Source organism: Ovis aries, chromosome 10 (genome assembly GCF_016772045.2).
Source record: "Ovis aries strain OAR_USU_Benz2616 breed Rambouillet chromosome 10, ARS-UI_Ramb_v3.0, whole genome shotgun sequence".
In the NCBI taxonomy this organism is placed as follows: Eukaryota; Metazoa; Chordata; class Mammalia; order Artiodactyla; family Bovidae; genus Ovis; species Ovis aries.
The window spans coordinates 33,161,782-33,305,960 of NC_056063.1; the positions used below are offsets into that span (position 1 = coordinate 33,161,782).

At 46.1% G+C, this 144,179-nt stretch overlaps 2 protein-coding genes across 8 annotated transcripts in view; one reads left to right on the top strand and one right to left on the bottom strand.

The window, feature by feature from the left end:
* Window positions 1–6,344, top strand: part of GPR12 (G protein-coupled receptor 12) — a 10,072-nt gene extending 3,728 nt beyond the window's left edge. The window contains exons 1-2 of the mRNA XM_060394090.1: window positions 1–5,438; window positions 6,010–6,344. The exon at window positions 1–5,438 is cut by the window's left edge and continues 3,728 nt beyond it. The gene's annotated coding sequence lies outside the window, so the exon portion shown is untranslated. The remainder of the gene's footprint in view (window positions 5,439–6,009) is intronic.
* A 29,727-nt stretch (window positions 6,345–36,071) lies between these two features.
* On the bottom strand, window positions 36,072–110,817 carry WASF3 (WASP family member 3). Of its 7 annotated transcripts, none has more exons than XM_042254873.2 (11): window positions 110,694–110,817; window positions 76,133–76,225; window positions 70,547–70,666; window positions 67,579–67,721; window positions 56,453–56,587; window positions 54,227–54,380; window positions 50,450–50,567; window positions 46,157–46,332; window positions 41,840–42,103; window positions 39,936–40,303; window positions 36,072–39,127 (listed from the first exon to the last, which is right to left on the bottom strand). In XM_042254873.2, exons 4-11 carry the CDS (start codon window positions 67,709–67,711, stop codon window positions 38,970–38,972), a joined length of 1,506 nt encoding a protein of 501 aa, XP_042110807.1. In that variant the 5' UTR covers window positions 67,712–67,721; window positions 70,547–70,666; window positions 76,133–76,225; window positions 110,694–110,817; the 3' UTR covers window positions 36,072–38,969. The 7 variants fall into 7 exon arrangements, with proteins under 7 accessions (XP_042110807.1, XP_060250074.1, XP_014953658.2 ...); XM_060394091.1 differs by lacking the exon at window positions 110,694–110,817 and adding an exon at window positions 104,797–105,022; XM_015098172.4 differs by lacking the exons at window positions 46,157–46,332; window positions 70,547–70,666 and adding an exon at window positions 42,913–43,079.
* Between the last annotated feature and the right edge of the window lie 33,362 nt (window positions 110,818–144,179).

Below are 144,179 nucleotides of genomic sequence, written 5' to 3' on the forward strand. Positions count from 1 at the left end.
TGGGTCTCCTGCATTGCAGCTGGATTCTTTACTGTCTGAGCCACCAGGGAAGCCACCTGTGTTACTGTCACTGAAGTTTTAGTTCTGTGGTTAAGACATAAAGCCTCCCTTTTAAAATGACATGGGATGGACTATCAGTGTGGTCCTACCTGGCTGAAAGAGGCCTGTTTTTCTCTAGGTCTCTTCTTCCCTGAGCTTTTTTCCCATTTAGAGCCAAGTTCCCCCACTCCCAGCCCCACCCCTTGCCCAGAGGCACACTGCAATGTTTTAATGCAAAGAGATGAGGGTACTCTTACTATACAGAGATTTCCCCTTTATTTACTATTTGAATCCTCCTATTATATATACCCTTACATCTGTATGTAATGGTCTTCTAAATACTAGTTAAGTGGCTGCTCTTATCTCCTGTTTTTAAAACACCTGATTTCGACTAAGATTTTTTTCAGTCAACCGTAACATGTTCTTACGATTTATTTTCAGTTGTGAAGATTTCTGGATGTTTATGTCGGGGGCCGTCTTCCCTCCTGGTACCTGGAGGCAGGGGGTGGGATGATGGAGAGAGCACCTTTTTCAGAAACCTAAATGGAATGGCCGCATTCACGAAGGGAAAATTTCTCTGCTGACTTGGCAGGCAGGATTGATCTTGGAGTCCTGCAAAATTTAGAGCAGGATTTAAACATGTTTAAAAGAGAAAATGTCCCTCATAGCTCAGTTGGTAAAGAATCTGCCTGCAATGCAGGAGACCCTTGTTCAATCCTTGGGTTGGGAAGATGTACTGGAGAAGGGATAGGCTACCCACTCCAGTATTCTTAGGCTTCCCCTGTGGCTCAGTGGGTTAAGAATCGGCCTGCAATACAGGAGACCTGGTTTCAATTCCTGGGTTGGGAAAATCCCCTGGAGAAGAGAAAGGCTACCCACTCCAGTATTCTGGCCTGCAGAATTCTGCAGAGTTGGGCATGAATTTCACTTTCAGTGCCAATAAAAGTATTTTGGAGCCATAGTAAACTTTTTGTTTTTAGAGAATTGCTGAATTCATTATTAAAATAATGATTGATTTTATTTCTTGATACCATATAGATCATTTACTAGGACGATTTACCATTTCAAATTTAAAATACATATTAAATAAGTGACTATGATGGTATTTTATTGAACCTTTATGTTTCCACTTTGATGAAAGCCCAGTGTAATAAAGGAACAGATGGCCTTCTTGTCCCTTTTGAAGAATGGGATGATTATCAGATGGTGTTGCTATCTGATTGGAATCTTAAAATCTCATTAGAACTTTTAGAATCATCAAATTTAGTTTATATACATCAAGAAAGTAAAAACATAGTTTGAATTAGGAGACAGATATACTGTCTTCTGGCAGACAATGCAGAAAAAATCCTGATAATTTTGACTAGGGTGGCACTAGTGGTAAAGAAGCCACCTGCCAATGTAGGAGCATAAGAGATGTGGGTTCTATCCCTGAGTAAGGGAGATGCCCTGGAGGAGGGCATGGCAACCCACTCCAGTATTCTTGCCTGGAGAATCCCATGGACAGAGGAGCCTGGAGGGCTACGACCCATAGGGTCACAAAGAGTCAGACACGACTGAGCGACTTAGCACGCTCGAAATCTTTACTAGGGATCTTCAAAATTTAAATGTTTGAAAGACATACAAATTACCTGAGACTTGTTAAAATGCAACTTCTCCTTCAATAGGTCTGGGCCATCACCCAATTTCCAGCAAGTTCCCAGGTGATACTGATGGTGATGCTGACGGTCTGCAGTCAATGCTTTGAGTCACAAGGATAACTGTCCCATCTCTAGCATCCTTTCAAAAAGTCTATAAACTTCTGATAAGAATGAACACTTTAAAATATACATCAGTTCAGTTCAGTTGTTCAGTCGTATCCAACTTTGCGACCCCATGAACCACAGCACACCAGGCCTCTCTGTCCATCACCAACCCCTGGAGTCCACCCAAACCCATGTCCAATGAGTCAGTGATGCCATCCAGCCATCTCATCCTCTGTCGTCCCCTTCTCCTCCTGCCCCCAATCTTTCCCAGCATCAGGGTCTTTCCCAATTAGTCAGCTCTTCACATGAGGTGGCCAAAGTATTGGAGTTTCGGCCTCAGCATCAGTCCTTCCAGTGAACACCCAGGACTGGTCTCCTTTAGGATGGACTGGTTGGATCTGGTTGCAGTCCAAGGGACTCTCAAGAGTCTTCTCCAACACCACAGTTCAAAAGCATAAAATATACATACTTAAATATAATATATATAATTTATAGAAATGTATATAATAAAATATAAAAATATTAAGTATAAGTACATAATATATTTTAAATAATATTGTCAGAAGTTAATAATTAGTCTGTGTTTAATGCATATGAACTTTGAACTTTTTCTAGAATTTCTCAGTTCCTAGTAAAGATCTACAAATATTTTTTCCATGCTAATGTTCTCATTTTAAAATTCAGATTATCATTACCTTAAGGTAATTCTTTCACAATCCTTATGTAACAATGGAATGTGTGTGTGTACATATATGTGTGTGTGTGTGTGTGTGTGTGTGTGTATATATATATATATGATTATACACACCACAACCAAGGTTTTCACTGCCGTTTATTCAAGGACAGCTTTCCCCATGATGCATATGATTTGTGTTTGGGGGACTGTGGGTGCTTGCATGATTTCATTTTGGAATAACTGAGATGAAAACTTTTGTTCTCTGGGTTCTAAAATTTAACCAAACTCATTCTAAGGCGTCCCTTTTCCAGCCAAGATGAATCAGAGAAATTGAAAAATATCTCACCGTGATTTTTGGCATTTATCTGTAATCTTTTGTATCAAAAATGCTAATAGTGATGGTCCTTACATCCACTGTGCTATATTTCTGCCCAAGGAGGTAAGAACATATTTTTTTTACATCAACAGAAGTGTGTTAAAGTACAAAGTTGAAGTGGAATTTAATACATAACTTAAATTGTATTAAATATTTGTATTAAATATTGTATTAAATATTTACAGAAGAAACCTAGGAATTTTTTACTCATAATAGTTCAAATATAGCATCAAAGCACCAGTGAACAAACTGTCCATTGAAAGTTTGGAGCGGAAATGAAAACACTAGGGCGCAGAGTCCCTGGTAATTGACTGCCTGAACGGACAACTACAAGGAGTGTATTTTAAAAGGAAAAAGAACATCTTAACAGCATCCTCTGAAAGGTAACAGAAGTCAAGGTTACTGACTCGGGAAACTGAAAGGAAAAAACCTAAGGGAAAATTGGTTTGTTCCAACTACATCCTTACTCCTTCCAGAATCCTTTTGCAATAGGAACAAATTTATTCTTGGGTACTATAGAGTCTAACAGCTGGAAGGAAATTTACAGAGTGGAATTTTCTGTATGGAATCTAAACCATCTAAGTCAAGGCAGCTTTGGAAACTGAAGTCCCACACTTTTCCCTCAAAGCTTAGCCTGTTTTAGTGTTTATTCCCAATCACAGTCTGCCTTATGACGCTGTAATTCTGTTTACCACGGCCCAGCCCTGCAGACGTAGAGAACGCCTTTGTCACAGTCGACATTTATATATTGAAAATACTGATTAAACAGTATTCTCTTCTTCAAATGACGTTATCCCAAAGAATTAAATCATTTTTCCTGGTTGATTTTATTTTATACCCTTTTGATCATTTTCCCGATCCTTTCCCCTACATCATCTACCATTTCTCTGCAGCCTCTTCGAGTCATCAAAACTGGGCTCCAGTGTCCCACTAAATGTGGAACTTCCTGGGGCAGAGTGATTAATTACCCTCTGCGCCTGCTGGCCATGTAGCTGTGGGCTTTCAAGTAGAGACCCCAGCCAGCAGCCTGAGCGTCTCCTGGGAACCTGTTGAAAATGCAGAGTCTCAGGCCTCACTCCACACCTACTGACTCAGACACTTGGGGCATGAGACCCTGCAGTCCCACCTTTAACAAGCCGACCGCCCCTGCCCCCAGCTGATGCACACGACTTAACTGAAAACACTAGCTTTGCAGTCCAGGTGCTACTCTAGGAACCCAGGGGCCTCCCTCCCTCTGGATGTCCTCCCCCACGCCCAGGGGCTTCCTCTCTGCCCTACCACCCACTTCTCCCCCAGCAGCCCCCAGCAAACTTGGCCTTGTAAACATGCACCATGCAGGCTTGGTGCATGCGTGACAAGTCACTTTAGTCGTGTCTGACTCTGTGACCCCATGGACTGCAGCCCGCCAGGCTCTTCTGTCCATGGGATTCTCCAGGCAAGAATACTGGAGTGGGTTGCCATTTCCTTCTCCAGGGAGTCTTCCCGACCCAGGGATCGAACCTGCGTCTCCTGCTTTGCAGGCAGACTCTACCAGTGAAACACCTGGGAAGACCAAAGGAGCTCCTTTGGTCAAGTTTAAAAAGAAAAAAATAAAAAAAAAAAAACCTGCCACTCCTGGAACAGGTGACAAACGCTGAGGAATCTCACACAGTTCAGAAATAAGCTTCAGAAAAGCTTATTTCACTGTACGCAGCCCTTCTGTTTGTGTTAAGATGGCTTCTTCCATCTCTCAGACTAGGCTTCTCCTCTAGTTACCAGCAGACTCCTACTCATTTTCTCCAGGAAGCCCCCTGGGTTGCAGAGGTTTGGGAAAGAAAACCACTCAGGGTGCCTGCCTCTACCTGCAGACCTGCCAGTGTGACAGGGCCTGAGTCAACAGCGCCATCATAGATGTCGTTTCTATTGGAGTAAAAATAGGTGTATGATTGTAAGAGGGAAAGATGTCAATCAATGGTTATATAGTCTTCCTGAATAAAATGATTGGGAACACGGGCTCTGAATACACGCCACCTGGGTTCACGTCACTTCTGATTACTGGCTTTGGGGTGTGTTGCTTAACCTCCCTGAACCTCCATCTCCTGGTTTTATGAAATGAGCATGACCCAAGGACCCACCATGCCGTGCTGCAGGAGATGGGACCCTGGAAGGGTCTAGCATACAGCACTTTGCACAGACCTACTTGGGTGTTACTTTGCCTTAGTGTTTTTATTAGCATTGCTGCTAATAAAATGAGACTCACTCATTTTTCATCCCTTGAAGGTAGTATTTGAAAACTAGCCTTAAAGCGGGGGTCGGGGAGGGGGTGCTGTTTGCATCGGCAGATTCAGAGCCAGGCCTATAAGCCTCCTTCTTCCGTGGCCCCTGGTGCTCTGCTCTGCACGTCTGGGAGTTCAACACGCTTCTGAGCTCAAATTGTCTGATGATTTACTGGCTTAATAAGCAACATTGCATTTCAGAAGTCATTGCATTTTCAACACAGGTTATATGATGTTTGCACGCCCCAGATATGAGCACAAAACAACTGGGCAATGCGATGCTTTGTCACAGCAGGGCTGGCAAGCTCAGAAGAAGGATTTGCAAATTGGAAATTGCAGAAATACAGGTAAGCTGAAGAAACCTTCAAAATAAGCTAGCCAATAAAAAACAGGATTTAAAAAAAAAAACTGGGACAGCTGCTTTCTTAGTTCTCCTGAGGGAGAAAAGCACAGACTGGCTATTTTCCAGTCTGCGAAGTTTACAGGCTTTCTAAGAAGATGATTTATATATTGGATAAGAGGTTTCACTGAAAATGATGGATTTGGTAGTTCGTTTCAGGATAGCAATCAGCTGCCTCAGAGAACTTGAGACCCAAGAATAATCTTTGCCTCAACCAACATTGGGCTTCCTGGTGGCTCAGGGGTAAATAATCTGCCTACAGCACAAGAGATGTAGGAAATAGTCACTGGGTTGGGAAGATCCCCTGGAGGAGGAAATAGCAACCCTCTCCAGTCTTCTTCCCGGGATAAACCCATGGACAGAGGAGCCTGATGGGCTACAGTCCATAGAGACACAAAGAATCGGACTCAACTGAGCACCTGAGCACACCACAGCAAGCAGCATCTAACAAAAGTATATTCAGTGGAATGTGTGTTTGTGCATCAGGATGGATTGTAACCTATGTATTCTTATTTTAGGTTTTGAAACAGTTTGAAAAACAGTTGAGGATATATAAAATCAAGCTTAATTTTTCTGCATGAAGAATGACATAAAATGGGATAGGACAAAGCTGAAGCCTTCAACACATACTCAGTTTTTCCAAACATGTTTTTATATACTTTTAAAAGCATACAATTCAGTCATTAGTGAGTTATTCTTAATGTCAATGTTTAATGTCAGTGGTACATATTTTGGATTGTATAATTTTGCTTGGTAAATATGTAGTATGGAACTATCAAATCTAAACAGTTACTATTAAAAGCTGTGTCAATGGTTACTTAAGAAAAGTAAAATAAAATAACTACCAACTCCACTTGTGTTTATTTCTATGTAAATCTATTTTGATAGAAAAACTCTGGAGCAGGGCTGTCTGAGGGAACTTTCTGTGATGATGGGAAAGTTGTGTGTGTGCTATTATTCGATAGAGGAACTTGCAGCCTTGTGTGGCAACTGAGATTGGAAATGTGGCTAGTGAGACTGAGGAACTGATTTTTTTTTTTTTTCATTTCAATTGATTTAAATTTTAAAAGCCATTTATTGCTGCCAGCTCCTGCACTGCACAGCACATATCTAGGTATGCACGGCTTTTTTCATGGAGACAACTACAATAGAGACTGGCTCCTGTGGGTCTGTGTGATTAAGGACTCAGGGTAGGAGATGCCCTGGATCCCAGGATGGAAGTGGAGAAGGGTCTCCTGGAAAGCTTCCTAGAGCAGTGGGTGTTGGGGGCATGGGGTCGGCTTTACTGAGAACCATTTCCTATGGGTCAGTCCCAAGGAGACCGATCACATCTCACGGAGCCCAGACGCACACCCCACACCAGCCCCAGACCACCAACCCCGCCCCCAGCTTCCCGCCCCGTGTGATCCAGTTGCTGTACATAGCAGCGCTGCAGACCCTCCATGCAGGGCCATCCTCCCACCTCACCCTTTGCAGATGTGGACGCTGGGGTCTGGGTCAGAACTGAGCCCCCACGTTTGCCGGCTGCCACCCCATCTCAGGCCGCAGCCCGGGTCCACCACCCAACCCCATCCTCAGCTTTCTCTTTAGACTGTGTTGGTGGATGTCAGGAGCTTGAGCTGGTTGCTGGAAACACCACCCAGGCCAGAGGTCCTGTACGAAGGTGGTGGGTCGGTGCCTGCAGTTGCGGACGTGTGTCCGCGTCCTGGGGCTCCCACCTTGGGTTGTCACTTCACCTAATAAAGGTCAGATATTATTTCCCAAACAGGGAAACCAAGTCTAGCGAGGGAAGGGGAGGGGTCCATGATCACAGGACGTGGAGTGGGCTGGTCCAGTCCCGCTTTACTTTCCTCCATTATTCATGAATGCTTGTCTAAGGCCTCACTCATATTGCTAACGGTGATGACTGCCAACTTGCAGAGCCTGCAGGGTGCTAAGAGCTTCACCTGCATTCTGTCTGACACCATGGTTTTTAATGTGCTGTGTTGTTATCTCACGTATGGCAAACACATCTCCTCAGGCAGGGCCTGGTCTATGCCTATGTACGTACTCTTTAATGACTATAGGATTATATCAGATGAAAATACAGTTGTTATTTAGCCAATCCTCTTTATATTAATTATCTGGCCAATTTCCAGTTTTGTTACTGGAAACATGCTTCAAGGATTAGCCCTGAACACACGTTTGCCCACACCTACGATTTTTCTCTAAAAATCTTAGGAGATAGGTGTTCCCTCCTGGTCCAGTGGTTAGGACTTGGTGCTTTCACTACCATGACCTGGGTTCAATCCCTGGATGGGAAGCTGAGATCCCACAGCCGCATGGCACGGCCAGAAATAAATAAAGGAATAAAAATAACCACTACCTGACTTAGTACTGTTTTCCTTTCATTTGTACAAAATATAATATGATGCTATTTGCAGCCTTAAGTTAAAAATAAAAACTCTAGAAGAGGAATTACTGCATCAAAGTTCCAAACTGCCCTCCAGGTGAAAGTGTTAGTCGTTTAGTCTTGTCCGACTCTTTGTAACCCCATAGATTGTAGCCCGCCAGGCTCCTCTGTTCATGGGATCCTCCAGGCAAGCATACTGGAGTGGATAGCCATTCTCTTCTTCTGGGGACCTTCCTGACCCAGGGATTGAATCCATCGCCTTGATTGCAGGCGGAGTCTTCACTGTCTGAGCCACCAGGGAAGCCCTCAGTAGTGATTCTCAATCCAACCAGCATTGCATGCAAACATCCTCAGTAGACTTGGTTCTATCCTAGGTGTGTCTGCGCAGATGAGGGAAGGCAGGCTGACCAGATGATTCTGCCCCTTGAGGGACAGCCTTGCAGGTGTACCCTGATGGCACAATGAGCTCCATCTCAACCCAGAGGCACAGAGAGGAGAGACGCGAGGGGGCAGGCTTCCCGTGGGAGGAGGGCTGGGACCACCTCCTCTCCCTCCTGTGCTGGTTGCACTTCTATTAGTCCGTGCGCCCATCTGGGGACATCATATTTGGAAATGGTTACAGATAACATTGAAATAAATTCAGTTTGCAATGTGATTAAAGGGTCAAGAAATGGAGTCAATGAGGAAAGAAGAAAAGAACTGGATTCTCTGTCCTGGAGGAAAGGACGCCAGTTCATGACCTAATTACTACCTTGAGGTTATAAAGAACTTGAAAGAGAGTGTTTTGTTTTGTTTTGTTTTTCAGTATTGGTGGAGTATTGAATAAAGAGAATAGGTCACATTAAAGTGGGATATTTTCCAGTTGGATACAATGGAAATGCTTTCCATGCATCATCTCACTGAATTTGATGATGACCTTTTGCTGAGGGCAAATATCTGTGGGTATCATTGGTACCTCAAGTCTACATTAAGGTGCTTGAAGAAATCACTCAACTTGCTAAAGCCCCACAGGTGCTCTTCCACTCTCCGGTGGATGCCGAAGCCCCTAGCACTATGCCTGGAAAAGGGTTTGTATTTATTGACCATTCACTTGAGTACTTTAACGCACTCCTACTGGATTCCACAGCCCTTGTCTGATACCACTGGGATACAAGGTCCCTGATGCACAGTCAACAGGTGATGCTCTCTAAAGCATCACTGTAGCGCAGATATCTTGGTAGATAAAGCATCACTGTAGAGCAGATATCAGCTCTCTTCTAAGCATTCGGCTTCCCCATCATAAAGAGTGCCATCTCACCGCCAAGTCCCCCTTGTGCAGGCCTCTTCTCTAAACCTGACCTCTGTCCTCCCCTATCCCAACAGAGGGGGCTTCCCCAGCCCCTTCCCCCAGAGACGGCCTGCTCTCATCCTCCATCTTGGCAGCTCTCAGCTCTGCCAGTGTGTCTCTGTCACAGGCAGTAGCTGGCACGCAGGCCCGGGAGCCCGGTCTGTATCCCAGATCCTGACAAGCTTAAGGAAATTCCACCCTCCCGCATGCAGGTCTCAGGCAGGGTGAAGTCTTGTAGCGACTGCTGAGACAATGATGTGTACTCCCAGTCATTTCATTTAATCACAGGTACCACTTGGTATGAGGCTTCCCAGGAGGCACTAATGGTAAAGAACCTGCCTGGCAATGCAAGAGACATAATAGACACGGGTTTGATCCCTGGGTTGGGAAGATCCCCTGGAGGAGGGCATGGCAACCCACTCCAGTATTCTGGCCTGGAAAATCCCATGGACAGAGGAGCCTGGCGGGCTACGGTCAGTGGGGTCACAGAGAGTCTGACACAGCTAAAGTGACTTAGCACGCATGCATGTACCTGGTATGAAGATATAAGAACATTTCCTTCCCATGAGCCCACACCAACCTCCTGGCAAAGCACCTCTGGCCTCCCACAGTTGCGGGGACCCCAGATCCACACCTCCACCCAGCACAGCTCTAACCACCAGCCCAGCACTGGCCAGTAGGCGCCCTGGACCTCTAGCCTCTGACGATCTGCCAGTTTGTCCAAGAAGCACACATGGTGGCCTGCCTGGCGCTGGGAGACCCTCCAAGCTCAGGAAATGCCTCCTTGGCTAGAAACAGGCCAACGAACTACAAACAGTTTTGGGAGGAAGTGAAGGACTGGTGGGCAAGCAGCTGTCACATCACAACTGGCCTCTGCATCAGCAAGGACCAGCAGTTCTATTTTCTAAGGCATCCGCTTTGGCTGAAATTCAGGTGAGGGTGCGGGCTAGAATGTGGGCGCACAGAAGTGCACGTGGGTGAGTAGCACACGGCACGCCTGCTGCCCTTGCATCTCCCAGTGGAGATTTCCCTTGGGAGGACACACACACACACACACACACACACACACACACACACACACACACACACACACACACACACTCGGGGAGCTCCCTGCCACCAAATCACACAGGACATGGGTGCACAGGCCCCCAGAGGCTCTCAGCCCACACTTGTTACTGCTTTTCCTTTCTTTAATTTCTCCGGCAAAACCAAGGTTGCCTGGGCCGAAGAGTCATATTTTTTCTATGGTTTCTACGAAGCACCATATGAGACGTGTCTTGAAAAAGAGATGGAATCGGGGTGGCTGATACTTGGGGCAGGATGCACTCTGGAGCCCTGCCACCCACAGGGAGGCTACGACTGCTTCCGTGTCCATTTCACTCCAGGAAACACACCAGGATGCAAAGGAGGATGATAGCCACCCTGGAGATAACCTTGACTCTGTTTTAAAAGGGTTTGAAAGAGTAAATAATTCCAGCTGTAGCTCTTTCTTGTCAGTAACACTTGGCTGAGGACACATAGTGGGATGTTATGCTGTGACTAAGGATGTCTGAAAGATTCTCAGCTACTCAGAGGGACAGAATCCACATGTCAGTGGGAACAAGACCATTTCAGGATGAAACGTGGGCGGGTGAGCCATAGGCTGAGGACAGAGGGGCGGGCACCTGCGGGTCAGACCCAGAGGTGGAAAAGCGAAAGGAGTTTCGGGAAAGGTGTGGGCTCATCGTGGTGGATGTCGACCCCTGTGCTGTCTCAAGCCCCAAGTCCAGGAGGATGGGAGATGACGCTTTGCACTGAGGCACTGTCGGTGAGGCCCTGTGCACGTGAAAGTAAAACTGCTCGGGATGCTGTGACAAGATTTATCCTCCAGTATCAGTTTTCTCCTTCTCTTAGTATTACACCCAAATTTTTTCTGTGATACAAGCCTGCCCAGAAGAAAAACTATACTTACTTTCCTTGTACCTGGGGTGGCCCCTGGGATAGAAGCAGGATTGGGGTCCACAACTACCTAGAAATGTCATTAAAAGTAAGAAATACACCTTCCCCACCTTCTCTCTTCTAGCCAGCTGAATGCATATGCGATGGCTGGAGCTACAGCAGTTATCTTAGCTGAAATAGGAAATCCTTGTGCTGAGGATCAAGGTGGAAGGAGCTGGATCGGCAACATGTGACGTCCTGTTCCAGTCTGTACCAACTATACCAATTATAGAGATTCCCCAGATTATTGACAATCCACCCTCTGTTGATGGAAGAGGTGCTGAGGGGCAAGGCGATACACAAAGCCAGATATTTGGAGATGACGTGCAAATAGGAGGCGCTCAATATGGTGCTGCATTATGTGAATGAGGGGAGAAAAGAAAACTGCATAGAAGGAGCATTTGGGAAACAGCAAATATCCCTGACTCTTAGATGAAAATAAAAGCGCAGGGCTGTGCAGGCAGACCAGCTGCAGCCAAGGTAGGCTGGATGCTCTATTTAGGGGAAAATAAAGCAGAGTCAAAAATAGTCTCCTCCACCAGCAGGTCCCTGGCGGCGCAATCAGCCACCCACCCTTCCTTGACGGCCAGCTCCCAGTAGCCCCAGGTGAGTGGGCCCTTGTTCAGTCTAATCACTTACTGTCCCTCGGAGCTAGGACTGCTTTGAGGTTTGTTTTTGCACGATAGGGAGCAGTCGCTGCCCCACGCGTGCCCTCTAGGGAAACACTCTGCAGTGCCTTCACTCTACCAGCCAGCCTTGCTTAGGGGCCAATAGCCAGTCCCTGGGGCCTTCTGAAGCGCCACGAGGGGCCCTGGCGGGGGCTGTGTGCAGTCAGCACACAGTCTGGAGGCGCACAGAGCCCTCAAACAGCTGAAGGGACCAAAGCCAGCGGGTGCCTCCTGAGCAGGCCTTCCCAGTAGTTCAGCCGAGGCGACTGGCCTGGCCCGGTAAACTGAGGCAGAAGCTGGTGTGGGCGGGGTGCATGCAGAGGCACCACGCTCCAGAGCCCACTTTTGACCGCTCAGGAGTGAGGATGCTCCTCCGGCCTTTCAGACTCCCAGGACCCTGTCAGACGGCATCCCTCCCGCCAGCTGGATTTGGTACAAAGACCGACCTCTCTAAAGCACTTGGGTCTGGAGTGTAGCTGCAGACCAGTGGCCCTCATGGGCAGCACATCATGGTCTTGGGCTTTAGTAAAGACTGCAAGGCCCATGGCCTGGCTCCAGGACTTGGTCCATTTCACCTGCATTTCCAAATGTATTGGCGTACTTGCTTATTATCTTTTTGATGATTGGTGGGACTTTTAGCAAAAATCCCCTTTATAGATCCTGACGTTGATTTTGTTACTTCCCTTTTTCTTTAAACTGGGGTTGTAATTTTTGTCTTCTCAAAGAACCAGTCTTTGGCTTTCTCAATCCTCTTTTGTATGCTTATTTTTCTAAGTCTTTTCCTTGGCTTTTATCCTGATTATAAATGATACTTTCTTTGGCTTTATTTTCCTGTTCGTTCTCAAACTTGCTGAGACAGACTCTTAGTGCTTTAATTTTTAGCATTTATTCTTGTCTAATAAACTCATTTGGGCTTCCCAGGTATCTCAGTGGTAAAGAATCTGCCTGCCAACTAGGAGATGGGGGTTCGATCCCTGAGTCAGGAAGATCCCCTGGAGGAGGAAGTGGCAACCCACTCCAGTATCCTTGCCTGGAGAATCCCATGGACAGAGGAGCCTGGCGGGCTGCAGTCCATGGGGTCGCAAAGAGCTGGACACGACTGAGGGACTAAACTGCAGCAACAGCAACAGATTCACGGAAGGCCATAAATTTTCCTTCAGCCATGGCTTTGGCTGCACCCCAAACATTTTGATATGTAATGTTTAAGAATAATTCAAAAATATTTTCTAATTTTTATTATGATTTCTTCTTCGTCCCATATAATTCTTTAGAAAAAGTACTGCTTAATTACCCATCAAATACACTTATCTTTTTGTTATTGATTTTTAACCTAGTTGCATTGAAGTGAAAAAATATTCTCATCTTGCTTCTATTTTAGATGTGTCTCTTGTAAATGGCATATCGCTGGGGTTGTGTTTATCCCATCTGGCAAACTTGGTATTAATTAGAACATTTATCATGTTTACAGTTAATGATGTTGTTTGTTATAGATTACTTTTATTATTTCATTCTATTATCTCATTATACAGTTTTTCATATTCTTCTAGTGGTTACCATGGAGATTACGACACCACTCCAGACGTGTCAAAGTCCAGTATGAATTGGTCGTCTGCTTCTTTCTGCTGTGTCCTGCTTTCTGTCCCTTCTTCTGCCTGGGATTGTTGAATGCATTTTTAAAATTAATTTTCATTAGAGTACAGTTGCTTTACAATGTTGTGTCAGTTTCTTCTGTACCGCAAAGTGAATCAGCTATACGGGTACATATAACGCCTTTTTTATGGATTTCCCTCCCATTTAGGTCGCCACAGAGCACTGAGCAGAGTTCCCTGTGCTCTATGTCGGTTCCCAATAGTTAGCTATTTTATAAATAGTACCAATAGTGTGTGTATGTCCGTCCCAATCTCCCAACCCATCCCACTGCCCCTTCCCCTTGGTGTCCATGTTTGTTCTCTATGTCTCTACCGGTGTCCTGGCTGGGCCAGAGCTCAGGCTCAAAACACAGACTCCACTTGTTCAGCAAATGGAGTCTGTGTTTCCTCAAGACTAGCTTTGTTTACAATGACACCCAGACGTCTGCAGGCCCATGTGACATGCATGGAGGGGGTGGCAGGTGGAGGTCAGGGTTCACTGAGTCACATCAAGCCTCTGGAGAGGAAATGCACCCCGGGGAGGAGGAGATGGGGCAGAACACAACACCCCGCTCCAGGTCAGGCCTCCATAGGGAGCTGACACTTAGACCCCGGTCCCCTGCAAGACACCGGGCCACATGCACGGCCCCACCTGGGTGGGTGCGGGCTGGAGAGCTGGACTGTTGAACTCTGGGATGGGGGTCCCCTCCCCGAGGTACCGCCAGGGTGGTGGGCTCTCTTCTATCTGGGTGTCACTGACTGGGGGGAAATTGCAGGGCCTGACATGCAGACAGAAGAGAGTCTGACCCACCAGGTGGAACACTGGAGACCCTGCCAGTGCTCCATGGAAGGGAGGCAGCCCCCGGCCTCCTGTGTGCGGTACCAGAATCACCCAGGGCTGCCGCCCGAGGCCTGGAGTCAGCGTTTGTGTGATCGCTTTCGTACTCCCCAGCAGAGACACCAGATCCCTGGGCGGTCTGTTTAAAAAAAGATCATCATCTAAACTAAAAGAAAAACCCATGTGGGGAGAGCTTGTCCCCTAAGTTTGCAAGATAAGGGCATGGAAACTGCCAAGTCTAAACTCCTCCACTTGATGCCACAGACATGCGGTGAGGTTCCAGCCAGACCTTCCGGGGAATCTGATCACGACCACGCTGAACGCCCTTTGGTCATTTTTCTGAAAGTCTCTGCCTCTTGCTCAGCTGCAACGGCTCTCAACGCACCTGTGTAGTGGTCGCCCTGGTGAAGCTCGTTTCTGGAGAAGAAGGTCCCCTACGCCGCTGCTAGGTCATCCGCTCCCAGACTCCCCCACAGCTGTCCCCGGAATCTCACTGGGGTACATGTCTGCAGCACCTCAGAGATGCCAGCTCCTCCCAGAGGCCACAGCAGCCTGCAGTGTGGGGACGAGAAGCCTGTGGGTTCGAGCCCAGGTGCTGGGAGGAGAGACCTTCTCCCCGGGGGAGGGGGTGAACAGACCCCAGGTGTGGGGGTCGCAGGCTGACCTGGGGCCTCCCCCAGGCCTCTGTCCAGGGCCATCTCACCTCTGCTGCCTCTAGGCCTTCAGATCACAGGACCCTCAGCCTGGCCCCCTTCCTGCCCCACTCACCAGCCTCTGCAAGCTCAGGACACTGGTGGGCCTGCTTGCGAAGCCTGCACGCTCTCCCCAGGACACTGGCTCATGTGCCTGAAGAGACTTCCCCACTTCCTTGGCCTGTGGGCCCACTGCAGACACCCGAGCTGGGCTTCAGACGAGAGGCGTCCAGCAGCTCGTGATTGTTACCTAAATGAAACAACTGCAGAGGGTGCGGAGCCGGGGGTGCAGGGAGGCCCTCGTGGAGCATGCGTCCCCTGCTCCACGGAGTGAAAGAGTTTGCAGCCAGGCCACCCCGTGCTCTGCAGGGCGTCCATCCTCATCTCTGAGGAGGTGTGATGGGAAGGCCTCCCCTTGGCACTCCCCGGCTCTGCTGGGCACCATGGGCTCCAGGAAGGAGAGAAGACCCGCCAGGACCCTCCAAGGAAGCTGCCAGTGTGCAGGCTTCTCCACTGAATCTGACCCCGGCTTTAGGGACCAGCACAGCGGAACCCCAGCTCTGGTCCCGCACGCCTCGCTACTCAGGGCCGGTGGGACCCTAAGGACCTGGAACCCTCCTCCTGCATCTCAGCACTGACGACAGCGAGGCTTCCAGAGGCTTCTGAACACGACTATGGTAGGAAACGTGACACGCCACCACCCTCCACACGCTAGTTAGTCCATTTCTTTTTGCCAGTGCTGTTTATGACCCAGCAAACTGATTTCATGTCTTTGAATCGATTTCCAACGCACATTTTGAAAAGAGGAACCCATACATCAGGAACCTGTTCATTCTTTCAGTGAATAATTTTGAGTCCCTCCCCGGTGGTGAGCGGGCTGGACACCTAATACGTAGTGCTGAGCTAAGGAGGTAATGCTTGGCCTGGGGAAGTACACATGTTACAAGCCTATGGGTGCTCAGTGAACAAGGACATTTATAACTGTGAATCGTATCAAGGGCTGTGAGAGGAAAGAGCAGGAGGACGGAATGACTTGGAGGAAGTGGGCAGTGAGAGTGCTCTCCAGGCAGAGGGAGCTCTGTGCACAAAGACCCTAAGAGAGAACTCCAGGAGCTCAAGGCTGAAAACCAAATGCCAGTGGGCCCGAGGGCAGGGAGCCTGGCAGACACTGCAGGTGACCAGTGACCACGGGCTGCAGGGGCGCCCCGCCCAGCGAGGGAGCCACAGTCACGGGTGCCCTTGAGTGCTGAGGCGTGTACTGAGATGTGTCCCACATGGAAAATATACTAGGATTTCTGAGACTTAGGGGAAAATAACCATATCAACTAACTCAGCAACTTTTTATGTTAATTTCATTTTGAAATGATATTATGTTGAATATTCTGTATTGGGTTAACTAAAATATATTATTCCTAGAGAAGGGAAAAGCTACCTACTCCAGTATTCTTGCCTGGAGAATCCCCATGGACAGAGGAGCTTGGCAGACTTCGGTCCATGGGGTCACAAACAGTCGGACACCACTGAGCAATTAAGCTCAAAATATATTATTAAAATTAATTTCAGTTTTTCAAAATTTGCAGTATGGCTACGAGAAACAGAAAGTTATACCTGTGGTTCACATCTGTGGTTTGCATTAGAATCTGCTGGAAGGCAGTTAGGAAGTCGCTTGGCTGCTCTGTGAGAGGCAGATTTGGGGTGCAGGGTGACAAGGAGAGATGGTGGGAAGGGGCTGTCTCGCTTGACAAAGAGGGAGGGAGAGCATTGACCTGGATAAGCAGGGTGGTCCCAAGAGTGGGCAGAAGGGGATGATGTCAGATGTGTTTGCAGCGTCCCCCACCGACCCACATACTCCCGAGCATCGAGAAAGGAGCCTTGGCCATTTCCTTCATCTTATGTGAAAATAGAGTAAGTTAGTCCCTCAGGTGTACCTGACTCTGTGTGACCCCATGGACTGAAGCCTGCCAGGCTCCTCTGTCCATGGGATTCTCCAGGCAAGGATACTGGAGTGGGTTGCCATTCCCTCCCCCAGGGGATCTTCCCGACCCAGGGATGGAACCCATGTCTCCTGCATTGCAGGCGGATTCTTCACCATCTGAGCCACCATGTGTGTTGCACATATTTGCCCACACCCCTTAGTGGCATTATTAGCAGCTTTATTGTGTGTGTGTTTAGCCGCTTAGTTATGTCCAATTCTTGGCAAACCCATGAACTCTGACCCCCCAGGCTCCTCTGTCCACGGGATTCTCCAGGCAAGAATACTGGAGTGGATTACCACTTCCTCCTCCAGGGGATCTGTCTGACCCGGGGATTGAACCTAATTCAAGCCACCTGTATTACAGGCGGATTCTTTACCCCACTGAGCCACAGGGGAAGCCCAGCATTATTAGTAGTATTATTTGTGTGTGTGTGATTAAAAGGCTACTTAATTTTCTTTCCCATCACCTCTTCGTGACTTATTTGGTGAACACAAACTTCCTGCCCTTGATAAAAACATTGAAGGCCCATGAATTTTTGCAATATTATGAGAGGAATACTGTACCAATTTCATTACTTTTTTAAAAAAGATTTTAAAATCCAGTAAAACATTTTAAAGGGGTCCTTAAGGGCTTCCCTGTGGCTCAGCTGGTAAAGAATCTGCCTGTAATGTGGGAGACCTGGGTTCAGTCTCTGGGTTGGGAAGATCCCCTGGAGAAGGGAAAGGCTACGCACTCCACTAATCTGGCCTGGAAAATTCCATGGACTGTATAGTTCATGGAGTTGTAAAGAGTCAGACATGACTGAGCGACTTTCACTAACTGAAAGTCAGTGAATATGATACCACAAGTTGGTAATGTGGTATTAGCACAATTAGCAATACGAAGTGGTTTAACACTAAGATATCAAAAGATGTAATTCACCGCACTGATAGAATATGGAGAAACATGAATGATCAGCCGAACACATGCAGAAAAAGCACTTTTAAGAATTCAGTATTCATTCTTGATAAAACATTTAGGAAACAGGACTATAGGGGATCGTCCTAATCTCACAGGATTTCTTAGCAGCATTCTTAGAGGCATCATTACCATGTCCCTTTTGGCCCCAGTGCCAACTAGAGCCAGTGCCTGTAAGATGTGGGCAAATCCCTCATTCTAGTGTTTTTATCAATAATTTGAACATTTATATTTTGAGCCAGAGGGCCAGGGAATCTAATATCCGATATCTTGATCATTCCTTCCAAAGTTGAGTTCATTGCTCATGATCAATATCTAACATAATTTCGTCGGCTATTAAAGCTCTGCTTCTTTAAAAGCAACAGTTGACCCTCTCCTGCAATGGATTCATGACGCCGGGGCCCTGGGAGCCCTGGGATGCTGGTCATTCTCTGACGATGATGGATTCCCTTCCCCTGCAGGTATATTCTTCTCTCTATAATATTGCGATTCTTCTCTCTATAAAATGTGATTGGCACAAACACACGGATGATGTTTTGAAAAATGACCAAAGCTCAGCTTTCACAAAAGAGTAAGATCTCAGTATAGCCAGTCTTTGTAAAGAAGAGACAAAAGACAGTGATGTGGTTTAAAAGAACACCAGGGTTTAGGGCCAAGGAGGGGCCAGGCTCTCCAAAGAAGAGTCTTATTCCATTGACAGTGCTGTTGAGGGGGCCACCTTTTCACATGGCCCCAGGAGTCACAACGCTGAGGTTCTCATCCACCTCCCACCCTGTGACACAGGCAGGTGAACTCAGGCCTCAAAACAATGTCCTCTGCCCCATACTACAGATGGGAAAACCAAGTCATCAAGAAGTGGACACACACAGAGAACTTAGATGGCTCCACATGCAGAGAGTCCAGTATAAAGGGTAGTTATTCGAAAACTGGCAGCTGTCTAAGGATGACACTTGAAATTAATTGGGCTCACTTCTGAAACTATCAGCAATGGTAGAGGATACAAGGTTAACAGACCAAGTCAACCACTTTCCTATTTGCCAGCACAACCTGGACACTGGGACTTTCAAAATCGCCTCCAGATGTTTCTTACATGCAGCCGGTGCTGGGAATCCCGGCCCCAGGCCACTGAGGCACCCCTGAGGCACCGACCGAGGCCTGATGAGCAGGCGGCTTTAAATGATCATAATATCAACTTTGCACGATGCTAAGAACAGTCAGCTCCCTTGCCATGTTGCCATCCTAATCATCATAAAATTGTAGTGCATTGGCATAATTTGGAATCTTAATGAGAACTGCTTTCTTCATCTTAATTGGATTCCAAGTTACATTAATTCTTTATAAAAAAAATCTCTCAATATATTATGCTTACTAAGTCAGAAATATTTTGTTAGCACTGCATTTTAAGTATGAGAGAAAGAGTGTGGGGGGCGGTGGGAAAAGAACAGAGCAGATAGCTCATTTTAAAATACTCTAAAAGGCGAAAGCAGTCCTGGCACACACCAGCGCTGCAGACGCGAATTCAGCCCCAGCTCGTGCTGTAGAACAGAAGCGAGACTTCCACCTGCAGGACATAGCACAGCCACCCAGGAAGCAGTGTGACTCGGACCACGACCTGCCCCATCAGGAGACACGCTCCTGCCCCGGCCACCTGAGCCCTGTGAGCCTGTGTCCTTGGATCTGAAAGAGAAGAAACCACTCTCACTACCTGTGTGTGGCAAGGAACTGGGTCAGGTGCCTGTGTTTGCAACTTGATGAGATAAATGATGAGACTTTCTTAACTCAGGCAAAACAGAGACCCAAGCACACGCATTGTCCAAAATTACACAACCAGGAGAGGCAGAGACAGGATTCAAAAACTCGGTACCTCTGAGTCCAAAGTCTTCTTTCCTTCTTTCTTTCTTTTTTTTTTTTTTTTTTAACATATAGAAACACACAACATTTGGGCTTCCCAGGTAATGCTTAGTAAGCAGTGGTCAAGAACCCATCTGTCAATGCAGAAGACAGGTTCGATCCCTGGGTCAGGAAGATCCCCTGGAGGAGAGCATCGCAACCCACTTCAGTATTCTTGCCTGGAGAATCCCATGGACAGAGGAGACTGGTGGGCTACAGCCCATGGGGTAGTAAACAGTCAGACACGACTGAGCAACTGAGCACGCACGCACAAGGTAATGTAAGCAAAAAAAAAAAAAAAAAATTGCATTCTCTAGCAATGTAAAACTATCTAGGAATGAAAGAAATGTAGAAACAGACTATATTTGCTTTATTTAATTATCATAAAGATGAGATAAAATAACAGTAAAATTTTTAAGTGTATAATACATTATTGAATCTAGGCACAAAGTCTTTCTGTCTACGCCACTCTGGTCTAATAATTCTGACTGAGATAAAAAGCCAGTTTAGACTTGAAGGCATCATGCCAATTGAAATAGACCTGCCCATAGATTCCACTGATGTGAGGCTCAGGAAGATTATGGTGAATGAAGAGGCTTCTTAGACCTAAATCCATAACATGCGAGGGTGGGAACCAATTTCTTATTTTACTTGAACTGCCTTGGGTCACTCAACAGTAGGAGTCCAGGTGAGCCCAGGGGTGCCATGCTCAGGGTGCCCTCTCTTCCACAGTGTAACCTATCTCCCTGCACCACTTCCAGCTCTCCCTCCCTTCCTCTCTGGCTCCCAGGAGGGCCTTCAGGGTCTCAGAGCACAGATGCAGTGAAGTGATTTCCATCTCTTGCACCCAGCCTCCAACCCAGCCTGGTCCATGAGCCGAGGCAGCCTGAGCAGGCTGGTCCAGCCTTCTCTGGCTTTGGTTTCTCTGTTACAAAGAGAAACCATGTTTCTCTTTGGCTTAGCAGCTCCAAACATGGAACTTACTGTGCTTTTTGCAACTTATTTTTCTGAGTCAGTGCCTCTCCCCCAGCTCCCTGGAGCAGAGAGGATGCTGAGGAGAAATCTTCCAGGCCAGAGAGGTGCACCCCCCAACCCCCGCCTCGGCTGTCTGGTTTGATGTGACAGCCACCTCCACTTACCACGCAGCTAGGTCCAAACCCCACTAACCCCCAGGACTCCTGAAGGATCCTTCAGGCCCATCAGAGAGCAGACAGGGCCACCTCGTGACTCAGCATCCCGCCTCCGGGGACCTGTCCACATCCAGGACTGACCAGAGGGGACAACTTAACCCTGGATTCTTCCAGCAGGAGTGAGGACCCGGGCAGGACTCCCACACCACCCTCCTCTCCCCAGCTCCATCCAGGGCACTTCCCACGTGGAAGGCAAAACCCCTTTCCAGGCAGAAATAGCCTGAGGAAAGCACACGTTTTAGGCCGGGTCACTCTGACTACCTGCTCTTAGAAGCTGAGCTGACGGGCTGGGAAGCCCTTGGCTCTGGGTCCGGGGTTAGGGGGGACCAGCTCTGCAGCAGTGCCCTCCTGGATTGGGCAGCGGGTCACCTGACGGCGGGGGTGACTAGGCAGGTGGGAGGACTCCCCCTGGGGGTGGCGAGGGATCCTTCACCCGGTGACGCCTCATCCTGGTCCCGGAGCCGAGGCAGCACTGCCCCCCTGTGGACGGTCCCTGCACCGCAGCCACCTGGCCGCCCACAGCCCGCGGGGCAGCCGCCTTGGACCGGCCGCATGGTCGCTGGATTCTGGTCCACCGATGCCCCCATTGCGGGGCAGGCACCATTCTCACCACGTTCTGGGTGAGGAACCCAACACTCAGAAGCCACCCGCGATCTACCCCGGGCCGTGCAGCCCGTGACGGGCCGACAGGGGCCTGGGAGCCCTGTGCCCTGTGGGCTTGCTCCTCCCCGGCCCCACACCCGACTGACCGCCGCAGCTCAAGCAGGATCCTCCGACCTCTGACTCTGCTCCCTCCTTCAGCAGTGTGCGGGCGGCTGTCTCTAGCCTCTTAGACCGCCTCTCGGGCCACTGGCCCATCCACACCCTCCGCCAGACCAGCCCCACCGGTGCCCCAGACTCGGACAGGCCAGGCCCCCAGCCTCCTCCTCCGGCAGCAGTGGGCGCTGTGCAGGCCAGCGCCAGCGCACACTCCGGCGAGGTTTGGTCCGCCGGGGCGGCCCTGGGGGAGGGGTCCCTGTCCTAGACCTGCGCTCCTCCACTGCCCCTTCTTTCATACCTCCTCGCTGCTCATTCCCCGGGATCCTCTGAACCTCTGCTAGGAGTAATTCTTTATATCAAAATGCCCTTGTTCAGGGGAAAGTGAAAGTGAAGTCGCTCAGTCGTGTCCGACTCTTTGCGACCCCATGGACTGTAGCCTACCGTGTTCCTCCGTCCATGGGATTTTCCAGGCAAGAATACTGGAGTGGGTTGCCACTTCCTTCTCCAGAGGATATTCCTGACCCAGGGATCGAACCTGGGTCTCCTGAACTGTAGGCAGACGCTTTTACCGTCTGAGCCACCAGGGAAGTCACCTGTTCAGGGGAAGGTGGGGTCAATCGAGAGAGTAGCACTGACCTATGTACGCTACCATGTGTGAAAACGCTAGCTTTGGGGAAGCTGCTGTATAACACGGGGAGCCCAGACCTGCGCTCTGTGATGACCTAGAGGGGTGGGGTGTGGGAGGAGGGGAGGGAGGCTCAAGAGGGAGGCCATGTATGTATAATTACTTGTTATAATCACTGACTTGTGTTGTTGTACACCAGAAACCAGTATAGTAAAATATGTAAACATAGTACAATGCAACCAATACAACATAGTAAAAACTAAATAAATAGAAAAAGAAAGCGTTAGTCGTTCGGTCATGTCTGACTCTTTGCAACCCCAAGGACTGTAGCCCACCAGGCTCCTCTGTCCACGGGATTCTGCAGGCAAGAATACTGGAGTGGGTTGCCGTTTCCTCCTCCAGGGGATCTTCCCGAACCAGGGATCGAACCCAGGTCTCCCACTTTGCAGGTAGATTCTTTGCCTCCTGAGCCACCAAATATCCCTGTTCAAATAACCAGTGTAGTTAGTTTCCAATTGAACCCTCATAGCCTGCTGGCAGAGCTCAAGACTCAAGACAAGAGGCAGATCTCTGGCAGACACTCCCCCCTCATCCCAGGGCACAAAGGGGAGTGGGAGCAGGGGGCTACAGTTGGGGGATGCTTGTGAAGAAAACAGTCAATCACTCAACAACTAAACCAAGGGTGAAATAAAGATACTTTCAGATGAAAATAATGAGCGTTTCCATCAGCAAACCCTCACTGAAGAACATTTTTAAGTAACATACTTCAGGAAAGAATGAAGTGATCCCAAAAGGAAGGTCTGAAATACAGGAAGAAAGGAGAAGCAAAAATAATGATGACTTTTGGGGTAGATCTAAAAGGACATGAAACAATGCTATCTTATGAGGTTGAAAAAAGGAATCCATAAGTCAGATGGGGATGCTATGGACTGAACTGTGTCCCCAAAATTCACATGGAGAAGCCCTAATCCCACTGTGATGGTGTTCAGATGTGATTAAGTTATGAGAGGAGACCTTTGGGATGGGATGGGCGCTCTTATAAGAAGAGACCCCGGAGAGTTCTCCTCCACCCTGCCCCATGAGGGCACAGCAGGAAGGCGGCTGTCTGCAAGCCGGGAGGAGGTGCTCCCCACCAGAATCTAGACATACTGGTACCCTGATGTTGGACTTCCAGCCTTTAGAACCGTGAGAAAATACATTTCTGCTGTCTAAACCACTTCGTTACAGCAGCTGAGCTACACCAGGGAAGTTGTTTTACACTGGAGATGCAGCAAAGCCCTCATCTTGTCCTGAAGGAGTAAGCAGACAGGGCTGGCTGCCAGGCAGCTTGGACTTGCACATCTTCCCGAGTGGACTGGCCACTAGGGTTCTGATTGGCCTGTGTGTATCATAAAACAAATAAGTTCATTACCTCTGGGGAAATTATTGACCATTTTTAGACTTTGATAAATTAAGCTTTCATATTATAATGCTGAGAGTAATGACCCATTAAAAATTTTCCCATTAAAACACAAAAATTGTCACAAGGAGGGAAAAAATTCCAAATATTTGCTAACAAAAGGCATATCTAAAACATAAGAATACACAAGATTGAAAGTAAAAGGACAGAAAAGATACAGCAAGATGTTCCTTTTAAAAAATGCTACTGGAGCATTATAAACATTAGATAGAACAGATTTAAGGTAAAGACAATCATCAGAGGCTCGTGTCATAATGACAAAAGCTCACTCACTAGAACAATGTAAGATCTGGTTAAAAGAACAGATTCCAGGGACAGTCTGTCCAAATCCCAGCATGGCTACTTATTACTTGTGGAGTCTACAGCAAATTACTTAGCCTCTGCATTTTTCAGTTTCCATACGTAAGTGGGCTACTAATAGTAACTAACTCATAGGACTGTTGGGCTTCTCTGGTGGCTCAGTGCTATAAAGAATCTGCCTAACAATGTAGGAGACTCGGGTTCTATCCCTGAGTCGGGAAGATCCGTGGAGAAGGAAATGGCACCCCATTCAGTATCCTTGCCTGGGAAATTCCATGGACAGAGGAGCCTGGCAAGCTGCAGTCCATGGGGTCATGGAGTCAGACGCAACTTAGTGGCTAAACAACATAGAATGGTTAAGAGGATAAACAAGTTAGCATATATTTAAAGCAATTAGAACAATGCCTGGCATGTATGTATATAGTAGGCATTCCATCCATAGGACTTGAAATTACAAACCCTAATAACATGAATCAACATATGTGAAGATAAGTTTACTAGAACTACAAAATATAAGAGACACCAGTCCTGATTCTCAGTGGGCTATTCTAGACACATCCTCTCAGTGATTTAAACAATTCAGTAACAATATGGAAAAGCTGACAGTACAAAAACCTTAAATCAATGAACACATATAAAACACTGCTTCTAATAACCTCCTATGCATTATTTTCCAAAATTTGACATATACTGCGTCATAAAGTAAATGTTAGCAAATTTCATACAAAGACTGCATGAAATCATGAAAAACATATTCTAGAACAAGATGCAACAAAGCTAGAAATAAAAAACCAGAAAACCCTAGAAAGTCTTCCTATGTTTGGAAATTAACATTTCTAAATATTGGATTGGCCAAAAGCTATTTGAGTAACCTGCCCAAGGTCACGGGGCAGAGGCAGAACTGGAATTCCAGAAGCCCAATTCTAGGGCCTCGTTCCTTGCTGTTTGTCTTACTTGTAGAAAAATAAGGTGAATTTTATGATGAACAGGAGTCTTAGTCTCTATATCACATGTGCAGCATATCGAAAGGACTTTATATATTTAAAAATAATCGGTCAATGTTTTTTAGGCTGGTGAACATTTGTTATTGTTCAACAGGCAAGTCGTGTCCAGCTCTTTTGCCACCCTATGGACTGCATAGCCCACCAGCCTCCTCCATGGGATTTCCCAGGCAAGAATACTGGAGTGGGTATTCTCCAGGGGATCTTCCTGACCCAGGGATCGAACCCACTGCTCCTGTTTGGCAGGTGGATTCCTTACCACTGAGCCACCAGGGAGGTCCCCCAGGTGAACATTTTCTTGGCTATAAAGGTGACAGTTATGAAAAGGGAAGCAGGCAAGCTCCCTCTTCCCCACCTCGAGACACACGTATGCTCCTGAGGTGTACTAATGTCACTGTCTGTGGATCCTTTCAGAAATATTTTATGCACATAAAAATAAGTTCAGTTCAGTTCAGTCACTCAGTCGTGTCCGACTCTTTTCGACCCCATGAATTGCAGCACGCCAGGCCTCCCTGTCCATTACTAATTCCCGGAGTTCACTCAGACTCACGTCCATCGAGTCCGTGATGCCATCCAGCCATCTCATCCTCGGTCGTCCCCTTCTCCTGCCCCCAATCCTTCCCAGCATCAGAGTTTTTTCCAATGAGTCAACTCTTCTCATGAGGTGGCCAAAGTACTGGAGTTTCAGCTTTAGCATCATTCCGTCCAAAGAAATCCCAGGGTTGATCTCCTTCAGAATGGACTGGTTGGATCTCCTTGCAGTCAAAGGGACTCTCAAGAGTCTTCTCCAACACCACAGTTCAAAAGCATCAATTCTTCGGCACTCAGCCTTCTTCACAGTCCAACTCTCACATCCATACATGACCTCATAGCCTTGACTAGACTGACCTTAGTCGGCAAAGTAATGTCTCTGCTTTTGAATATGCTATCTAGGTTGGTCATAACTTTTCTTCCAAGGAGTAAGCATCTTTTAATTTCATGGCTGCAATCACCATCTGCAGTGATTTTGGAGCCCCCCAAAATAAAGTCTGACACTGTTTCCACTGTTTCCCCATCTATTTCCCATAAAGTGATGGGACTGGATGCCATGATCTTCGTTTTCTGAATGTTGAGCTTTAAGCCAACTTTTTCACTCTCCTCTTTCTCTTTCATCAAGAGGCTCTTTAGCTCCTCTTCACTTTCTGCCATAAGGGTAGTGTCATCTGCATATCTGAGGTTATTGATATTTCTCCTGGCAATCTTGATTCCAGCTTGTGTTTCTTCCAGTCCAGCATTTCTCATGATGTACTCTGCATAGAAGTTAAATAAGCAGGGTGACAATATACAGGCTTGGCGTACTCCTTTTCCTATTTGGAACCAGTCTGTTGTTCCATGTCCAGTTGTAACTGTTAAAGACATGTTTTTTCTTTCTTATACAACGAATGGCATATATGCACATTTTTCCAACCTTTGTTTTTTCACTTTAATGATTTATCTTGAAAATCATATTAATTCATTTAAAACACCCTCACATTTTGTACAGTGGCAGAGTATTCCATTGTGTATACATTAAATTCTATAATTTAATTTGTATTCTGTCGCTGGAACAGGAGGCTGTCTCCAATATTCTGTTATTTCAAACCATGCTGTGGGGGAGGATGTCATTTTGCAGTGTGCAAATAAGCTGGAAACACCTCTCTGTGCCAGCGAATGGAGTATATTTCAGTTCCTAAAGGTGTGTAACCAATTACCCCAAGTCTGAGTAACCTAAGGGGACATTTATTTTTGCTCACAAATCTGCAGTTTCAGCTGGCAGAACTCAGTGGGAATGGATGTCATTGCCCCAGCAATGGTGGGCTGTGGGGACTCCAGTCCTCGGCAGGGGTCTCTCCCACTCCCAGGCCTGGCAGGCAATGCTGGGTGCCAGCTGGAACCAGACCTTAATGTGACCCCGCTAGTGGGCTTCCTCACAACTTGGAGGCTAACCCCAGAGGTGGGTTCTGAGCCAGGCTTCCTTGTCTTTGTGACCTCTGCTGGGAAGTCTGGCTTGCAGAGAAGCAGCCCCCAAAACCCCACCCGGCTCCAACAGGAGGGAAATAGAATCCGCTCCTGACACTGGAAGGGAATGCGGGTCCAGAAATACTACTTCTGGAGAAGTCCTGCACAAGATGGACTTGCTGGATCACAGGCATGTGCAGTCTTGATAGATGTTTGCTAATCGCCCTTGGGGGAATACGTCCCAGTTCCCTCCCAACCATGGTGAGTGAGAAACACTCACCTGTTTGATGGAGGAATGAGAGAGGGAAGCGAAGGGGTGCGAAGAAGGGCCGCAGAGGCGCAGCTGTCCCACCACGCGGCCGCTAGGGGGCGGCGCTTCCCCGGAGAAGCGCAGGGCGGTGCCCTCAGAGGCCCGGAAGCCCCTAGTGACCGCAACGCGCTTTAAGAGCGAGGCCAGACGCTCTCTGCATCCGGTCTGTTCTGCGGGCTTACATCGCGTGGGTGCCTCGGTGGACGGAATAGGAGAGGTGGGTCAGAGCCGTCCGTCTCTCGAGCTCTTTCAGTACAGCGCTGTCTGGTCTCCCTGGAGAGTCCATCCAGGGACTCCGGCCCCACCATCCTCCACAGGACTCTGGGGTGATGCAGTTCCATTCAAGGCAGGTTTCCAGACGGCCTCAGGGTTAAGTGCCAGCGCCCGGCTCACTCAGTCCCCAAGGGAACAGGAGATGTGCTGGGGGTCAGAGGTCGTGCCGATGCTGAGCCCCAAGCCGCGCTCCTGCCCAGATGACTCCAGGGGTGATTGTCTCAGATTCCACCTTGCTGAACCCTCAGTCACTTCCAGGGACCCCAAGACCACAGCCCCTGGGACTGAGCCTCCTCCACAGCGCTGTGAAGCCCCGGGTGTGGCATGGGGGCGGGGGTAGAGAGACGGGGGGTGGGGGGTTGGGGGGCCGCGGGGGTGGGGGGCCGGGGTGGGGTGGGTGGAGGGCGCTGGTAGCAGCACCCGCTCAGCAGCTCTCTGTGCAGGAGGTATGAGATGCAGGCCCACCTTGGGGTCATCATTCACACAGACCCACTCCCGCCTCCAGTGCCCATGAGTCTGACCCCAAAACGCGCACCTTCCCATCTCCCTGCCTGGCCTAGAGCACCGAGGGGACCTGTCCACCGGCTGTGTGCGTCTCTCACCAGGCGAAGGCCACCCGTGGGAGGGAGGGGTCAGGCTAGGCACCCGCACCAATCCCCAGGGAGGTCTAGGCCAGCTCCCTGCCTACACACCACTCTTCAGACATCAGTGGGGCCCAAAGCAGGGTTGTCTTGACCATGAAGCTTTGATGCCAGGATGGTTCCATTGTGCATAAACCTTCCAAAAACAATGAAATGGGTGCATGGACCCCCTACTCATCACCCTCCCCTCCCCACACCATTTCCCTCTCCACCAGGGCTCTGGAGCTGGTGGAGTCAAATTGCTTGCAGTCCAAGCAGGCAACCAGCAGGTGGACCAGCAGGGCTTCCCAGGTGGTGCTAGTAAAAATCTGCCTGCCAATGCAAGAGACGCAAGAGGGTTCAATCTCTGGGTCAGGAAGATCCCCTGGAGAAGGGCATGACAACCCACTCCAGCATCATCGCCTGGACAATCCCATGGACAGAGGAGCCTGGTTGGCCACAGTCCACAGGGTCACAAAGAGTTGGACACAATTGAGTGACTAAGCAACAAGGGGACCAGCAGGCCTGCCACCCACCATGAAGAGGCCGTGTTGTCACTTTGCCTGGGTGGACTCGTCCACCTCTGGGGTGCACTGGGGCCCTGACTCTCGCTTCCCACCTTGCAGTCCTGCCTCGGCTTCCTGGCAGAGCAGCGACAGCAGTGGGGTCTACCAGGTGCCCACCAAGTCCTCCTGCAAATTCCTGCCAGTTCGCCTGGCCAAGAGAGCAGAGTCCCGCTGGGAGGCCTGGTTTGAACCTTGGTCCTGGGACCCCTGGGGAAAACAGGCGGCCTCACTTTTCTCACCTGTGAAATGGTCACATCCCACTGCAGAGAACTGCCGTGTTCAACCCGACGGCTCACACAGCCATCCTAGCGTGGGGCCGGGCATGGGGAAGCCAGGGGCGGGGGGGGCCTGTTCCCATCACCCTGGTTCTGTCCTGTTCTTATAGCTCCCGGCCCAGCGCCTTCATCCCAGCAGGAGAGGCAGGTGTTCTGGCCACAGTCAGAGCAGAGAGGGGTCAGGCTGAGACTCAGACCATGCAGACAGGGGGTCACGGGTGTCCCTCTAGCCACCCTCTCCACCTGGTTTCTCCAGCTGAGGTGGACGGGCCCTCGGGGACACTTGATTGCTTCCCCTGTATCACCCTGCAGTGGGGGAGGGGAGCAATCTGCTTGCCAGGCCCCGAGTGCCCGCTCCCTGGGGCCCCACCCCGCTGGACTACAGGGGACGCTTGACCTCATCCCGACCCCCGAGCCAGTGGCCCCAGGCCATGGTGTGGGGTTGGGGGGGGCGTCCTTTTCACGCCTAGCAGGCCTTTCACTGCCCTCTATTAGCATCCACTGCTGCTGCTGCTGTTGCTGAGTCGCTTCAGTCGTGTCCGATCTGTGTGACCCCATAGATGGCAGCCCACCAGGCTCCCCCGTCCCTGGGATTCTCCAGGCAAGAACACTGGAGTGGGTTGCCATTTCCTTCTCCAAGGCATGAAAGTGAAAAGTGAAAGTGCAGGAAGCCCCGCCTCCAGTCTCCCTGCTCGGAGGAGGCCTCTGTCCAACCTGCTTTTAGGATGGCTCCATGGCCTTAGGATAGACGGTTTTGCTCCCTCCTTCCGGGAGAGGCTGGAATGAGTTCCGCGGCCAGGCCGCGCCGGGGTGGGCGGGCTTCGGCTGGGTCAGCCCCAGGCTCCCTGGGCCCTCAGGCTGAACACAGGCGCCCAGTATTCCTGATGAGCTGGAGGGCCCACCAGTATGTAGATGAGTCTCTTTGGCCACTTGTCTTAGCAGAGGGCAGATGACCATGTCATCAGGTGTGGGATCCAGCCAAAAATCTTTACTGTTTCCCATCTAAAGTGTTAGTTGCTCGCTTGTCTGACTCTTTGCAACCCCGTGGACTGTGTACTCCACCAGGCTCCTCTTGTCTATGAGCTTCTCCAGGCAATACTGGAGTGGGTAGCCATTCCCTTCTCCAGGGGAACTTCCTGACCCAAGGATTGAACCTGGGTCTCCTGCACTGCAGGCAGATTCTTTACCGTTGTGGCCACCAGGGAAGCTCTTTCCCATTTAAAGTCAGTTACCAAATGGAAAGGGACACCCTAGGGCACCCCCCACCCTGGGACCAGCTAGGGGACCCACCTGCTTGGGTCAGTCCTGCACCTGCAGTCCGACTGGACTTAGGGAGACGGAGCTGCTTTCCCCACTTCCCACCCCACATGACAGACATCCAACCAGCCCACACAGAAGCATCTTTTGTAAAACACGTGACTCTAGAAAACCAAGGCAGTGCTTGGCTTTCATTCCTGTTGCCGTCCCCCCAGAGCTGGGGGTTAGGGCCCCGTGCCTCTCATCATAAACTTGCCTCACATACCAGTTCTAAGGGCCGTGAAAGGGGGTGGGGGAACTTAAAAAAATATATATATATATATATATATATTTTTTTTTAATTTTTATTTATTAATTTTTTTTAACTCAACTGGTTTTATTTTTTTTTCCATCCTAGATATATTAAAAAGTCTTTATTTTTTATTTTTTAATTTTTTTTAAATTTTAAAATCTTTAATTCTTACATGCGTTCCCAAACATGAACCCCCCTCCCACCTCCCTCCCCATAACATCTCTCTGGGTCATCCCCATGCACCAGCCCCAAGCATGCTGTATCCTGCGTCAGACATAGACTGGCGATTCAATTCTTACATGATAGTATACATGTTAGAATGCCATTCTCCCACATCATCCCACCCTCTCCCTTTCCCTCTGAGTCCAAAAGTCCGTTATACACATCTGTGTCTTTTTTCCTGTCTTGCATACAGGGTTGTCATTGCCATCTTTCTAAATTCCATATATATGTGTTAGTATACTGTATTGGTGTTTTTCTTTCTGGCTTACTTCACTCTGTATAATCGGCTCCAGTTTCATCCATCTCATCAGAACTGATTCAAATGAATTCTTTTTGACGGCTGAGTAATACTCCATTGTGTATATGTACCACAGCTTGCTTATCCATTCATCTGCTGATGGACATCTAGGTTGTTTCCATGTCCTGGCTATTATAAACAGTGCTGCGATGAACATTGGGATACATGTGTCTCTTTCAATTCTGGTTTCCTCGGTGTGTATGCCCAGCAGTGGGATTGCTGGGTCATAAGGTAGTTCTATTTGCAATTTTTTAAGGAATCTCCACACTGTTCTCCATAGTGGCTGTACTAGTTTGCATTCCCACCAACAGTGTAGGAGGGTTCCCTTTCTCCACACCCTCTCCAGCATTTATTGCTTGCAGATTTTTGGATCGCAGACATTCTGACTGGTGTGAAGTGGTAACTCATTGTGGTTTTGATTTGCATTTCTCTAATAATGAGTGATGTTGAGCATCTTTTCATGTGTTTGTTAGCCATCCGTATGTCTTCTTTGGAGAAATATCTATTTAGTTCTTTGGCCCATTTTTTGATTGGGTCGTTTATTTTTCTGGAATTGAGCTGCATAAGTTGCTTGTATATTTTTGAGATTAGTTGTTTGTCAGTTGCTTCATTTGCTATTATTTTCTCCCATTCAGAAGGCTGTCTTTTCACCTTGCTTATATTTTCCTTTGTTGTGCAGAAGCTTTTAATTTTAATTAGGTCCCATTTGTTTATTTTTGCTTTTATTTCCAGAATTCTGGGCGGTGGATCATAGAGGATCCTGCTGTGATTTATGTCTGAGAGTGTTTTGCCTATGTTCTCCTCTAATACACCTTTATCTTCTGTCTCTTTACTGTGCAGGGTCTTAGTTCCCTGACCACGGTTTGAGCCCAGGCCCCCTGCGGTGGACCGCCAGGGAAGTCCTAAGAGAACTTTTAAGAGCAGTGTGGTCACACCTCCAGAGAGAAGTCCTGGGAGCTTGGGGCCGATTCACACCCCTGGGCGTATCACACCAGTCCTGTCCCCGCCCCAAGGACCCTACAGTGGCAGAAATGGAGCGGAGGATCAGACTTGCCTCCCAGTCTAGCCAGGGCAGGACGAAGCTCTGTCCAGGGAGTGGTGTCAACGGGGACAGCCCCCAGACAAGAGTCAGGCCCTGGGATTTTGTCCTCCCAGGTACTGAAGCCAAGAGTTCAGAGGGGCTCCTAAATTACCTGCTCTGCCCAGAACCATAAACTCTCCCAGGTGCTGTGTGCAGCCAAGACCCATCGGTACAAACAAGCAAGGAGCTTGGGGGTGGGGGGCGATCAGCAGGCAGGTATGGAGATGAGGGGACAGCCATCCTGCAGGAACATGGGGCTGGGCCACCGGATGTGAAGTTAAGATGGCCACTCTGCACCCCAGCCCTGGGGTCCAAGATGAAGTTGCTTGGCGGGGGACTCTGCTTCCCCATGCACACCAGGGCTGCATACTTCCCTCCATTGGGCACTAGTGGCAGACAGCCCCGGACTATGGGGGGTCTGAGCCCCACCTCAAGTCCACTTGGTGCCTCAATGGGCTGGCCTGGGTCACTGTCAGAATGTTTGGGGTCTGATCAGTCCTATAAGGGCAGGTGCTGAGCTTGTGTTTCTTGAACTCTGGTGTCCCCAAGAATCACTCACCTGGTGGCGTGAACTGCGATTCCAGGGTCTCCTGCTCGAGGTTTGGGATAGAGCCCAGAAACCTGTTTTTAACATGCATCCCCAGGTAACTGTGGTGCGGGTGGGGTGGAACAACGCTGGGAGAAAACTCAGACTCTTGGCTGGTAAGACCCTGAAGGGGACATGACCACCGGGCTCCTCCAGCAGCATCCAGGGACATCCTGGCTCAGACGCACTGACTCCTTTATGAACTGTTTTGGGCCTCAGCGCTCCCAGTATTGCCTCAAGACCCGGTGGTGTGGCAGGGTCTGGATGCAGAGGGGAGGAGAGCAGGGAGCTGCAAGCTGGGGGTGGGGGCAGTGCTCTGGAGGAATCCAGGAGCTCAGTAGTGACTTATTGCTCAGCTCGGCCTCAACGTAGCTGCCACTGAAAGTCTCTAACATGCAAGTCAAACGAATGCCTAGGTTCCTGAAGGGTTCAAAGACGTTTCAAAGAAGCTGAGAGGTAACACCCTAATTTAATTATCCAAGATCGCAGTCTTGATTCCGAGAGGGTCCATTTCAAGCCATCATCACCTGCGCCCACAAAAGGCAACGTATGATCCACATAAATGCTGAGTTACAACTCCCGTCTGCAGGATGGAAAGGCCGCATCCTCTCAAATTGCTTGACTTTGATTTAAATCGGTTTGGGGCCAGAACTGCCAGAACGCACCCTAGAATACTAAATGCTTTGAAATGTCACTTCATGGAAAGTACCACCACTTGGTAGGTTTTAAATTACTCTCAGGAGGCCTATTTTCTTCATGGTGAATCATCCACCAGCTCACCACCTCTAATCACGGTGCTATGTTTGAAGCTAATTACTCAAATCACAAGCAGGCAGATGAATGTAGTGGGGCACTGACAAAGATGACGTATGCAAATATTCACCATGGAGCTGCTGGGTTTTGGCACATACACGTCCAGCAGGTGTCAGCTCTGTGAAGGAAGTGTGCTTTGAAAGCAAATCTTTCTCATCTAAGTCCTTGTCAAGACACCACTACAAGTTACTTGCACCTGCAAATACGTTAGACTTCTCAGGCTTTGGTGAATAGGTGTTAGCACTGCCTTTGCTGAACATACAATGAGAGCACAGTACCAAGTGGAGTAACAGTGTGAAACCTTCTTGGTCTAAAGGTAAGAAAATCAGAGAGTGATGATGTCACGCAGTGGTTCTCCAAATTCTGAGTAGGAAAACCAGTGTTTCAAATGAACCCCTAGTAACAGAATTTACATTTCTAACAGTGAAAACATTAAAGCGCTTTGGGGAGCATAAAAATTTGAGACTGGGGTTAGGGTTGGCAATTTATTAAAGGAATCTCAATTTCCACATTATTTATGTACTGTGTTTTGCTTACAGCTTAGAGACTATCCTGATTCATAAAGAGATGCGAACAGCGAGTGTTTCAGAGCATGTTGTTCCTCAGTCACAGCCATGTCTGACTCTCTGTGACCCCATGGACTGCAGCCCACCAGGCTTCTCCGTCCATGGGCTTCTCCAGGCAAGAATACTGGAGTGGGTTGCCATTTCCATCTCCAGGGGATCTTCCCTACCCAGGGATCAAACTTGCGTCTTCTGCATTGGCAGGCGGATTCTTTACCGCTGAGCCACCAGGCAAGCATGCCATGCATGCAATTCTTCTCTACCATGTAAGTCTCACTGCAGGGTCCTTGCAAAAACAAGTTTGCTTGGTAGAAAAATTGAACCACTGGTCTTGTTATATTTTGGTATTTTTAAATGGTCTGCATTTTTTAAAATTACATTAAAGATATTTTAAAAATAAACGTTGCATGAGATATTTACAGAATGAGGCTCCTGGGAATGGAGGGCAGAGACTGGCCTGTTTCCGTCTCTAGCAAGTGGCCTGCAGACGCCGATGGCTAACAGTCCCCACTGTCAGCTGGGCGTCCGGCACAGTTCTGTGTTTCACATGGGTTATTACATTTACCTTCTTCTTAAGCCTTCAAATATGTGTTGATGAAGACTCCCTTTCTGATGAAGCTCTGTAAATGACCATCAGTCAATAAATATGTATGGACCCTTATGAAGTGCCAGGCACTGTTGCTTGACAAACAGTCTGTAACAGTAAATACGATGCCCCCCGTCTGCCCTGCTGAGGCCCAGCTGCTGGAGGATGCAACGTAAAGAGAGTGGAAGCCAGGCATCTAGGGACAAGTGCTAATAAAGAGGAAATACGGAGTACCTGGCAAAATGCTTCGTATTTTAAAAATTGCAAACAGCTAACTTTTGGTAAGAAAGTAACTCGGAAATCCACCATCTATCCAATCAGTCCACAAGGAGCTGCTTGTTGTGGAAGACTCGGGGCCGTGCTGGGGCTCAGACACACAGATGACCAGAGTCCTCGCAGAACACAGCGTGTGGAGAGCCAGCTCAGAGCAGCGGCCACAGGAGCCAGATGCCAGCCTGCTCCCCCTAAGGTGGCTGCTCTTGCCCCCCGACCTCAAATGTCACAATCCCCTGCGGCGCTGCCCCCACATGCAGTGCAGGTCCATCAGAAACCTTCCCCAGCCAGCAGCTTAGCTTCACTCTGTTCTCTCACACAGGAAACAGGGAGAACGCCCCCTTTCAAAGGGTCATTTTAAGGAGTAAGATGGAAGCATCTCAGAAGCTCCCAATGCTCCAGAATATCAGTCACTATGACTGAGACTAGATGTGGTTAAGATGCCAAAGTCTCCTGGACAGGTTGCTTCCTGCTCCGGGAATGGCATTTTCAAACTATACCAGTTCTTTCCCAAGTCACTCGCAGAACCAACCTCAATTCTTGTCTACACAAAAACTGTGTAGAAATTTAAATGGCATCCGAGCAGTATCTTTTATTATCTAATAATGGAAAGCGAAAGTGAAGTCGCTCAGTCGTGTCCAACTCTTTGCGACCCCATGGACTGTACCAGGCTCCCCATCCATGGAATTTTCCAGGCAAGAGTACTGGAGTGGGTTGCCATTTCCTTCTCCAGGGATCTTCCCAACCCAGGGATCAAACCTAGGTCTCCCGCATCGCAGTCAGACACTTTACCATCTGAGCCACCAGGGAATAATGGAAAGGCTAATTAAAAACCCCACCAAGCCCCAATTTCTACCCCCACCCCAAAAGGTTAACCATACAAGACTGCCATAATAAGCAAAACTGTTTAGGGTTAAAAGTGTAATTTTATTTAGATGTTACTTGTACATAATCTATAGTAAGATATACAAACAGATAAAAATTGTTTACCAGGAGTTTTTTTTTTTTTTAATACCACTTTAAATTCAGTGTACAACAGCATTGGTAATACTGCAAGGTGACAGACTCTGGTTTAGAAAACAAAAATTACTTGCTACTCTGGCTGATACATTCCCATGAGTCTTCAATGGATGAAAATGTATCATGAATTTCAGCTGCAAATTATTACAAAACTTTCACAATCTAGCCACGTGGTGCTCAGAAAAGATTTAGACATTCTAAAAATTTACTGAATTGAAAATGCTAATTCTCCAACAGTATACTTTTTCTGAAGAAAAACAGAAGTGATCAAATCTTATGGTTTTAGGGCTAAACAACAGAAAATTGACTACGTCATATGCGTGCAGTTAATGGGTGGTTCTGAGTCTTCTTCTCATCCCTCTGCCTGATCCATGACTTGAGAAAAAGCTTGTAAGAAATTAGACTAAACAAAAAAATAACCTTACAACATAGAGCTTACTTTAAAATGTAAAATCCATAGATAGGAAGTATGTGTTTAAATGTTTTTCTCCATTTATCTCGTAAATATTTCTTGAAAATGAAAATGGACAGTTCAAAATAGTCACTTTTTCCTTTTCATGTGCTATCGTATTAGAAAAAGTCTGGATTTCATTTTTAGAATAAATCAGTGCTGAGAAAAATACTGCGAAAAATAATCTAAAATGGATTTTAGTCCTTTTCCATTCTCTTAGAGGCTACATAACACATCAGGGCAAAAGCATTTTCACTGGTCAGAACATCAAGTTGAAAATAACTTGTTGATTAAACTACAGGAAGACAACCAATACTTAACAGGCTCATGAATATGTATAAAGTGCCACTAATTTTACTGTGATAAGATATAAATAGAAGAAATCCTGACACGGATAGTAGCTTTATGCATTCTCTCCATCCTGAGGACAGAAGGGACATTACAAAAAAAAAAAAAAGATTTACCAAACATAGGTTCTAGAAGGACACAGGTGCTTCCGTATCCAAAAGTAACACTAAAGACAAAATACTGTAAAGAAAGACAAAATATGACCACAATTGGTAAAAGTCCCAAGAAAAATGCCAACTCAGCTGGCCTCTGCACTGGAGAAAAAGAGAGAATTTAAAAGAGAGGAACTGAGGAGTTCATTGTAAGTACTCAGAGGCAACACAGCATGGTGAGGAGCGCCAGCAAGCATGTGCCTGAACAGCTGGTTCTGGCTGAAAAGACTCAGACAACCTGGCCTGGGCGCTTGGAAACAAGGGTCACACAGATCTGAGGCTCGTCTCGAGTTCCAGCCTAGGTGACTCAAGGCCCGTCAGGCAGCCCTCACAGGATGACCGGGACCTTCCACAGCCCGTAGGTGTCCCTCAGGGACAGAGATGTGATGGTGGAGCAGCAGCTTCCTGGGGAGAACTCAGTAACCACACCCCCACCCGCGGCAGTCAGGGTCCTGCTGACATCCTACCGTCCACCCAAACATTGTTTTAGCCACAGGTTCCTTGGTCACAACTGAGCATCACTAGGACCCGAGTTTTACATGGCAGAGAAGTCAGAACTGCTCGGGGGTAAAGTGTCTTTGTACATCTGTGAAGTTACACCTGAGATCAAAGCCTGGGGTATTTTTTTCTTTCAAACAAACAGTTCACCTTCACCCAGCATTACAGAATCTAAGTTCTCGTTCATGAATTTCCTAGCAGTTTGTCTTGAACAGGAAGACCCGCTTGGGCTCACCTGTCATCACGTGGGAAGGGATAAGGAAGGGTTGACCCTCCCCCGGGGTACCTGGTCAAGGGTGGTGTGCCGACGACCGAGTGGGAGAGGAACACATGTGCTTTGAGGGCTGGGTCCCTAACTGGCCACAGCACCAGGGAAGGCAAAAAAGATGCGACAGTCTCCTTTCACCTAAATGAAGCTCTCGGAACTCAAGATCAGGTGGGGCCAGGTGCCACCTGGAGCCTTCTCTGTGGCTCCAAGGCCTCCACGTGGGCCCACCTGGGATGTGGTTCTGGGAGAGAAGTTGTACGGGCTCTGTTCCCAGGTCCATATGGGCTGGTTCCCCAGCTCCAGGGGCCGCCAAGGGTGCTGAGTGCAACCCCCGTCCCCGACGACCCCAAAGGAAAAAGGGCCGTTCTCCACTTTCCTTCCTACTGTGCTGCTAAAACCTCCTACAGAAACCACCAGCAAGCACTGACTCCATGAACGCCCGTGAGGGATCCTGCCTGAGAAGGGCCAAGTTCACGTTTCACAAGGTCAGCAGAGAAAATGAGGTTCTTGAACAGAGCCTCCAGACAGACAGAGGCCGCTGGGCCATGACAGTGCAGGCTCAGACAGCTGAGCCTCCTACTTGTCAAATCTTTCTCTTGAGAACCAACTTCTTCTGAAACACATTAAAAAAAAAAAAAAGTTACTAATTGGAAGACACTGGTCTGTCGCACAGTCGTGAATCTCGCAGAGACCTGACAACAGGCAGCTTCACAAACACACAGCAAGTCTGCAGGATTTTCATGATCAAGGAGCGTGAACCCAAACGGCACTAAACGTGTTTAGTGGCCGAGAGAAAGAAGCAAGAGGCTGTTTTCAGGACGATGCGATAGTTACAGCGTTATTTCCTCGTGTGCAGCACGGTTTGCTATGTTTAGTGGCACTTAAGTATTACACAGTAAATACTGAAAAAACCCAGAAGTTTTGTGATGTGCAAAAGCAATCTCACATTATTGATACAAAAGTGGCTAAGCTACGGGATTATAATACCACTATCTGGGTGCTGGGACCACTGACATCGTCGACACGCCCCACCCCCCCGGCCCGGCCCCGCCCGTTGGGCACCCGTCTCAGTCGGACCAGTCGTTCTCATCGAACTCCGAGTCGTCGTCCGAGTCGCTGTACTCGACGGCGATGCGCCGGGACAGGATGGTGGCCACGTCGTTGCCCACCGGCTCGCGCTTGGCCTCCTGCTCCCGCTGTTCCTGCACCTTCTTCAGCTGAATCCCTAGAGACAAGAGACGCGGCTCAGAATGCAATCCCTCTGCTCGCTCCGATTAAAGAGAGACGGACCAACAAGCCTATTAGACTTTTTTTGGCCTACTGATGCTGGCATAAAACGTTTTAGAAACTGGACAGGAAATGCTTGGGAGATAGATGTTACAGGACCAAGAAAAAAAATAAAATGTATAGAAGTCGTGACATTCCATAGTGATGTGTTGAAATATAAGATAGTCAGTTACGATTCCAGTGCACATGAGCACCGAGAAAGAACATTCTAGAGCAGCACAGCCCAACCAGGTAGCCACCGGCCACCAGAGGCTGTTTCAAGGTTTCCGGTGGCCCCCTGTACTGGGACAATTGTGCCAACATGAGTGTTTCCATCGTGAAGATCATACTCCTGGTCAGCCTGCAGCTCACTGGCACATCAAACTAAAAATACGAAAAGTCTAAGACATATCCTAGATATGAAAAATTAGTCTGAAAAAGTAGATCACTGACAGGAGCTCATTTTCTTTAATTTATACTTTTGACCTTAGAGTAAGATGCAGTGAACAAAAGAAGATCCAATTAATTGATGACCGTTTTTATAATCTATTCCTAGTCAAGTAAAGCTTTCCTGAATTCTCAGTGCTTTATCACCGTGTTTACTTGGCGCTGAAAAAACACATCTGCTGTTAAAAAAAAAAGAAAAGAAAAGAAAACCAAATGAGGCTCCTGTCACCCTCTCCTAAAGGCCATCTGGTGGAGGTTGGAGCTGCTGGAAGTCAAGGAGGCCATGGCTGGTGGGCCACTGTCCTGGGACGGGCACTCACCCATCCGGATGGCGGCGAGCAGGTCGCTGCGGGCGTCGCTGACTGGCGGCTGCACCGCCTCCTGCCTCTTGGCCTCGGCCCCCGGGGGGGCGTGCATTGGGGAGGAGGAGAGCGACGAGCCGGCACCTGGAGGGCCAGGCGGGGGTGGCGGGGGACCCGGGGGCGGCGGGGCGGTGACCACAAGCCCACTGGAGGGAGGGTGGGGAGGGCCAGCGTAGGCGGAGCCGGCGGAGGCCGGGAAGGGGGGCTGCAGGGGCATCTGGAGGGGGCAGACGAAAGCAGTTTGTGCGGAGGGGATCACAGGTGGGGGCGGGGGCGGCGGGGGTCCTGAGGGGCTGTAATACTCCGTGATCTGAGCCGGCAGCATCCTGGCGGAAACAGGAAGCAAAGAATCACTACAGACCAATGGGTGGTCCCATCCTCGGAGGGTCTCCCCCACTTCAGGGACAGACCACCCCCCTCCACCCCCCCACCCCGCCCCCACCCCAGAAAACGCCCACGCTGCCATGTGAAACACTGCAGGACGCAAACAAACATGCTTTGGACCACAGGTCATCACAAGTCACTGTGATGGGATTCAAGATGGTCTGCTGACGTGCACCAAATGATAACCACTGGAAAAGGTGATGTCTGCGGAGCGCTGGACAGCTGACTGCAGCGCGAAGAAGGCAGGACAAGGCATCGTTACAGGGGGCATTTCAGAAAAGGTGCTTGGAAATCTGTCTTAGAAGGGTTCTGGGGCCAATGAGATTGGCAAATTCTGTATTTTGCATCCCGTCCCCATGGAAATTCCCCAAAGCCCACAAAGCCCATCAGAACATCCAAAGCTTTGAAAACCCCTCCAGCCAAGAAATCTGCAGGGTTCTATTTAGCTGAGGGTTTTCCAAACCAACTGGACCACAAACTCTCTCTGCCTGACACTCAGAGCCTCGGAACACTCTGTGGGAACCCTGAGTTACAAAGAACCAAATTGCAGGGACAGTCTAAGACCCTGCGGTCGGAGAGAAAACCTCTGGAGGCTGAGGGATGTTCGTTTAGAGCGCCACCCTCGCTGCTCCACTGTGGAGAAAACCCTGTCCGTGGAAACACGTGTTCAACTTGCCTGGGCACTGACTGGGAGGGACTAAACTCTTGAAAGACTGAGCTTAAGCCAAAAAGACCGCTTACCAAAATATAGGTGGTGCTTAACTTAATAAGCCCCTAACATGAGGATCTTTTTTAGGAGATGTTTGAACTTTCCCCAAATGACACAAAACAACAGGACTTGGTGGCAAAATGATATTTGGGTGCCCAGAGGCCAAGGTTGAGCCTGGTGGGCTGCCGTCTATGGGGTCGCACAGAGTCGGACACGACTGAAGTGACTTAGCAGCAGCAGCAGCCAAGGTTACATGCATCCAAGTCTAAGAAGTCCTGTGTTGCATATTATCGTTGATTCCTTTGAGATTCGGATTCTCTGGAGCGTTTGGGACCCGCTCACAAAACTGGCACGTCGTCCTTTGCCAAGGCCCTGGCTCAGTCATTCAAACATAAAGGTAATGTGTGTTCACGGACATAGACACAAACCTGAGGCTTATGTGTAATAAAAGGGGAGCAGCGTGACCCTGCCTTTCCTAACACAAGAGTTTCTCATAACGGACGGTATCTGTACCCGCTCATTCCTGGCTGCATCCTAGCCTCCAGAGTTTGGCTCAGTTTGGCTTAGTCCCTCAGTCATGTCCGACTCTTTGTGACCCCATGGACTGTAGCCCACCAGGCTTCTCTGTCTATAGACTTCCCCAGGCAAGAATACTGGAGAGGGTTGCCACTTCCTTCTCCAGGTTATTCAGTGACAATTCCTCATCACCCACCCGCAAGACCCCCATGCAATGGCGAGCCCCAGAGTGAGCCCAGGATGGGGTATTTACCCGTAGTCGGCTGGGGCCATGGGTGCGGGGGCCTGGGGGCCCTCCGCGGCCTGCGGTGGGGGCGGTGGGGGCTGCTGGGGCCTGTTCAGGGCCAGGTGCCGGGCTGAGGCTGATGGGGGCCGGAACTCGTGCTCGGGGGCCTGGGCTGCCGGCCCGTGGGGTGGCGCGTCACCTGCTCCGTAGGAAGGGGTCCCGGGCTGCGGGTGCAGAGAGTGGTTGGGGGTGGCCGGGTACGAGTAATCCGTGACATCCGATGCGTGGGACCTGCAGGCCAGAGCCAGGGGTGGGAGAAAGAGGCATCAGTTAAGAAGACCTCCCCGCCGCCACCAGGCATCAGCGAACATTTAAATCAGAACACGGCCAAGGCACAGAAATCACACGCTTATTCCCTGTACTATCGACAAGGTCGAGGCCCACAAGAGCTTCCAAGCACAATGCAATCATGACTTTAGCGGCAAAGCTCCAGGGTTATGTGGTTTCAGAGCCACAGCTGTGAAGTGCGTGGTCAGACAGACGGACAAGCGACAGACAGCACAGCCCCCTTCACAGCATCGAAGCGGACACGTTTGTAAGACAGGAGCCTCCAAGACAGGGCGTTGAACTTGAAAACGGCATCCAAGGTGGAAGATTTCAGTGGTGATTAAACTGACAGCGTATAACTAGACCTTAACAAATGGCAGATGAATCGGAAAAGAAAAAAATGAACGGTAAGAACAGAGAAAGAAGTCAAGAATGAGGTGAGTGGTAGTTTTCTTGAACAGGAGAGATATATTTATGGCCAAAAGAGAGAGAAGGAACACAGTGCCGCAGGCAGAAGCCCTCTTGCTGCCTCCAAGGCTCGAGGGAGAGAGAGACTCTGAAAGGATGCACGCATCTCCGTGTTAGTTGGCAGAGTTCAGAAGAATGCTGGGACCCTGGGGATACCGCTGGGGGTGGGGAGGGCTGGGCAGCGCCGCAGGGCGTTAGTCGCCCGGGTTATGGGACGTGTGGTCAGTACAGGGCAGAGCATCCTCTCGTGACGCCGAAGCAGGGGGCCGTGGGGGCTGGGACCCGGAGCAAGCGGAACCACAAACCCGGCGGGCGTCCGGTGCTCTGCCGCGCCCCCCGCCTGCTGCAGCTTCCTCGCGTCACTCATGAACTCAATGCCCATCTTCCTTCTCTCCCACTCTTCTCTTCTGGTCCTGACTTTTCTCACACTTATCTGCTGGCTTCTGTTGGGATTCAGCTTGTGTCTCTCTCTCTGAAGGGAAGAGGCAAACACACGTCGGGTCTTTGGAATTCAGACAGCAGCTTCCCTGGGATATCACTGCGTAGAAAAGTTCTCTAAATGGCAAAAGACTACTGTTTTTTTTTTTTTTCCTCTCCTTTTTTCTTCTCTAATTGCAGTATAAACATAGTTTGTAACTCACTTCCTTTTTCCCTAACTGCAGTATGAACTGTACATTACGGTGTGCGTACGACTGTCTTTTGAACAATGCCAACTGTTGGCAATTTGCCCAACTGTTGGCAAAGGAGTTAAAAATACTGTCAGTGGGGGAAGAATCTGACCTGTTTTTAGTTTTAGCGTATTTTAAAAATGTAAATACCTGAAACTCTGGATTCCCTGATGATGGGGGCGTGGCCCTGTATGGGTAACTGTCATAGCTAGGGTACAACTGTCTAATGGAAACAAACTTATCTACAGGCTACGGAGTGCTTCTGATGGGGCAAGGAGCCGGGGCTGGAAATATCCTGGCACCATTCAGAGCTCTGTTCTGTAAGGTTCGGGGTGATACAGGGCCGAATGGAGGCGATGGAGGACAAAACTGGATGGAAGACAGAAGCAGCAGGGCATGCCCAATGTCTGGAATTACAGCAGGTGCCTGGGGGGCAGGGCTCTGTGACGGTGGTGGGGTGGAGTGGAGAGGGGGCTGACTCGTCACTCGAGGTGTCACTGCCCCCGTTCAGGGGATACAGGCGGGCTGGACAAGAGATGAGGAGGAAGGTGATGGCTGAGTGAAAAGGACCCCCCAACAGGAAGGCAGAATCAGCCCCAGGAGAGATGGCACCCGTGTGGGCCCAGGCGGGTGGTCCTGAAGCTGCAGGGGCACCAGGAGTTATCTGTTAGGGGAAAGAGAATGTGGAAGAGTGAAGAAGAGATGGGACAGGAGGAAGTGTCAGCAGTGGAGACTCAGTGGAAGAAGCAAATGAAGCCCTCGGGGTTCTGCGGGAGGGCAGGGTCGAGTGGCTACGATGAAGGGTCAGGCAGCTGCAACACCCAGAACAGGGTGAGGAAGGGGACAGCACAGGGGCCGGGGTGCACCCTGCTTCCTGATCGATGTGGGGAGTCAGAGACAAGCATTTCATCAAGGCTCATCCTAAACATATGCTTAGAATCAAACCATTCCTGATGATCTACAGAGAGAGTGACAACTTATCATTAGTTTGTGTGATGAGCTGAAAATGTATTACTTACAAGAACAAATTATATACATACCATCAAACTTAATGCTCAAATTTCCCTCGGTTACCCTGAGTACATCCATTAAAAATCATGTTTCTAAATAACACTTAAAATGGGAATGTGTGAAAGTCACTCAGTTGTGTTTGACCGTTTGCAATCCCATGGACTGTAGCCCACCAGGCTCCTCTGTCCACGGGATTCTCCAGGCAAGAATACTGGAGTGGGTAGCCATTCCCGTCCCCAGGGGCTCTTCCCAACCCAGGGATTGGCCCAGGTCTCCCACACTGCAGGCGATTCTTTATTCTGTGAGCCGCCAGAGAAGCCCATGAATATGAGACATAAAATCAAAAGGTAAATAACACAGGGCAGATTTCAATTTCATTAAGTCTGAATATACACATGTACAGAAAAAAGACCAAAAAAAGAAACACACTAAAATACAAAAACAGTGGTTTCTCTGGTAATAGAATTATGAATAATTTTTTCCAAATATAAAAATTTGATTTTATTTTATAATAAGAAAACTGTTATACTTTCATAAAATAAAAGTATTCAAAATAATTTAAGGGCTAGAATCCATCAATTTTATACCCAACATGGCACAGTCTAATCTCAGATTCCAGAATGAATATCGATTAATTCAGAGAGATTTTTAAAAATTCATTTTTCCATCTGTACCTACGGAAAGACTTAGGCATGGAATATTACAAAGTATACGTTTTGCACGAATAAACAGTCACAGCTTAGCTGGAGAAAACGGAGCAGCAGATATGACATCCTGGGAGCTGCTGAGTTCACGTACTTTTCACCCAAAGAACTATGAGCAGAAGTATATCTTCAGCCTTACTTTCTACAGAGATAAACTGACACCAAGACTAAAACTTGAGGCTACAGCTCAGTTAAAGCCCCAGGAATTGTCAGATCGTCACCTGATAACCGCTTGTACAGGCGAGTCTAGACCCTGCGTCAGTCAGTGACCGGCAGCCCTTGCGGGGAAGTGTCTTTATGGGAACTGTACCCACCGAGCACTAGGCATCTTCTGTACATTAGTCTGAGCTAAACACGGAGATTAACACATATTTCTTAAAACACAGATTTATTGCAAGGTCCAGGTGACTGCTGATGTAAGAATCCTCTATTCACGTTTTTAAATGCCGATGGAAGAGCCCACCTTTACAGAAGCAGAAATACGAAATTAACTGTAAATTACAATCACTGGTCAGTTCTTCGTGTCCAGTGAAGCCCTTTCGGGATAAATGCTGCTTAGTGACCATGTCTTTCACATCTGCAAGAAAATAGTTTTACTGAATTGCTAACAATTTTTAAAAATAAATTCCTAAGAGAATTCTCCTCCTGCAATTAGAATACGTAAGATTAGCGAACTGAAGGGTGGGGGGAACTTTGTTCATCCCTTTTGGAAAGGTTATCAAAAAGAACAATGCAGTTATTCCTTGATCACATCAATCACTACCAATCGTTTCAGATACCAAGTGGCAAGGGAAAAGCAAAATTCTAAGCAAAAGAGGCAGAGAAAGAATGAAATGATTATCAAAATGAAAATGCCAGTCACGGGCAAGTACTAAGCCCAAATTCAGAATCGAGGTTAAAACAGTACATCTAGATTAACAGGATGATTAAGTGAAGTCACAGACGGAAAATGATACAAAGTAACCCAACATCAAACAAAACTAAAGTAGTAATTCAAACTCAAAACATATGCAACACTCATCTTTAAGGAAAGTTTGGAAACACACTGTGGACGATGTAAACACAAAGCTGTGCTACGTTTCCACTTACAGGGAAGCCAAGCCCCACTCACCCTCACAATGCATGCATGCACGCGCGCGCACACACACACAGACACGCACACACACCTAGTGTCTGGGGACAAGGATCCTTCAGAAGACGCTCCGTGGTGTGCACTCTGTGATAACCTGGTGTCGGGTCTAAGCTCTTTGTCATACGCCATCATATTCCATTCTTGGCGCCTGTTTCTGGCTTTTCTAACCTTTTTCACCTCCCGGGTTGTGCCATCTATACGCTTTTGCTCCTGACGTCCAAGGAGGAAGGCAAGCGTGCCGAGACAGAGGGAAGGAAAAGAGCAGGTTAGTGCGGTTGCCATGGCAGCGGTGAGCCTGAGGCGCAGACGGGGGGCCCCTTTCCATCACTCCCGGCTCGAGAGCCTCCTGACACCCTTGCCCAACTCAGACCCCACCAAGAGAACAGACACTTACTGACTGAACACCAACACGGATAAGTTACTGTGCTGCAGTTTCAAGGGTTGCTTACCATCATTTTTGGTCAAGAATTCTCTCCTCACTAAGATGTAGCTTCTTTTCAGTGTACGATACTTCTAGATCTATTTTATACACACGAAATACTTGCTCCATACAGAGACATCGTTTCCCACCCTTTTACTGCTGACTTGTTAATGTATAATTATCTGTCACAAAATAATTTTAAGTGTTCAGTTTCAAAAGGATTATTTCAGAATATTTGAGCGAACCCTGCACCCAGCTTAACACAAACTAAACACAAGGTAAGAACTGACCTTCCCTCTCACTCCTGCTCCAGATCTACTTTGCCAGTAAAAATGTCTTCAATAAATAACTTGGGTCCTAGGCAAGTGCTTTTTTAAAGGTGAGGACACTACTTTCATGAGTGTTTGTATGTCCTTCCTGCTCCCCTCGTGAAACTGATGATCTTCGGGAAACTGATCTATGAGCCTTGAAGTCCTACGCCCCCCAACAACCCCTCCACACGTGGCTCTGCAATGAACAAATCCAGGTAACAAGATGTTCACTATGGCCGGGGCACCTGCCAAGCCCGGAAGGTATGAACGGCAAACAAAAGAGGACAGGTGCCTGCCCTCATGGGGCTTGCGATCTCACCCAAGCTGAGCTCCTGTCAACGGAAAGGAACCATTAAAAACTACATTTTAAAACTTTAAATAAATGAAGACAATAATAACAATAGCGATAATCTTCTTGACTGGAGGAGTCCTACTGGGGCATAAACTGGTCCAGTCCTGAGAGGGTCAAGAGCAAGAGGGTGGCACCTTTCAAAATTTTAAGCCCACACTGCACTGCTGGGAAATGACCCTGAAGAAATACATGTACCTGAGTACAGGCACCCCCTATAGTGCTGTATCAGTGACAGTTTAGAGGCAACCTAAATACTCATTAATTCATTAATTGGTAAACAGCTCATGAAGCATCCAAACTTTGGAATATGATACAACTATTAAGAAGAACAAAGTGAAGTGAAGTGAAGTCACTCAGTCATGTTCTACTCTTTGCGACCCCACGGACTGTAGCCTACCAGGCTCCTCGGTCCATGGGATTTTCCAGGCAACAGTACTGGAGTGGATTGCCATTTCCTTCTCCAGGGGGTCTTCCCGACCCAGGGATTGAACCCGGGTCTCTCGCATTGTAGACAGACGTCTGAGCCACCAGGGAAGTCCCAAAGTATATCTTTATTATATCACGATATGGATATGTCTGTGTCTGTGTCTGCAGGTCAATTCCAGGGATAAAAAATACTTTGTGAAATGTGTACACCTGTATTATGAATGCACAGCTGTTACCAGAGAACAGTAATACCTGGGAAAGGGAGAAACTCACCTCCAAATTTTCTAAACACATGTGTTTACTTCAGGATGGCTTGGGCATTTTACAACTGGCGTGTATTGTCTGAATGCTTTTACCATCAAGAGAAAGAAAAGGAGGGAGATTTCTCTGCATTCCAACATACCTCCTGCTTGAGAGTCACTGTCTTTGACTAATTAATAGCTATCACCCTTACTTCTAAGAGGTGAATGCTGACATGGGTAGGGACAAGTGTGGTGGTACCTGCCACTCTCTTTACAATGGCTCAGCCTCCAATCTACCCATCAATGCACGACATACACACACACACACACACAAGCTGCCTATGACATAACACTGACCCAGAGACATCTGCACCTGGCTACACTGCCTACATGAAGACCCCAAGGCTGTCCCCAGCTCCTTTTCACCCCTGGATGATCTCAGCTGCTGCTATTTAGCATGCTCCTCCATCCTGAAACCCCACCACCCCCACGCACACACTCACTCTGCTCAGCCAGCCTCTTCTATCCGACCCTGTATCTCAGGGACAGACCTCCTCCACTCTCCACATCCTCCCCGCACAGTCACCTCGCCTCCCGCTGCCACCTCCCCCAAAGCTACCCGATCCCTCACTTTCCAGCTCTGCAACTTCAGCCTGACACCAGCGTCGTTATCTGCACGACTTAAAAAAATGTTTTTACACCAGCAAACGAAGTAAAGTTCATGTTCAGAAACAATGGATGTCTTCTACCCAAAGTTTCTAAACTAATTCTTCCTTCAGATGGATTTATCCATTCCAAATAAGAGTGTGACTCCTGGGGTTTCTAGAATCCTGGGAAATGAAGGCTACCTTGCCTCATTTTCTGTTCCTATAGAAAGCAGATTTTGTATTAAAAATTTCAAATTTCTTTCCCTCTTCATGAGTTCCAGAGGATGGCATGACTTTTTTTTTAATGTTTGTTTCCCCCACTCAACTCTCGTCTCCATGAGGGTGACAGTCCTTTCTTTTACATCACAGCCTTTAGAAGACATTCAAAACAGAACCATTATACAAATGAATGAAGGAGAAATTCTCATCAGAATTTTATGTGTTTGAGGCACACGGGATGAGACTAAACTACCAAGGAAATGACAAATAATTCTGTACAGAGGGTAATCACACATAGTCGACTAGGACTGCTTTCCCCTGAAGAACAGTGGTGGAAAAGTTAAATATTTTTGCCAAAATGAACACTGCTGCTTCGAGGGAATTCTGGGAGGCCATCTGAAATGAGGCATGCTTTAAAGGAGAGGACTTATAAAGTCTTGGGGTTCTGCCCTGGTGCCATGAGGAAGTTTGGGGATTCAGAGCCACAGGCCTTCAAATCTCTGTTTGTTCTTCTTTAGAGAGATCAGCATCTTCCCATTCTGCACTTCAGTCCTTAGCAGTGTCTCTCCTTGGATATTTCTCCACTTGAACACCGAGCAACGCTTCCAAGATTCCCCATTAAATTGCCCCAATAGGATTCTCCAGGCAAGAATACTGGAGCAGCTTGCCATGCTGTTTTCCCATCTTCCTGACCCAGGGATCGAACCTGGGTCTCCTGCATTGCAGGTGGATTCTTTACCATCTGAGCCCCCTGGGAAGCTCCAAGAAGAGCACACAGGTAACAATCTGAGAAATTCCCTCCCAGGATTTGAGGTAACATTTCACACCTGCAGTCTGCAACCGATTGCCATGCTCCCTTTCCGGAATCCTGTTTTCAAATCTCAAGTCCTCTTCCATCCTGAACTGTCACTCTTACTGAGCCAGTACACCTATGAGTTGTCTCAAACCTCCAGGGAGCCAGCCCCCAAAATGCTAACAAGCTCTTAACTCACACACTAGGTGGTCATTTTTTAAAACATCGTTCATATATAAAAGGCTTGGCAACTAATCGCCTTTGGAGAATTAACTGATTTTCAGTCATTTAAGTCTAATTTCTGGGCCCCAAAGGGACAATTTTCAAAACAGAAGTTCCTGAAGCCGAGGGTGGGTTTGTCCCTCTAAGAGTGTTTGCAAGGCAGGTGCCTCAGTTCTCCTGCCTACGACCACCCCACCAAAGGGAAGCAGCTCATCTTCAGGAAACGCTATCCTCTCAGTGTGCTGACCACACATGCTTTTCCATCCAATACGAACCTCTCTCACCAAGGTCTTAATTTCAGTTAGGTGGCAGGCCAATAATTAATAATGTTAAAAATGCCAAAAGCAGATAATTCTAACTGATATGGAAGGTGGACTGCTTTATGAAATTTGAAAGTGCAAGAGAAAAGTTATAAAACGTAGTGACAAACAAAACTGAAATTTTTGCCACTACTTTTATGAAAGCAAAGCAAGTTTTAGAGAATAAATCAATAGAATTTATTGACAGTAGTACTGTATTACTGTGTTAGATTGAATGGTATCTTCACGTGAAGAATGCAACCTCTAAAAAACTTCAGCACAAAACCCAACATCTCAACTGTTTAAAAAATGTACTGATTTTTAAATCTCTAATTTCTAAGCAAGCATCTCAATTACACATTTATATGAACACTTCCCCTACTTGAATTCTTTACCTTTTGACGTCTTTTCTCTTTCCTTTTGTCTTCTGTGTCTTGTAGCATTTTTTCTTTCCAGAGGTCAAAGAAATAGGAAGGATCAGTATAGAACTTCAGCCCATCCTTCTTATCATCTCTGTAAATCAATGTATTACAAGTCAGGTGGGAAAAAAAGGTTGTGTATTTTCATATGGAGTATTTATTAACGTTCATTTAAACTCTCGAGATAACATCTGCATGAGGAATCTGTTCTATCCTATACTCTCTGAAGTCTCCCAATTTTCCTTATTTGAAAAAAATGTGTGAACATGCAGTAACAGCAGTTTTTTCTAGAATAATTAAGTAAAAACTACTCTTGCATATTTAGATTTAGAAAAATGCTACCCAAAATCACAATATGGCTCATAAACAGCAATATTTAATACCACAATTATTTCAAGGTATGTTCTGCTTACTCCAATGGGGGCTATATATAGAGACGGATGGATTTCTTAGCACATATATGTTCACTTCTATTCTGCAGTGACAAGGCTCTTTGGATAAAAATTAGCAAGTACTCTGTCTTTTTAAAAATCAGGTTTGCCCAACATCTGTAATTCAATTAGGAAAGAAGCAGAATATTCACGGCACATAAACGTAACTAGGATAGAAAGTGATGACCTAGATACTCTCCAGATGGAAAGTGAAAGTGTTAGTCACTCAGTCACGTCACGTTGTGACCCCTGGGACTGTAACCTGCCGGGTTCCTCTGCCCATGGAACTCACCAGGCAAGAATACCGGAGTGGGTTGCCATTCCCATCTCCAGGGTTTTAAATGGAAGTAACTCACAAAGAAAATTCACTTGCAGCTATTTAGTTTTCAAGAACTGCTATAATTACTATATATTAAAAAATATTTCAAGTCTTTATATGCTACTCATTCATCAGAAAGTCAATAAAATGCAGCCAACATGGACCCAAAGTTGTAATATACATCAACAGAGAGCAAAGCTCAAAATACTCATGTTAAGACATGAACACTCTATCTGCTAATGCTTTAAAAAGAGTATGTGACCTATATATTACTTTCAAGAGGAAGAAAAACCTTTTCACTTAAAGAGAGCATTTCAAGTAGTCATTTGATGCATACAGAGAAAGAAAAAAAAAATCAGAGAAATAAGTATAGGGAAGAGTTTGTGGCCCAGTAGTCAAACAAAGTGACGTGAATTACTCGTGGGAAACTGGTCTTGAAGTCCCTGCTATGCCGGGTTCTCTAAGCTTCTCAGCATCAAATGATAAGCCAGTCTCTCAGGAGGGTGGTCTGGCAGATCTCTGCCTGACAGTCGCTAACAAACCAGCACAACTCACTGTGTACTTCAATCTCTAGTCATTTAAAATCCTCTCTCTTCCCAATTTCCTAAGTGACAAGCAACCTGCATTACTGGGATTTTAATGAAAACATTGTTGTGAAAAATATAAACTCCCCTAAGATACTACGGAATATACAGGTCGTCAATATAGGTGAGGACATAGAAAAACTGAGCAGCAACTTGCTGCCATTTAAAAATGTATAAAATGCATCTTCTTTTTTCAAAAGTGGAGCTAATACTTTGATGAGAAGTTACTACTTAATGGAACAAATATGTATAATAACTTAGCAAACGTTAACCTTGAGACCAGAATATAAGCAGAAATATTCTATGTTCATCGCAACTAAACACTTGACTTTTCAGTCACACTGTACTTATTTAAAACTGTGTTGTCACTGTCATATTTAAATCCAATTGCAGAAGTTTGTGTTTTTTCCTACCCCAAATATTTCTGTATTAATAAAAAGTAGATTTGAGATGGCATGACTATTTTTAAACACATTATTAAAACACATTTTTCTTTTCCGTAAAACTGAATATACACAATATATATGAGCATCAATTTATTTTTATGCAACTAAAAATTTTAACCACCACAAATATTTAATCATGATCTTGATTAGTCAAATATGAGTGGTTCACTGAGTTTTCTGGGTTTCTTTTTCCCTTTATAACAAAATATTTAGTGAGGTTTCTTAGGAAAATTTTAGTAAGTTCTCATCGCTCTGGAATAAATAAAGCTGAAATTGCCCCCAGAAAAATATCTGCTGAACAAAAGCAATTTCACAAGTTAAAACATTAGGCTTCCCACCCCATCTCACCTCTCTAGCTTGTCAAAGAGCCACGGTTTGAGTTCCCAGAGTCACATGACAAATTCCCACCGGCTATCTATTTTACATACAGTAGAGTGGGAGGCAGGAGGGAGGTTCAAGAGGGAGGGGAAATGTGTACACCTATGACAGATTCCTGTTGATGTACAGCAGAAACCAACGCAGTATTATAAAGCAATTATCCTTCAATTAAAAATAAATTTTTAAAAGGTTAAAAAAAATTAGGTTTACAATACTACTATTAATCTTTAAGTTGAGTATCTAAAGACTCCAGAAACATATATTTGTTTCACAGAAAAATGTGGTATCCTGATCCACTCCCATCACAGCTTCCATGGAATCCCTGTTCCATTTTCTGGAGCATCTTTCGGTCCATGCTGCAGAAAGGGATGCAGTCTGAACGATTACTTTCCAAGCAGAGCTGCAATAAAGGACAGGTCCAAACATTTCCTTTTGGATCCTGAGAAAGGACAGGAATTCAGACCAAGGAAACCCCTGGGCGCTGCCTGAGAAGGGCCACCAGACCCAGGAGAGCAGTAACGGATGTGGGGGACTCAGTGAATTCAGGAAGGCGGGGGCACCCCCCGGGGGAGCTAATCCTGGGGGGCCGCGAGGACCACCCCCACCAGTCTGAGCTCATCAGAGGCTGAGGAGTGAGCTCTACACGGAGTGAGAGACGGGATGAACAGAGACTTACTGGGTAGGCCAAAAAGTTCATTCGGGTTTTCCTGTAACTGTTCCAAAAAACCCAAATGAACCTTTCAGCCAACCCAATACATGGAAACAGGAAAGAACTCAGTGACGCGGCAGCAGGTCGGAGAGGAGTTCTGAAGAGCATTTTCAGCGTCTTCATAATAATTTTTGTACAATTTATTTTTCGATCTTTTTCTAGGAAGTTTGGTCCTGATAGTGCGTCCTACCAATTCAAATGAAAGGTTACCTTCTTGATTCTGTACTCACTCTTAGAAACCCCAACGCTGCAGAACACACGTTTCTGAATTAAATAACACATGTCTGCAGGGCTGAAATGCTGAGACAGGTACTTGGCTGCATTAGAGATGAATTATGCAACTCCTTTAAACTTGACTTTGAACGTGAGGATCAACACAATCACACACCATTACTATGTAATGTGCCATCTTCTACTCAAGGTATCTGCATCTGAAAGCTAACATCAGAGCTCACACTTCCCTTGGTAAGCTTATCTGCATTTTGAAATACTCAAACTTTAGCAATTCTGTAAATCACTAATGTCATCGTGGTTGTTTTTGTTGTTGAGTCGCTAAGAGTTGACTTTTTTGTGACCCCAAGGACTGTAGCCCGCCAGGCTCCTCTGTCCATGTAATTCTCCAGGCGAGAACCCACTGCAGTGGGTTGTCTTTTCCTTCTCCAGAGCATCTTCCTGACCCAGGGATCGAACCTGTGTCTCCTGCATCTCCTGCATTGGCAGGCGGGTTCTTTACCATCTATGCCACCTGGGAAGCCCAATTTCATCCTGGATAACACTGCAGTGATTATTCTCAAAGTCTGAAAAGATGTTTTCACCACACTGCCCACCTCTCTCAACTTACTTACCTGAGAAGCTCTGGGGACGCACCTGGAAGTGGAAGACCTACCTGTACGGTGTAAGGATGTTCAGAGGAGGTGGTTTATCGCTCTGGTTGTAAATGTCAGCAACAGGATTAGGAATGCTGTTCTTTGAAACCACCTGCTGGTCTTGGACTGTGGAACTTTTGAAAGCTTTTTTCATGTTGATATCCTGTAGTGACACTGTTTAGAGAAAAGTCCCCCAAGTCAGGTTATGTGGGAAGATTTTGAACCGTTTAGAAACAAGCATAATTTGATTCACAATCATAAACATCTCCTAGAATAGCCGAATATATAACATCTACGCTAGCAGAATAATATCTATTATTGTTCATTTAAAATCATGCTTACGAGGATGCACAACCCCTCCCTCTGATAAACAATAGTTATCTCTATAAATCATGTCTTTCCTTCTTTTGTGGCAATATAATGATTTCATTGAGCCTAATTATGAGTGCACCATTCTTTACTTAAATAGCATTTCTCAGAAACCACACAGGAATAAAGTTATGAGTGTAATAGGTATGTAAGCACAAAGATTTGGGGTATCCAGTGGGAGGGGAACCATTCAAACAGTTAATACGTCTGCAAAAAATACATGAATGTAGAAAGTGCATTAAGTTTTTCTGACAGTAATAGTAAGGAGAAATGGTAAAGCTTTTCAGCACACCTCGAGTCCTGGAAATTAAGCAGCATGATACAAATCTACACTAAGGAGTCTGAGAGAAGCAGGCTAATTACCCTCATTTCTTGAGTCTGAATGGCATGCTGCATCTCAGGTATCAACTCATCTGACCTTGACATGACTTTTTGAGGTGGGTGTACAGGCGCATTCACCCACTGGACCAATGAGGCTGACGGTCAGGGGTGTTAAATGACCTTTCCAAGACTGCCCAACGGAAGAGTGGCAGGATCACATAGAGCATAGATTTCCTGATTTGGTCAAGGATTCTTCTATAGGAATATCCACCAAGGAAAGTCATAAGGGAGAATACTGATTGGGAAGGGAATGTAAGGCTATAAAATGTGCTGTAGAATCTCATGATTCGAACCTTTTCCAGGGTAAGGTTTATCACAAGCACCACAACTGCAAGAGTCAACAAAAAGCTGAATAAAGACAAGTGAGTATTTTTAAAATCATTTTGACACCATTTGAAAAGTATATGACTGATTTAAAATGTTAAAACTCCTGTCTGAATAGAACCAGTAGCTATTCAAACTTTTCCTTTTAAATAAAAGATACATTTAAAAATCAAATTAAAAAGAGCACATCTCTAGCTTCCTAATTACTGTTGGAAAAGTAAGAACGTTCATAACAAATATTAAAATCTCAATGTTCTACACTTGTTAAATTTTTAGTTCACTAACTTAATTTTGACCTTTGAAACAGATCTGAAGACAAGAAAACATGTTTTTTCGAATGATGAGGGATGAATTTCATAAATAACTACATTAAAGAAAACTTTCACATTTTATTAATACTGCTATTGAAGGCCTAATAGAAAAATAAGATGCTAGGATCATTTTAATGCCAGGAGGGAAACTGTAACTACCTGTATAAAAAATAATTTTTAATCTGACTGTTTTCTTCAAAGTAAATATAAAATGGCACATTTTGATTTGGGGGGATAGTTTTTTTCAGTCTAATTTCAGTCTCTTATTTGAAAGAGACAAAAAGTGAAAATTTTTCTAAGGGATTGTTGAATCTTAATTTTTTTTTGAAACTATCCCAATTTCAGGGAACATCATCAAAATGACCATCAGTTAACTACACAGCACCTGTGGATACTAACTTTGTTTTAGAGGCCTGAAGCCCTTCATTTCCGGGCAATTAAGTCAGCAGGATCCGCTCAATTACTTACAATCAGTCCTACCTAAGGGGAGCAGAGGGTACAGGGCTCTCTTAGCTGGACAGTATCTTTGGAGTGAGTCTGTGATTTTTCCGGTAAGAAAGTATCTTTCCAATAACTACCAGTAACCTCCATTAGGACTTCTAACACTGAATGCATTCAGCGAGTCCTTTAAAACAAATACTGCATGTGTCGTTTATGGAAAAATTGAGTGTGGATCACCAGGTAGACCAGATGTGACTCTTAGTATTACTAAGTAACCCCGAGCTGCGGGTTTGCCCCTTGCTTTTCTTCTAGGAAAAGACGAGATGAAGGATGAGCACATGACCCCGAGGAGGCAGCAGGGTGATTCCCTCCCCTCCTTCAGCATCACTTCTGGCTCCGGACTCTCCAGGGATGACCTACCCTCTTCCACCGTGGAATCCAGCTGGGTGACCTTGACAGCAAGGCGATCAATCCTGTCCTGCAGAGAGTTCGCACGGATGTAGAAGTTGTTGGCCTCATTAAACAGCTCTCCAAATATGTCCTCAGCATGTTTGCCTGCAGAAGGCACCAACAGAAGGCCGCTTAGTTAGAGGCCACACTCTCACCCAAGCCCAGCGCCAACCTCCGCACGTGTCATTTTGTGTAAACCATCACAAAATGTATCACTATCAAAGAAAGGCCTGTAGGATTTCTCCAAATTTTTTAGGAATACTCACCCGTATCTGAAAGTGACCCAAAGTTGTAGGATTTTTAAGTGACCCAGATAATACAGATTTTTTACTATGAGCTTTCTGCACCCACCAAGTTGCTTCCCATTAAATTAAGCTTCTTTGGGAAAAAATTAGCTCTCATTTTGCATGCTTTGTGCATACACGGTTCAGGACCTGAACTTTCCTTTTACTTCCCAAGTAAACAAATTTGATTCAACAAATCATGTTGGCTTCTAAATTCAGGATTTTAACCTCATTCACAATCAGCAATGTCAGGTATCTTACATGGTGCCTCACACTTCCAATGGCATTAAATTCTTCTAATTCATATTTCAAAATCTAGGTATACAATGCTAACTCTGGCCCTCCCTAAAAATCAATATGTTGAATTCTGAGTTAAATTTTTCTGTACAGATCATCTCTTCTTTCCCGTGAGTGAGAGACATACCTCCCATCTTCCTTAGAGTGTAATTAACAACACTTCTGAAAATTTCACAGGATCAGAATCAGTATCTGCTTTCACTCAATTTCCAAATCCTAACACCATTCCTTTACTCACTCAACAAACATTTAATAACTGCCTACTAAGCATGCAAGGAGCATGACTGCTAGATGCTACGGTATGAGTACGGTTAGTTCTTTAAAAAACAGCTAAACTGTCTTCCAGGATGGCTGGACCATTCTACATTCCTACCAGCAATGAACGAGAGCTTCTGTTGCTCTACCCTCTCGTTAGCACCTGGTTCGGTCAGTGTTTTATGTTTTGGCCATTCTAATAGGTGTGTTTTATCTCGTTTTAGGAGAAGGCAATGGCACCCCACTCCAGTACTCTTGCCTGGAAAAGCCCATGGACGGAAGAGCCTGGTGGGCTGCAGTCCATGGGGTTGCTAAGAGTCGGACACGACTGAGCGACTTCACTTTCACTTTCATGCACTGGAGAAGGAAATGGCAACCCACTCAAGTGTTCTTGCCTGGAGAATCCCAGGGATGGGGGAGCCTGGTGGGCTGCCGTCTATGGGGTCGCACAGAGTTGGACACGACTGAAGCAACTTAGCAGCAGCATCTTGTTTTAAGCTGCATTTCCCTGAAGACTGACGTGGAGCATCTTTTCATGTGCTTGTTTGCCATCTGCACATCTTCTCCGGTGAGAGGTCTGTTCTGGTCTTTTGCCCATTTTTCAAACCAGTTGTTCTTTTTTTTATTGCTGAATTTTAAGAGTTCTTTGGATATATTTTGGATAATGGTCCTTTATCAGATTATGTCTTTTGGAAACATCTTCTCCCAGTTGTTGGCCTGTCTTCGTCTTCTCCACAATATCTTTTATGAAACATAAGTTTTTAATCTGGATAAAGTCCAGCTTGTCAATGATTTCTTTACACTGTCATGTAAAAAGTCTTTCACTGTATCTAAACAGTCACAGTCGTATCCGAAGTCATTTAGATTTTCTCCTTTGCTATCTTCGAGGAATTTCATTGTTTTGCATCTAGGTCTAGGATCCATTTTGACTTAATTTCTGTGAGGGGTATAAGATGCATTGTTTTTAATCTGCATATTCTATCAATTTATCACTCAAAAGGGAAGAGAGCCTGAACCTTCCCGGAAGAAAAGTCACCTGGAGCAAGAATAACTGTAATGCTTTCACCGTGTGTTACACTTTACACGGTGCTCTCACACTCACCTTAGTCTTTGCTCTGAACCCCGAGACTATCACCTCCACGAGAGTGAAGAACCACCTGTGTCCAGTGGGTGTCCCCAGCTGTCCCCACCTGGGACAAAGCCTTCTGGCACCACCTGTATGATGACTGAGAACTCACGAGGACATGGAGCCACTGCTCCCACCTTCCAGGTGACTAAGCTGAGCACCAGGTGGTCCGTCCAGACACCGTGCCGAGAAAGTGGGACAAACAGATGAAATGACAGCTTGGGTCTCCTATCTTCCGATTCCCTGCCTTAGCGCACACTTCCCTCAGCTTTCTTGGCTAGAAATCAGCAACTTCCTATGAATTATCTCAGGTCATGAAACACTTGGAAATTTCCTGTTTACTTAATAAAATGGACTGAAATATTCTGCTGCTTCAGTGGTTACTCCTAGATACTGGATAAGCATCTCTTAAAAATTGAAAATTTGTATAATTTCATGAATTCTAACAGTGTAACTATTTTAATAACAGGAACACTGTCTGAGGAAATAAGATTAAGAAAGGAATCAATGAACATCACTAAAAATGGGAGTGGGGACTCTGAACTACATATCTCAGCTGAGCAGTAAATCGTTTCTCCTGAAGCTGAAAATCCGCGGTGTGGCTCTCTCATCACTTGAAATCCTGCCGACAGTCCCCACTCACGCAATATACAAAATGGTTCCAAAAGGCGAACCAATTTTAAAAAAAAAAGAGTCTTCAGACGAATTATGGATGCTTTTAAACGCTATAACTAGATGCGGCATCCAACGGTAATGTTTGTTTGCTGCCTTTATTATGAACTTCCTGAGCAAACCTTGTGTGTCTAATTACCTAACAGACATCTCCATGCTGGTGTCCTATAAGAATCGCAATCCCTGGACAAGTTCTCATAGGAACTCATGTTCCCATTAACTCAAACCCACACCCCTACGTGGAAAGGCATGGTCCACCTGCAATGAAGCCCTGGAAAGAACAGAGTCACTCGTGACTGCTCCCTCCCTCCACGGGCAGACACCAAACCTCTCCTGTCCCCCACCCCCTGGGCTCCAGCCCTTCCTGTTTCTCTCCTGAATTATATCAACAGCTTTGTTTTCCTGGGTCCAGATTTGCCTTCCATCCTTAGATCTGCACGTCAGGATGCTGCTATTCCGACCCTTCACTGCTCCCATCATCTCAAGACCAAACCCAAGGCTCTGAGCAGGCACGGGGCCCTGTGCACTTCTGCTCTGTCTTTTTTCTGGGCTCCGGCAGGACACACTGCCTAAACCCTCCCCACTTGCTCACAGATGCCATTAGTCCTCTGCGTGTTCAAACCCCTTCCATGCTGTCACCTCACTCAGAAAAAGAAATGAAGGCCGGCAGTGACTCAGAAGGTTCTGCCGGGTCCAGCTCAGGGACCTCCAGGCCTATCCCCTGCTGCCATCTCCCTCTCACGTTCCTCACCAACCATACGGGCCCCGCGGATACTCAGACAGGCCTGCTCCCGCCCAGGCTTTCACATCTCCTGTACCTCCCGCCTGGACCACTTCTGTCACCCAGGTCTAGACCCAAATGTCATCTTCCAAGGGAGATGTTCTCTAGCTAAACAGCAATCGCCTCTCTGTATACACACTCACAGATGTAAACAAACCCCCACACTCTCCCCCTTCCCTCCCTGCTATGTTGTTCTCTGAGCAGTCACCGCCACGTAGTAAGTTATACACTTGTATTCAGTGATCCTGTTTCCGGCCTGCCTCCTTCCACAAGAACACACGATTCAGGAAAGGAGGACTCTATGCATCGCTATGGCATCAATCGCCAAGGTCTAGGGCGTGTCTGGCTTACTGTAGGTACTCAAAAAGAGATTTGAAGAAACAAACAAAAATGCACACATTTAAAACCCATCCTTCGGGAAGCAGACTGGGGTCTGTGAGATCACAGGCCCCTCCCTGTGTCCTCAGATACCCAGAGGACATCTCAGTCACAGGACGCATCCTACAGCCCTCCTCTTGGCTTTTTTACACAAGTCCTGTAAGGGCGTGGGCCACGCCCGTGGTCTCTGCACTGATTGTGCTAGCCGGTGCTCAGCATCTCTTGAATAAAGACACATAACCTGTACCATTGTTTTCTCATTCACAAGGACACAACCAACAAAGGCTCCCTGCTCAGGTGCACTTGGGAAACGCTGGACCAGAAAGATTAAACATGTATATGCCTCAGGCATCTCAAAATCTTTAACATGCTCGTTCCACAGGACAAGCCTGTGCACACCACATTTTCAAACTGACTGGTTTTTGAAATACCAGTATCGCCTTTCAGACTGTTTTCTGAAGCCCGTTTGGGAAAATGCCTGCCCATTCAGCTGGATGACCTGTAGACAAAGCACTGTGTTCCAAATGGTTTGGATTCAAGTCTAGCAGCTGTTTTTTTGGAATGCCAGATGTAATCAAAATGGAACCAACTAATTTTTTTCTACTTGACCATTCATGGTTTTAAAAAAAAAATTCCAGTGCAACTCCAAGAAAACCCCTTTCTCTTCAGTGCTGCAGAAATCTAATTAATAGCAACAGTGTGTACCACTGACAACTCGGGCATGGACTGCACAGCCTCTTCCTGAAGTGACTTGAATGTTCTCAAAACACACTCTGCAGATGCTGAACAGGCCAAAAAGGATCAATACAACGGACCCTCTACCTTCACTGCTTAATCCTATTTGAAAAAACACAACGGACACTCTACCCCCCTTGGAAGTTCTCGATTTATAAAAACAAACAGAAATTAAAGACTTGCAAACTTAATCTTCTACTAGCTGCTGGAAGCTGACAAGTGACTAAAGAGAAGAAAATAGGAGGAACTATATTTTCTGATGAAAGAGAATAAAGTATTGCAACCACAGCACTCAGTTCTATGAACAGTAACTCGTTCGAAGAGCTTAATTTGACTCACTCTTCCAATGGCAAGTCTGATAATAGCTGAACTGAACTAATTCTGAATTAAAGACCAGAAGAGGTAAGAGCCACTGATTCATTCTTAACTGACAAAGAACCAATTAGGGATTTATCTGTACCACACGAGTTTGAGTCCAAGCTCAAAATCTTGTTGGGAAGGAAGGGAGCAAGGAACGGGGCAACGGGCGGAGGGTGATCTCTCAATAAATGAGTATTTGGTAGGAAGGACGCAGACGGGAGTCAGGGGTGCATGAGGCAGGCAAGAAGGGGGTAAACCCAGTCCTGGAATCACCACCGTAAGCGGCCGGGGCAGGACATGCCGGTGCAGAGGCAAAGCAGAGGGCTGAGATGGCAGAAGGGGGATGTCTGGCTCTCCCCTAAAAGCTTTTATTTTCCCAGTGAAATAAGCAAATCATTTGCTCACAATCTGGGATCGGGGGCTGCGGGGAGAAAAGATGTGAAACAGGCAGGAAGCTAATTAGTGCAGGAATTACAGTGTGGCTGCCGAGTGGCCCTGAATGCCCACCTGAGGAAGGCTGCTGATTTCATGTCCCTCTCCTTTTCTGACACAAGCTCTTAAAGACACAAACTTCCCTCCGAGCACCTCTTTACATAAATCCCACAAATACATTGGTGATTCTGTGTGTTCATTACCGGTGCAGTGAGAGTTTGCAATTTCCTTTTTGAGTTCTTCTTTGACCCAAGGGTAAATTTAGAAGCTGCCTGTGGGTTTGATTTTCCAATATGTGAGAACTATCTAGAAAGATTATTAGAATTATTTTCTCATTAACATCGTGCTCTTGGTGGTATGAGTCTCTTCAAATGTATTATTTTATGGCCAAGCGCATGCCCCATCTTAGACAGGGAGCATTAAAAGAACGTATATTCTGCAGGTGGGAGTTTCATGTTCTACAAACATGGATGAAGTCAGCCTGGCTGGCAGTGTTGTTCAAACCTCCCATATCCTGGTAAGTTGTGATCCTTGGAATCTGCCTTTCCCAGTTCTGGGGCAGTGGTTTGTCCTGTGACCTCAGTTTTCTGATGAGCTAAAAGAAGCTGCTGAGATCTTTTCTTGTGCAGGTGGGTGTGAGTTCCACGTCTGGAATGCCAGGCTGGGGTCATCTGTGGTTCCTGCTTCTTTCTGTAACTTTTCTCTTTCTTGATTGAGTGTCACGCTCTTCTCCCTTCCCGTGAGTCTCCTATTTTTGGCTGGACCACGTGTGTAGAAGGCTGGTAGAGAATGAAGCAGACACAGTAGACCTACCCTTATGAAAGGCCCTGTGTCAAGGAGGAACACAGCTGAGACTGCTGAGCATCACAGTCATGGACTGATAGGAGAGTGGTGTCATGGTTTGGACAATCTTAGAAAAAAACATTAAAATCTTCCCTCAATGTTTTTAGGTGATAATAACAGCGCAGATCGCAATGATCAGAGAGACACCTGTAAGACACTTATGATATGTTACTGTAGGCCTATGAACTCACGAGATGGGAAGAACACAGCTGATAAAGGCAGAGAGGTTTGATGGCTGGCTCTCCACGTGAGCTAGGAAGAATTAGTCTGTGTTTAAACCCTGCCACACTGCAGTTGGCCCAGGGCAGGGAGAGCTGAGAAACAACCCTGATGTCATTACTTTTATTGAGGAAACACTTCTGATGCTCCAGGTGAGTGATGGGTTAGGGAAAACGCTTCAGTTTCCAACAGCCCCATCTTTGTGAGGAGGGGATTCTTCCGCTGCTGCTGCTAAGTCGCTTCAGTCGTGTCCGACTCTGTGCGACCCCAGAGATGGTAGCTCACCAGGCTCCGCCGTCCCTGGGATTCTCCAGGCAAGAACACTGGAGTGGGTTGCCATTTCCTTCTCCAGGGATTCTTCTACTTGCCTCCAATTCTGTAGCCGACAGAGCCTTACTTTACACGTACAAGTACACAGGGCTACTTACCTCCTTCACTGGCTTTCTATTTTTATCCACAAGAAATGCAAAAACCGGTCTGAGGCAGTAAATTTTTAAAAATCCATGCTGTTTCTTCCAGTCAACTCTGTCTAGTACATAAACACTTCTTCTCTTAAAGCACCCTTAACCTAGCCTGAACCTGCATGGTGATGAACTTGTGATCTCTCTCTTGAATATGTTATGTTTAATCTCCCCTTTTTCCCCTCAAATATTCCATTTGGCTAAAAACATCCAAGAAATCTATTCAGTGCATGCCTTCAAAACACTTAAAATCTCTCTTCTGACTAGACTGCACTTGGTATAATCAGTTAACACCACCCTGAATTTCAGATCCAATTACATAAAGCAAATGTATTACGCTGCAAGCCATCAAGGAAGTATTTTCATTTAATTTAGCATTTGGTCTGATATGAGACATAATACATAAAGAGTATTAATAAAAATATTAATCACTAATTTTAAAACTGAGAAGAAAACAGACTTTCCTTCTCATTTATACAAGTACTCAATGTAGAAATTAAATGGAAAATAGGTTTTGTAATAGTTTTTTTTTAAGAGACTCATGTTTAAAACTGATAAGAGTCTCAGAATTTTATACCATTGGTAAGGATGATCTTAGCTCTGTGGGAGGAAGCTTGATGACATATAAGATGAAAGAAATCTTAAAAAAAAAAAAGAGAGATGCCAAAAAAGATTTGAGATGTAAGTATTAGTTTTATACAAGAATTATGACAGTGTCTCCCCAAACAAAGAAACATATGTATGCCCAACAGCAAGATAATGGTTATTCTTGGTATACCAATGTAATACAGTAATCTCTGGATATTAAAAATGTATCTTGGATGCTGAATATATACCAACTGAGTATAGGCTACAAAACCAGATGTATGAGAAATCACTTTTAGAAAGATATATATGAACCATTATCAATGACTTCCTGTGATTAATTTTAAATAATTGTAATTTTTTCCTTCCATGTTATCCTATGCTAAGTTTTCTATACTATCTTATTAGTACCATCAAATATAACCAAAACCTCTGGGCGGGGGGCACCTAAGGTCTAATTCCCCTCCTTGTGCCATCCTGGAGGCCTTCATGAGAAAGGAAAAGAAAGCTATTACTCCAAGAACGTAGAGAGAGAAGTAGAAACTGGCTTGGGAGGCACAGAAATGGATTTGACACAAACGCTCTGTCTCCTTCTTAAAGCAAATTCTATTAGAATTACATTATAATGTCAGAAGGAATTTGATTGCAAGGCACTAATTTTAATTGAGCAACTAGGTGATAAGAACAAGAGCACTCAGATAATTAATCAAGGAAAATGATGAAGAAGCACTCCCAATTCAATGTTAATTGCTACGCTAAACTGTCATTATTTGAGGAAAAAGATATCAATACTCCACTACTGGAAAACCAAGTAACACACTAATTTTTTTTTTCCACCTCACTGAAGTAAAGTTGATTTACATATTATTTTCATTTCAGTTATATTACACAGTGATTCAGTATTTTTACAGGTTATATACTGCACGAAAAGCTATTACGAGATAATGGCTATAGTTCCCTGTGCTGTATATATGTAGATTCTTGTTGCTTACCTGCTTTATCCACAGTAGTTTGCATCTCTTAATCCACACCCCTATCTTGCCCCTCCCTCTGCCCACCGGTAACCACTAGCTTGTTTTCTGTATCTGTGAGTCTGTTTCTGTTCTGCAATATACATTCATTTATTTTCTAGATTCCACATATAAGGGATACACAGTATGCCTTTCTCCGACACTTATTTCACCAAGTATAATATTCTCTCAGTCCATCCACATCGCTGCAGACTTTCGTTCTTTTTTATGGCAGAGTAATATTCTACCGTGTGTACGTGTGTGTCTATAGCCCATTGTCTCCATCCGTCGGTCGTCAATGGACATTCAAGCTGCCTCCAGGCTCAGTTGTTGTAAACAGTGCTGCTATGAACCCTGGGGTTGTTGAAACACGTTTTCAAGTTAGTATTTACATTTTCTTCTGGATATACATCCTGGAGTGGAATCGCTGGGTCATATGGTAGTTCTGTTTGCATTCTGAGGGACTATTTGGTATCTATTATCCCCTCAGGACGCTGAACTGTCCCCCCACCGATGTGAAGAGAACCGGAGAGACACCAGAGGCGCACCAGCCCCTCCACTGCTAGTCTTCCTTCTGGAAAAGGCCAAAGAGACGCCTTCTGGCCCCGGCGCTGTTCTTCCTCCCCTAGATCCATGAGAGCAGTGCTCCTCAGCCTTTCAGACACCAGGGGACCGATCTTGTGGCAGACACTTTTTCCAAGGATCAGGGGCAGGGGCTGGTTTCCAGATGATCCAACACACTACCGTTTCTTTGCTCTTCACCTCTAATCTAACGTCACCACTGACCTGACGGGAGGTAGTGGTCAGTGGCCCAGGGCTTGGGGACCGCCGCACTAGAGAAGCAGTGACTCTGGACTGCCCATTTAAGGAACCCTGGTTTTCACTGGGCCCACCTGGACAGCCCAGGGTAACCTGCTTCTTGTGAGGTGAGCTGACAAGCAGCCTCAACCCTGGGCCTGCCGAGTGATACAGCACACCAGTGGGTCCCAAGGGTGAAGATTCAGATACCCTCGGAGGGGCTGCCCTCAGTCTGCCCAAAGGGGACTCCACGGAACAGACCAGACCGTGTGGGCAGCTCCGCTTACTAAAGGGCCCCACAGACTCGACTGACACAATGCTGTACCCGGAACACGGCACGGTTATTAAAAACCGTAATGGTTCACATCGGTTTCCCTCACTTAGACCCCATGCCCATAGACGTTTCAGGCATAAAAACAAGAGACTGAAAAGCGTTCTTACAGAAGCACATGAAGGCACACAGACACACGTCCACCCTTCAACAATCTACACGGCATCCTCTGGTAACATGAATCTACACATTTTATCAACAACCCCTACCAAAAATCAATTATAATTAGTTCAGACTCCAGAAGAAATCTATTTTGAAACACATTTTAAGTAATTTCCAGGTTACTCTGGCCTCAGCCAATGATTACAGGTATCATATATCAAAAATATATCCATAACAACACAGTACAATTCTTTTAAAGAAAAAAAAAATACTCATCTGTTGTGTTTCTTCTTCAAAACACATAAAAGTACTTGAGTTGTTGTGCGTTTTTTTAAACCACTCTCCTGTGCTTGAGGCGACCAGGATGTGAAATTTCATGGAGGATTTTCTCATTATTAACAGAGGTTCTGAAAATTTAACTGTGAAAACCTGTCACCCAAAATGCAGTGTGAACCATCTAAACCGAAAAGGAGTGGGATGAAGTGAGAAAATAAGATCACGACGTGAATGTAAAAGTTAGGCAGAAAGACTGTAACTTCAAAAGCTTTGGAGGAAAAGCATTTTCATGCACATGAGTCTTAAGAAATGGCGTATTCCTTGTGCGCATCTCATGTTCAAAACTGGAAAAAAAGGAAGCCCTCTCCTCCTTATGCCTGTGTTTGCTTACATGTCTGTAACCCACGCGTGTGACGCGTACATGGCACTGCGTACGTGTCACCAGCAGCTCATTGCTGACCTCCATCTGGAAGTCAATATCTGCACTTTCACCTTTAGAAGGTTAAAATCAGCAACTCTCACTGGATCCTCAGGCTGGATCCTTTAATTCATTTGAAATCTTATTCAATCAACAAACACGTATCAAGCCTCTATTCTATGCCAGTCATAGCACAGTTCTCAACTCACTACATTAAAAGAAAAAATTAGTCCTGTCCAAGTGTAATAAATAACTCACTTAAAAAAAAAACAACTACCAATTATTTTATCCTTATGTATAATAAGCTTTTAAAAATGAACACTACTTTAAACTACACATTTGATCTTATCTGCTGCTACTGCTAAGTCGCTTCAGTTGTGGCTGACTCTGTGTGACCGCATGGACTGCAGCCTACCAGGCTCCTCTATCCATGGGATTTTCCAGGCCAGAGTACTAGAGTGGGTTGCCACTGCCTTCTCCGTTGGTCTTATCTAGTCATCTGTAAACCCGTCAATTCCAACTTGATCACACCAAGCCGGTGTCAGCAGACCAGAGAGGGCAGATAGCTCATTTCATGCCGCGAAATTTTCAGAACGGAGGAAGGCTCTTTCCTCCAAAGCCTCTTCTTTGGACAATCCCAGAACTACTGAACTGAAATCACTTGGCTAAAGTCATTAAAATTAACATGCCCCTGGTCATCGGAAAGGAGGGAGCCCGAGGCGAGGGGACTCACTCAGACTGCTCAGCTGGCGGATGACGGCAGCCAGGGTGCTGTTGGTCACACACTCGAGCTCGCTGGTGATGCCCTCGGGCAGGGCCCCCCGGCACAGGTGCCGGGGCTCGATGTTCCTCTTCACTAAGGGCATGGCTCACGATCTGAAAATGAAAAAGATGGTTTCAGAAGCTCACAGTCCCAGCGTAACACGCCTGGAACTTCGGCCCCCTGGAAAATCGACTCTTGCCCAGGAATCCGCCTCATCCTATCACTTCTATGTGAGCAAACTGGCTAAACACGCAACAGATGTCGAAGTACTTACATAAACGTTACAGGTTTCAAAGATATATGGACAGCACATTCTACTTTTATAGAAAAACGATGTATGCACAATTTCTAGTTAAGCATGGCAAAAATAAAATACTTGAAATTACTTCCCATCTAATTTTGCTTACTGTACAATTAATCTAAATCTGAATTTTTCCTGTGATTTTACTCATTATGCAAGAAGATGCCTGCACATTGGCATTTAACTTCCAGCAGTACTCTTCATTACAATTCAAGTCAAATGACTAAAGAATTTCAGAATTGTATAAATATGCTTTCTACTTTCAGGCAACTTTCCTATTTTCTAATAACTCATCTAATCTCTTTTTAAAATTCCATACAATGAAGCTCTTCAGTTATCCCATAGCATGATTAAGTAGAATACCTTTTTTCTTAAAAAAAAAAAAAAAAAAGGAAAGAAAGAAATTACGGAAGCAACTCCACAGATGTTTAAAACAGTATGAAGCTCTCAGAACATCTTCCCGTGACCATTCCAGTCCATGTGAATCATCTGGAAGATGGTCTTTTGGGTGAGTAGCCAACTGAGTGAGACAAACACAATTAGTCAGTTTTTCCAGATATCTCACTGCTGGTGGTTTTCAGATGAATTTTGTTGTGATCAGAGGGCATGCTTTGTCTGATTTTATTCTTTTAAATCTGTTTTGTTTTACGGCCCAGGAAACGGTGTGTCTTGGTGAATGCCTCACACGTGCTTCAAAAGGCTGTGTATCAGCTGCAATGACTGACGCTGCTGCTGAGATGTTCTGTATCCTTAGCTGATTTTTAATACACTCGTTTCATGAATTACTGAGAGGGGTGTTGAAGTTGTCAGTGATCACTGCGGATCTGTCAATTTCCCTCTTGAGCTCCATCAGTTTGTGTTTATGTATTTTGAAGGTCTGCTATTGAGCATATACACGACATTTAAGATTCCTGTGTCTTCTTTTTTAATTTACTGCCTTTGGTTGCCCCGGGCCTACATTGCTGCTCATGGGCTTTCTCTAGCTGTGGCAAATGGGAGCCACTCTCTAGTTGTGGTGTGTGGGCTTCTCACCACAGCGGCTTTTCCTGTTGCAGAGCATGGACTCCAGAGGCATGGGCTTCAGCAGTTGCAGCTCGCAGGCTCAGCAGCTGTAGCGCCTGGGCTTAATGGCTCTGCAGCACGTGGGGGTCTTCGTCCCTCAACCAGGGATCAGACCTGCATCCCCTGCACTGGCAGGAGGATTCTTAACCCCTGGACCATCAGGGAAGTCCCCACTGTATATTCTCAGTGAAATGACCTCATTATCCTTCAGTGATGCTCCACTTTTTCTGGGAGATCGCTGGGCTGGCTGCCCGTGTTTGGATCTGTGATCACACTGACAGGTATGCAGGAATTCTGTCCTCAGAATAAACATGATCCCAGCAGAAGTGGCCACACAGAGCCTGTGCTGTGACTCCGCTGTACTGTCCACTGTGAAGGGCAAGGTTGCATGCAGCTGCTTCCGGGTTTTACAGCACTCCGCCTGCCGGCTGATGTCCCCAGGAAGTCACGTGTCCTCAGTCAGAGGGGAAACCTGGGCTTCCCCAAGGCCCAGCCCATTCCATCACCTTCTAGAGTGATACCGCCTGGCCTCTTCCTAGTTAAGCTTCAGATGAAAGTCATGATGAAGTGAGGGGCGAGGTGGGGGAAGGACCGTGGACAGTTCACCAGTCATGGTTCACTGGGATCAACGTCCAGGCTTTGCTACCAGAACATGGTTCGTCCACTTCTGCAGGATGAGAAAGAAAGGCACCGGGGTCCTGCCACTAACACCACACAGTCTTAACCAAGATGGGCCTCCGGTTCCTCTCCTGATCGACAGAGCTGCTATTCTTGCCGGGTCCTGAGCTCTCATAGGCTTTCCTTGCTCGCAGTTAGATATACTTCGCTGGCCTCCAGAAACATTCACATTGGATTCGCCTGCACACCAAGTATCTGCACTTTGATGATACTTCACCCAGTGGAAATGCAGAGAATAAACATCAAAAAATAAGACAAAAATCCCTTTCCTCAAGGAATTAAAGGTTCACTGAGAGAGACACTGAAAGTTGTCTTCAGTGTCTTCAATGAAGTTACAATCCAGGGTGACAAGCACTAGTTTAAGGTATTTCTCATTTCCTGGGAAGTTAAAACACAACTGGAAAGACTTCACTGATGGGGAAGAGGGGGTAGGGTCAGGGTCACACTGCATCGCCAACCCCATGCGTGGCACATCGAGGCCACTCAGTAAACATCAGCAGGGTGGTGGAGTGCAGTTCATAGCCATGGCTTAGAAGCAGATCAGAGGTATAGTGGTGAGCAGAGCTGCCTTCCAAGCCTTAGAAGCAGCATCCTATTATTTTTAAAAAATCATCCAGTCTTTGCTCAAAACCCTCTATAACTAAATAATAAGTACCTCTGGGTGGGGAAAGCAGAGTTCTGTCTATGGACTAACACAGTGATACATATGAAACGGTCGTTCACCTTTCCTTGACATGTGGACCCTTCAGGTGGATGCTAACACCCAGCTGTAACTGAAAAGGCAGAGAACGGAAGTCAAGGCTGACATTCCTCTGCCCCTATGCATTCATCACTGGCTTCTGTCTCATTGCTTGTCTGCTGTAAGAAGAAGCCCCAGAGCCATCAGTCATTACTCACGAAGGAGACGCAAGCTGGAACCACTAGGAGGTAGTGGGCACACCCGTTAGAATGGACGAAGGCAAAACCACTGGCCACACCGAACGTTTGGTAAGGATGTAGGTAGAGCAGAGTTCTCTGCTGAAGGGAATGGAAAATGACCCAGTCACTATGGCAGTCTGGCAGGTTCTTAAAAGATTAAACACACACTTCTCAGGATGACCCTAGGATCTACTCCATGCCTTGGAACTCAGGCAAAAGTAAAAGCACACGTCCCTAAAAAAGACCTGTACACGAATGATCATACACCTTCATCTGTAAAAGCCAAAACAACCCCAGAATAGAAACAAGCCCAAATTCATCAATAAGAGAGCAGATAAACAAACGGCACTTCTCAGCAACAGCGAGGAATGAATCACTGATCCGGGAAACAACGTGGACGAATCTGGGATGATCATGCTGAACCAAAGTCAGACCAAACACAGCACAGCCAGAAGGACTCCATCTGTGTAACTACAATACTGTGATTTACAGTAACAAATATATATATTTGGTCTTCATCTCCATCGATGGCACAGAGCTCCAAAAACTCTCAGAATTCCTAAGTGACAAGAGCTATAAAGCTCTGCTTTGCAACAAACAAGCCAACCCTGTTGAACTATACCTGTGGATGTTAGTGAAGTGACTCTGGACCCTCCCTAAGGATGGGGGGCTGGTTACCAAGGGAACCAACCAGTGAGTAGGAGGCTTGAAGCTTCAGTCCCACCCCCAAATCCCTGAAGAGAGGACAGGGGCTGGAGGCTGAATTCCGTCACCCACGGCTGATGTCCTAATGCATCGTGTCCATCATGAAGCCTCCATACTCCCAAAAGGATGGGGTTCAAGGGCTCCCAGCTTCATGCACCAGATGCATTTACATGCCAGGAGGGTGGTGTGCCCCAAACTCACAGGGACAGAAGCTCCAGGGGCTCAGGACCCGCAAGACTTCGCCCTTTGTTCTCATCATCGAACTGCTCATCATATCCTTGAAGGTCCTTCTAACAAGCCTGCCATGAGTCTGGTGGGAAAACTGGCTTCCTGGGCTCTGGGCACCATGAAGCTCAGACGGGGCTGTGGGAACCTTAAATTTACAGCTAGTCAGCCAGAGTGCAGGTGACAAAGGAAGCTGGTGGGGCGCGGGCAGGGGGTCGTGGAGGATGGACCCTTCACCTGTGGGGTGACTGCCCTCCACCAGACACATGTCAGAACTGCATGCCCAGAGGCTGGTGTCGCCAAACTGCCTGCCACTGGAAAATCTACACGTCTGGTGTCAGACGAAGAAGCGCAGACACACGAGTGCTTCCTTTTACAGTCACGTTCTGGAAACACAAACCCATCTCCAGAGACACAGGGAAGATCAGAGGCTGCCTGGAGGTCCAGGAGCGACCGGGGAGGTTGACCAAGGCCAGAGGAACCATCCGTGGTGACGGTGTCCAAGCTCACGTCTGGTCTGTGCTGGTGGTTTCGTGGCCATGTGCACAGGTCAGAGTTCATCAGACGGTACATCTCAAACACACATCCTTTACTGTTGGTCAGTTACACCCAATATAACTGCTTAAAACTGGACCCGTGGGGGTGGATGAGAGATGCAGAGCAGAATACAAATTGGGAGGTGCCTGGAAATGTATTCCCTATTTAGATTCTGACATGATGGTCAGGTAGAAAGAATTACTGTCAGCCACAGACAAGGGACAAAAGACTACAACAGACCAGAAAGAAATAAATAAAATACACACACACACAGAAAAAAGATAAATTTAGCAACTCATCGGGCATGGCTCCAGAAGAGTAACACAAACAGCCATGGTTAATGGCTTGGTGAATCTGGCAGACAGAAAAGCTAGCTCAGTCCGAGGAAGAGCTTCCTCCTGCAGAGCTCCCTCCTTCTCAGGGGATGCGATCCCTCCCCCACCAGGCCCAAAGTCAGTACTGCAAAGAGGGTGAGCGCCAAGCAGAGACAGCTGCTCTGCCTGGCCCTGCCTCCCTCCTGCACCGCAGCCGGACAAGCCGGACCTCTGAGCCGAATCCGAGTTCTTCCATTAAACCCCAGTCCTCACCTACAACACGGAAGCAACAATGCCTGCTGCTCACCTCCAAGGGCTGCGATGAGACTGCACACCAGCAAGGCCAGGAATGCTGAAAAGTGGATCCCAAACCCCCAGATACTACTCCTATGAAGGAATCGAGGCTTACTTGACACATGAAAGAACTAGCCCCATCCCTCCCTCCCCTATTCAATTGGACAGGAAGGGGAGGACGGTTTATCAGCACCACGACTGGGCTGTGATCACATTGTGATGAGCAGGCCAGGCTCACGAGCTGCCTTCTGCCGTATTATTACTGCAGTATTCATTAGGATCCACACTAAGCGTCTGTTATGTGAATGCCCTTTTAAATAAAACTAAAATAGTAAACTTCTGTATTGAAGTATAATAAACATGTGACCTACACACACTTGACAAGCACAAGATTAAGTTGAGTGGCCATTGCATTATTTTCCTAAGAACACATGAAGAAGCTGAAACCATCGAGAGTGCTTTAAGACTTGTGAGGGAGACACGGCTTTCTGAAAAACATGAACCTCAAAGAATTCTCAGGGACTCAGACTCTACTATATGACCTATGACCTCAAGGTTTAATTCTCAAAAGGCTCTAGTTTTTGTTTGTGTTCACTCACTTGACCATAAATTGAGAGTCTTCCTGGAGATAAGTCAGCATCTCCTCTTCTTGTTAAGAAAGATGCAGCTCTCCTTTTTCTCCACCCTACTCCTTTACAGCAACCATCTGAGAATGACATTTGCCAAAGAAAGTAACGAAAGTCCAAAAATGCATTAAAAATAAATTTAAGGTCCTGGAGGAAGTGAACTATAAGATGCAAACGCAGATCATTTGCCAGTTGTGTAAAGAAAACACTATCGGCATAGCCTGAAATATCAACTTGAACCATACAAAATTGCCACTTTTGTTGGTCAAAAATAGCCAAATCTTGCTGATTCATAGGAATGACATAAAGTAAGGTCAAAATAGCAATAAATCTGTAGAACCTATCAACTGTTCCCTAGCACACGTGCTACGAATCTGTGGAGTCTCTGTATTTTTAGAAACCAAAAGCATCCTGATGGCAGTATTTTTGGCAACTAGAAGCTGCGCTCATGAAAGAAAGTTAAGATGAACTGAATGGTTATTTTAGTTAACTACACTCAATTGTTTGCACTGTGAAAGCAGGAAGAGATGTACTAGTGAAATATCTAAAATTTGCAACACTCGGTCTCAAAGAGCACACCTGGCATCTTGTTGGTTCCAACACAGTATGCAAGGTGGGTTATGATCAACTCCAAAAGGATCATTCGGGTTTCCAGGTGATGCAGAGTCCTGCCTCAAGGCCACAGAAGCTGAGCCCAGTACTAAGGTCATCTCCAGAACTGACCGGGCCCCTTGTAACTGTTGCCAAATAGCCCCCCGATCCTTACCAGCCAGTTTTCCTGACCCCAAATTAGGCAAAAATGCCCATCCCGGTACTCTCCCTATAGCACCCTAACCAATCACTTAATGCCACCTTTCAGCACAAATTTTCTTTGTCTTGAAGCTATACAAATTGGCTCAGTTCAGTCGCTCAGCTGTGTCCAACTCTTTGCAATCCCATGGACTGTAGCACGCCAGGCTTCTCTGTCCATCACCAACTCCCGGAGCCTACTCAAACTCATGTCCATAGCGTCGGCGATGCCACCCAAGCATCTCATCCTCTGTCATCCCCCTTTGCCTCCCACCTTCAGTCTTTCCCAGCATCAGGGTCTTTTCCATCGAGTCGTTTCTTTGCATCAGGTGGCCAAATTATTGGAGTTTCAGCTTCAACATCAGTCCTTCCAATAAACACTCAGGACTGATCTCCTTTAGGATGGACTGGTTGGATCTCCTTGCAGTCCAAGGGACTCTTAAGAGTTCTCCAACACCACAGTTCAAAAGCATTCAATTAACCCCCCAAAAGCACTGATTCTCCCTGGTCAGTCAGGAGGTCAGCCCACTACACTCACGGTGCCTACATGATCTCTGCTCTTTGTTCTCAATAAACTCACTCCTTTCTGAAATGATCTGTGCCTGGAACTTCTTTTCCAACCGCGTTCGGACAGGTCATTTTACAGAAAATCAACCAAAGAAACAAAATCATAAAGCTGATGATGGTAAACTGGTTACACATGATAAATGGGAACATGTTATCAATACATATGTAAGCATTTTACATGTCATTGACACCCACTACAACTTTATAGGCTGGCAGATAAAGATAAACTTAATAGATTAAGAACTCAGGGCTCAAAACTGTAAGTTATCCAGAGTGACGTGACTAGTAAGCGCAAGAACTTCAACTCCAAACCAGCTGTGGCAGGTGCCAAAGTCTTAGTATGTTTCTACAACTAAATCCTCCGTCAGCATCACCAAGTGAGGGTCCATGGTCTCCGAGGTGCTCTTAGGAATGTTTTTCAGTGTTTTCAGCAGCTTATCAAGATTGTGTGTGTGTGCTAAATTGCGTCATTTGTGTCCCAGTCTTTGCAACCCCATGGATTGTAGCCCACCAGGCTCCTCTGTCCATGGGATTCTCCAGGCAAGAGTACTGGAGTGGGTTGCTGTGCCCTCCTCCAGGGGATCTTATATTATTACACAAAACATGTCGGTATATTCCAAGACATGACAGCAAGCATACAAAACAACTGTTAACTCCTCCAAAGCTAAGTGACAGTTGTAACAGAGTTAACAAATAATGTTATACTCGTAGAATTTGAGAGGACATCTAAACATTGTTTCAGATAGCCTTTTTCTTCAAAAAAAAAACAAAGGCTATTTAATGAAGTTGGAACCAATGCATAACTTTTAAGTACTATACACAGCTTTCCAGTTACATTAACAGAAAGAAGAAAATGCCAAAATAAGACCTCCCAATAGATGATGCTGACTTTTACCTTTGAACTTAAAAGAAAACAGTAATTTAAACCCACAAGTGATATAAATGTGTTGCCTTGCTTTCATGAGTTTCAGATCACAACCACAGAAACCAAAATGTAGTGGATAGTACGGGCTGGTATTCAGCAGCGACTCCCAGCCCCTACCCTCGCTGCTACATCACAGGCTAGCAGGCGAACCCACATTTCTGAGGCCCCTGGCGAGGGGAGCCCTGAATTTGCTTTTGCCTCTTTCCCTATCCATATACCTTATATTTCTTTTTCTTGCTTTCTTTCACTGACTAGGACAATTCTGAAGTAAATGTGCAAAATATACAGGGGAGAATATGAGACCCAGTTTAATGAGTCAGAAACTTCATAGCCACATTTGTGGTTCACATAAAAATTAACAGGAAATGAATATATCAAATTTTAGTTTTCCTCTTTCAAATCCTTACTGTTGACTAGGAACAAAAGCTTGATATAATACCTGGCTGTTAATATTTATATATTAAACTATATTAATATTTAGGAACATTACCATACTTTCTCCTATTCTATTTCAAATTAACATTTTGAACTACAATGCTATAGAAAATAAATGGCTTTAATGATGAAATGCACACACTCTTACCGTGTAGCTGTTGACTTATGGGTTGCAGAAATGTCCCCTAGGTAGCATCACCACTGGCTCAGGTATCAGTAGTAACAGCAATCAAAATTAAAGCTAAAAAGGAAAAAGTAAAATTAAATACCGGCAAGCAAAATGCATTCGAGTCTCCAAGAAAAGTTTAAAATTCAAATTTCACATTTTGATTATTTCATCAGGGGAGCTCCAGTCCCAGAACTAGTTTTTTTTTAATTAGCAGGGAGCTAATAAGGAATGCACATTCCGGTATGACTCCCACTCCTTTTCTTGGAATGAGCTCTGCAAGTAACTTCAGGGAGTCGAGTAAATAACAGCCAAAGGGAAGAGACACAAAAGCCCAGTAAATCACAGGTCTGTTCAGTGGAACTGCTCACACACACTGCAGGCTTGTGACCGCCCTCAAATAATGGAATACCAATCCTTTGCACAAGAACTCTTATTTCAAGTCCATAAAAATTTTGGTGATCACTTCAAAAATATTTCAATAGTACATATGGGGATAAAACAGTGACAAAGACTCCATGTGGGCCGAACTGACCCTAGTGTTTCCAGGATGACTGACAGTAACAGCAAGTCTACAGAGTCACCTGAAGTTAAATACTGTTCACCAGTGAGAAGAAGCTATGTGGTACCAAAAAAACAGTATAGCTTCCTACTCAGAGTTATGGTTCACTGTGGAGAATACAGTTAAGAAAGGTATAGTGAACAAGCATTCATTCATCTAACAAAATTTTCCAAGTACCTGGCCTAAGTTGGCCCCCCCTTTCCAACATTGTGGACACAAAAATCACTGAGAAGACACCTGCTCAACCCTGTGAGGGTGGCGGATGCTGGCAGATACAACACGACACAGTAGATGCAGGAAAGGGCAGAGCGCCCGGAAGTAGGTGGAGTAGAGCAAAAGCTCCCTGGGAGATCAAGGGCGGGTGGGGAGGGGTGAAGCTAGGAAAGGAGGCCCAGGAAAGGACAGGATGCAATGTCCTTAGGGAAGGCGAGCAGCCCAAAGTCTAGAAAGGGCTGTGTTGTGAGCTGTATGTGGGCCGGCAGATAATGAATACCCAGAGTTAGGATCATCACCATCCTTTCGAAAGTGTGAAGAAAAAAAAAAAAAAGATCGTTCAATGACACTCTGATCCACACATGTCCTAGTCTGCTCACTTAAAATTAACGGCAGCACATGACTTCCTTCCCCTTTCTCAGGAGCAGCTGTACGGCGGGCGCTTGATTATGCAAAATTAAAAATGACTTTTCCCTAAGTCATTTGCATAAGTGATCATCCTATTTTCAAAGACAGAGAAGTATCTCTGGGTTTTAGACGATCTGGGCCAAATTGCCCCTGAACCAGATCACCTCATCTACATGACTCTGAAAGTAACCAGCATGTATGTTTCACTTTGGATAAGGTTATTATATATATCTGCTAGCCGTGCATAAGGGCAAGGCCAGTGTCCACAAACATGTGTCCTGGGTGACGCTTTGTATTTACAGCCCTGGGTTACCTCTTCCTTCGGGAAACACAAGTGTGGATTTCCCCATTCATGTGAAAGGCTATGCAACTAATATTCCGTTATCAGTTATCTAGTGGTAAATGTCTCACTGCAGACTAAGCAGAATGCTAATACGTCACTCACATCTAACTCAACCTTCGCAAGGCAGGACAGAACCATGCTCCCTGCCATTTCAATAAACAAAGAATGCTACCCACCATCCAACCAGCAGCCACGGCAGCTGCCCTGACAAGTCAGCCCTGAGGGGATTCAGAATGGAGAAAAATAGGATACTGGCCCTAAGCAGTTAAGACAGAGGACGAAGGACGACGTTCCATGAGCCCAGATCCCTGCATCCTCCCACACACAGAAAAGCACTAAAATCATTAACTTGAGACGTCTGTCTTTTATGATTGCTAGTGACCTTCTGATGCTCATTTGGAGCAGTTCCTCAGAGAAACTGCGAGGCTATCTTCCAGGCTCTAGTCCTCAGTAGGGCCACCCTCCCAAATGAAACATAACTCCCAACTTTCAGGCTGCGTGGTTTTCTTTGGTTGACACAGGTTAAAAAAAGAGGAAACTGGGGATCGGAAGGTGTCTTGTCCAGATGACAGAGCTTTGGAGGGGCAAAGTCCAGACAGGCTGTCTGGCCACCACTGTTCTCTTAGTTACCACGTCACACAATGTGCATCACAGGACCTCCTCGGGATGTGCACACGTGCACTCTTCTTTCCTACTGACTGGCCAACACGTCCAAGCTAAGTCAGGAGCTGTGAAGGGCTTGAAGAATTAACTCGGCTCTGTGAATGTGCTGCCTCACTTTACAGGGGAATGTGAATCTTTAACTCCTTGGAAGTTACAGGTGAAGGCTGTGAAGTGTGAAATGTAGCGCCTCTATAGAGAGGTGTCACACCAGCTCAGGGAAACACGGTTACATGCCACACCATCAACGTGTAACTCAAAGGTCTACGCCCCACCCACCCCCCGTGAAGCCCTGGCCATGGTGCTGAACACGCCGCTCCTCCATGATAGCTGAACGCGTGGCTACTCCTGGGAGCACAGAGCCTTTCACCTCCTGCCAACAGGCGTGGGTCTGTGATGGTCCCCACCACGAATGCCTCTTTTCTTCTGATTTCTGTGCATCCAAATTGGCTCCAGCCTTCACAGTGCAACCTAGAGTGGCCTCCTTCACCCACCCATTCCTCCCTTTGTCTACTCAAAGAACACTCACCTGCTGGGGTGATGTGTCAGGCTTCATGTGTGTATCCCTACCCTGTCAAGTCAAAGCCCCTACTGCACCCACAAGAACCTCCTGGTACCCCAGAAGAAAAGTCCTATCGACAAGGAATCAGCATTCAATGTGACGATGGTATGTGTGTGGTATCGAGTGCACAGGGGCGGAGTGACAGCCATGGGGGATGGGGGAGGAATTCACAACCTTGGCAACACTGCAGCCTTAATTCAGATGACAGGTGACCAAGACCTACAATGAGACAGGGGAGAAGTTTTTAACGGGAATGAGCTTGAGAGGCATGGTGCTGGGTGATGGAGCAGATGGGCACTGGGGTGTCTCAGGGGTAGGGCTGGGCCTGGGGCAGAGGCAGCACTTCCTGGCTCAGCTCCTCCATACACACCCCCACCCCACATCAATGGATGTGCTCCACAGATGGACACTGGTCCATGTACAGCCTGAGCCACAGACAGCACTTGAGTGATTGTTGACCTTGACAAGTGTTACTGAGGAGCTGAGTTTTCCATTTTATTTCTTAATTAACATTAAACAGCAATACATGGGGCCTTCCAGGTGGTGCTAGCGATAAAGAATCCGCCTGCCAATGCAGGAGACATAAGAGATGAGGGTTCGATCCCTGGGTCAGGAAGATCCCCTGCAGGAGGGCATGGCAACCCACTCCCGTATTCTTGCCTGGAGCATCCCATGCAAGGGAGAAAAAAGGGAGGGGGGAGAAAAAATAAAGAATAAGGAAAAACTATTATTTTGAAACTACAATAAGTCATAATGTAGATCAAGGAAAATCAACGGAGCCAGGATAAATATCTGTCTAGAAAAATATGTCTTTTTCTAAAAAAAAGCGGCAGAGAAGGGAGAGGAGAGTGGCTTGATCCTAAGTTCAGGTTATTTCAGATAGATTACAGGCCACTCAGCTTCTAAGCGGCTCAGCTGAACTTGGTCTACATTCTTCTGTGAAAGAAATGGTTGAATTTACTTACGAAATAACGCATTTTGTTCTAAACAGCATTTTTAAAAGGTCAGTGATAATAAAGCAGTCCCCGGGATTTTGCCCTTTCCTCTTAGTTCCTACAACATCCAAAGTCAACACGAAAGAAGGAACTCTGTGATGTGAAAACATCTAACCTGAGAACAGGTTGTGTCTAAATAACTCACTGGTAATCTGCCAATAATTAACCTAATCTGATTGTATCAGGATTTGTTTACTATTTTGGTCCCTGCCATCCTGCCTAAGCTTCTGAATTCCAGTTTTCCGGAAATGGGGAGCTGCGTACACATGACATGCACACATGGTCCAGGACGGTGGGTTTTGCACTTCAGTCCGGGGCCACCTTCCTCCTCAGACTCAGAGTCTAAGTTCCTCTCCCTCCAGGAGATCACAGCATCAACCATCTTCACTCTACACAGAGCAGCAGGAGAGGCACTGCGGTGTAAAACACAAGAATAACGTCGGCTGACATTCAGAGCCCACTCCCAACTAGGCGCACTCATTTAACAATGAACACAACCACATTAATAATCTTATGAGGATGCAGATGGAGAAAAATCCTCCCAGTTTTAAGTATTTGTCCATTTAAAAAGTATGTATCACAGATTTATATGTTAGGATCATAAAAACAATGGTTTCTCCCCCTTCATTTCATGATCAATGCTGCTGCTGCTGCTAAGTCACTTCAGCCGTGTCTGACTCTGTGCGACCACAGAGACAGCAGCCCACCAGGCTCCCCCGCCCCTGGGATTCTCCAGGCAAGAACACTGGAGTGGGTTGCCATTTCCTTCTCCAATGCATAAAAGTGAAAAGTGAAAGTGAAGTTGCTCAGTCGAGTCCGACTCCTAGTGACCCCATGGACTGCAGCCCACCAGGCTCCTCCGTCCATGGGATTTCCCAGGCAAGAGTACATGATCAATAACTACCCAGTATAACAGGAAGACAAAATGATCAATTCTTGATACAACGTGGCTGTGCAGAGAGCCATGGCTGGCCCATACTTCTGAGCTAAGAATCCCCAACCAGAGACTCAAAATAACCCAGATGGAGATCTGGGCCACACCAACGCCTCACAATCCATTCAACCACTGAGCATCTTCCTACGACACGTAAGAAACACAGTCACGAATCGGGCGGAAACAAGGCCTGAAAGCTCTACGTGGCCAGAGCGACCCGCACAGTGTCCTGGGAGGAGAGGACCAGCTGCCACAAACAAGACAAGACTTAGATGTGCGTGCAGAATAAAGTGACACCACAAGACTGATTCCTGTCCTCAGAGGCACAGGGACGATGCGAGGTCAATATAGACAAGTGCTCCACCACCAACTAAAGATGAAGGCGTCATGAGGGGGTCAGAAAGTTCCCAGGCCCAGAGCCTGTTCACAAAATAAAGTGTCTGTCCTCTCTGCTGAGGTCTGGGCAGCTACAGGAAATGCAGTGGCCGCAGCGGGAAGGGCCAGAGAGCCACCCACTGCTCAGTGCAGGCTCCCCTCTGGGTTGCCCCACCCCTGGGTGCTTCTCCTGAACACTGCTCAGGCAGGGGACACTGTAACCTCTCGTTGTGAACACCAGCTCTGTATTCAGTTCAAGCCTGCATCTTTCAAACCAGTGCTCTCTGTCTGCCCTTGGAAACCAAAGAATCCACCTCAGCCACCCCTCACCTCTGCAAGTTTCCAAGGATCTGAAGGCAGGGGAGGGCTCCCAGCCCCTCTGGCCTTCCCCAGGTGCTCCAGTTTGCCCTTCACAGAGGCAGGTGCATCAGAGGCACTGGGGGCCACAGGGCACCCTCCCATTAACACAGCCAGCCTGCCTGCTCACCGGCTTTTCCTTGGGGTCCCCGCACAATAAGCACCACCCCACCCCACCCCACCCCACCCCAACCCCACCCCACGGGGCGGCATAGCCAATTCCTGGGCAGGCTCCACAGGATTCCCCACCTGCCCCTCCTCCCCACCTGCATCTCCCACACCTGCCCTCCCACCTGTACACCCTTGGCCGCTCTCTGACCAATGAGTGATCGCTTACACTGCTAGCTGCAGGTGGAGCCCGTCCCATCCTCTGTGCCCACCAAACCAGCGGGGCAATGCAGGATGGCATGGTGCAGTGGGCTCTGGAGCCAGAATCCAGCTCAGACCGGGCTCCCACTTACACCCTCTAAGGCAGGTTATTTAAGCTTAAATTCCCTGGAATACAAAAATGAGACCAAGAATCAAAGGAATGATCCCTGGGACAAGCTGGCCTCCCAGCTGGTAACATCGCCGCGAGAGCCTCCATCGCTGACCCGGCGCTGGCCCTGCCTGGCCCCTGGGCACTGTGACTGCCCCCCGGGCTGCAGGAAGATCGCCTCATCCTTATACCCCCAGGGTTTCACACAGAAAGGAGCTCAGAGACCTCCTCAACCATCCTGGGTCCAGAACAAAACAAACGGTGAACCAGTAAATGAGCACTCAAGAGTCTAAAACCAAGACGATCGAAGAAGCCCAGATTAGGTCTGGTCTTACGTCCGCCTGGTTATTCATCACCACAGCACAAGACACCCGAGCTACTGGGAGACCAGAGAACTCAGAGGCTGCAAAAGTTTGGAAATTCACAGTAAACAATGAGTTTTCAAAGGAAAAGTGGATTTTCTAATTATTTGTTGCTTCTGCCAACTATAACTGTTAAGCGTTTGTAAATATATATATATAATATTTTTAGGGCTTCCCAGGTGGCGCTAGTGGTAAAGAATCTGCCTGCCAATGCAGGAGCCGTAAAAGACACGGGTCTGATCCCTGGGTCGGGCAGATCCCCTGGAGGAGGGCACGGCAACCCACTCGAGTACTGGAGAATTCAATGGACAGAGGACCCTGGCAGGCTACAGTCCATAGCATTGCACAGAGTCAGACACGACTGAAGCGACTTAGCACATACACATATAACATTTTTAACACACAGCAGAGAGGTCTGGCTGTGGGCAGCCACCTGAGTCCTAAAACTGCACTCTTCACTCCCAAAGATCTTTTAATTCCTAGTACCTGGCTCAATGCTTGGCATGCAAGCAATGATCAAAAGGCATTTGTCAAATAAGTGAACTTTCCCAAATGCCTTGGTTTAAAAAAAAGAAAATCATACTGCATCTTCGTGACCTACTTCAGCCAGGTGCCTCGTGCCCTGGTGTCAGTCCCGTGGTCACCACCCCAAGGGCGGGGCTCCACCCAGGGGAGCGGCAGGAGAATCTGGGTCAACAGAACCCCCGATTCAACGCAGCCCAACAGTTAATGAGCTTTTGCAGAAGGGGCATAAAAGACAAAGTAATAATAACTTGCGCAGGATAAAATAAGGCTCCCAGCTCGAGGAGAGATTGCTGACTGGGAGCAAGTTTTCAGAGAGCTGTTTAGCAACGTTGTGGAACAATCCACAACCATTAGATACAAATGTGGACCGGGACCAACTGGCAGCTGTGCGCCCTGTGCTTTCACAATACTCACAGGCAGCCGGAGAACGGAAAAAACAACCAGGCGGCAGGACCGAGGCAGGAGACAGAGGGGCAGGCCTGACCGTCGCGGAGGGCCCGAGGACAGGCAAATAGGGGGACGCCCGGGGACCCCTGAGCACTTCTTCCAGAACCCTGCAGATGACACAGTTACCAGAAGCTTACCCATTAGAGACATCCCAAGCGTTTTTTTTTTTTTTTTAAACTTCCCTTCTTAAAAAGGGGACACTGTGTCCTTGGCTGAGGTCCTGGCACTCTTCTTGTCTGTGACCCCGCGGGGGATGACAGACCGACAATTCTGGGCAGACCCCAACGACAGCAGTCTGAACCCTGAGACAGAGTCAACTCAAGTAAAAAGATTTTCTTGCCTACACAATGTTATATTTTTCTCTGCTTTAATTACTGAATCCTGTAACTGGGATTCATCACTGATTCAAACAGATGCTAAAAATAGTCTGTTCTAGAATGTGGAATGAGAAGCATCGTGTGATTTTGCTACTAAATGGACTCTGTTTTTTTCACAGCTCACTAACTTACTCTTCAGATATATTTCCTCTTTTTATTAACCAAAAATGTAAAACCCTCCAGATTCACATTAAACATTAATTTTCAGTACTAATTATGTATTTATAAGTTTGTAACTTAAGATCTCAGACATACACTAACTTTACTAAAAAACAGTCTCTCTGACTCCTTACCTCAGTGTCTAATCATGACCTTCATCAAACACCTCTGATTGCAAAAATACAACCTCATTTACATATGATGAATGAATTAAAACGGAGCTGTGATCCAACAGGCCCCTGCTGCAAATGGCAAATTATTAATAACACCTTACATCTGAATCCATGGTGCCATTTACAAAGGGCTCTCACATAAATCGTCCCGTTTAATCTCTACAACGAGCATGATGCCAACAAGCAAGGCAGAAATTAACTAGCTTACCAGTGAGGAATTGGGCTCCAGGGGTGCACAGCATGGAAAGGTGGGAGGGGGAAAGGCCCTCCCTACATCCTCCTCACTGAAGTCCCACCTATTATAACATTTCCTAAGCACCCCCAGGCAAGCCCGCTCACCACCTCCTCCGGCTTCAACAGAATTCAGGATAAGCACCCAAATAAACACCCAACTCCTCTTCTTCCTACTGAGATTTCCCTCTGGATGCAGAGGCTCTGTCTTCTCACCTCAATGAGAAGCTCTGGAGGGTAAAAACAGAAGCTTACATTTCATGCTGTCTAGAATAACACCATGCACACCACAGGGGGACGCTGGACCAGTGTTACGACATCTCCTATCAAGAAACCATCGCGGAGACCAAGGTCCGACTTCACATCCCAACCCTGGCGTGGCTCTTGGCTTTGACCTCACCTTCCTCATTGCAGCTATGTTAGAAAGTCCATCCCAGGCCATCATTAGTAAATATCAAGGAGGTTTCCTTAGCAATGATTCAAGTTGCTTTCACCTTTATAAATGGTCCCTGGTTTCTGACTGTGTGTTGGTTCTTGAGAACCTGGGAACTTGACCCACTGGGTGTCTCCATGGTGTCTATTTCCTTGCTATGACCCGCCTTGATTCCCATATGCCCCTGGCTTCTGTCCATTCCTTTAACTTCCAGTCCCACCTGATTCTCTCACCCTGACTTTCTCTCAACCCTGACCCTCACATGGACCACAGTCGGCCCCTACAGGGACCCACAGAGTTTCTACAACTGCCGTAAAGCGTGGCTACTTCTTCACTTATACCTTTAGTCCTGCAGGTCCAAGCTCCTTCAAGAGAAGGACAGATGTAACTCAGATATGAGGGCAGTCACTCTGGCCTCCCCACAACAATATCCTTCCTCTTCAAACTCGGACTAAACAATATTACAACCTCCCAAAGTACCACACAGTCAGCAATCAGCATACTGCCAGACACCAAACAGACCATAAGCAGATCAGGGCTACTGTTTAGTTTCACTCAGTATGCTGAATCTTAAATTTGGACCAAAAATATCACATAAATGCACAAAAATACTTAAGAAATCTGCACCTTATCAGATGGAAATAGTGGATATAAATGCACAGCAGAGGGCTGGGTTTTTCCCATCACCATGACAATTTTTATGTATTCCAGAATGAAAATCTATTTCAAAGCTTTCTGTCTACCACTAAACCTGACATAAAGATTTCACGAGCAATTCAACAAGTAACGTCAGTTCTTTTTCTCCCTGGGGACAGAGTATAGTCATAGCCGCTGTAACAAAGGGGTCCATAAACGCTGCCCCCTCTCCCAAAGGGGACCTGTTCATGCAAACGAGACAGATACACGCAGCTATCACAGTCTATGATACGTCCGCATTCAAGTCTCCGGAGCCCCCGGTCACACCCTGCAGTAGCCACGTCAGAAACACACTGAGGAGGAAAAACACAGCCCATGGGAGGAGACAGAAATAGGGGGGAATGATAACCGCCCAGAAAGACAGGTGAAATTTCAGTCGCCTGGAAAGTAGCTCATCGCTAAAGAGGAAATGGGAAGGAACTGAGAATGGCTCCCACACCCCCAGCCTTCACTTGTCTCCACAGGGAACAGGGCAGGAGGAGCAGGTCATGATGGAAAGGGAACACTTACCAGCCTGGAGGAGGGGACCCGAGGTGCAGGGAGACCCCCAGAGCCCCAGTGAACAGAGCTGAGCCCAGAGTAAGAATGTCAGGGTCCGCCAGCACGGCCGTAACTGGGCGGGCGGAACAGAGACCTGGCAGGCGGGAGGCCAAGGGGATGAACACGGATGAGAAGAAACAGCCTCTGGGAGCAAGCGCCAGCGGAAAGGCGCTCCCCCAAATGCCAGTGGAGGTAGAAACTGTTATACTTCTGTTGTCAGAGTATGTTAAGAGCCTTAAATTATTCAAATGATTTCAACTAGCAATTCTTTATATATATGGAAGTGACAGTGAAAGTCGCTCAGCCTTGTCAGACTCTGTGACCCCACGGACTGTAGAGCCCACCGGGCTCCTCTGTCCATGAGATTCTCCAGGGAAGAATACTGGAGTGGGTTGCCATGCCCTCCTCCAGGGGATCTTCCCGACTCAGGAAACGAACCCAGATCTCCTGCAGTGGAGGCGGATTCTTTACCATCTGAGTTACAATGTGTCACTACATATATGCTGCTGCTGCAGCTAAGTCACTTCAGTCGCGTCCGACTCTGTGCGAACCCATAGACGGAAGCCCACCAGGCTCCCCTATCCCTGGGATTCTCCAGGCAAGAACACTGGAGTGAGTTGCCATTTCCTTCTCCAATGCGTGAAAGTGAAAAGTGAAAGTGAAGTCGCTCAGTCGTGTCCGACTCTTAGTCACCCCATGGACTGCAGCCCACCAGGCTTCTCTGTCCATGCGATTTTCCAGGCAAGAATACTGGAGTGGGGTGTCATCGCCTTCTCCACACTATATATATAAATATATTCTAAAGGAGTAAACACAAATGTGGGCAAAGATTCGTACATTAAGATGCTCCCCTTAGTGTTATTTAAAATAATAAAACACTGGAGAAATAGGACAAACAATTTAAAGCAAATTATGTTAGGTTTATAAAATAAATTATTAGGCAACCACCTATGTTGCATTTTAGAAGACTTCCAAATTACATGGTAAAAAGTCTTATGACAAGAGATTACATGGGAAAGCATACAAAATAGTATCTACAGTATTAACTTACGAAAAGATTATTTCTTGGGTATCTACTATGTACTAGTGCCTAGGTACTAGGGACCTAGTAAAAAATGCAGTAAAAGATACAATTCCTTGTTTTTGTGGAGCATGGATTCTACTGGTAAGCATCCCAGAAAGGGTAAATAAATAAATCTGCAAGAGAATCTCACGTGAAATAAATGCTAATGAGGCAGACATTAACAGATGATATAAAAAGAATATCAACCATTATAAAAAAAAATCTGAAGTTGACTTAAAATGTAAAGCAAAAGCCAAAATGTAAAATAAAAACCAAGAGCGAATTTCAGGTGACTTAATTTCAGGTCTAGAAAAATAAAGGTGGCATTAAGACAACTGAAAAAGTGTCTGGGTCCTTTATGGTTTACCCTTCAGTATCCCCAGGAGGCGACCTTACAAACTCTCACCTCTTTCAGCCCCAAACATAAAACTCAGGAAGTGCAGGAAGGCAACCTGCCCAGGGAGGCCTGGGCTCCACCTATGGCTCCCAACAGCCTGTTCCCCACTCAGAAGGTAGAGCAATTCTGTCAGCAGGGGAGCTGGATCTCCGCCTCTCCTGGTCTGAAACTCTCTACGGGCTGGTCACCTCACTCAGGTAAAAGCCACAAGCCTTGCAATGGCCTGGGAGAGGCACCTGGCCCCTGGCCTCCCCTCCCTTCACCACTCTGCGCTCCTCTCTCCCTTCGGACTCTGGCCACCTCCCTGTCCTGCAGGGATTCCTCTTCCCCTAGGCCACCTGCCCCCTTCCGATGTGCACGTGTGTGTAACTGACTAAGTTTCCTCCTCTACCGCCCACTTCTCCCATTAATGGCAGCTCAGCAGGGGTGGGGCACAGTTTTTTCACTGTCTGGTTCACTGATGAATCCCTGGTGCCCAGACAGCCCACAACACATAACATGGGAGTCAACAGCCAGCCTGCTTTAAGTCCATGTGGCGTTTCATCCCTACTTTTTATACAGAAGAAACTAGAGAATTATGAGACTATCAGATTTTAGATGTATTTATTTTGAACTTTTCCTCAGTGATCTCATCTAGATCTGCCTTGTACTTAGGTCTCAGCCAGATTACTTTCTACAAGTAGATTTTCAGGGGATATTTCTGGTTTAAGAGCTACATTTAAAGATGAGATCTGTAGGAAGAAAGACATTTTATAAAAATCATCAACTTATCAACTTATGCCTCCTTTTAGTTTTCCACTCAAATAAGAAAGGTCAAATTTTTTTTAAAAAATGACTGAAGTGAAAGCAAACATCACGTTACATCTTTTTACAGAGTGAGAGACGGCAATCTTACAATTAAAAACAGTAGTCAGAAGATTCACCCTTTTTTTTTTTTCTGAGTCTGATTAAATGGAGAAGAGAGATCTTCTCAGCAGAGGATCACAGATAAGAAAAGAGCAGGGTAGAAACCCGAGCATTCCAGCCTCCAGCCAAGAACATCCGGACGGTGTCTTGCTGGTGAGGATGGACAAAGCATATTAATGAGAAATCCTGTTGTTAACGCTATTCAGATGTGGGCTCAGCACCAGCTTGCCCAAACGGAATGGGTTTCATTCACAGGGGAGGGAAAGTTACACACACGAGAACAAAGGCGTGTTTACATTCCCCATTCACTGCTGTAACCTGAGCTTATGAGGCCACCTTCACCCGCGCTGGCAGAAATCCAGGAAGAGGTGGTGGTGGTCAGTCAAGGAACCAACATGGGGACAGGATGCCGCCCTGCTCCAGTTCAGCATGAGATGCATGACAAGGGTGTTTGTTCACCAAGGCTAAAATCTAAAGCGTCATCTAGCCAAGCAGCGCAAGTCTAACCGCATCCAAGATCACACAGAGCACGAGGTCTAACACTGAGAAGACGGTCCACTCCACCACAACCTTCACCAACGGGACTGCTTTTAATGTAACTGCAAGAGAAGCGCACAGACACGTCTGCCCAGCTCCATGGTGCTTTGAAGAAATAACCAAAGGGGAGATTTAAATACCAGATATATGCAAAATCATTCCCAAAGGGTTTTTACTCTCAGCATTCAACCAATGTTGAATCAGCAAGACGCCTCCTACACAGGCATCTATGGACACCCCCACGCCAGGTCAAGGTCTCTAACTTTCATGGAACTTGGTCACTTGGGACATAGGTAACTGGCCAGACCATACAGTCCCCGATGCCTGCTGCGTGGTCACGGCTACAGTCCTACTGATCGCGATCGACCTGCTGGTCCTGGCGGTTTTCCCGCCAGGCGCGCTCACTTCCTTCTGTGCTCTGCTGGCACCTGCCGGCTCCCGCTGCCCAAGCTGGTCCCAAGATGAACCACTCTTAGTGCTATATCTGATGCCTGACAGAACAAATTGAAACTCTTTCCAAACAAATCCTCTCACAAAACAGAAGACTCCCTTCGGCCCAGGGATTCGTCTGAACAAAAACAGGGAACTAAGGGAACTAAGTCACGCTCCATCCAGTGATTAACAGAAGAGCAGGTGCGAAGAGGACTTTCCTGTGGCTCAGACAGTAAAGAATCTGCCTCCAATGCAGGAGACCTGGTTCGGTCCCTGGGTTGGTAAGACCCTCTGGAGAAGGGAATGGCAATTGACTCCAGCGTTCTTGCCTGGAGAATTCCATGGACAGAGGAACCTGGCGGGCTACAGTCCATGGGGTTGCAAAGAGTCAGACAAGAATGAGCAACTAACACTAGGCATGAAGAAGTGCCTAACCTCAAGCGACATCCATAAATGCAGAGAAGAGCCACCGTGCCATACGCTATTTTCACTTATTATGTTAGCAAAGGTTAAGACACAAAAATCTACGTGCTGGCCAGGGTTGAGGAACAGACACCCTGACACTCTACTGGCACACATATTAACTATAAAGGAAGCTTTTTCAGATAGCAAAGGGTGCCCAAGATCAAATTAGAATCTAAGGAAAAAATATGTATTTCCCGGGTTTCCCTGGTGGTTTGGTGATTAAGAATCTGCTTTGCCATGCAGGGAACCTGTTTGACCCCTTGTCCAGGGAGATCCCACGTGCCTTGGGGCAACTAAGCCCATGTACCACAACGCCTGAGCCAGAGACACAACTACGGAAGCCCGCAACTACGGAAATTCCCACACCTAGAACCCATGCTCCAAACCAAGAGAAGCCTCTGCAAGGAGAAGCCAGCACACCCCAACAACAGTAGCCCGCTCACTCCAACTAGTGAAAGCCTTTGTGTAACAATGAAAATTGAGCACAACCAAATATAAATAAATAAACAATAATTTAAACATTACGTATTTCCCAGAAGGCAATCTGTGATTGACAACAGACACAGAAATCAATTTGGATAGAAACACGCAGGGTTAATTTGACACCCCTCCCCTCCGCCCCGAACCCATGCACACACACACGCTCCCCGGCCGCAGTGTGACCAGGACGGACATGACCCAAAATGGCCTGGTTGGCTTTCCTCCCAGGACCTGGGATCTGAGACTCTGATTCTGGTTGACCCCCGTCATGTGTGCGCCAATGAAGGAAACTCACGTCAAAGGCTTTACTGACTGAAGTCCCACGTTCCTGGCATGTCCTCTTCCTACTTAGCACACAAACAGCATCTGGATCCAGTCAACTGACTCCCAGTTTGAATCTTCCAAATGTAGGATTGTTGTTGCTGTTTTTCAGCTGCCCTGTCATGCCTGACTCTTTGCAACCTCGTGGACTGTAGCCCGCCAGGCTCCTCTGTCCATGGGATTCTCCAGGCAAGAATCCTGGAATGGGTTGCTATTTCTTTCTCCAGGGGATTTTCCTGACCCAGGGACTGAACCCTCAGCCTCTTTAAAGGCAGGCGGATTCTTTATCACTGGGCCCCCAGGGAAGCCATACTCTGAGATTATTTTCTTATGCTCTTGTTTTTCCTAAACTCCCTTCTTTAACCTTTCTAATTTCATAGTGGTGATTTAACAAGTTTATCTGATGACTATATTGATCCCTATGATTCCCGTTTCTTAAAAAGACTGTGTCTGCTGTAACTAGAGTCAACACATCCCAAACCTCACCCTCCACTTCAGAATACCATTCTGGTAGAATTATAGGATTTTTTTGCGGCTCTTTTTTTAGTTTTTTTTTTTCTTTAAGTCCCATAACAATTTTAAAATCCATGAATCCTGAAAGAAATTTTCCAGAGGGGGCAAAAAAAAGAAATTGTCGTCTCCTCACTTTTAAAACTCACGTTAATGGTAACTGCTATTCACCGACAGATGAAGGCCAATCTTCTCCCGTCATTTGTTCCATTATTTTCCAATCTGTTACAGAATCCTACAGAGTACAGATGTGATGTGCCCTTCAAAATGTAAACTCTGGCTCATCTGAGAATTAACACAGCCTTGATTGTCTCCTCCCATAATCATTCCATCCAAGGCTTTCCCCGGCCCTAACAACGAACACTCAGAAAGGGAAGAAGACATATACATACTTATTTCAATCATAATAGTCAACTGTGACAACACAAAGAATACAAGCTTTCAAAGCACTTAATTCTGCTGAAGATGCAGTCGCGCTACACGCTTCGAAAATAACGCACTCCCCCATCCTGTTTTTAGAGAACTTTGAAAATCTAGACAATATGCTTCCTTTCAAAACACCAACTGCTTACAGAGGAAAAGAAACAGACAAATGATCTTGCCAAGAACCACTTCTGCAGTGTCTCTTGTTGGAGTAGCCCTTTCAGCAACGACGAAGATGTAAATTCAATCCTTGATGGGGTTGATGATATACCACCTCTCGTTTATCTAGAACTGAATTTTAGAACAAAAGAGAGCTTACAGGACTCTAATTCAGTTGGTTCCAACTTTTGCAAGGACGAGCACCCCACTTCGATGCTAAAAAATGTTAAGGGTTCTTATAATAGTTGTGTCTAGAGATTGAGAAAGTTAAAAAAAAAAAAGTGAGCACACAGCAATTCTTTAAAAGCACCCGCAAACAGGTGTAAAATAGTAAAACATGACTCTGATTTCTATTACAAAGCCAGTTAATGTCAGAACTAGGTTTAAAATCAAGTCTATAGGCTGCCAACACAGATGGGGCCCTAAGAATCCAGAGTGTCACTCATCACAGAGGAAGGTTTTCGGTACGCATGCCCAACAATCCTCTTAGGAACAAGACAAGCCGATCTTAAAGTTCTCATGGGAATAAAAGCAAAGATGTGAAATTCTGAAAAAGAAGACCGAAGAGCTGATAGCATCCCCATCAGACACAAAGACACTAAAGCTACAGTAATTAATCAGTGTGGTGCTGACTTCTGAGTAAATACATCTAAGATGGAGCAGATTAGAAACTGCAGAAAATGACACACACATACACATCTAGGAACTCAGTCTAAAATGGATGTGGCATTTCAAACCACTGGAGTAAAGATCACTATTAAATGCTACTGTAACAGCCCATTAGGGGGTTAAAAATCCACCGAGGCTGAACCCATCCTTTATAGCAAAAGAAATTTCAAACAGAGCCAACAAAGGACTGAAGGAAACAGAAGATTTTTTTTTCAATATGTATCTTGCAGTGGAGAAGGTCTTTCAAAACATGATCGAACAAGAAGCCAAATGTTAAATTACTTGAAAAAAAATCAAATATTACGTCATTACTGAAAATCCTATGCATGCACTGTCAGTCATGTCCAACTCTTTGCGACCCCATGGACTGTAGCCCACCAGGTTCCTCTATCCATGGGATTCTCCAGGGAAGACTACTGGAGAGGGCTGCCATTTCCTTCTCCAGGGGATCTTCCTGACCCGGGGTCAAACCCCATGCCTCCTGCATCTCCTGCACTAGCAGGCAGATTTTTCACCACTGAGCCACAATCATTTGAAACACGACTGAACAACAGAAGCCAAATGTTAAACTACTTGGAGAAATCAAATATTACTTCATTTTTAAAAATCCTATAAACAAAGCCAGAATTATGCACTAGACGAGGCCTCCTTCAGAACACAAGGATTCCAACCAGCAAACACACCCAGGTTCTCTGCCACTGGTGCACAGCACTCCTGTCTGCTATACAACCCCAGATCACTCAGAAGATAGACAGCCTTAAAACAAAAAACAAAAAACCTAAATCTCACAGAATCCGTGGGAACAACATTTCTCTCTTGCCTGGGCCTGGGAAGTGAGGTTTCTAGAGCACCGTCCTCAGCTACAACCTCCACTCACACTGGAAACCATCAGCCACACAGAAAATCTTTCATTAGGCATCTCGGGCCACAGTTGAACTTAACAAAACATACACATGGCAAAGCAACAAGCATCTTGCGCCTGCTCTGGGGTGTGTGGTCTGACTGTCCGCACCCAGACTCAGCAGTGAACGCTTACTGATTTATGATGTCCACAGACACGACTGGGTACCTGCTGTATGTAAGTTGTGACACCAAACTCTAAGACGGAGAAGAACCAGCCCTCTGCCTTTGAGAAGCTTACCGTCTAACTTATTAGCCAAACAAACCATACGCATCAACAGGAGCAACGCGTGTCATGTTTCAATCTTCTCACTTTCCCATGTGACCAAATAAAGCCAAACAACTGTTATCTAATGTATTAGTTATAAGCAAATCACTTCTAACCATGTGTTTTTTTTAAACCAGTTCAGGGGTTACCTAAGTGCCTCGGCCCCAAACTAGAAGGCACCACAGAATAGCCGCTTAGCTGGGTGGGGGCTCCCCTGGCATGGTAAAGCAAGCAGCTGCTGTGTGCGTGTGCGTGTGTGTGACTCAGTTGTGTCTGACTCTTTGCAGGGTAATGTAAACAGCTATTTCGTGTGTGTGTGTGTGTGTGTGTCACTCAGCTGTGTCCGACTTGGTGGCCCCATGGACTGTGACCCACCAGGCTCCTCTGTCTACGGGATTGAACCCAGGTCTCCTGCACTGCAGCTGCTATTAGTATTTAAACTCAACCGTTATTCAATATCACATAGGTCCTGAAACGATGACATTTTTACTTCTCGTGGATTCTTTCCCCCTTATCCATATCCTGTTTTCCTCCAAGTTTTCATCCATTCACTCTCTTGGACATGAACACAACATTTGCTACAATTACATATTTGCTCACTTCTGTCCATTTTTGCCAAGTTTTCTTCCTTTTGTGCTTCCCATGCTATCACTTTGGAGGATATTAATGTATTTCATGATGGAAGCTCTGATTCAGAGGGAATTCGCTCCTCCCCCACCCCACCATCACTCCCCAGAGAATGGGAGACATTTCTCCTTTGCGTCCTTGGCCAAAAGCACCAGCCATCGGAACTATCAAAGGAGAAACTCTTTTCATCTTTTTCGTTTACAAAGTCTTTGAAACAGTTCTGACTTTCTGTAAGGTCATCTGCAGGGCAATTCTGACTTTGCAAGAGATTCCCAAACCTCTTATCCTATGTGTACCTTCAGCATACAGAGTCTAAAAAGATTCCTGAATAATTATTTCATGTGTTTCTTCACTGCCCATGAACATTCCCCATAAAGCTGAAAAAGATTTTATAGGTTCCTTATTTTAATCTGAGGAAATGACTGAACTCAAGACAAAGCATCCTTTAATCTGATAGTTATGAAGAGATGAATGAAATTATAAGTCAATTCCATTAAGCCGTCCTTAATAATTTCTGCAATAAATAACTCTTTGGTTAACAACCAGGACTCTCAATATACTGCAGTGAATATATTAAATGTAGATTAGGTTAACAGAGGCCCTATAGTCTTAATTTCAGACCCCATGACTAGTTTCATAAAAATTATGTTCACTGCCTAGAACTGGAAATTAAAGTTACACTTCTACTCCAAAAATAAGTGCTCCAGAGAAGCACTCTTAGCAAATATTTCTTGTGAATTATAAGACACTTTCATTTGCCACAGTCAGGGATTTTCATAGTAAATATCTTTAAAATCCTGAGTGTTTCATTTGTATTCCAGCAGAAACCATCCAGCCCTCAAGAAAAAGGACTAGGAGAAGTCTTCCCATGGCAAATAGATGGGGAAACAGTGGAAACAGTGGCTGACTTTATTTTTCTGGGCTCCAAAATCACTGTGGATGGTGATTGCAGCCATGAAATTAAAAGACACCTACTCCTTGGAAGGAAAGTTATAACCAATCTAGATAGCATATTAAAAAGCAGAGACATTACTTTGCCAACTAAGGTCCGTCTAGTCAAGGCCATGGTTTTTCCTGTGGTCATATATAGATGTGAGAGTTAGACTGTGAAGAAAGCTGAGCGCCAAAGAATTGATGCTTTTGAACTGTGGTGTTGGAAAAGACTCTTGAGAGTCCCCTGGACTGCAAGGAGATTCAACCAGTCCATCCTAAAGGAGATCAGTCCTGGGTGTTCATTGGAAGGACTGATGTTGAAGCTGAAACTCCAATACTTTGGCCACCTGATGCAAAGAGCTGACTCATTTGAAAAGACCCCGATGCTGGGAAAGATTGAGGGCAGGAGGAGAAGGGGACGACAGAGGATGAGATGGTTGGATGGCATCACTGACTCGATGGACATGGGTTTGGGTGGACTCCGGGAGATGGTGATGGACAGGGAGGCCTGGCGTGCTGCAGTTCATGGGGTCGCAAAGAGTCGGACACAACCGAGCGACTGAACTGAACTCAACTCCCAGTCTGTTCATGTATGGGTCCCCTGTCATTCAGCCATGATGAAGTGCCTTTGTTATCATGCTCACTGGACCTCCATAATCCTGGAAAACCAAGGGTGTCTTTGTTTTGCTTTTCTGGAAGGGAGGGGAATGACAGGAGAGCACCAGAGGTATCACTTAAAAGTTAGAGATGTAAGGAATCAGGAGGCAAAGATGCATTATCTTACAGGAGGTCAGGGGCTTCCCTGGTGGTTCATCAGTAAAGAACCCGCCTGCAGTGCAGGAGACAAGGTTTGATCCCTGTTTGGGGAAGATCCCTTGGGGAAGGGAATGGCAACTCATTCCAGTATTCTTGCCTGGAGAATCCCATGTATAGAGAAGCCTGGTGGGCTACTGCAAAGAGTCAGGCATGACTGAGCACATGGACCAGGAGGTCAGAGATTCACTGTCCTGAGCCCAAAATGAACTGCACTGAACTGAGTTCTCAGGACCTTTCTGAGATCTCTTTCTGGTGAGCCGTGGCTTCTGCACACCCAACCTTTCCTGGCTACTGAGGGGACAGCCATCCTCCTGAGGCCTGTTACTACCTGCGGAGACTGAAATGGTCCTGACGCAGCTGCCCAACTACAAAGGCAAACTTGAAGAAAGCAAGAGAAGCTCCAACAGATGGTCAAGGCTCTAAGAAGGGACATCCTACAAATGTGATACAGATGAGGAATGGAGAGGCGGCCCAAAGCCACAGGACAGTGTGTTCGGGGCCATTTCCCCGAAAAACTGTTCAAAGAAACAACAAAAGCACGAAATAACAAATTCACAATTTAAAGAGCAAATACAAATATTTTTTAATAGAATGGGCCTCCCTGGTGGCTCAGACAATAAAGAATCTGCCTGCAATGCAAGAGATATGGGTTGTATCCTTGGGTCACAAAGATCCCCTGAGGAAGGGCAAGGCAACCCACTCCAGAATTCTTGCCTGGAGAATCCCATGGACAGAGAAGCCTCGCATGCTGCTGTTCACGGGGTCGCAGTGTCGGACACAACTTAGCAACTGAACAACACAACAAAACAGCGAGAGAGGGTTAAAACATAGCCTTGGTGGTAGTGGTGGTTTAGTCTCTAAGTTGTGTCTGACTCTTGCAACCCCATGGACTGCAGCCTGCCAGGTTCCTCTGTCCATGGAATTTTCCAGGCAAGAATACTGGAGTGGATTGCCATTTCCTTCTCCAGTGCATCTTTCCGACCCAGCAATCACCCAGGTCTCCTGCACTGTAGGCAGTTCAGTTCAGTTCAGTCGCTCAGTCGTGTCCGACTCTTTGCAACCCCATGAATCACAGCACACCAGGCCTCCCTGTCCATCACCAACTCCCGGAGTTCACTCAGACTCACATCCATCAAGTCAGTGACGCCATCTAGCCATCTCATCCTCTGTCGTCCCCTTCTCCTTCTGCCCCCAATCCCTCCCAGCATCAGAGTCTTTTCCAATGACTCAACTCTTCGCATGAGGTGGCCAGAGTACTGGAGTTTCAGCTTTAGCATCATTCCCTCCAAAGAAATCCCAGGGTTGATCTCCTTCAGAATGGACTGGTTGGATCTCCTTGCAGTCAAAGGGACTCTCAAGAGTCTTCTCCAACACCACAGTTCAAAAGCATCAATTCTTCAGCGCTCAGCCTTCTTCACAGTCCAACTCTCACATCCATACAGGACCACTGGAAAAACCACAGCCTTGACTAGATGGACCTTCGTCGGCAAAGCAATGTCTCTGCTTTTGAATATACTCTCTAGGTTGGTCATAACTTTCCTTCCAAGGAGTAAGCGTCTTTTAATTTCATGGCTGCAATCACCATCTGCAGTGATTTTGGAGCCCCCCAAAATAAAGTCTGACACTGCTTCCACTGTTTCCCATCTATTTCCCATGAAGTGATGGGACCGGATGCCATGATCTTCATTTTCTGAATGTTGAGCTTAAAGCCAACTTTTTCACTCTCCTCTTTCACTTTCATCAAGAGGCTTTTTAATTCCTCTTCACTGTCTGCCATAAGGGTGGTGTCATCTACATATCTGAGGTTATTGATATTTCTCCCGGCAATCTTGATTCCAGCTTGTGTTTCTTCCAGTCCAGCATTTCTCATGATGCACTCTGCATATAAGTTAAATAAGCAGAGTGACAATATACAGCCTTGACGTACTCCTTTTCCTATTTGGAACCAGTCTGTTGTTCCATGTCCAGTTCCAACTGTTGCTTCCTGACCTGCATACAGATTTCTCAAGAGGCAGGTCAGGTGGTCTGGTATTCCCACCTCTTTCAGAATTTTCCACAGTTTATTGTGATCCACACAGTCAAAGGCTTTGGCGTAGTCAATAAAGCAGAAATAGATGTTTCTCTGCCTGCACCGCAGGCAGATTCTTTACCAACTGGGCTACAAACATACCCTTAGGATGTAACATTTACTGTTTCTGCAACGGGGGAGAAGGAAGGACAACAGATCAAAAAGTTGTGGTCAACTCAAACCTCTCTGGGTTTACATTTATTCAGCTTTCCTAAAATGTGGCTTAACTCATTACTGTTCATATCCCCAGCACTTCAGAACTTCTGGGAACTTAAATTTAAATAAAACTTGCTGAATCTTATATATTTTAGTACTTTCTTATATATTTTAGTACTTGAGATATATCAAATTTTACTCAATTCAGGAAAAGAAATCATATTCCATCCATCCAGATAAGGAAGGGTTTCTCATCTCACCAACAAACCAATGCTTGTAAAACAAATATAATCTTTTAAAAAAAAATCTGAAATTACCAGAAATAATTTGAGGCTGACGCTAGAATTACGGAACAGAAAAAAGTCAACAAGGTGCCGAAATGTATTATATGAAATCCAACACTTCAGAAATAATATTTCAAAGCTAACTAGACCTACAAACGCATATGAATCTAATGCTTGGCTGCTTTTATACAAAGCCCATTTGAAAGGGATTCCATTCACTGAGGTTTTTTGAGATGTTCCTAATAGAAACAGAAACTGCACATATTTTTAAAATACATTATGCTATAGCACTTCTGAGGGGGGGGAAAACATGAAAGCCAACTTTTAGACACATTCATATTAATAAGAACCTATCCTAATAGCTGCTCTAAAAGGAAAAACTGAAGAGGTTATTTTCAAGTGCCTTGAAAATTCTGGAAACCCAAAAATACACAATAAGAAGTGACTGGAAATACATGCATCTCTAATTTTCAACAGCTAAGGCTTCCGAAAGGCAGTCAATCCAGAAATCATGTTCTTCGGGCAAGATTCAGTTTCATTTTCCTCTGGGCTCATTCATTTGCTTCTGATGACCATGCATAATCAGTGGGCATGCTAACTGTTAGAACGGCGTCTCCTGCTGGAAAGGGTCATCACAAGAATATGTGCTCAGTTGTGTCTGACTGTACGACCCCATGGACTGCAGCCCGCCAGGCTCCTCTGTCCATGGGATTTTCCAGGTAAGAATACTGGAGTGGGTTGCTATGCCCTTCTCCAGGGGATTTTCCCGACCCAGGGACTGAACCCAAGTCTTCTGCATTGCAGGCAGATTCTTTACCGCTGAGCCACTGGGGAAGCTCCTCACAAGAGTACACACCATCTCTAAAGATTATAGTGAGGGATGGATGCAGGATGACCAGGATGCAAACAGAGTCACGTTTTTCTTTTTTTCATTTCCCCCAAAAGTTCAGAGACAAAAGAAAAACAGTAAAATAGGCAAGGTGATAATATATATGAGATTCTGTTATATCTGGAAAACAAACGAAAATACAAATGTTCCCACATAAAGAAGAACTATAATTTTCAACCTATTTCCTATCTTTCGTATTTTGATTTAATGTTTGTCTGGAATCCACGAAACATTAAAATACTTGAATTTTACTTGCCTATTTCCAAAATTACTCAACAAAAGGGACGCAAAAAATTATAATTAAATAATTTACTTATAATGGATCATCACCATCTTTCTCCTTCTCTAGCTTGCATATTTTATTTACTTTTGTGTTTTAATCTAGTTCTCTCATCTTGCTGTACAACAGTTTCACAGTAAAAAGACAGTCCCAGACAACTGTCATTCTAAAATTCTATAGTCTAAAACACATTCATAGATCATTTTTCAACAGTTTTGAAGTTAAGTTCCACCTAGCTGGTAGAAGATTAACAAAACCGATACACCTTTAGACCGCCCATGAAACAAGGAGAGGAATCACAAATCGGTAAAGTCAGGAAGGAAAGAACAGACATTGATCACTACTAAGGATTACAAGGGACTTCTCTGAAGAAGCTTCTGCCACTAAACTAGACAATTTAGATGAAAAGGGAAATTCCTAGAAACATATAAATTAACAAAACTTACTTAGAAAAGCTGAATAAATGGACAGCAAGTTAAGAGACTGAATTAGTAATTAAAAATCTTCCCACAGAGAAAAGCTCAGGTCAAAATGACTTCACAGGTGAATATCTAAAAAGAAATAAATACCAATCTTTCACAAATTCTGCTACAAGAACAAACACTTCCTAATTCATTCTATGAACCAGTTTTATGCTGACACCAAAGCCAGACAAAGTACCACAAGGTAACTATACCCCTCATGAATTAGATGCAAAAACCCTCAACAAAATATTAACAAATCAAATCTAGAAACATATAAAGAGTTACATATCATGAACAAATTGGACTTATCCCAGGAATGCAAAGTTAGCTTAACCCCACAAAATCAATTAGCACAACATGTCATATTAATACAGAGAAGGCAATGGCACCCCACTCCAGTACTCTTGCCTGGAAGACCCCATGGATGGAGGAGCCTGGTAGGCTGCAGTCCATGGGGTCGCTAAGAGTCAGACACGACTAAGTGACTTCACTTTCACTTTTCACTTTCATGCATTGGAGAAGGAAATGGCAACCCACTCCAGTGTCCTTGCCTGGAGAATCCCAGGGATGGGGGAGCCTGGTGGGCTGCCATCTCTGGGGTCGCACAGAGTCGGACACGACTGAAGTGACTTAGCAGCAGCAGCAGCAGCAGCAGTCAATTTCATGACTAGAGCATGTCATGATCCTATATGTAGAAAGTCCCAGGGAATCCACAGTGACATTGCTAAAACCAAAAGACAGGTTCTACAAAGTCACAGGACACAAACCAGCACAAAGCAACTGTGGCGCCATGAAACCAGAAGACTGCTTCCTGGCCGGAAAGCAATGACAAACCTAGACAGTGTGTTGAAAAGCAGAGACATTACTCTGCCAACAAAGGTCCATATAGTCAAAGCTATGGTCTTCCCAGTGGTTGTGAGAATCGGACTGTATAAAAGGCAGAACGCCAAAGAATTGATGACTTTGAACTGTGGTGCTGGAGAAGACTCCTGAAAGTCCCTTGGACTGCAAGAAGATCAAACCAGTCAATCTTAAGAGAGATCAACCCTGAATATTCACTGAAAGGACCGATGCTGAAGCTGAAGTTTCAGTATTTTGGTCATCTGATGTGAACAGACGACTCACTGGAAAAGTCCCAGATGTTGGGAAAGATTAAGGGCAAACGGAGAAGAGGGTATCAGAGGATGAGATGGCTGGAAGGCATCATCCATGCAATGAACATGAACTTGGGCAAACTCCAGGAGATGGTGAGGGACAGGGAGGCCTGGCATGCTGCAGTCCATGGGGTCGCAAAGAATTGGACACGACTGGGTGACTGAACAACAACAAGGTGAAAACAAAGGTCCTTTTTAATTACATTAAAAACATTTAAAACAGACTTCCTTTTCTTTTTCTACTTAAATGTTTAAAACTTTTTTTCTTGGAAATATTTCACATCTACAAAAAGGTTCACAGCCCCCTAAACCTACAACTTGTACAGAATTACCATGAAGTAGACAAACTCGGGTCATTCACAGAGATCATGAAGCAGGGCACTGCCAGCACCCTCAGATGTGCCCTCTATGCCTGCTCAGGTGTTAATCCGTTCTCCTTCCCAAAGGGAATCACTTCCCTAACTAACACCTCTTTTTAATTTTATTTAAGTGAAATCTCGCAGTTATGAATTCTGCTGTTTAGCATCTTCTGCCCAACATTAAATGTATGAGATTATCATTGTTATTGCATGCAACATAACGTTTTCCATTTCTATCACGGAACAATATGTGAATTCACCACGATTTACTCAGTCACTCTACCGCTGATGAACATCTAGGCTGTTTCCAAACGGGCTATTACAGTAATGCTGCTGCAAACACCACCATACCTGCATCCTGGTAGGCTCAAGCATTTCTGCTGGATGTATGCACACCTAGAACAGAGATTCTAGCTCACACGGTACGTGGATAGTCAGCTTTAGTAAATAACGCCTGACGATTCTCCATATTTGTGACAGTTTGCACACCCATGGGTCAGGGATACTGGTGCCCGCTGCCCCACTGCTCTGCACACTACAGGCCTCTGTCTGGCCTTTTCCACGTGAGCCAAGCTGACGACTCTACGGTGGCATCTCAGGATTATTTCTATCTGTGCTTCCTGATTCCTAATGAACTTAAGCTTCTTTTCATGTGGTCACTGGCCATCTGTATGGCCATACCTGTACATCTGTAAAATACTTATTCAAATCTCTTACCCATTTTTCTTTCGGATCACACATCAATTCTCAAAAAGACCATACTTTCCAAACTTTCCGTATGTCATACAATCAAATGTCTACACATTTCTGGTTCTGTTTCAGGGCTTTCTATGCAGTTTCATTAATCTGTTTGCCTACGCTTGTGCCAATATTCGCTGTCTAGAATATATGACTTTGTAAACTCTTGATATCGGATAAGTCCTGCCGCCTGTTCTTATTCAAGGGTGTCTTGAAATTCTTTGCTCTCTACATTTGCATAAATCCTAGAAACACATAAACACATAGCCAGTTTCCACACCCCCAGATTTTTTCAGGCTATGGACTAGAGTTGAAAGGAACCACATCAATTTAGGGAGAATGGACATCTCTGTAATATTGGTCTTTCATTCCACGAACATAGTATATTCCTTCTTTACTTACCTGTTCCTTGAATTTTCTAAATATTTTATGGTTTTCTACGTAAAGGTATTGCAAATTACTTGCAAGTTCTACTCCTGTATATTCAGATACTTACTGTTATTATAAACAGTACCTTTATTAACTCCATTTCTAATTGTTTATGGCCACAGAGAATCTAGCAAGCGGGCTAAACACACATCTTAAGTCTAATAGCTTACACATAATCTTTCGGATGTTTATACATACAAAATAGTTTTGCCTGCATGTACTAAATTTTCTCCTCTTCCAACTCTTGTATCTTTCATTTCTTTTTCTTATTTTACTGCACTGGCAAGAACCTACAACATAATGCTGAATAAATGTGATAAGAACAAGCATCTGTATCTCATTTCCAATTTCAGAAGGTCACTTTTTATTATTTCGCCACCAATGGGACATCTGCTGCACATTTTCTTACAGATACTCTTCCTAGTTTGCTTGAAAGTTTTTCATCACAAATAGATACTAAATTTAGTGTGTCCTGCATCTAATGGTGATTGTCTAGCTTTTTTTCCTTCATTAACATGGTGATATACACTGGATTCTGAATGCTAAACCAACACTGTATTCTAAAATAAACACAAATAGCACATGATATATTGTCCTTTTATAGTGACAGATCTAACTATTATTTTTTAGGATTTAGCAAGCATGTTCATGAATGAGACTGCCCTTTGATTTTTTTCCTTGTAACATCCTTGACAATATTAGATATTAAAATTATGCTGGCCTGGCAGGTCTTCCAGGCTCAGAGGATTTTTGTCTACCTAATTCCAAATCTCCCCATTCTCCCTCCAAACCATCCATAAGAAGAGTGAAAAAATCCACCTATGACCATGCCTTCCAGCATTAATAGAGAAGGAAGAATACAACGGCCTTCAAATTACTTGTAAGTAGAGGAATAAACTGAATTCCAACCGAGCTTCCAACACACACCACCTCAAGCCAAGGTGCTTCTCGTGTTGAGTCACTGACATCTTGCATTATTCAAATAAGTCCATCGCATCTAAAACAACGACCTGGGAGGCTCGAATGCCACTGACAGTACAGGTACTGTTATTTTAATTTCCGATCTTCACAGAGTTTTTATTCTCATTATTTATAACAGCTTTATTATTATGAGTATCTCCTATAAGTTAATTCAAGCCTTTATGTAAGGGGTAACAAGAGAGATACGCCCCCACTGTTTCTGTCCAATAAAATCAAGTATCCCAATAAGTATTTGGAGAGAGTACACATTCCATTTAAACAAAACTGTACTTGGAATTTTCACGTATACACAGTGGATCTAAGTTATTTCTGTGTCCAAAAAAAAAGAAAAAAAATGCTGAGTAAATATTAAAATACAGGGCAATATCATTTGTTTCAAATGAAATTTGACAATCATTAGCAACCAAATAGCTGAAGAAATAAAGCCACAAACTTCCAAACTGTGTAGCAGGAAATAGTGGCCACAGATGTGGCTTAAAAGAAATTCTCTTCTAAACCCTTTAATGCCTAATCCCTAATACAATTCTTTCAAATGATGCCTTAAGGTTTTGTCAGGTCCATAATTTTTTTTTTGGAGGAACAGAATGTCCAGGATGTTCCTGGACATCCTGGAAATGGAAGAAGTTTTCAACTAACCTATGTGATTGCAATGGACAAACAGTGCAGAAGATATGCATTTTTAATTAGGCTCAGGTAGGGACTTCACTAAGGTTGACAAGCCTGTAACCATTCAAAATTACAATGCCAATTTGTATAAAGAAGTAATGTTTTAATAATCTTCCTCCCTGGGATATCTCAAAGAACAATTTCCACTTCAGTCGAACCTTTGGAAACAAAGCTGTTTGCCGTGTGTAATTGAAATCCAAAGACAGGTGACCGGGGAGTTTGGGGGATTCTGTGTATTGCTGTTTTTTAAATCAATAATCAAGGTCGTTAATTCTAAAGGGTGTACAAAAATGGGAGACAAATCCTATGGAAAACCAAGAACGAAGATATGTTCTAAATCTACAGGTTGGTTATATAACAAATTAGTTTTCTATTACTATTGAAATAGATGAATGTCTTATATTAGAAAATTACAATCATGGCACCAAAATTAAGATGTTACTTTGCAGGAACGGAAGGTGACTCTATGGCTCCCTTTCCAGGCTACGGACAGCCGCTCACAGGACGAGACCAATAGGAGCACATGCTGCTTCGTCTCCCTCCTTGCAACTTCCTGGTTAATGCCATCCCACTTTGGACTGGACGCTTGGCTCTCTGTTTAGGCACTATTCCTTCCAGGCACCACAAGGAGTAATGTAAATCCCTGAGCCTCTCCAGAAGCATTCATTCTAGCCTGAGGAAAGAGTTACAATGTCAGGCCAAAGTGGAAATCTGCCCAGGTAATTCCCTAACCCAGCACTACATAAAGGAACAGGTGAAAACCAAAAACCACTGTGTCATATACAATTTTGAGACGCTGAAAGAAAATAAGTGTGATGCCTGCAGGACAAAATGACTCCAATCAAGTTTTTAAATTACACAGTAGGGGTAGTGCTCTGCTTAGGTCATGAATCAAAACTTATGACATTCAGTCAATGAAAAAATGTTTGTTGAGGCTCTTCTATGTGCAAGGAATACACTATGTCATTCATTTAGTGGATAAAATATGGCCACATGGGCTCTGGTTCACAGTCAATCACATCCATACCTTTACACTGCCAACAGAATTTCACTGAACTGTTGACAAGCACAAAGCGGGGACCGGCACTCAGGGAGAGGATGGTAGGAGATGAACTAAAATGGAACTGTTGCCATAGATAATAAAATCTTTGGATTGGGACTTCCGTCGTGGTCCAGTGGCAAAGACTCCGTGCTCCCGATGCAGCGGGCCTAGGTTCAAGCCCTGGTCAGGGAACTAGATCCCATATGCCACAGCTAAAGACTCCACCTGCCACAACAAATATCAAAGACCCTACATGCTGCAACTAAGACCCAGGACGGCCAAAATAATAAAAATATTAAAAAAAAAAAAAAACTTTGGATAGTACTGGAACACAACTTTTAATGTCCAATACTGTCAGAAGTACTCAGAGACCAAAGGTCAAGTTGGCTGGTGGAAGACAAATGAGTGTTACCCCTTTGAGCTAAGGCTATGAGCTATCGAGGTCTTTACCTGAGGGCATCTGACCAAGCCAGACACATCTACCAAGACAGGCACCACCTGTCCGGTTCCTGCCCATCAGGAGTTTATAGATGATGAATGAAACAATTAACCCTCTGCCTCACCTCTCCGGCTTTAGAGGACAGGAGTTTGGCTGCATCAATCCTGTCACCACCAGTAACTATCATGATACATGGCAGGCACCCAAACACAAGGGGACCTCCTGAATAGAACCAGAAAGCAAAGACTAAAAGAAAGAAATTAAAATAAAACACTGAAAAGGTTCAAGAATATGGAACACAACTGAAAACATCTTGACATCAATTTCAAGACCATTGTTCCAGAAGATCAGAGGACACCCCAACAACAGGCATAAGAGGGGGAAAAAAATCTCATTTGTAAAAAGTTTGAGAAATGATCCCAGATGCTGAGCTCAGAATCAAGGCTCAGAGGCTCTAGCAGACCTGAAAAAGTGAGAAAATACCCTGGGGTGTTTGGGATATTTAAAATTTTTTAAAAATAAAAAGTCAACAGAGGTGAAGAAGAGCTAACCTCGGAGACAAGAGGCATGGTCCAGGGGAAAAAACAGATCAGGGTGACTCCAAAGATCTGGAGTGAAATCTGAGTATGGGGAATATTCTAATCCAAGGACATCTATTAAGTTAAGGGGGAGGGGCTCTGATCGGAAACAAACAAGACTGGCCTTGAGGTCAGTGGGCAGGGAAGCACCGCCAGGAAAGGGCAGCCAGAGAGAGGACGTCACAATGTGACCCTCCGAGGACACCAGGACCCGGGAAAATGACAAGGCTGTGCACACAAATACCCACCCTTAGAAGAACCACCTGCTGCAGGAAAAGCGTGCCTTAAGAGGAAAACAGCATCTTAAGAAGACTGCTTTTAACAAGAGAAACTTCTGACAGTATTGGACCTTAAAAGTTGTGCTACAGTGCAATCCAAAGTTTTTTTTTTTAATATTTACTTTTATTTATTTATTTTGGCTGCGCCGGGTCTTAGTTGCAGCATGTAGGGTCTTTGATCTCTGTTGTGGCAGGCATAGGCTTTAGATGCGGTATGTGGGTTCTAGTTCCTCAACCACGAATTAAACCTGAGGCCCTGCACTGGGAGCACAGAGTCTTAGCCACTGGACCAGCACGGAAGTCCCAATCCAAAGATTTTACTATCTACTGCAACAGTTCCACTTTAGTTCATTTCATAACAACCCTCTCCCTGAGTGCTGGTCCCCGTTTTGTACTTGTCACAAAACACAAAACTCACCCTGCATTAGGGTTCCTCTCTAAGCGAAGGCCCTTCTCTCACCTTCAAAATCTAGCCTTCCCTGACTGGCTGCACCCCCTTAGCTCCATCACCCCCCAATCCACAGCAGTGAGGCTCCCTTGAGACGCCTCCTGCCAAAGTCAGTAATTACATCCTAGAGCTAAATCCAACAGAAACCTTGAAACCACCATCCAACGGCATGTCTGTCTAGCACCTTCTGCCCCTTGGTCCTTCAATATGCTCAAAGCCCTCCAGTGAAAAAGAAGTAACTGCCCCCCTTCGCCTACCCTCCCTCCATCACCCTTCAGCACCACACCCTGGCCCCTGCTTACAAGGAAGCCCACTCACAACCAGCGGTCTCGCTCCTGTTCCCGTCCCTGTGCCACCACGAGCATCACCTCTGTGATGACCTGGCTGCTATCATCCCCCCTGAATGACGCTGCACTGTATCATGGTTTCCCAGACACCACACATGTCCCCAACTCCCATTCTTTCAGTCTCGACGTGGCAGCCTGCCTTTTAAATACGAGAACCCCAGAGAGTCCATTCTCCTCACTTCTCTTCTCACTCTACACATGCTTCCTGAAAAACCCGATCTACTCCACAGCCTCCGCTGTTAACAAAGGCAGAGGTTCCAGAACTTTCTCTGCTCACTGCACCCTCTTGACTGCAACCAGAAAATGGCCAGGGAGTAATGAAACCTTTAGCTACATGCAAGTAACAAGTATCTACTAGCAACTTAGTACCCATTTGAAAACAGTGCACTTCTATTGAGAGAAAATGGGTATTTTACTTCACTGTTAAATAAACCATGAACAGCCCACGTGCCTGTGTGGAACAGCTCACAATTTCTCACACCTGGAGTCAGACTGGATATCACTCCCCCAACACCTTCCCTAGCAAGCAGGGAAGTCACAGCTTTGCAAAGACACCATCAGAAGGAATTTGGTAGAAACCCTGGTGGAAGCTGTCCCTGGGTGCTCAGGGAGGACAGGTGTTTGCACTGCTGAGGGTCCTTCAACAATTTAATCCCCACAGTCTCCCTGCGAGTTCACTGTGGCAAGCAGTTTGGGAGCCAGTGCTGAGAACTCTCGAGTGTGTGTCTCCTAGTCCAGACACCTCCCAATATCCGGATCCCAGTGCAGCCACTGACCGATGCGCCCTGCAGGCACCTTGAAATTGACAAGGTCAGCATCTTCCCCCAAGGGAATGGTTGCTATTGCCTGACCTGGTGTCTAGGGACAGCAGAGACCTACCAACCAACACCCTGCATGGCCCTGTCCCCTCCCTCTCCCAACACACACACCACCTCGTCCTACTCCTCAACCGCCCCTCCCTCCAGCCTTGCCCCGCTGCCCGTTCTCCAAGGACACACCTGACCATGGAGAAGGGAACAGGACAGGACCAGGGCGCCAGTAAGAGGAGGAGAGGAGACTGCAGACTTTCCACCCCACTGATCTCTAGAGTGATGTTACATTTATTATGCAATATGCATTATTTATGCCCTGCTGGTCTACGATATTCCAGTTTTACCTACCTAAAATGAGTTGGGGGTAAAGAACCAGCCCTGAAGAGGAATGCAGAGGTCCAAATGCCAAGAGGATTTGGAAAAACCAGGTGCTGAGAAACAAGGATGGAAAAGAGAAGCTGAGCATTTGCGGTCTGTCCAGCCATGTGGAGGCGCTCCCAAAAAATATAAGGAATGACAGTCACCTATGCCTGGAAAACACAATCTCAAATAGCTATCCTTCCGAGACAGTTCTGGGCACTCTGAAAGATCAGCAGCAGTGGCCCAGGAGCTCAGATAACTCTGAACACTTGAACAGGCAACTGTTTCAATCAAAATGTTCCAATAACCAAAAAGTTCCTTGTCACATGCAGGTCCCCACAGGAAGAAGGGTAAAGCCCACCTACAAGGACACACTTGTAGAAGAGGGATGCGCACACTTAAGAGGAGGGATGTGCTAATGCTGGCAGGACTGCTCAGCAAAGTGTGTTTTTCTACCTTTATATTCAGAATTTGTAAAAATAGTGTAGAACATCAATGACTATTTGGTCAATAAATCTGAGACAGACAGAGAAAGCGATGCTACAATGCAACTTCAGGTCAGCAACCAGAAGGGCAGGAACAATTTTTATAAGTAGATAGTTCTAGAACAAGCTTTTCACTGTGGTAAGAAAACAGAGACTACAGGTCAGATGGTAACTACATAAAGCCAACCAAACTCTCCAACCTAGTGAGCTCGAAACGTCTGAAAAGACACAACTCTCATGAATATAAATTAAGAAGGTCTTTAAAAATGAAGAAAAATGAGTCTGACTGTGGCTGCTCTTAGAAAGGAGCCCAGACACACAATGAGAACTGCCTATGGGAAAGACCAGGCCGGCTTCCTTTTGTTTAACCTCTCCAGCAGATAAAAAGAACTAGCTTTCAAGAATCTCCGCATTGTTTCACGGCTAGAAAAGGAAAGTTGGGTGAAGCAGATACAAAAAGAAGCAACCAACCTTCAACGGAATTTGCCCTAGAGGCAAAAGAAATGTATGTCAATTATAACACTTTGAACCTAATTTCGATAAAGAAGCAGACATTTTAAACTTTTGGGAAACCTCATTTTTTTTTTTTTAAGATGCAAAACACTTCTAATGGCTGGCTCCTCCCCTTAAAAAAATGTGGATTCCAGTTCTTAAGTTAGTATCTCCTGCCCCACGAGACACTTGATTTGAAGCACTTCAAAAGCTAAAACAGACCTTTTAAAGTGTCAGCTTTTAAAAACTTAGTAATTATTGCTAGTAGTGACTGGGTATTTAAAATTCACCCCCAAATGAGAAAGAATTCCTATTCCGCCCAATAGCAGCTAAGAAATGAGATGTTCCATTCATCCCTTAAGCCCACGGCTGAGTTTCTTAATAATTAAGAACTCTGCTCTCCACCAGGGAACTCTCCCTTGCAGAGACTGAACCAAGAAGAAATCGCCATTGCCCGTGAGCCGGCACACCGAGAGAGGCAAAGGCTTTCCCCCCCGGCCGAAGCCCCGGGCCCCGCCGGGAGAGTCTCCCCGGAGGACGCATCCCTGCCCAGCGACCCCGCAGCCCCGCGGCCCCGCAGCGCGCCGCTCGTGGGCTGCCGACCCCTTCCCGGAGCCCAGCCCGAAGGCCAAGGCCGGGACCCTGACCTCGGGTTCCCGCAGCACCGGGGGAGGGCCGAGCCGAGCGGAGAGGGCCGGACCGCGGGCGGCGGGCACGCGGGGACGGGGCCAAGGTGCGGCGAGGGCGCGCGCAGCCCGGAGGGACGCGAGGTCCCCGGGCGCTGGGCAGCCCCGCGCTCCTGTGTGCGGCGCGGGCCGAGGCCCGGGCGCCCGCCCTGCGGCCGGGAGGAGCGTACCGGGGCCAAGGGCCGCAGAGCGACCGCGGGAAGTCGGCGGGGAGGATGCGCCGGGCCGCACTGGGCCCCGCCGATCGCCCAGGCGCCCGGGAGATGCAGCAAGTTCACTTGGCCGCGGGGCTGCGGGGGCCCGCCTCCGCCCGGCCCGGAGCCGGCAGGGATCGAGGCCGGGGACAGACAGCCGGCCGCAGCGCGCACTCACCGGTCCGCGCCCCCAGCTCCATGGTCCCGCCGCCGCCGCCCCGCACCTCCCGCACCGCCCCGCACCGCCCCGCGCGCAGCGGCGCCGGCGACGCCGCCTCCGGCCCGGCCACGGCCGCGGCCACGCCCCCTCCCGGCGGGGGGCCCGGCGGAGCGGGGTGGGGCCCAGCGCCGGCTCCACCAACCAGAGCCCGCTCACCGGCCGCGGCTCTTGAATTGGCGGGCGCTTCGGCCAATGGGGGTGCGGCAGGAGCGCGGCGTGTCTGCGCCGAGGGGAGGGGCATTGCGGAGGAGGTGGCTCTCAGCCTTGGTCCTCCGCCCCGAGCTTGGGGATGAGGCTCTGACCTGAGTCCCTCCCCCCGTGGGGTGGACAGGTGAGGACGCTTCGGGCAGAGTTTAGTGTGGGGGCCGCGCATCCTTTCCGCTTATGATGGGCGCACTGCAGTCCCTTCGGGTGTCCTCCCCTACCCGAACCTTGTCGGGCTTGGAGGGATCTTGCAGACAGAGATGCATGTACCTGCGTGCTGCAGAGTTGAGGGCTGGCCGCCCTGAGAGGATTAGAGCCGTGCCCGCGGTTGGTCTTATGCCCTTCTCAAATCCTTTACCGGCCTCCCTGCAGAGCCTTCTCATCTCCCTCTGCAGATGTTTTCCCTTCTTATTCCCCCAACTCCAGTCTCCCTCTTTCCAAATGTGAGAGAATCCACAATATCTATTAAACGCGGGGTACTCAGCCAAGCCCCCTGGCAGTGGGACTTAATGACTTAGGGGTAAACCTAAGGAAAGGAAAGGAAAGAAGAGGGGAGGGAAAGGGAGGAAAGAAAGACAAAAAGAGAGAGAGAGAGAGAGAGAGCCAATTATGTTCTCCCAGGCCTTGAAGGATGTGTGGATCATAACAAACAGTGGAAAACTCTTAAAGAGATGGGAATATCAGACCATCTTACCTGCCTCCTGAGAAACCTGTATGCCGGTCAAGAAGCAATAGTTAAAACCTTGTATGGAACAACTGACTCAGAAAGGAGTATGATAGACTGTTTATTGTCACCCTGTATTTTAACTTATGCACTGAGCACATCATGAGAAATGCAGGGCTGGATGAGTTAAAAGATGGAATCAAGCTCGCAGGGAGAGAGAGCAACAACTTCAGATATATGGATGATACCACTCTAATGGCAGAAAGTGAAAGGAACTAAAGAACCTCTTGATGAGGGTGAAGGAAACTGAAAAAGGAGGCTTAAAACTAAATATTAAAAAAACTAAGATCGTAGCATCTGGCCCCATCATTTCATGGCAAATAAAAGGGGGAAAGGTGGAAGCAGTGACAGATTTCCTCTGCTTGGGCTCTAAAACCACTGCTGATGGTGGCTGCAGCCATGAAATTAGAAGATGATTGCTTCTTGGCAGGAAAGCTATGACAAACCTAGACAGTGTGTTAAAAAGCAAAGACATCACTTTGCCGACAAAAGTCCCTATAGTCAAGGCTATGGTCTTTCAGGTAGTCACATACAGCTGTGAGAGCTGGACCATAAAGAAGGCAGAGCACCAAAGAATTGATGCTTTTGAACTGTGGTGCTGGAGAAGACTCTTGAGAGTCCCTGGACAGCAAGGAGATCAAACCAGTCAATTTTAAAAGAAATCAACCCTGAATACTCATCGTTAAGGGGAACTTCAGCTGAAGCTCAAGCTCCAATACTTGGGCCACCTGATGCAAAGAGCTGACTCATTGGAAAAGACCCTGATGCTGGGGAAGATTGAAGGCAGGAGGAGAACAGGGCGACAGAGGACGGGATGGTTGGATGGCAGTACCAATGCAATGGATGTGAACTTGGGCAAAATCCAGGAGATGGTAGGGGACAGGGTGGCCTGGGAGAAGGAAATGACAACTCACTCCAGTATTCTTGCCTGGAGAATCCTGTGGATGGAGGAGCCTGGTGGGCTGCTGTCCATGAAGTCTCACAGAGTCAGACACAACTGAAGCAACTTGGCAGGCATGCATGCATTCGAGAAGGAAATGGCAACCCACTCCAGTATTCTTGCCTGGAGAATCCCAGGGACAGAGAAGCCTGGTGCACTGCCTGGTGCACCTGGTGCGATCTATGGGATCGCACAGAGTCGGACACGACTGAAGCGACGCAGCAGCAGCAGCAGCAGCAGGGAAGCCTGGCATGCCTACAGCCCATGGGGTTGCAAAGACCCAGACATGACCTGGCAACTGAACAACAGCTTTATTCTTTTGATTTACCAGTAAGATCACTAAATCCCAAGCTCAAATCCCAGTAAAGAGTTCTAGAAAAACTAACTCAGGTTGTCTTTACAGACATGTGGTAACTACTCACATCTCATCTTGCTGGTAACAGCAACTACATGCTAGGAAAAATGCATAATAGTTGATAACAATTTTAGCAATGTTTGCAGCACTGGAAATGCAGAAGAAAAATCATGCACCCCTCTTTATGTGTAATCTATTAACCTACATTACTTCCAAAGGAAGGGTTTTTGAAGCTCCGTTTTAAGGTGACGTATATTTAGTTTCCATATCATGGCAACATGAAATATTCTGGTCATTCATAAGGTAAACAGGATATTAGTGAATTATCACAGTGCTCTGTATTTGAAGTATTAATACCCAAGTGATAAATTTCTGCTCAATTCAAAGCTGAATTGGCATTCAAGTTAAAATGTTTTTTCTTCATTCTGTCTTCACTTACACAGGGGAGTAGCTTCCATGTCTATATTTAGGTCATTGATTTAGAATTCAAAAATATGAAGGCATAGATTACCCAGAGTGTGTTTTCAGGGCTGCTAATCGCATTTGCCTTTCTCCTCCTGGCTTCAGTGACCACCCCCCACCACCGTATATAAAGTGCTGCTACACTTAATTTACACCTTCTATTAGCCCTTAATTGTCGAAGAATTGATGCTTTTGAACTGTGGTGTTGGAGAAGACTCTTGAGAGTCCCTTGGACTGCAAGGAGATCCAACCAGTCCATTCTGAAGGGATCAACCCTGGGATTTCTTTGGAAGGAATGATGCTAAACCTGAAACTCCAGTACTTTGGCCACCTCATGCGAAGAGTTGAGTCATTGGAAAAGACTCTGATGCTGGGAGGGATTAGGGGCAGGAGGAGAAGAGGACGACAGAGGATGAGATGGCTGGATGGCATCACTGACTCGATGGATGTGAGTCTGAGTGAACTCCGGGAGTTGGTGATGGACAGGGAGGCCTGGTGTGCTGTGATTCATGGGGTTGCAAAGAGTCGGACACGACTGAGTGACTGAACTGAACTGAACTGATATGTTCAGGGTTGTCTCCTAGAAGTTGGTCTGATCTCAAATTAGATGGTAAATCCCATGAGGGAAAGGCACTTACTTTCTACTCCTGTTTCCTCACTGAATAATGTCTAGAGCAGTGCTGGAACATTCAGTAAATATAACCCTACCCTAGTGCTGTGTCCATAATGCAGAAAATTGTCTTCCAATATAGTACTTCAGATAAAATTGCTCAGAGCACTTTCAGTAAGGAGCTAATGCCTCACACTTAACAGAGCTTGAAAAATGTTGCCAAATCAGGAGTCAATCGGTTGCCTGTAACAGAAACTTGAGTCAAGTGTGTAAGAGGGAGAGGGGAGAGGGAGTGTTTCTTAACCACGTAGTAGCAAGTCTGGAGTCAGCCTGGGGCTTCTGCCTCAGCTCCAGGGGGTCAGTAAGTGTCAGCCTCCTTCTCCCCTTTGTCTCTGCTGTCCTTGACACGTGACTCTGTCTTCGTCTCACATGTGCCTGCTCCCCTCTGGACGTTGTCTCGTACTCGGGAAAATGGTAGGGGGACGAGCAAAGGACGCAAGAGCAAAGAGATGACTGCCAACTGAATCTTCCCCTTAACGATCTTTCTGGGAGGTCCCAACCACCACCTTCTGCCTGCTTCTGATTGGCCAGACGTGTCTCACTGACCACCCCGGATGCCAAAGAATCTAAAATGCTAAGTAACGTGAGCCACGGGCCTTGTCTGCACCAGTGTTAGGGCTCTGATAGTGAGGGAAAAGGCTAATGTAGTTTCTGCCATGGTTACCCAGTCTCTTTCCTCACTCTTCTTATTTATTCATGAGATGACCCACTTTTCTAAAAAAGTCATTCAAATCTCAGTAAGAAAACAAACAGCCCAGTGTAACAGTGAGCAAAAGGTCTGAAGAGACTCCTCATCAAAATAGAGAGGGCAATATTCATTACATGTCAGAGACCTGTAAGTTAAACAGTGAAATACTACAGCATACCCTCTAGAATGGCTAAAATCCAAAAAACTAATAATACCAAACCCGGAAAGGATGCAGAGCACCTGGAACGCTCATTCCCTGCTGGTGGGAATGCAGAATGGTGAAGCTATCTTGGAAGACAGCATGGTAATTTTCCACAAAGCTAAGGACAGAGGTGCCTGGTAGGCTACAGTCCACGGGGTCGCAAAGAGTCGGACACGACTGAGTGACTTCACTCACTCACTCAAGCAGAGTCTGACCGCATGATCCAGCATTTGAGCCCCTTGGTATTTACCTAGATGAGTTGAAACAAAGAACCTGCATCCGCAGTGTTTGTTTACATTCACCAAACACTGGAAACCACCAAGATGTCCTTCTGTAGGTTAATGGATAAACAAACTGGTACATCCAGACAATGGGATGCTTTCGATGATAAAAAAGAAATGAGCTTTCAAGCCATGAAAAGATGCAGACAAATCTGAAATACATACAGTATTGCTAAATGAGAGAAGCCAGGCTATATACTGTATGATTCCAACTATATGACATTCTGGGAAAGGCAAAACTATAGAGACAGTAAAAAAGATCAGTGGTTGCCAGGGGTTAGGAGGAAGATGGGATGTATAGACAGAACACAGGATTTTTAGGATAGTGAGACTGCTCTGTATATTATAGTTTGGTAGACACATCATTATATATATATATATGTCAAAAGTCTATAGAATGTACAACCCAATGTATAACACAAAAGTGAAATATCCTGTAAACCACACACTTTAATTAATAAAAATCTACCAGTATTGGTTCATTCATTGTAGCCATACTAAAAGATATTAGTAGTAGTAGAAATCATGTGAGGGGGTCGGGTGGGGAGGGGTCGGGTGGTGGATGTCTGGCCCTCTATCTACGGTCCTCTATGTACTGCCGCCCAGTTATCATGGGAATCTAAAACTGTGCTAAAGAATAAAGTCTATTAATCATTAAAAAAAGGGAACCATAGTTAATATAACGATGTCAACATAATGAAGCTATCATAATAAAAAGAAAAAATTTGCTTTGAAGGAGTCACCTTTGTTTTATTTATGGACTTTGAATGCATTCACAGACAAATTCTATTGCCCTTCAACTACTGCTAAATCTTAAAAAATGCTTCACATATAGTTTTTTGTTTCTTTAGATTTAGTTCTGGGTAAAAGATTCACCAATTGTCTGCCCACTGCCACATTTTTTTTTCAGTCTTTATCAGTCTCTCTCTCCCTCGCTGAACCGCCTCCCATTTTATCTATCTCTGTCTATCTCTGTCTCTCTCTCAGCACACGTGATTTTTCTTCCATTCAACCACCGAAAGTGAATTGCAGACACCCAGACACTCTACCCTTAATACTTCAGCATGTATCTCCAGGAACAAAAACATCTTGATTGTTCTACAAGATGGGCTCATGGAGACTAGGCACCACTAACTACTCAAGACTTCATCATTTCCTTTTTTTTCCCCTGTAAATATTTGTCCAACCGGATATACAGTGCCCTTATCCTGAGGGACTGAAATGCTGCTGAAGCAGTAAAATTAAGTTTGGGAGCACTGGAGGTGATGATAAAGCATTGTGCTGAAGAGAATCCTGGTGATGTGAGGCGATCAGCCGTTCATGTTCCATGAAACGATGTGTGTGGAGCACGTGGTGCAGCCAGGGCTGTGCCCACCAGTGAGCCGAATACACGCTGCCCAGTGTTATTATCAGGACAGCCAAACAAGCTCTCAAGTATATTCCTAATGAGATCCTCCCAGCTATATTCTTCAAAGTTTTTGAAATGTGCCATCTTCGTTTCTCTTTACCCTTGCTGGTCAAATTCTTGGATAAATTCCCAAAGTTAAAATGTAGGCAGTTTTAGTGTCCTCTTTACTTTGAATCAGATGAATCTGAGAGTGATAACACCGTGATTTTGTGAGACTCTTTATAAATGAGATACTTGCTTGGTGATGTGCTTAAGTTCTCTTTATGATTATTAAGTCCTTAGTGAAAAAACAATTGTCATTCTTTTTACTTAAGAGTATGTCATCTTACATAAAAATTACAAACTGTTTTACATTAGGAAGTGAGTTCAGTCTCTCTTTGTGCAAAGCCAAGGAATGAGAGTGGTTACTAATTAAAAGAACATGATTAGAATATGTAAGAAATCAAATTAGAAGAGCACAGTAATTGTCAACACTTTTGACATGTTCATCTGTCCTTGTTCTCAGAATGAAGTGTAATAATGACTATAAATACCTCAGTTCTCAAGAGTTAATGTAGCTCCATACATAAATTTTTATAAACATGCTTCACTTACGCTAGCTTTCTGTTGAAGGATAGTATCTATTTTTATCTTGACACTACAGTGAGATAAATACACACATCTACGTGCCCATATCTCACAAGAATAAAATCTACCCTCAGAAAAATGAAGCACTTTATCTTACATTGGAATATTAGCTCAATTATCTTGTGAGAACAGGGCGGTATATTGATATCAACCTTATTTTCAAGTGAGGGGAATTACGTACGGTGATAATAACTAACATGTATTGACAATTCATTATTTGCAGTGTGATGTGCTTGTTATCCTTAACATTTATAACATCTTGTTCAGTACATGGAATTATGTCCATTTTACAGATGGACATGGAGAAATTATGTTATTTACCTGGGGTGATATTTTAGTGCTAAAGCTGTTTTTCCATCATGTAAGAATTGAATCGCCAGTCTATGTCAGGCGTAGGATACAGCATGCTTGGGGCTGGTGCATGGGGAAGACCCACAGAGATGTTATGGGGAGGGGAGGTGGGAGGGGGGTTCATGTTTGGGAACACATGTAAGAATTAAAGATTTTTAAATTAAAAATAAAAGAAAGAAAAAAAATAAAAATGTAAAAAAATAAATAAAATAAAGCTGTTTTTCCAGTGAACCAGGACAATGGTGAACATTGCCACGTGCACACACTCTTCCAAGACCACATCCAGTACTTCTGCCATCTGTCCCCTGCCCTTCTTTCCAAGTGCCACTATGTAAGCTGAGGTCACTGCCACCGCCTTCTGTAGTGTGACGGAAGTATTTCTAATACTGGTCCCCTGGCTTCAGTCCCTTTCTGTCTTCACACAATTTTGTGAGTGGTTTTTAAAATTCCTATGAATCTGATTGTATCTCTTCACTGCTCGCAAACCTTCTGAGGCGCCAACTGTCTACAAGATTAAGTCAAATCATTTTCTGGCTCCAACTGGTTTTCCTAAAGCATCCTGCACTCGCCCGCATGCCTGGGCTGTCTGATACCTGTGGTGCCCTTCCCTTCTGCCCCTGGGAAGCTCGCCTTTCACAGGCAGCTCGATGTCACCCTCTCTGGATCCTTCTGGCGCTTATTTACCTCCACCTCTGTGCTCACCTGTGTACCCCTTCACCTTCCTTTCCTCCTGCAGCTACTTCACTGGCCCCCACCAGACAGGGAATCCCTAGAGGGCAGCAGCTTATTCTTATCTGTCTTGAATCCCAGGCCCCTCCACCTGCTAGGCATTGAACTAATGCTTGTTGAATGGATTTCATGACAGCAGAGGAGTAACTCACATCCTAGAGATCCACGGAGCACTTAAGGGCAGAGGGCTCCGAGGCAATGGGCTTAGACATTTCCATGGTGAGTGGGTGGAAAGCAGGCTTCCATCCCCCACGAAGGCCACGAAGCTGACGGCAGTGAAGCAGGGAGGGTGAAGGTGTCTGGGTGGTGGTCAGCCTGGCCACGCATGGCCTGGGGCTCCCGCCTGCTCCAGTGCTGCCCCAGCCCCATGGCCCTGGTCACCTTCTCCTGACCCTCGTCTGCTAGCCTCACAGTTTGACAATGTTGCAGAGAAAGCACGTGGATCTGAAGTTACCTGGCTGCCAAATGCGTTCCCGAAAGAGAAGCACGGGCCATAACTAGAAGCCATTTGTTGTGGGCTCACTCTGGGCCCTGAAGCCTGCAGAGGCAGCAGGGATGGGCTGCAAAGGGTGTGAGGTCCGGAATTAACCACTTGGGACCTGCACTCCTGAACCCCATTCACTTAGGGCAGTAACCATGTTTCTGAGCCCCAGTTGCCTCATATAAAATGTGCATAACAGTGGTTGTACCGGCTTCCCTGGTGGTCCAGTGGTTAAGAATCTGCCTTGCAAGGCAAAGGACTCTGGTTTGATCCCTGGTCCAGGAAGATCCCACAAGCCAAGGGGCAACTGAGCCTATGCACCATGGTTACTGAGCCTGTGCTGTACTCTGGAGCCCCAACTAGTGAAGCCCATGCATGCTAGAGTCTGTGCTCTGCACCAAGAGAAGCCCGTGCAATGAGAAGCCCACACACCTCAACAAAAGAGTAGCCCCAGATCTCTGCAACTAGAGAAAGCGCACACTCAGTGCAACCAAAAATGAATAACTTAAAAAAATGATTGTACCCTAAGTATACATATGTCCCCTCCCTCTTGAACCTGCCTTCCCTATGTATACTCACAGCTGACTCAAGAAAACTTAAAGCATAAAATAAAAATAAATTTTAAAAAAGTGGTTGTACCCTTGCCAGTGTTCAGGAAATGTTAATTATTCCTCTTCTCCACCCTCTCTATATCCAGACGACACTCGATATATCAGCTCTATTCCCTTCGCCACCTGAAGGAATCCTGTCTTAAGTCAGTATTTTACAAACAACACAAAAGAGTTACTTGGAAATGCCTGAACCAAACCTATGATGTGGACTCAAGTTAACGGCAAGTATTTAAACAAGCAGGAAGTAGGGTACAGGATGGACCTGGGTATTGCAATAAGGAGGTGGTTTTTTTTTTTTTCTTTCTTTTATCAACCCTGTAGTTGATATTGCTGAGGGTACAGGCTGGTCCAATTAGACTCATAGGGAATGTGTTAATCCCTAGCTGGGATGGGTGCTTCTTTTATTAATAGATCCACGTGCACCATATTTTCGTATCATCACAAAAACTGAAGAGCGCTTGTTTCAAATTCAGTTATTAAACGACAGTCTTCATTTTACTGCTCAGGTTATTACTGTGCCTAATTTGCTCCTGAAACAAGTTTACAGCTCTCTCGTGCGCTGCAGACTGCACAGTGACCAGCTAGAGCTGCTGGGGCCATTTCCGAATCTGTGAGGTCGAGTTAAATAAGACATTGGGTCCTTAACAGGAAGTAACTGGCTCCCAGGTGGATGCTACCTGAGGGACGTGCCTTCATTTCCAGACGCTCCCTTTGACCATCAGAGCTGGGAGTTTTGCCAGTTCACCATTGCAAACCCATTTATATGTGTGTTATGATGCAATGGCTTTTCCTATAAAATTTAAGGGCTTCCTTGGTGGCTCAGATGGTAAAGAATCTGCCTGCAATGCAGGAGACCCAAAAGATCTTAACAGATTTGGGTGTTTTAAAAAATATATTTTTCCTTAGAAAAGCCCTTGAAGGTAAGATATTTGACAGATGGGGCATGGGAGGCTCAAGGAAGTTAAATATCTTGCCTGGGGTTATAGAGGATTTTTATCTTAATAAACCTCAGAAGATGTTCTAATTGCCTTAGCTGCCAGTCTGAGTCATCCTAGGTGGAAAGGCTGTGTTTTTCCCCCTCTTTGTGATTCCCACATCACGTTCACTAGCCCTCACTACTCATAAACAATCATCAAGTCTTCTTAGTTACTGCAAAGCACTAATGATATTCAACAACCTTTCTAAAAGGAGATGTAAGTTGCAAGGTGTTCTGAAGGATGGCAAGCCAAGAGTCATGTTCCTTCCTGCCCACGAGCGGCATCTCAGGAGGGAAACCCAGGCGTGTTATCAACTTCAAACCTTGAAAGTCAAGGAAGAAAGGTAGTTAGCCTAGGGAAGTCAGTTATAAATTAAATTCCATTGGAACATTGTAGAGGGGTATATAGATTCATTCAAGTGGAAGCATGTAAGAGATAACGTTCAAGTTGAACCTTCAAGGGTAGATGTCATTTTGGAAACGGCAGAGTTGGGAAGAAATGGGCAGATGTGGTGGAGAAGCCAGAGGAAGAGATTAGGCCTTATCTCCACTGGGTCATTAAGGTCTTGCTAAGAAATTCAGACATCACTGCATAGATGGCGAGGACCCCCTGGAGGCAGTCGGTCTGTCTAGCCACATGTGCAAGTGAGCAAACTGGCCAGCAACCCAGGGAAGGGTTGAAAGGACTTGCGCTTCGGGAGGACTTCTGTCCTGTGGAGGGGAGGTGGGTTGGAGAGGAGGGGTCGGAGGTGAGTTATTGAGTTCTCACAGCTGTGACAGGTAACAAGGATTCAGAGGTTGCACAGCAGAGGGAACAGAGAGGAATGGCAGGTATGGGGTGTGGACAGTGGTCTGGCCCTCAGCGTTTAGCCCTGGTCTGGAAGGAGGAAGAGAAGAGGTTAAGATGTCAGGAATCGAGTCAAGGTTTCAAGTTTCTGGGGAAGCCAGGAAGATGTTATTATAAACAGAGGAGGCTGGAGAAAGGGCAGGCTGGAAGACATATCTGGAGTTTCACGGTGAACACTAAGGAAATTCACTGGGTCCTGTATAGATCGAAAAGATAGAAATCTACAATCAAAAATACACTGGTGTAAGGACTCCCTGGAGGTCCAATGGTTAACAATGCGCTTCCCCTGCAGGGGCTGCAGGTTGGGTCCCTGGTTGGGGAATAAGGAAACTGCATGCCTCGCGGTAAGGCCAAAAAAATAAATAACAAATAAAACCTATCTATACCATTTACTCAGTAGTTCCTTTCTGCAAGAGGAAAAATAGAAAAAAGGCAATTAAAGAAAAATACATTGGTGCATAGATGAACAATGAAGTCCTACTATACAGCACAGGGAATATGTGTAACTGAATGACTTTGCCGTACACCAGAAACTAACACAGCATTGTAAATCAACTATACTTCAATTAAACATATATATATATGTATGTATTGGAGAAGGCAATGGCACCCCACTCCAGTACTCTTGCCTGGAAAATCCCATGGATGAAGGACCCTGGTAGGCTGCAGTCCATGGGGTCTCTAAGAGTTGGGCGTGATTGAGCAACTTCACTTTCACTTTTCACTTTCATGCATTGGAGAAGGAAATGGCAACCCACTCCAGTGTTTTGCCTGGAGAATCCCAGGGACGGGGGAGCCTGGTGGGCTGCCGTCCATGGGGTCACACAGAGTCAGACACGACTGAAGCGACTTAGCAGCAGCGTCATATGTATGTATATATTATATACAGGCACAGAGGTTGACTTTTTAGAATGTGAAAACCTGACCCATCTCTCTGCAAAACTGAATATGAGGTCAGTGTGTGTTAAACCAAGTGATCTATTATGACAGCTATTAATAGAGTGAAACCTTACTCTCCAGGGGAAATCAAGCAATTTTAGCTAGCGTCATTGATTGACACTGACGAAAGACTGAATGACTTCACCAAACCTACACAGACTATCTTAATTCACCCAAACAAAGGCCCGTTCTCTGAGCTGTCCTTGCTGGTTTCTATTTTGTCACTCTTTCCAATGTGGACAAGAGTCGGGAGCATTTTACTTGCACTTTATGAAAATGTTCGAAAAATTAAGTCTCAGCTGCTGAGGAATTTGCAGTTTGGTTGAGAATATCAGGAGAAGCAAGCGGACTATGGCAGTCAGTGTGCACACACTTCCAGAAGGTTCTGTGAGACGCATCTTAAGCAGAAAGGCTGAAAAAGGGAAACTGATGCAAGAAGTCTTCTTGAGGAGGAGACTCAGGATTAGCAGGAATCAGTAAGCTCGAGCAAAGAGCCACCAGTAGGCAAAGCTGATGCAAAAGCAAAGGTACCAGGGTGTATGGTGAATTCAGGTAAATATTACTGTTAACTCCGGACAGACCCAGAAAGCTGATGTACATAAAGTGTGTGTATGTGTGCACACCCATATCAGTGTAGGCATAGGAGAGAGGTGTGGAAAGGTTATACAGAAATGAGGCAGGAGTCAAACTGAGGCAGGTCCTATTCATGTAGCCAAATTATTTACTTACACATTATATGATGACAAAGAAGGTTTAAAGGATGTCATAACGAATATTCCACAAAACAAGGGAAAAAGACTAATGAGGAGGGCTTCCCTGGTGGTTTAGCGGTTAAGAATCTGCTTTGCAATGCAAGGGACACTGGTTTGTCCCCTGATTCGAGAGGATTCCATATGCCTTGGACCAACTAAGCCCTTAGAGCAACTAAGCCTGTGCTCTAGAGCCCAGGAGCTGCAACTACTGAGTCCACGTGCCACAGCTACTGAAACCCGAGTGCCTGGAGCCCATTCTCAGCACCAAGAGAAGCCACCACAATGAGAAGCCTGCACACCACAACGACGAGTAGGCCCTGCAAGCCACAGCCAGAGAAAAACCACATGCAGCAGCAAAGAGCCAGTGCAACCAGAAATAAATAAATAAATAAATCTTTGAAAAAAAACTAGCGAGGAAATTGAAGAGCGAACACATGAGGCCTGGAGATTGCGAGATGAGGGTGAAATCACGAAGAGTAGCTAAAGGTGGACCATTTATTTGGTTCTGAGTTTCCCAGCTGCCAACCTAAAGAAGAATGACTCACAAAGTTGATTAAATAAAAAGAATTCAGTGGCTCGGAAGAAACAGTGGCGCCTGGAATGTAGAGAGGGTTCCTGAAGGTTGACAGGGTAGATGTTTTGCTGATAGGAACATGGAGCTAGATAAGTAGAGATCTGAGGACATCCATCCTTGTAAGGCACCAAGCAGGAGGAGAGGCTGAGGGGGCGGCTGCATCAGGAGCCAGGCCTCCCACGCCCTCTTTGCCATCCAGGCTCCTCTCCTGCCATCTGGGATTAACTCAGCATGGGAGCTGGACACCCACATACACCCAGCAGAAGGGTTCTGGCTGGCCAGCATTGTGTTTTCATTATCGTTGCCTTTTGTTTTAACTCTTCTCCCACTATTACCAAACCAATTCATTTGTAAAATTTTAAGATATAGAAATATATTTTCTATATAAAATACAGGAAAAAAAAACCCTATAATCTTGATCATAAATGAGCACTATTCACACCTGCTTTTTATCCTGGATATTAGCTCCAGTGACAAATACACCAGCCCCCTGGTGTCTCATCCTCTTCTTACAAAGACACGGGTCATCTTGAATTAGAGTCCCACCCCAACGGGCTCATTCTACTTAACCCTCTCTTTAGTGACTGCATCTTCCAATACAGATACATTTTGAAGTACTGGGGTTTGGGACTTCAATACCTGAAACTGGGGGAGACACAGTTTAGCACATCACAGCATCATTCATAAAGTCTAACTGGAAAACATTGGCTTCAGCTTATACTGTATTCAGCAGTTTCTAATCTCATATCTGCCCAAGTATATACGAAAGATCTAAGATCTACCACAGGCTTGCTTGTAATACCCTCCAATGGCAGAGTCTTTTAAGAAGGATATTAAGGGGGGAGGGGGTGCGGTTTACATCCAGCCCCAGGAAACAAAGTAGAATTGGAGGGTGAGGGCAGTGCCAATCCCCAGTCCCAGATCTAGAATCGTTTTTTAAGGATTTGTTGCAGAACTAGCCTTTATGTCAATAACAATTGCTGGGATCTTAGAGATTGATTCTGGCAGGCTTAAATATAGCTACAGTTAATGACTTATAGATTATTGCAGTATAACAGCCCTGTAAAAGCTGTTTCTCACTCAATTGTCAGTGGAAACCAGGAGAAGAGGTCAGGCTCAGCCAGGCTGGGGAAACCAACAGTGCCACACAGTCTTTCTGTAATTCCAGGTTTTTTGAAAGAGAGAGAATTGTCAGGCAGGAGCCGTTAAACATGGTTCTGATACCAGGACAGAGGACTTGAGGCCCCAAGGCTCTGGGACCGGGGGCTCTCTTTGTTTAGTGCTTCCCCATCGTTCCGCCTGGAGTCCACACACCGCCTCTCCTCCTTGTCCTAGAATTGGGTTTTTAGATCTGACATTTACAACTGCATGAATCTATTACTCCCCACTCCTCAGCCCCCATGCATTAGGGATAGTTCTTGTTGTTGTTTAGTCATCCAGTTGTGTCCAACTCTGTGCGACCCCATGAACTGCAGCAAGCCAGGCTTCCCAGTCCTTCACCATCTCCTAGAGCTTGCTCACGCTCATGTCCATTGAGTCGGTGATGCCATCCAACCATCTCGTCCTCTGTCATCCCCTTCTCCTCCTGCCTTCCATCTTGCCCAGCATCAGGGTCTTTTCTAATGAGTCAGCTCTTTGCATCATGTGGCCAAAGTATTGGAACTTCAGCTTCAGCATCAGTCCTTCCAATGAATATTCAGGACTGATTTCCTTTAGGATTGACTGGTTGGATCTCCTTGCAGTCCAAGGGACTCTCAAGAATCTTCTCCAACACCACAGTTCAAAAGCATCAATTTTTTGGTGCTCAGTTTTCTTTATGGACCAACTCTGGACCAGATTCAAAATGAAGTCATTGTCTCTTTGAATGATCTCTATTGTATTTTTTCAGTTCTAACTGGAAGCTAAAGGTCTTCTGAATCAATAAATAATCCACCCTCATTTCCAACAACTTTTCCCATTTGACCCACATAGTTTTCCAGATTTGCTTTCAAACTAAGCAAACGTCCATCCGTCCGTCCACTCATCCATGCTTTACTTCCTCCCACATGCACAGGGGGGTCCCAAGAGCCCAGGTGGAATGCTTCCAGAAAAACAAAGACCCAGGTCAAAGTCAGGGCAGATCCCTTCCCACCACCTCTGTATCACCCCAGCATGCCACTGCCTGGACATGACTCAGAGAAGTGGGGCTCAGGCCTCAACACAGGGACCCATGGGCCATAATGCCCCAAAGCCCTGTGCTATTCCCCTTCATGTCTTCATTTTCTTTGCCTGCTTTACAGACTCCAATCTTTTAGCCCAATTCAGAAATTCTTCATCCCGTTAAATCTGTAGGCTCCTCATGCTGTACTCTACTCTCTGCCTTCCCTAAAGTGACACTAAATAAATGTCACAGGCCACCAATCTATAAGCATTTGCTGAGCACCTGGTCTATGCCCAGGGCAACAACACCCCTTGCTGTTGGGTTTTAGCCTTCAATGGGCTTTGGGCAGGAGGAGGTGGGTAGGGCTGGTTACCCCAGATGAAACACCCTCGATATGAGGCCTTGAACCCTTATCCTCACATCAGTGTGTGAGGTTAACACAGCCTCGGGCAAAGAGGTGGCCACCTCGACAACCACTTCTCACTGGCAGGTTTTGTTTTTCGCTTTTTATTTTATTGAAGTACAGTTGATTTATAGTAACGTGTTAGCTTCTACTGTACAGCAAAGTGAGAAGTTGTGCATGTATATAGCTCCTTGTTCATGTTCTTTTCCATGATGGTGCAGCACTATATTCAGGATACACAGTAGGACCTCGTTGTTTACTCGCCCTACATGTAATAGCTTGTATCTGCTAATCCCAAACTCCCAACCCATCCCTCCCCCTTGGCAACCACAAGTCTCTTTTCATACCTATCTGTTTCTGTTTTGTAGATATGTGCATTTGTTTCACATTTTAGATTTCACCTATAAGTGATATCATATGATCTTTCTCTTTCTGACTTCACTTAGTATGATAATCCCTGGGTCCATCCATGTTGCTGCAAATGGCATTACTCCGTTCTTTTTTATGGCTGAGTAGTATTCCACTGTATATATATGTCCCACATTTTCTTCATTCGTCTGTCAGTGGACATTTAGGTTGCTACCATGTCTTGGTTACTGTGAATAGTGCTGCTATGGACATAGGGGTGCATGCATCTTTTCAAATCATAGTTTTGTCTGGATATACACCCAGAAGTGGGATTGCTGAATCATACAATAATTCTATTTTTAGCTTTTTGAGGGTCCTCCGTACTGTTCTCCATAGTGGTTGCACCAATTGGCATTCCTACCAGCTTGCTGGCAGGTTTCAATGCCATCTTCCAATTAAGATTCTGTGGCTCCTCAGCAAACAGAAGACAAAAACATTTGAGAAGCAAGCATGGTCTAGATGGAGATGATTTATAGTTTATTTGCCAAGATGTGTAGAGGTAAGTCTAAAACAAAACCCTAACAGGTTTAGCATTTTCCTTCTCCAAATATAATGTGGCTGACTCCAGGCCAACAATATAGCCTCACACTGATCAGCACACTTCCTCGTGTTAAAATGTGCCTGGAACGGCAACCATCAGTGCTCAACAATGAGACGCCATCCCAGTCATTTGTGAGTTTGTGGCCAGATACTGGCTTCTTCAGACAACCTGCAATCTTACTTACGATTGACCTTGCAGAAAACAAAGTTAATGGTGGAACTTGTTGAAACGGTGAGACTTTACACATAACCAAAGGTCATATTTCTCCCCAAAAGATCATGTTTTGAATGTGCAATTAATCTTCCTCACAGGTGTGAAGCAACAAGTGAAGGACAGTTGCCACGAAGCAGTGAAGGTCAGCATCTCACAGGCGCCCAGCCAGGAAATTCCAAGTAGCATTTTTGTAGGGCAAACTGATTGTCTTCAAAACGTGTGATTCAATTCAGATAATTCATGGAAGGCATGGCATAGTTTTGTGGCATATGGTTCCCAAAAGGAGTGAAAAAAGTGCCCGATTAACCGACAGAAGGGAGGCACATTCAGGGAACCTGGTTCAGAGTGACAGACAGATGCAGGGGAGAGTGGAGCCACTCCAGGTCAGAGGCTCAGAAAAGGAAATCTTGAGTAAAGGATGTGAGGTTTGAGATGGAGTTGAAAGGCTAGATGGAGGACTTTCCGGGCAGTCCTGTATGGTTAGGATTTTGTGCTTCGACCACCGAGGGCATGGGTTCAATCACTGGTCAGGGAACTAAATTCCTGCATGCAGGGCAGCTTGGCCAAAAAAAATAAAATAAAATAAAATGAACTAAATTTCTTTTTTAAAAAAGAAAGAAAGGCTAGGCAGGACTTTGGAGATATAAGAAAGAGGAACCCAAATGGTGTTGGAGTGCCAGGTGAGACACACACCCCCACCCAATCCTATCTGCCTTCTCTGTGTAGGAGTTAACATTGGTTGCATACTTACTACATACCAGACACCATGCAAAGTACCTGTTACATAAATAATTCATTTAACCCTCAAAATACTCCTAAGATTTTCCATAAAATAATCTTATCCCATTTTTCCCATCAGACAAACAAGGCACAGAGAGGATAAGCAGCTGGCCCAGGATTGCACAGCTGTCAGATGATGGGCTGGATAAAAACCAGGCTAGCTGCTAACAGTCCCAGTCTTAAGCACCCCTTCCCCTGCCCTAGGGAGCTTGGGCCCCACACTTGGGGACTTGGCTTGACCCTGCTCTGGGGCCGGGGCTCACAGCTGACCTTACCCTTGTATCAGAGAATCGGGACTCTTGGAAATACCTTACATTTTTAATTTATAAAAATACTGTCTTTTGGTTGTTTTTCTTACTAAAAATACTTCTTTACTGAAAAATAATCAGATGATAGAGAGAAAGAAGAAAAGTAAAAGACTTCCAGAATATCACCACCTCCCACCCTAAGACAGTCGCTCATAACATATGGCTGAGTTTCCTGAAAGACACTCTCTCTACATACATACCACACCCCTGGGATTATTGCACAGATACAAACTCCCTTGCAATCTGCTTTTTATCACTTAGCACCAATACAAACATCTGTCTGGATCAATAAATATTTATCTATAGCCTGATTTATCATCTCCTAATAGGGAGTTGGGTGTAAAGCACATGGGTGGGGGAAGGGGTTGTTTGGGGTCTGAAGCAGGGAAGAAGGCCCTGGAACTGATGGAACGCATGATGAAGAGGCAGCAGAGGTGGTCAGGGGCTCAGGACTATCGACCTCATCCAGAGAGGACAGAGGACATGGTAAATTCAGCCTGATTCAGAGCTGCCCTGGGAGCAGGTGTGGCTGGCAAACTTCTGAGTGCTGATTATGAAACACCGAGATGGAGCAGGACTGGGGCCAGGACCGACGTTCCACCTTATTCTCGGCACCCATCTGGGCTTGACAGGTAGTCCTGCCAGGGCTGGAAGCCCGCAGATCCATGGTTGGGAGCCCGCTCTGGTCTGCAGACTTCCTGTCTGCTATGACTTGAACATTTCCACACACCCTCTCATGGGACCCCTCTAAGCCTGCTCCAGGCCTCAGTGTGTTCGCTCACAAGGCGTCAGACACCGTGCTCTGCCTGCCGGGGAGCTGTCCTTTCCACACCTGTACCTTACCTGGACCCATCCATCCCTCCCAGGGCCTCTGCACAGCTGGAGTCAGCCAGGCTGACCCACCACATCCAAGGACATTGCAGGAGAATGCCAGAGTGCAGGCGGGCTAGGCAAGGATGCCCCACCACGTCTTGAACAGCGGGACAAGGAACCTGTTCACCTCAGAAGTAAAAGGAGAGCCACAGAAGGTTCCAGAGCATCAGCCCTGAAAGGTTCATCTGTCAGTCACATGAAGGATGGATGATGGGGAAGATGACCAAGCAGTGCTTAATTCTGACTTCTCTAGCATCACCTGGGCAGTTGCTGGGCTGCCCATCTTCAGAGACTCTAACGTAAGTGGTCCCAGAGAGGTATTTGTTAAATACCATGAGCGGTTTAACTGGGAATGGGGAGTCTTAAAGAAAGAACGTGATCCCCAAAACACAGCTGAGTGGCCTACTCATTTTTTTCCAAAAGCAGCTGGCAGAAAGTTATTTCCAGGAACACGTTCCTCCCTGGGTCCTGGTTCCTGGTCTCACTTTTGCATTAGTTCCTGAATCTGGTAGCCACCCTCAGGCCCTGCCACCCTCACCTCTGCTAACCAGTCCGCACTCGCCTGATGCTGGGTAGGCCACCCTGACGCTCAGTAGCTAGGCCAGGCTATGCTTCTAGATTCTGTGTTTGCCTCCACAGTTGATATAATCGGCCGTTATTTTCCCAGCAAGCCCGCACGCCCAGACCATGTACAGCAGATAGGAGTGTGTGTGTGTGTGTGTGTGTGTGTGTGTGTGTGTGTGTGTGTAGGGGGGTGGTATATGTGAGAGGCATTACAAAAGGAAACACTCAGGGCTCTGCAGCTGATTGAAGCTGACAGGCTACAATTGAAGAGAGAAGAGCAAGATTTCATTGAAGAGCCATGAATTCCTGCAGCTGATTAACATTTGCTGAGAACACAGAGTTTAAAGTCTGTAGGAGGAAAAATATCTCCTACGTCGCACGTCTTGGGCTGTGGGAGGGTGTGTGTTTCCGGCAGCAACACAGGCGTGGTGGTTGACAACGGGAGGCGGGTGAATTGACAGGTGTGGAGAGCCGAGCTGGAGCCCATCAGGAGAAAAGATGATAGAAGGAGATTAGTAAAGCCGCAGTGCGGGGATTAGAAGCAGGCGGGGGCTCCCACTCCTGAGATGGCAGAGAGAGGCCGAGGTTTGGCGTGGAGAAGGGTTTCAGGCTTTGACCTGAGCCATGATCTGAGCGGAAGGAGTCTATTGTAAGGATTTTCCCTCCTGGTATAAAATGAAATGATTAAGAGGGTGCATGCTTAATTTTTAGATGTCCTCTGTGAGTGTGATGGTTCAGAAGGACTCAGTTTGGAACTGGCTCATAAGACAAGGAAATTCTGGCCTGATTGGAACAGAGCGGTGTATTCATTGGGGGAGAACTCGAAGTCAGCTCTGAGACATTCTGAGGGGGTGGGGGGTGCGGTGCGGGGGCGGTCCACGGGCCCACACAGTCCCCACCCAGGGACCTCAGCCCTGAAACTCAGCAGTTTGATATTCATTTCCTCGTGTGCCTTCCCCTTTAGTCCTCTTGTTAAAATTCAGACACTCGCTTTTAGAGGTAACACATTAAGTACATTTGCACCAAGGTGTTAATGATTTCTCAGATCTCTTTTCCCGATGACAGAGTGTAGAGTAAAGGATGAAATGCTAGAAACTTGGATTACAAATCAAAAAGGAGAAGCAGACAGAGGGAGGGAGAAGAGAAAAAGAGAGGTATTTGTATACCAATGTCCAGAGAGGCATTATTCACAGCAACCAAAAAGTGGAAGCAACCCAAGTTTCCTGTAGGGCGTGAGCGAATAGAGGAAAAGTGGTCCATCCATACAGTGGAATACCACTCGGCTTTTAAAAGGAAGGAAATCCTGACGCACCACACAGAGATAAACCTGGAGGACATTGGGTTCACTGAAATAAGCCAGTCACAGAAAGACAAACACTGCACTATTCCCCTTGCATGAGGTACCGAGTGTGGTCAAGCTCATAGAGACAGAGAGTAGGATGGGGGTTGCCAGGGGCTGGGGGCAGGGGGTGGACCCTCGGTGTTTCATTGATATGGAGTTGCTGTTTTGCAAGATGGAAAAGTACTGGAGATTGGTTCTACCACGGTGTGAAAGCACTTACCGCTATTGAACAACACACTTTAAAATGGTTAGGAAGGGAAATTTTATGCTATGGGTTTTCTTTTAAATAAGGGTAGTGAAAGAGAAAAAGAAATGTCTGTTTTGAAATTTTGCACAGAGCAGGCTCTGAATGGAAATTTTTGGGGTTTATTTTTGGTTTGGTTTTGTTTTTTTTTAAGAGACAAGGGAGAGGTGTGCTGTTTTGAGTACCCACCTCTGAATTCCCATTGGTGGGTTAAGTCAGGGTCTCTTTCACCATAGATGTCAAGTTCAGTTCCCACAGACTGAGCACCTCCCCCAAGGTCCGGGCTCCCGAGAGTCCTCATTTTGTAGGGACTACTCTCCCTATCGTACAGAGGGAGAAACTGAGAAACTGCAACTCCTCCAGGATCCAAGAGCTGGCCTTTGATGAGCTCCCGGTTTGGAGAGGTTTCTGTGTTTGTTTCTTGGCCCTAGTCAGTATTTGTATTTCCCATATTGTCTTTATTCTCCTGGATTATAGAAAACTTGGAAGTGGAAAATAAGAGGCTTCACAGATCTCCTTGAGAACAAGTGCAGGACACAGCGTGAGCGGAGGAGGCCAGTCAAAGACAGTCCACTGTGTGCATCCCCCGGCCGGCATCTCGCAACTTCACCTCCACGCTGTGCACCCAGCTCAAGCCCAGCACAGGCAAACGCCCCTTCACGTGAAGACACACACGTGCAGAGCTAGCAAGCAGCATGAGCTCTAGAGAGCCAGGGAGCAAGGACTTCTGAGCTGGTCGCCTTCCTTCTTGCAATCTCATGGGGACCCCACAGCAAATAACTGGGCTTCCTTGAGTTTACGGGCTTCCCTGGTGGCTCAGTGGTAAGAATACACCTGCCGACATAGGACACGTGGGTTGGATCCCTGGGTCAGATAGATCCCCCGGGTGGAGGGCATGGCAACCCACGCCAGTGTTCTTGCCTGGAGAATCCCATGGACAGAGGAGCCTGGCGGGCTACAGTCCATGGGGTCACAAGAGTCAGACAGAACTTAGCGACTAAACCACCACAACCACTTGTGTTTACACGTTAACCCTTGCCAGTAGAGATGGATCCTCCCCCTCCACCCTACCTTCACTCCTGCCCAGGCAGACCTTCTGCTGGTTCTCTCTGGACTTAGGTCAGAGCACAGACACTGCCCTACAAGGCTCTTCTGAGGTGGTCTTGCCCCCTCCAGCCTTCTTGCTCTTGGTAGACGCACAAGTGGCCAGATCCATGTGTATGTCTGTGCGGAGACTGGGTTTGAGCCCCAGGTTGGGAAGACCGGAGGCCTCACATGTGTTATCTCCTCTGATTTGTAGACCAATCCTCCAAGGTTGGTACTAGTGATCCCATTCTACAGATGAGGAAACAGGCTCAGAAATACTTCAGAGTTTGCCCATGATCGCAGAGTTTGCACGCAGCAGTCAGAAAATGAAATGGGCCTGCCTGACTCCAAAGCCAGGACTCTCAAACTTGATCTGTCCACTTGGCCAAGTGTGCTTCCCCAAATGCTGTAAACCCTTCTTTGCTTATTTTTTGGTTGGACTGCACAGCATGTCGGAACTTAGCTCCCCAACAAGGTATCAAGCCTGAGTCCCCTGCATTAGAAGCAGTGAGTCTTAACCACTGGACCACCAGGGAAGTTCCCACAAATGCTTCTTAAAACTCTTCTCGACCTTTCCTCCCACCCCCCACCCTCTCAGGCACATCCTGTGACTTCTCCTTCCCGCCTCCTTCGTTAAAACCTGTGTCCTCAGCGCCCACAGCGGGCCAGGCCTGTGAGGGGAACAAACTCGCCCGTCTGATAAGTTGTAACTGTTGCTCCCTCAAGGGCAGGGCCTGGGTTGTGTTTTTGTTGCTGGCCCTCCTACTTCACAGGTGAATAGATCCAGGCTGACCTGATTCTCAGCCTGGAGGCCAATGGTTAGGAGGTTTATTTATCCTGGGGCCCGCTCCCCTTTTGATGAGGTTTACTGGAGGGGAGGTTCTTCTTCTTTCTAAATCCTTCATGCCACCCCCACATAACAGGGTGGTCCAGGATCAAGCTCAGGGCTGCAGGTTGGAGACCCATCCTCCTCCCACCAAGATCAATGTGATCCCCAACTAGTCATTTCTGCAAACAAATCCTTTGATTTATGTGTTAGTCCAAGACCAATCTGGCCGCCAAATGATGTCTAAGAAGTATCTTGCTCAAACTTGCTATGAACTGACTGCCTGAGCATCGGCAACAGAGAGAAAGCCTAGAGCACTCCCCTCCAGTGGCCCTTGGCATCAGGAACGCGCAGGACATGTGGTTACCAGCTTGTCCAAGAGTCCTGCCAGGGGTGCTCAAGGTGCCCCTGTGAGAGAGGGGACAAGAGGGTAGCACTGACATAGAGACACCACCATGTGTAAAACAGACAGCGAATGGGAAGCTGCTGTCGAGCACCCGGAGCTCAGCTTGGTGCTCTGTGATGACCTAGAGGGGTGACATGTGGGGTTGGGTAGGAGAGAGGTCCAGGAGGAAGGGGATATATGTATACATGTAGCTGATTCACTTCATCACACAGCAGGAACTAACACAACATTGTAAAGCAATTTGTTGTTGTTGTTCAGTCATTAAGTTGTGTTCAACTTTGTGCGACCCCATGGGCTGCAGCACAGCAGGCTTCCTTGTCCTTCACCATCTCCCGGAGTTTGCTCAAACTCACGTCCATTGAGTCAGTGATGCCATCCAACCATCTCATCCTCTGTCGTCCCCTTTCCCTCCCGCCTTCAATCTTTCCCAGCATCAAGGTCTTTTCAAATGAGTCAGCTCTTCCAATCAGATGGCCAAAGTATTGCAACTTCAGCTTCAGCATCAGTCCTTCCAATGAATATTCAGGACTGATTTCCTTTAGAATGGACTGGTTGGATCTCCTTGCAGTCCCAGGGACTCTCAAGAATCTTCTCCAACACCACAGTTCAAAAGCATCAATTCTTCTGTGCTCAGCCTTCTTTATGGTCCAACTCTTACATTCATACATGAGTACTGGAAAAACCATAGCTTTGACTATACAAAGTCTCTGCTTTTTAAATCACTAAGTTTGTCATAGCTTTTCTTCCAAGGAGCAAGCATCTTTTAATTTCATGGCAAGTATCCTCCAATTAAAAAAAACAAAAAGATGCAGCTCCAAAAAAGTAGGGGCAGGGGACAAATGGCCAAGAGTTTTCCCATGACATTTGCCTTTTATTGATCTGGTCAAAAGAACAAAATGCCCATGCCAAGGATTCTTCCCCTGGACAAGAGCCACAGGGAAGCTGTATGAACTCTTTGGGCCCTGAAAGTACCATTTACCAGATTACAGAACATTCAAAGCACCTGAGTCATGGAATTAGGTCCTGACAATCTGGTTCCGTGGAAATGCATGAGGAAGGATTTAAGCAGCATGCATGGATGGAGGCCTCGCTGTCTATTCTGTGCCAGAGGAATCACGTCTGCTTTGTGAAGTGCTGCAAACCAGGGGATTTAATCCTATTTTATAAAATCTTCCAACACCATTCTCTTGATAAACTGTTAACAAGTCACCTGCAGTGGGTGCCAGCTGTTTGGCTCTTGCCCACCTGAAGTCATTGGTGTGGAAGACTAACCAGCCTTTAGGGATGAGAGCTTAGACCTTGGCAGATACCTCCTTTGTAGACATAAGCTCCGGAGAAGGCAATGGCACCCCACTCCAGTACTCTTGCCTGGAAAATCCCATGGACGGAGCAGCCTGGTGGGCTGCAGTCCATGGGGTGGCTAAGAATCAGACACGACTGAGCGACTTCACTTTCACTTTTCACTTTCATGCATTGGAGAAGGAAATGGCAACCCACTCCAGTGTTCTTGCCTGGAGAATCCCAGGGACGGGGGAGCCTGGTGGGCTGCCGTCTCTGGGGTCACACAGAGTCGGACACGACTGAAGCGACTTAGCAGCAGCAGCAGCAGCAGACATAAGCTCAGGGCTGAGATGTTTCTGTCTGTCTTTAGAGAAACACCATGGGGCCACATCAATTAGTCATTTAGGTCCAAAGCTTTCATTCCATTTTCCTTCCACTGAGACATGTTGAATTTATGAGGCTGGGCTTACAGAATAAATGTTTCCAAAATCTCAAGGGAAGCTCTTTCTTTCTTTCTTTCTTTCTTTTTTTTTTTTTTTTTTTTTGCTGTGGACTATTTTTAAATTCTTTATTGAATGTGTTATAATATTGCTTCTGTTTTCTGTTATGGTATTTTGGCGAAGAGACATGTGGGATATAGTTCCCTGACCAGGGATTGAACCTGCCTCCCTACATCAGAAGGTGAAACAGTCTTAACCACTGGACCACCAGGGAAGCCCCCTGGAAGTTCTTCTTTTCATTGGCCATTTTGCATTGCCTAAATTCTAGACATTTCAGATGTTTCTTTTATGTTTCTTTATTTTTAAGGCAATATTAAAGCTTGTATTCTCATTAAGTTTCACTCAATAATTCTTCCTCTGGAAAAAATGTTCCTCAATATGCAAGAACAAATGGTGGTTATTTCTGGAAAATGGAAGAGGGAACCAGGTATGAAGGTGATAGAAAATGGCATTCTAGTCTTTCTCTGTTGAATATATTCTACTAACATACTTACAAATTAAAACTTTTTGTGTTGTTCAGTTGCTCAGTTGTGTCTGACTCTTTGCGACCCCATGGACTGTAGCATGCCAGGCTTCCCTGTCCTTCATTGCCTCCCGGAGTTTGCTCAAATTCATGTCCATCGAGTCAATGATGCTATCTAACCATTTCACCCTCTGCCATCCCTTTCTCCTTTGTCTCCAACCTTTCCCAGCATCAGGGTCTATAAGTAAACATAAACAGTGTGAAAAAAGCAGCTGACTTGGAGGCTGTCACTGCTTCTCCCAACACAGCTAAAATAAAGCTGTTTCATAGGTCCCTCCAGCCTCCTGAGGAATTTATTCAGTCTGTACCAGCCATTCCCTGCTGCTGCCGCCCAGCCAGGCCTGGGTACAGCCCCAGAACACTGGGCACCTCCATTTCCTGACAGTTGCTTCTGCCACAACCTTCAGGGTGGTGCTGGCCCTTCCCAGGGGGCTGCTGCCAACATTCCCAGCACTGCAAACTCTCTAGGAGCTCAAAGAGCTTTCTGTTGCCTTCATGTCGCCTCCCAGCCCTTAGCCCTTTTCTTCTGTGCATGAACTGAGGACAGTATTCCTCTCCCTGAGGTCCACCTTAGCCCTTGCTACTTGGATGGGCACCAGATACTACATTGTCTGCTTCTTTTCCTTGACTTGACTTAGGAGGTCACCTGGTTCATTGTCTGCTCCAAGAACCTTCAAAGTGTCCCCTCGGAAGACCTTCTTTCCCTTGCAAATCATTCAGGAAGAGGGTTTGGAGGACAATGGATCATCCTTGGCCCCACAATGCAAATAGCTTAGATTCGGTCATATATGCTTACTTACACATGCATGCAAGAAAAAAGGTATGTGCGTATTTGAAAGTGTAAAACCATATTTACATACATAAGCAGATGTACTAGTGAATGCACAATTCAAGCAGAGATTTAGGCAACCACTAAGTGCAGTGCCCAGCTCATAATCCGACCACTTGTTGCTTTTAGAATTTTATATTCCTGGAGTCCAGTACATTCTCATTAACATAGTTGTGAAGTGAGTGAGTGAAAGTCACTCAGTCGTGTCCGACTCTTTTCGACCCCACGGACTATATAGTCCATGGAATTCTCCAGGCTGGAATACTAGAGTGTGTAGCCATTTCCTTCTCCAGAGGATTTTCCCAACCCAGGGATCAAACCCAGGTCTACCGCATTGCAGGTGGATTCTTTACCAACTGAGCTATGTGAGCTATTATAAGCTAACAACACATTATTTTAATATGTTTGGAAAGATCTTCTCAGGCCTTTAAATATTGCCATTAAAAAAATCCTTGCAAATGTCATCAAGGAGTTAAAAGATTTCAAAATACCAAGGGTTTATTATGAATGCCATTGTACAAGTTAAATTATACATCAGGGTTATATATAAGGTTTAGTAAGAAATGATGGTACAAAATTCAGTAACCAGCCAAAGATTTATAGAGGAAAATATGGCTGAATGTTCATCTCATGTTTTCAACATTCCTGTATCCACAACTTATACAGTAAGTATATATCCCTTTATAAAACATATCTATGTGCATAAATGAGAAAAGCAATGAAAATGTGCTAAAACAAAGGACCTAATGGAGCTTGCCTGGTGGCTCAGATGATTAAAAACTCCACCTGCAATGCAGAAGGCTCAGGTTCCATCCCTGGGTCAGGAAGATCCCCTGGAGAAGAAAATGGCAACCCACTTGAGTATTCTTGCCTGGAGAATTCCATGGCCAGAGGAGCCTGGCGGGCTATAGTGCACCGGGTCCCATTACTGCTTATACAGTAAATATATTTCTCCTTATGAAACATATCTATGTGCATAAATGAGAAAAGCAATGAAAATGTGCTAAAACAAAGGAACTTATTTGATTCCTTTGAGAACTCATTAAATTAATTTCACTTGGTTCTTAGGGTGGCTAGGCTTGGAAAATCGGGTTCAAGAACATCTGCTTCCTCCCAGAAAAAGAATCTGTAATTCAAGGCAAAAGAATACAAAATAGAGACAAAATGTGCTGTGGATCATTTGGCTGGAACACACAGGCTTTTCAGGTTTGGGGGTGGGGGAAAGGGGTGTGTGTGTGTGCGTGTGTGTGTGTGTGTGTGTGCGCGCGCCCATCTACCTGCATCTTTAATTTGCAGAGGCTTGACTCCCGGCATAATCTGGACACCCAGCAGCAGGAGATGGCATGCTTAATTACTTAAGAGACCCAGAGAATAACAGCAAGATCTTTATTAATGGAGGCGTTTCTTGCTTCTTGTGCTTCTTTCTCTGATAAGCTGATTATCACTTTATTGGTGCCAGTCTTGTCAGGACCATGGACAGCTCCACCACAGCGGGGAGTCTCTACTCTGCCTCCTCTTCCACTGGTAGAATTTCAGAGAAAAACAGACCCGAAAGCTTAACTATTTTCACACCTTCACTGTACAGATGACAAAATGGTTGCTCACAGAAGTTAAAGGACATGTTCAAGTCACACGTTTAAATCCAAAGAGCAGTCTCTCCCCTGACATAGCGGGGGATGAAAACGTACGTGAACGGGTCTAAATGGATGTTCTGCCTCTTAGTAGCTCTGTGTAATTTGGGCTTCAGCTTCCTGATTCTGCAAAATGGGTGTCAGGATGCTTTCCGTATACAGAAGGGAGCTTCAGAGTGAAGCCTGTAAAATGCTGAGCTCAACCTGACAAAAAGCAAGGCCTCCATAAACAATAGCCAGGGATGAAATCAATGCAACCCACATACCACACTGAGAAATAAGTGCAAGATGTCAACCAAGGTGGGGTTGGCTTCCTGAAATGAGTGAGGCTGAATTCCAAAGAGCCTGGAGTCCTACCTGACTTGTTTCAAGTCATATTGTTGTTATTGTTAGTCACCATGTTATTCTGACTGTTTGTGACCTCATGGACTGTAGCCCACCAGGCTTCTCCATCCAGGCAAGAATACTGAAGTGGACTGACATCCTCTCCTCCTGGGGTTCTTCCCGACCCAGGGATTGATCCTGCATCTATTACATCTCCTGCATTGACAGGCAGGTTCTTTACCACTAGCCCCACCTGGGAAGCCCTCTACAATGGAAACGTAATGGCAAAATCCAGTATTTCAAATCTTATAACATGAAATATGTTTTTAGTGCTGTCAACTTTTTCCCTTCACTGGAAGAATACATCAGAATGAGGTCTTTTTAATGTAGCTAACAAAAAAAAAAAAAAAAGGGGGGGAAATCTTCCAGAAGTACATTAAAATATACATCACAAAGCCCTATGCTGGGCCAACAATCACACTGGAATGCTCACAAAGGATTAAGGCAAACCAGTCTGGAGTGCGCATTTGGGAGTTTTTGAACATGTGATTAATGTGGATGATGACTATGGAGTTTGTACATGCTTGTCTACTTTTGAGCCATGTTACCTGATTTGCTGCATGAATTTCACATCTAAGGCTTATTATACAGAGCGTAGCTAATACTAATAAGGATTTGTGTGTAAATTTTCATCCTCAAAGTACTCAGTAAGCATTAATTAATACATTAAGCCCCTTGTTGAAAGAGATGTGCTTTGTAGCCCTATTTTTAGAGACTCAGGACTCTATACTTCACCCCAAGGCAGTAAGGGAATTAGTAATGGAATGCGGTTATCTCAGTGTGTAAAAATACTTATCCTCAAGGTGTGTGCAAGCGAACATGTGTGTATGTCTATGTCCCCCCCTCTCTCTTTAGCTTTATCTCTCTTTTCTTTCTCCCCCACCTTTTTTTCTCTCCAATGTTAAAGATCAGCAGTTTGGGAACCAGTTAGATTAGGAAGAAATCAACAGAAAAGAAAAGAAGTGAAATGGAAAAGAAAAAGTATCCAGTCTATAAATAATTCATATTGGCTTGCATAACACTTCACTTTCCTGCCCATGATTTACTACTCTTTGATTTAAAATGATAACAGCTATCCTGCATTGAGTGACTTATATGTGAGGCATTGTGCCAGGCAGTGTTCCAGGCACAGGAGAAAGGTTTTTTGTTTTAAGTGGGAGAGACAGGGACTTCTCTGGAGGTCCAGTGGTTAAGACTCTGCACTTTCACTGCAGGGGGATGTGGATTCCATCCCTGGTTGGAGAAAAAAGATCCTGCGTGCAAAATGGCATGGCCAAACAATAAATAAATTTTAAAAATAAAATGGAAGAGACAAGCCCTGGCTTTCCAGGCATGTATAGCATATTGAGGAGACAACCTCGGAAATAGCTGTGAAGTCCTGTGGTAAATGATATGGCAGCTGTACCCAGCGCATGTAAAGGCATCATAGAGGAGAATTTGATCTAGTCCAAATCAGTCATGGGAGAATCCCTAGAGGAGAGGCGACCTGGGCAAAATCTTATGAGATGAATGAGAGCTCCAGGGTGTAGAGGGGAGAGGCCTTCCCTGCAGGAGAGCAGCATGCTGTGTGTGTGTGTGTTTGTGCGTGTGGACGCGTGTGTGGTAGGCGGCGGTGGCTGCAGCAGAGGCAGGTGGAGGAAGCCACAACATTCATCTTAGTTGCAGGGTGATGATCAAGGCAGAGTAGGAGGCCTGGAATCAGAAGTGAAGATTGAAGCCTTCATAACTAAGGGGAAGCCATCATCTCCCTCTATCGGCTCTGTGTTGGCCACATTGTACAATCTGATGGAAAGAAGCCGCATTCCTGAATATATTTTTCATAAACAAAGTGTGGGGCATCCATGAGACATGGATGTTCAGCACTAAAGAGCAAACACTCCTGGTATACACAACATGGTTGAATCTTTTATGAATTATGCTAACAAGTAAGGTTGAAGTCAGCCGGTTGTGACAGCCCTATGAGATGAATAGACTTATTAATAGTCAAGACATTTTGTTTAAAGATATCTATTCCTTTAGGGTAAAAACTTTCAAAATGTCTGATCACTTTGGAGGAATATATTGGCTCTAGGTATAAATACAGTGTAATGAGCATATTTTATGCTCTCTTGTTGCTCCCACCAGGCCTGCCCATCTTCCTTCTGTATCAGGTTGTAGTGGGGTGCAGCTGGACTCTCGGGGACTTGAGAAAACAGGGCTCTCCGTCTCTTCTGTGACTGGTCCCAGGATGCTCTGCTTATTGAGCACTTTCATCTGCTTTTAGGATTTGGTTGGGTTTTGTCTTTGTCTGCTATTCTTTCAGGCTGCAATTTTCTCCCTTTTTTTTTTTTTTTTCACATTCTTGTCTCTAGAAGACTTCTGAGTTCTTCCTAAAGGTATTTCTTATGGGCTGTGAGCTGAACACCAGATAACCAAGTTTGTTGGAATTCTGTCTAAAAATTCACGTCTTTGTCTCAGATTTTGTGACATCTTTTTTTAACTTTTCAGAAGTGGCCTAACATCCTTCCTAGGTCTTGACAGCATCATGCACACTTGAGATGGCCATCTAACTGACTGCCAGAAGTGAGACGTCTGTGAGACAATGGAGAGTTCTTCATGGGTGTGACTAGCTGTCTCCCAGGGCTCCAGAGTGTGAGGTTCGTTTATACCTTTCACTGTGTTCTGTCTGCCTTATCAGTGAGCCCCGGGGTCTCAGCCCACGCTGGCTGTCCCATGGAGCAGCCGTCAGGAATTCTTTGTCTTCCTGGCCTGACGTTCTGCCGAATTTGTGACTCTCATGGAAGACAGATACCATTTATCTTCCTACATCTCCATCTAGATCCAGAAAGATACCCTAATTTGTCAGAACCCATTCACAGCCATCACAAAATTCAGGACCTATAGACTGGCAAGGCAATTTTTTAAATGTCAAAAGAAAACTTGTCTTGAGGACTAAAATTAAACTTGAGCAAACTGGCCCATGAGATGGAAGCCCTGGGCATTGGCTCTAGTTCGGTTGTGGCTCCCTGGGGGCTGGGGCCATGCTGGTACCCGAGGGGAAGATACCCAGCCCTCTGTGCTTTAGTTTAATTGAAGTGACGATTCATTCTTGTTTAACACTGAGCTGAGCAGCACTGCGGGGACCCTGAGTACTTGCTAACCTCTGGCCTGTTCATTGCCCAAGCCCGCTTTATAGATTCCTGAGCACATCACAGTGGACCAGGGAGGGAAGGCTGAAGTGGACAGGTCATCCTTGCAGCCACATCTACTGCTATTTCCACTGGAACCGCAAATGCTTCCACCGTCCGTGTCTTTCCCAGGGTACCTTCAATCTCACATCCTTACGCTGTCGGTAGATATGGAAAAAAGGTATGTTTGCAGTTTACTTTATGCATATACTAGGGATGCCCAGGTGGCTTAGGGGTAAAGAATCTGCCTGCAATGCAGGAGACGCAGGTTCAATCCCTGGGTTGCAAGATCTCCTGGAGGAGGGCATGGCAACCCACTGCAGCATTCTTGCCTGGGCAATCCCATGGACAGAGGAGCCTGGCGGGGTACAGTCTGTGGGGTTGCAAAAGAGTCGGACACAACTGAGTGACTAAACAACATGGCCCAAATAAATTCAAGGCAGGACTTTTACCCAAAGCTGCAGGCACCAGCTGACGCTAGTGGTGAAGAATCTGCCTACTAATGCAGGAGACCTGGGTTTGATCCCTGGGTCAAGAAGATCCCCTGGAGAAGGGAATGTCTACCCACTCCAACATTCTTGTCTGGAGAATTCCATGGACAGGGGAGCTTGGTGGGCTACAGTACACGGGGTCACAAAGAGTTGGACACGACTGAGAGACTAACACTTCACTTTCAACGCATGGATGGCAGTGGCCCAGAGAAGCCACTCAATCTTGCTGGGCTTCAGCTAATGAGAACGAAGACTCTTAAGTCCCGTCAGCCCTCTGGGTGACCCATTGTGAAAGCTGACACCCTCCCCGCCGGCTGACCTGGGTCGGAACGCAAGAGCGAGTGTTAACGTTTCCTGTGTTTGTCTTGGCTCCTCTGTTGGACGCTCCCCAACAGGGCCGGGACCAGGCTGCTGGCATTCACGCATGTGAGCCATCATTTATTCACATGTTCAGTTAGTGTAAACCCAGCACTCAAGGGATGCCTCATCTGGTCATCAGCCTGGCTTGCCTCTCTCCTCTGAGCGAGAATAATATTACCCAAATGTCACTGGGATGCTAAGCGTCATGCCCTAACTCGGGCTGACAGCGTGGCCTCTGGGGGCAAGGCTGAGGGTGTTTCAGACGCCTTCAGACCCCACCTCTCCCTTTTCAGCTGGAGGAACACTGAACTCATGTTTCTTTGCACCGCCTATGGTAGCACCATTTAACACTGTTGGCTTAAGGGGAACCCCACACTCATCCTCATGGCCCCCAATCACTCAACGCCCAGCTGACTTTGAAGCCACCCTGTGCCCTGCGCTGTATCTCAATTCATGGTTAGAAGTGGGTGGTATCACCGAATTTTTATTTAATGACTTCTATAGTTCCCACTTCGTATAATTTTCTCAGGAAGAAGGCTCTTGTGAGCCCCCCATCCTGATCTGCACTTTCCTCTGTGACCTTCTTAATCTGGGATTTCTCAGCCTGTTTTCTCCGCAGCAGGGGCTTGTCTGGTGCCATCAGAGGGGACCTTAATTGGAATCTAGAGCTAAATTCCAGTTAAGAATTGGAAAAAGACTGCTCTGTGAAGGCTGCTGGGGATGTGAGTCAGGAAAGGAAAGGCAACGCTCCCATGCTGGATGGAGGCTCAGAGTCAGGAGTCCCTTTACTTTCGAGCGGCCCCCGCATTCAACCCCCTCTCGTTCAGGCCACCTCCCTCCCGTGCTTATCTTTTCCCAGCCCTCTCCCTCCACCACTGACCATGGGAGACGGGACAGGAGAGAAAAAGAAGAAAGAGGAGATTGGGGATGGGGTGGATGCAGAGGAGGAAACCTACTTCTCCCTCCCCCAGCCCACCCTTCCTTCAGCTGAAAAACAGCTCCTGTCACCTTAACTCTAACCTCCCCAGCAAGCCTTCTGCACAGCAAAGCTGCTTTTAGCATTTGCTCATTCCAAGCTGAGATGGGAATTACACGGGAAAGCACTCTTATTTCTTCCCTCCCATCCTGGAGGAGAGACTCATGCAAGTAAACAAGAAAACGTTGAGAAAACAAGAACAAGCCCTGCAGTAGATTGTACTTGTAGATGCACGCCCTAAGAGATTCTGTAAAATACGCCGATCAATGAATCAGAAAGAGAAAAAAACAGAAGGAAGAGGATGCTGCAAATAGTACCTGCCCGTAAACCTCGGCGCGACTCACCTG

What these genes read in the sequence shown, in the direction of transcription:
- WASF3 (XM_042254869.2), bottom strand. Translation starts at nt 67,711, where the DNA reads ATGCCCTTAGTGAAGAGGAACATCGAGCCCCGGCACCTGTGCCGGGGG. An exon ending in AAGAGAAAAGACGTCAAAAG is followed by an intron (nt 46,333 to 50,449) that starts GTAAAGAATTCA and finishes CTTGGACGTCAG; the next exon opens with GAGCAAAAGCGTATAGATGG. An exon ending in ATGGCCCCAGCCGACTACGG is followed by an intron (nt 40,304 to 41,839) that starts GTAAATACCCCA and finishes TGTTTCCGCCAG; the next exon opens with GATGCTGCCGGCTCAGATCA.